The sequence below is a fragment of the Ostrinia nubilalis genome, chromosome 24 (genome assembly GCF_963855985.1).
Source record: "Ostrinia nubilalis chromosome 24, ilOstNubi1.1, whole genome shotgun sequence".
In the NCBI taxonomy this organism is placed as follows: domain Eukaryota; kingdom Metazoa; phylum Arthropoda; class Insecta; order Lepidoptera; family Crambidae; genus Ostrinia; species Ostrinia nubilalis.
Window position 1 is genome coordinate 9,726,206 of NC_087111.1, and position 114,696 is coordinate 9,840,901.

A 114,696-nucleotide genomic window follows, 5' to 3' on the forward strand; every position below is an offset into this window, starting at 1 on the left:
CGTAGTAATTAGATATTGAAATTTATTAAAATTCAAAGTTTATGGAAGAAAATGGAGTAATAATACGAAAATTATCCATACAAAGTTTCTTCAAACATCTCAATATTTTCTGCTATACTCCTTTTCATAACTATTTTTGTGTTTTTTGAATAATGAATTTATAAATTATAATAATCACATTATGAAGAAAAGAGTTTAAAAGAATTCAAAATCTACTTTGTATGGATAATTTTTGTATTATTACTCCACTTTCTTCCATAAACTTTGAATTTTTGACAAATTTCAATATCTAATTACAACGTGTGATATATCATTGGAAAGAAGAGAAGCTAGAGAAATTTTTAAGACTATTGACAATCCATTATCACCATTAATTTTTTTTTAAATCGAATTCGAAGTAGAATTTTTTATTGTGGTTTGTACTTTTGTTAGACTTTGGCGGCTCGTAACTAGCTATTCAATCATTATCTGGATCAGAAATTTATTTTATTTGAATAAAGACATATTCGATATTAATATCAAATAAAAAAAACTGTTGAAATCATGCGAGAAAAAAAATTGAAGCAGTTTTTAGGTCAAATTTCGGAAAAATCTGAAAAAAGTAAAAATTTACATATCTCCTAAACTATAAAACTTTAGCCATAGGAAGTAAGGTTCAATAATTAGCAAATGACCTTCTCTATACGCGTATTAGCTATGGCGGGTTCAGTTCCAGTCACCCTGTATATTTTGTACCATGGCAAAAACAAATAATCAAAATCCCACTGAAACTACAGCCTATATTTTAATAAAACATAAAATATTTGTTAATTTCAATTTGCATAATGATACATAAGCTTATTTAACAGCGAAAACCAGCTTTGCAAATAATTCAACTGTCTATAAATTCCTTATAAAAAATCAAACTGCATACTACATTTCATTCTCTCTCAGAATTTCAAGATGAGTGCCGCCAATTTATTATTAGTGGCACTAGTGTCCGTTTCAGGTAAGATTGTATTTAAAAACGAAACCCACTGTTGCTTGCCACCAGTGCAACTCCAGGATTTCTAGTAAGGATTTGTGAAAAACTGTAAATGAAACCTGTTTTGAGACAAATAAATACTTTCTATTCTATTCTATTAAAACCTAACACTTATTGTATTCCCGTGCGAAAAGTTTAACAGAACTTCGTATATTCGGTTTGTTTTGGACTATCCTTTCTTCCAAGTAGACCGATAGCACATCATCTTGCTACCAAAGAGGGACTGTGAGAACTACCATGTTTGCAGTTCCCTAGAAAACTGCAGCGCTATTTTCCAATTTCTTCTATCTTCCATCTTCCAAGCAGATCGATATCACATCATCCAGCTACCAGCTAGTTCCCTGAAAAATAGAGTTTCCTTTTGCACCGTTTTTCGGCCAAACCAACGCGTGCAGCATACGCGATGGCAAATTGTTCACACTGCCGCATTCGCATTCCAGAACGTATGCCATGACAAATTTGGTTTGGCCGAACCTTGACTATTCCTTTAGTGGAAAATTAGCTTCAAATATTTGTTACAGCGTGTCACGCCGCCATTCCGGATCTCACTGGTTGTGAAGTGGCCGCCAAGACCGAGCAGGGGTATGTGTGTGGGAGGATCCGAAACGCCACCAATGGGGCGAAATACGCCAGCTTCAGAGGAATGCAATATGGGACGCAGCCGCTAGGGGAACTCCGATTCAAGGTACCTATTTTTCGCTTACCTGATCCCTGGAGGTTATGTTTTATTAAAAGGTCGGTTATTAAAAGCTGTTAGATCGAGCATAATATCAAATGATTGAATGAATAAATAGTTAGGTTACTTATTTTTTATGCTCTGCGATCTAAACAGTTTGATGAAAACTAAGTAACAAGATCCACAAACAACTAAAGTTCGACTTTTTTCAGGAACTGCTACCACCTCCATCTTTTGATGGACTCTTCAACGCTACGGAGGCCGGTCCAATTTGCGCCCAAGTGGATGTTTTATACACCCCAAACAACCTCGTGGCTCCCCTGTCCAGCGGCGAAGACTGCATTCGCATCAACGTCCATGTGCCGTACGACTACCTTCCCGCAATCAACGCAACCAGCAACTCAAGCAACCTTCTTCCAGTGATGTTTTGGATCCACGGAGGAGCGTTCTCTTACGGCTCAGGGGACGCTGACGTGCACGGACCTGAATATCTGATGACCAAAAACGTTATCTTGGTTACTATTAATTACAGGTTACTAATGAATATTCTATGTACAGCTCAAAATAAAATGCATATTACACCAATACATACCTAATACCAATCAAGTGCGACTAAACGTACTCATAGATTGACGTCTGCCGATGCTGGAAAATTGATGAGAAGATTAGACAACATTTTTTAATTTTGTTCCCATTTCAGGCTTCACGTTTTCGGTTTCTTGAGCTTGGATAACGAGTACATACCTGGAAACAACGGGCTGAGGGATTGCATCACAGCTCTCAAATGGGTGCAGAGTAACATCAGGAACTTCGGAGGGGACCCTGCCCGAGTGACGATATCCGGGGAGAGTGCCGGAGCAGTCATGACTCATCTGCTTTCTATTTCAAATGCCACACAAGGGCTTTTCCAAAGGTAAAATAAACATACAATAGACACAATTAGGTAAACATTAAAAGTCCTGCGGCGAGTATCAATAAAAAGATACAAGGCAATTAAGGCATGGCAATAAAAGGACGACTTCAAGTCGTTGTATTCTTTGTAGACGATACAATATTGATTCTTCAGCTCTAGTATAAATTCAAATAATATATTTTCAGGGCAATAGCATTGAGCGGACAAGCCATTGCTAGCTTTTACAGTTATTCGCAATCCTACGTGAAACTCATCAATGCCATCTTCTTACCTGCTGCTGGAATAAACCCGCTTCAAACGCCAAGGAAGATCTACGAGGACCTCGTGGCAGCTCCTCTAGAGAATTTACTGCGGGGCAATAAAGTCCTGTTAGACTTTTTTGGTATTGTGTCCTTTGCTCCCGTTATTGAGAAACCACAACCAAATTTCACAACTGTCATACCAGCATCACCAGAAGACCTCTTGAACGCAGGAGCTGGTAAAAACTACCCCTTGTGGATCGGCTTCTGCAGTAATGAAGCTGAAACTTTCAAAACAAGGTTGCAAGAGGTTAACATAGAAACCAAATTGAGGCTGGTGCCTTCATTGACATTACCACAGAACTTATTGTTCTCAGCGAACCCACTGACGGTGCCGGCTCTGACGACGCTGCAGCTAGCGGAATACTTCAACGTGACTTTTATAACTCTTGAGAAATTCTTATTTGCAGCGACTGACTCGTATTGGAAGTACCCAGCACAGAGACTAACTCTTAAGAGGTTGAGATCGAATGCCTCGAACTCTTACCTGTCTCAGCTTTCATACCCAGGAGAGAACAACAGAAGCGTAATAAAGGACGCTTTGAACCGGAACTGGACAGGAGCAGCTCACGTAGAAGACCTTCCATACTTCTTCAGATTTAATCATTTCGTTGGACCGCAGCAGGAGAACGAGTTGGCGCCTACAAGCCAAGATAACAAAATGAGAGCCAAGATGACTGAACTCATCACCAACTTCGTTATCAACGGGTAATTTGCAACTGTATTCTATTTTGTTGGTAGTAAGATATTTCTTTTTATCTGCAGGAGAAAACACGAGTTTTCTTCATCAGCAAAAATAGGAGCAAAGTCAGAGATTAACGGGGATAAGGCCCGGTTTGCACCAAGACGGAGAGAAGCGGAGAAGTATTTTTGTATAACCAATCAGATTTTCTGGTTTCCTGAATAATGAAGTCTGATTGGTTATTCAAAACCATTCTCCGATCCGCTCCGCCTTAGTTGAAACCAGACCTGTATTTTTTTTAACACTCTTATCTCCTTCTTGTAAGATAATTTAGCAGAACTCTCAATTCCTTCAGGATAACATTTGAGTACTTCTCTTCTTCTTCTGTATTTTACACTGCTGTGGTGCATCTTCAAAATTATTATATTTTTATTTCAGATCACCAGCTAGCTCCACCGACTGGCCGGCTACTGGTACGGACCTGAAGTTCCAGAACCTAGACTCGCCTGACCAGTTCAACTTCACCGATCCGACTCCTTACATGGAAGACAAGATCACCTACTTCTCCAACTTGTATAATGTCGGTGGTCTCGGATCTGTTTAAAGGCCAAAAATAATAAAGGCTACAAAATAATAATTAAGGCTAAAAATAATAAAAGCTGAAAATAAGTATTGAGACCTACTCCTAGCTCCAACGTGTTTTTGTTGGTGGTCTCGAATCTGTTTAAATGTGCATTAAAATAAATCAGAGAAAGTTATTTATGTGGTTTTTCATTATGGGCTGTGGATTAACCGCAGGGAGGTTTATTTTACATCACGTACATTAGCGTATCTAGGCTGAAAAAGCTAGATACGCCGATTAGTACCGAAGACGGGCGATTAGTATCTAGCTCATGGTAAGAACTATCAACTATCATCTTCAAATGGCTAGCCCAACATCCTTTGGGCACCAGACTTCGAAAATCCTATTAGTCCAGTCATTTAAGCTTAAATTCGGTAAGAATCTCGGAATTCGAGATACCCAGCTGTAAGTCTGTAAATACTTGTATATTGACACCCTAAAAGTTGTCTCAAAACCTACATATGGTAGGGTGTAAGCAACTATTAAATTTTAAGGTCAAAGGTCACAAAAATCGGTTTTTTGCGCTTTTTTTGGAAATATCTCATTTCCTATGGGTTTTTTGCTATTTGTATTTATTATCAATATTGTAGAATACAAAATTCTCTACAAATTTTGTTCAAAAAAATTTTTTATACGGTGAACCGTTTTCGAGATAGAGGGCGGGGGCGGACTAGGTATGCAAAATCACTTGAAACCTTTGTTACAGTTAAGCTTTTACATACACAAATACATTTGTTTTTATTTCATTCAAAAATACCAAGTAGTTATGATTTTATAGGCATTCAAAGTTCGCTAAAATATCGAGTCCCGCCGACGGTCACGTGACCCCGCGTGACGTACATTCTGTACCCCCAGTGAAAAGGGAGCTAAGTCGAAAATGGTGATTTTTGGGAAATCGCATTTGAAGTTAAAAAAAATCCTGCTTCGTCGCTATTAGAGATAACTGGGTGAAATATTTTTTAGGTGAAAGGTAATATTAGATATGATTAGGCAGTGTGCCAGTTTGGGAAATATAGCATGTGGTTTTTTCGTAATTAAATAAAAACCTAGTTATATCACCATGCACGACAACTTTACATTCGTGTAAAGTGATATAATGGGACATAAATCATTTTACACCACACTGAATTGACCACTCGCTAACAAGTGTAAAGTGATACATTTTACGCCATTTCTGTTGATATTTTTTTGTTTCTTCAATTTTAGAAAAAGTTGTGAAACAAACATAAGTAATTACACTATGAGGAATCATTATTTCAGGTCATTTAGGGTAAATAGTCCAAAAAAAATTACTTATATCAATAAACACCAATTTTGTGGTGAGAAATAAAATGTGTAAACTGATCTAACTTACATAATAGCGATCTAAGTATCCTAATAATTTTGTGTAAAGTGATATAAGTGGCGACTGTAAAGGAATAAGGCTAGAATTTGAGACTGAATTCTAATTATTTACTCCTTAAATGTTTATTCTGATCTGAAACTACTATTTTATTAATTATTACACCATATACCATGAATGATATCGGCCTAAATCACATACATTATCTCCTATTTTAAAGAAAGTATAGCTGAAGCAATTGTGTAGTAAAGACCAGAAACAACAATGGTTTCACATCAACTAATTAGACAGGAGACAGAGAAAAGTTTGTTTTCTACAATTACCCTAATAAGAATCAAACCCTGGACCAGAGATGGTGATGTCAAGCAATATTGATTGCCTTTTGGCTACAGAAGGATAATATAAAAGTAAAGTCATAAAATGCATTTGGTTTCAATAAAGAGGCTTTTAAAAAGCCCTTTAACACGTCCTAGTATTACTTGAACCCTACAATTATTTTGGGACATAAATTTAGCCACCCTTGTCAGCCTATTCTTAAATCATAAATAACTTGAAAATATCGAACTGCCTACGGCGGGAATCTTCTTAAATCAATAGAGACATGAATTAACAAGACATGTTATACTTGCGAACTAAGCAGATAAAGTCCAGCAACACATGCCATTTACATAATTATTTACTTTATACATAGTATCCATTCATAAGGACTTTCGTAGTTAGTTTTTCAGGGCAATCGAATATTGCACTTAGCCTCTTGATTAGACCATTGTGCGCTATTTGTAGTTTATCTTCCTATTCCAACCGCTCCAGATCCCTCCAGGTAGCAGCAGCCTATCTAGGTCGCTACAGGCCTTCTGCAGCAACCCTGGTGATTGGAGAATTTGAGCCTGTTGATTGCTACGCTTGTGCACTCCTTGTGCACGTGCTGCGGTTTTTCTTCTGCCTCCATGCATATTCTGCACAGTAGGCTGTCTGTAACAGCTTTATTGTGTAGGTGTTTGTTTAACATACCTGTTATTACACTTAGGACCTTGCGGATGTTGTCCATGTTTAGTTTTATGAGGCTGCGGGAAAACTTTTTCGATATATCTGCATCTTTATTTGCCTGCATCTTTCACAATCTTTCCATTCTGTGTGGTGTTATTTTTCTATTTTGGAGCGCAGCCAGGTCTTGATCTGTGCTTATGGTATCGGCATTATAATTGTTCCGGACCAAATACCGTCCTGTACGATCCCCTTCTGGCCAGTTCATCTGCTGCGTCGTTGCTCAAGGAGTTACTGTGCCCTTTGATCCACTTCAGGAGTGCAGGGTAACGCCATTTGCGTCTGCAATAACTTAGGAGCGCGTCATGGCATTCCAATATAAGTATTATAATGTAGTATATTAAGTTGCTTTGTATTGCTTGCACTATCTGAGATTATTTTTATATTCAGACCTCGGATGTCTATGGTTGCAATCGCCTGTGCTGCTCTGATTGCATTCTGCTTGGAAAATTGTATTGTGTGTATCTAGTGTTGTAGATATTCTTAGTATATTTAGGTAATTCGAGAAGACACCAGCTCCCGTACCTTTTTGGGTTTTGGAGCCGTCAGTGTATATCCTAACTTCATTGATTCCAGAGCAATCTTGCGTTTCCGTTGTAAGCTGGATATTATATCTCCAGTCGAAGATGTGAACACAGGGAATTCTGTCGATGGGTGCCTCGGTGAGAGGTATTTCTTTTATTAGGGTTTTGTGCAGGATCGTGGAATGTCCTGTTTCCTTGTTTTGCTTTTATATGCCGTTCTTACCTTTAAGTCTTAGGGCGGCTGCTTGCGCTTCCTCCTGAATAAAGAGGTCTAAAGATCTAAGATTCAGAAGGTACTCAAGTGATGTCGATGGAGTGGTTCTCATACAACTAGTGCCCGCTATGCTTACTAGGCGTTGCAGGTTTTGGAGTTTTGATCTTGCTGTGGATAGTTGTGTTCTGTGCCACCACACAAGTGATCCATAATAATATGTGTAAGAGAGCCAAACAATGAGTCTCTTGCACTGATGGAATGCTATACAGGCCATTTTTATTTTGTTCTCGACATGACTCGCCCAGTTCAATTTGTTGTCAAAGGTGATGAGTTTTGTTTATAAAGATTTCTGGTAGTTGGAGCTCTTGTAAATTCGATAATGCACTGATTAAGTACTTTTATTGACAACGTTAGGCACTATGAATTCAATTATATGTTTTACTAGTAGATTTATTAAAACTATTAACTAAAGTTCTTTGATTTATAAACTACGACATTATTTTTTCCTTTAATCTGACGTTTGGGCTAAGTTGTATCATTTTACACCAAATAATTAATCAAATTATTAGTTGCGATTTTCAAATGTTTTTGATCTAAGTAACTTACAACATTTTACACGTCATCTTATATTGTTAATCACAAATTCAATCTGCACAACTTCAATCGTGTAAAAAGTAGTAACACGAGTCATACCTCTTGACACAACAAAAAAGTGAAAGAAGCCTCCGGTACACTTTGTTAAAAGTAGACATGTATCAATATACACGAAAGAAAAGTTCACAAAGCCTTACTTGTATCATTTGGCACAAAATTATTTTCTTTTCTATACGTCGTAGAAATATACCGATTAGATACAAAAGTAGTAGTGTCCGACCGAATGTTCGGTTTCGGTTTCGTTTTCGGTTGAGTTTCGGTAAAAACATGAGTTTCGGTTTAGTTTCGTTTTCGGCGGCAAACTTGCCGAAATTACGACCGAAACCGAATGTGCATTCGGGAGTTTCGCTCATGTTCGGCGCGTTGAAAGAGTGAATGAATCTGATCAGAGCCAATTTCGTGATTCGCTCGCTTTTTTGTTTGCTGTTATATTTGTAAGTTTTATCTCGTTATAACATAAGAGCGGGTAGTAAAGATAAAAAAAAATCAAGTTTAATCTAACCTATATTTTTTTTTGGTTCACAAATTCTATACGTAAACAAATATTAGTTAGGTAGGTAGTTAGTAATGAAATGACTATAGTGCATTTCATGGTGATAATATTATGGATTCAGAGTTTCAAAGTTCATTTTAGTATTTATCACCAAGGTATTCAAGTGGCAATTACAGTAGATACTAACTTACGTACTACCAATTTTGTTTTGAGAAATTATTAAGGTAAAAGACCCGACCATGGGGCAGGTTATGTAGATTTCCTGAATATTGCGAGTATGTAATTAAAAAAAAATCTAGACTATAAATCCTTCTTTTTCTTTTTTAATACATAATTTGATACCTTTTAGAGTGAAAAGGCGCTTTATACGTTCAATTTTAATGCAATTTAAAGAGAAAACAATAAAGACTGACTGATTATAATAACGTTTTCTTTATTTTTTCCTCAAAATATGAGCCTTGTAAGGAAGTTTCAGTTTCGGTTTCGGCCGAAATAGACACCGTCGCCGAAATTCGTTTTCGGTTTCGGTTTCGGTCGTAAAACTAGTTTCGGTCGGACACTAAAAAGTAGCTAATTTTTCAGAGATTCACATTATGTTATAAAGTCGATTTTGATCTAAGTCGAGTTAGATCCCTTTTCACTGGGGGTACAGCATTAGGGAATGCAAAACCGGTTAATCGGAAACCGAAAAATCGGAAAAACCGCCCTTTTTCGACGAATTCTAAAACCGGTTTTAAAAATCGAAACCCGGATTTAAATCGGTTTTTCTATCGGTATACACGTAACAAATTCCATAAATAAGCAATATCATTTTATTATAATATAACCTGGGTATTTTGATATTAGACGAATATTTGGTTATTTTACAATTTATAACTTGGCAACATTGTCACTTGGTTACTCCGTCGTTTACCTTTGAACGGGGAATCCCCGATAATTATTTAAGACTCGTACTGCCCGCGCCCGCCACCTGACATGACCCACCCCGCGATTCAGATAGTTGGTGATTATTGCAGTGAATAATTAACCTAATGTGTGAGTGAATTGAACAGTTTTTATTTCTGAATTGTTTTGAACATTGAATCTCATTTATTTGCGATATCTGCAGAAGCTTATTACTGTAATACCTACTTAGTGTATTGAAATTTTACAGAAATACCACCTAACGTTCACAAATAAAGCTTTTTACATTTTATTCTACTTTTTAATTTAAGATATTGCTTATATCAATCGTAATTGTAAACAAATACGTTTTTGATGTACATTACGTACATGGTGGTAATTAACAAAATACTAAACCGATAGAGTAATGAATTTTAAAAACGTATTCGTTGATAATTATTACGTACAATGGAGATAAACTACCATCCCTTGAGTTAAATTTAGCTTATTCATTATTCAGACGACTGGAATAAGGGGCTTTTAATTACTGTGCCAAAGAAAGGGGACCTAAGCCAGTGTAGCAATTGGAGAGGTATCACTTTGCTCTCGATACCGTCAAAGGTTTTCTGCAAGATTATCTTGGATAGGTTATCGGGGGCCGTTAAACCTCTTTTGCGTAGGGAACAGGCTGGCTTCCGCCCGAACCGCTCGTGCACCGACCAGATCAATACTTTGCGTATCATCTTGGAGCAGGCATCAGAATGGCAAAGGGAAGTCTATCTTACCTTTGTAGACTTCGAAAAAGCCTTTGATACGCTAAAGTGGGATAGAATAGAATAGAATAGAATAATCTTTATTGCCCAAAACTGTGTACAATTTGTGCTGGTCACAATGCAAAAAAAAGGTTACAACAGTGTTACCCATATCGGGCATGCAATAGTTAAAATACAGTAATAAAGTTAGAGTTTAATTATTTTTGGTACCAAAATATTCATTTAGACTATAAAAAACATTAATTGTTAACCATTTTTTAAGCTCAGATTTAAATTTAGGTTGCTTCAATGCTTTAATATGTGAAGGTAGATGGTTAAATATTTTCGTACCTGTATATAGCACACTTTTAGAGAAAATATAACTATTAACTGAAGGAATACAAATATCATTTATATATTTACTACGTAAGTTAGAACGAATGGAAGATTTACATTGAAACCACTCGGTATTCTGTTTTATGAAAACTGTAATTTCTAGAATATAGATATTCGTCAGCGTTAAGTATCCTTTATCCTTAAATACAGTTCTAAGTGTTTCATCAGAATACATGTTATAAATAATACGCAAGCATCTCTTTTGTAGGATAAATGTTGACTGAATATTAGTCGAGTTTCCCCAAAAAATAACACCATAAGTCAGCAGTGGGTACACATGACCAAAATAAGCTGCTCTAGTAACATTAGTGGAAGTAGTTTCAGCTAGGATCGATAAAGCGTAACAATAACTGGATATTTTTTTATTTATTTTATCGATATGTGCTTTCCAATTTAAGTTACAATCAATTTCTACACCTAGAAAATTTATGTTGTTTACTTCTTCTACTTTAGTGTTATTTGCTGTTATATTTAAATTAAGTGATTTTGTTTTATAGTTTTTGAATTGGGCAAGTATATGGTCGCGACTCGCTGACATTGGTGTCCCGCCGAAAATTATCGATCTACAGAAGGCCATCTACAAGAAATATTCTTGTAAAGTCACTCACGACGGCCTCATCTCCGAAGACATTGAGGTGCATGCGGCCGTCCAGCAAGGCTGCCTGCTTTCGCCGCTTCTCTTTTTGGTAGTCTTGGATGGAGTCATGTGTCGTGCATATCAAAACCAACGGCGTGGAATAGAGTGGGGTATAATCGGAGTCTTAGAAGACTTAGATTATGCCGATGACCTCTGTTTGCTGAGCCACACGCATCACGATATGCAATCCAAAATTGATGACCTACATCGAGAGGCGGGCATCACGGGGCTCAAAATTAACTGCCGGAAGACCCAAGAGATGCGATCTGGAGTGAGGAATTGCACACCATTACGGATTGGTGCAGAGGATGTGGAACGTGTCCACAATTTTACCTACCTCGGGAGCGTCGTGTCAGAGACTGGAGGTACCGAAGAGGACATCACTTCGCGTATTGCCAAGGCTAGAGCCACCTTCGCACAACTTCGCCCCGTATGGCAGTCACGGAAACTGACCCGAAGGGTCAAGATCAAAATTTTCGGGTCCAACGTTAAATCCGTGCTGCTCTATGGGTGTGAAACGTGGAAGGTCACCAAGGTCATCTCGCACCAGCTGCAGGTCTTCGTCAACCGCTGCCTTCGCCGAATTCTCGGCATATACTGGCCTGAGAAAATCTCCAACGTCGAGCTATTGGAACGCTGCCACGAAATTCCGATCGACCAGCAGATCAAGCGCCGCAAGTGGAACTGGATTGGCCACACTCTCCGAAGGGATCCCGATCACATCCCCAAGCAGGCTCTGGATTGGAACCCCCAAGGAAAACGCAAACGTGGTCGCCCCAAGCAAACTTGGCGGCGCACTGTGGCAGACGAGGCGAAGAAGATCGGCAAGACTTGGGGCGAGATCAAACACATAGCTCAAGACCGAACGCGATGGAGGACTGTTGTGGACGCCCTCTGCCCCATCTAGGGGACATAGGACCATAAGTAAGTCAAGTCATTATTCATTATGTGCCTATAATGCCTAATGAATAAGCTAAATTTATCAAAACTGTTATAACCCTCTCTTAAATAATGTAATCTAACACAAAACGGATAGGACGTAACAAATCGCTGTATGTAACTACTAGTTGATTGAAAAAAAAATAGTACGATAATAACCGATTAAAAACCGAAAACCGGTTTTTTTTCTTGGAAACCGAAAAAAAAATCGGTTTTTGATAAACTTTCGGTTTTGCATACCCTATACAGCATTCACAGTGTCCGCTCACTAGACAACGGATTTAAACATACTTAAATACATTTTTTTTTTTGTAAATACATACATATTATACATATTAACAGCCAGACTCATCACAGAAATTAAAATTGAACCAAACCCAAACTTGATGCGATTGTGTCGTTTTATTGCGAAGTACCTTCCAGCTCCATCATCAGACCCTGATTACTATATAGAATTGAAGTACTCGTCAATACAAAACGAACGAGCCCAAACTCGATGGAGTTAAGTCGTTTTATTATGGAGTTCCTATGGCCACCTTCCAGCTCCATCATCAGATTAGCTCCATGTCATCATAATATTGCATAGTCATCCAAATTACATGTGTATGCGAAATTTCAGCTTAATCGGTTGTCCGGAAGTGGGTCTTAATTCAGCTTGCAAGATTCCACCCATACAAATTTGAGGGGTGCGTGACAGTTTATATAAGTTTATATGATATAAATTCATTTCAATAACGTTCATATTGTATAATAAACGTATGTTATAATAACACTTGATATAATTTTTTAACATATAATGTTTACTTCATATAATGAATCATTTCTAATAATGTCATTTCAGATACCAATCAAAACGCATAAAGACATTTGATATAAACCTTACTTAATCTAAGAGTCATTTCATGTAATTTTGTTTAATATAAATAATATTTCATATAATCATTACATAAAATAAATATTATTTGTTATAACGACTATTTGGTATACTCTTTAATTGATATAATTTCTGATTGATATAACTTTTAGTATGTTCTTCTTTAGCTTGACTTATAAAAATGACTTTAGTGACAAAAACGAATCGCCGTAAAACCGACTCCACGTAGTCTTGTCTGCCCTACCCCTAGAGTGTAATTTAGAAGCGCGTAGGCACGGAGGGGCGAGGCGGCCCGCGGGCTGAGGAGCAGGTGGCTGGAAGCGAGGCGCCGCGGCTGAGGCAAGCCGAAGACGCAGTGTCGAGCGAAAGCCATCTGCGACGATTAGCACGCGAGGGACCGCCAGAGCCCCGCAGTGCCGGAGCCGTGACAGAAGTCTCAAGTTTTTAGTCAAATTTGCATGCCTGCTTGTTTGCCTGCTTGCATGCTGCATGCCTGCTTGCCTGCTTGCTTGCATGCTTGCCTGCTTGCTTGCTTGCTAGCCTGCTTGCTTGCTTGCTTGCTTGCTTGCTTGCTTGCCTGCTTGCTTGCTTGCCTGCTTGCTTGCCTGTTTGCTTGCCTGCTTGCTTGCCTGCTTGCTAGCTTGCTTGCTAGCTTGCTTGCTAGCTTGCTTGCCTGCTTCTTGCCTGCATGCTAGCTTGATTGCTAGCTTGCTTGCTTGCTTGCTCGTTTGCTAGCTTGCTTGCTGCATGCAATGCTTATTATAAGAATTGAACTTCATATAAAATTATTATTATTATATGATTTAGGTAAGTTTTATAGGAAAAGAATTTTATCTCATTTGATTGTTACACATTTTATTTTTATATGATTTGAATGTTATTTGTTTTAAATAGTATACATTGTAAGTTTTATAGAAAATATTCATTATATCAAACCATTTTATATCAGTTGTTAGTTAGTATTTGTCTTAAAATTATTCGTTTTAAAATTATATTATTCGTTTATTATAGTAAATAATTATTATATTAAATGATTTTATATAATTTGATGTTAGGTATATCCTCTAAGTATTATATGATATGTAGTTATATCATACATTACACACCCAAATTTGTGACGTTACGCGCATAAAATGGCGGGCCGGCCGCCGCACGGTGGTCCCGATTTAATAAAACATGGACATTGATGCTAGAAGCACGAAATTTTTTTTGATGGTTACTGCTATGATAACTAATAAGGCAAAAAAATATTACAATCCTACGACGTCTATTTCGTAGTAAAAAAAAATATATAGATATTTTTTGTATGGAAGAAATTACGTTTCTGTCAATTTTTCGAAATTCTTTAACGATGTCAAGATGCCGATCACACATGTTATAAAACAAGTGATTCTGAGTATTTCATGCGAAGATACTTGTCACTTATCTCTGCGTACTTTTGAGTTATCGAGGGTTGAAAAATCGATTTTTTGATATTAAATATTGCCAAAATTATAATATGGTGTATAAGGGACACCTTTGATGACACATAATAACGACTCGCACTCGCGCGCGCCATCAGCTTTTAATAAAATAAAATAAAAAATTAAGGGAAATACTTAATACAACGTTGTATGTATAGGTCCGCTGGCCGTCAAAAAGTAGCTTATACGAGAGGTTGCCCAATTTACAATATGTCCATCATTGATAATAACTCACACAAATATCATCTCTCTGTGAAGGATAACAAGTTTTTTTTGTTTCCAGAAGCTCTTGACAGGATTTAAGCCCATAAATACTCTCTGAAGTGAGAATGAATCTCAAATTGCGATATTGCCATTTTGACAAATTACATGATGTAACTAGCGCTAACGTTTATCTTCAGGTAGACACAGTTATAAGTTAAAAGATTGTCTACTATTTCACACTGTTTTTCGTTTTGGAACAGTTCTTTGATTATAGGTAGTCGCTAATTTCGTTTTGTTAGACTCTTTCGGTTTAGCACATTAAGCGTAAACTAATTCCTCTTCAGAATGATCTAAAAGTGTTAGAGAGCGCCTCTTCTTCTGCAGAAGAAGAATTTTGCATAAATCTTCAAAAGACTAAAATGACGAACGTATTGGCATTGAATTGTCTTCCGAAGATTTGAGTAATTATCAAATAATTAAGTCGTAATTTTACAAGAAATATATCAAAGAAGATATTGGTCTGCTTCCAGCAGAGCCCAAAAGACATTTTTGCACCAGAATTCGCATTGGCTAGACTCTGAAATTGTCTGGCCGAATTGTAAAAATATAGATTTAAACAATGTTTTTTACCGAGTTAACACAACGCATAGACAACGTTAATACTGAGGAAGACGCTCCAGTTGATGAGACTGCGGAAGTAGATGTGCAACCATCGACTTTTAGTATAAATAAAAAACCTTTTGAAGATTTATGCAAAATTCTTCTTCTGCAGAAGAAGAGGCGCTCTCTAACACTTTTAGATCATTCTGAGGAGGAATTAGTTTACGCTTTATGTGCTAAACTGAAAGAGTCTAACAAAACGAAATTAGCGACTACCTATAATCAAAGAACTGTTCCAAAATGAAGAACAGTGTGAAATAGTAGACAATCTTTTAACTTAAAACTGTGTCTACCTGAAGATAAACGTTAGCGCTAGTTACATCATGTAAATTGTCAAAATGGCAATATCGCAATTTGAGATTCATTCTCGCTTCAGAGAGTATTTATGGGCTTCCATCCTGTCAAGAGCTTAAGGAAACAAAAAAAACTTGTTATCCTTCAGAGAGAGATGATATTTGTGTGAGTTATCAATGATGGACATATTGTAAATTGGGCAACCTCTCGTATAAGCTACTTTTTGACGGCCAGCGGACCCATACATACAACGTTGTATTAAGTATTTCCTTTAATTTTTTTTTATTTTAATAAAAGTTAATGCATACGAGCGCGCGCGAGTGCGAGTCGTTGTTATGTGTCATCAAAAGTGTCCCTTATACACCATATTGTAATTCTGGCAATTTTTCGTGGAAATATTTAATATAAAAAAATCGATTTTTCAACCCTCGATAACTCAAAAGTACGCAGAGATAAGTGACAAGTATCTTCGCATGAAATACTCAGAATCACTTGTTTTATAACATGTGTGATCGGCATCTTGACATCGTTAAAGAATTTCGAAAAATTGACAGAAACGTAATTTCTTCCATACAAAAAATATCTATATATTTTTTTTTACTACGAAATAGACGTCGTAGGAATGTAATATTTTTTTGCCTTATTAGTTATCATAGCAGTAACCATCAAAAAAATTTTCGTGCCTCTAGCATCAATGTCCATGTTTTATTAAATCGGGACCACTGTGCGCCGCCCGCACCTTTAAAATTCAATATTTCAATATCTTGGAAACTAATGGACGAATCGAAATAATTCTTTCACGTGTATTTTTTATTTTTAACAGAGAATACAGAAAGCTAAAAAACTAAATTAGTAAACATTCTTCATTGTCAACTGTCAACCGATCGCTTCGAATGCTCCGATTAAAATAATATTTTCTGTGTTATTATTGTGCGTTCGAGCCCCTGGACTATATATTTCCCTTCAGTAAGTGGCAGGCCTGTCTTGTGCATAAGGACAGACTCCCCCGTGGCTGTTTTGAGCTGTGTTTTGATAATCTTCAGTCATCATCCAGTATTGACAGTATCCAAGGACGCCCTTTTTGACAACGTGGGTTGCCGTAAGCCAGCCAATAACCGGATGTAATCCAACGCATGCGCTACGGCAACCCGTCACCGTTTCCTCGGCGTGCGCTGTCCACGCATGCGCGGTTCTTCGCTGTTTAACTGCGCTGCTTAGCAACCAAGCCGACGACGTGACGTGTTGATAACAATGATGACATATGGGATGTTTAAATGTGCTGTGTTTTTATATTTTATTTTTTATGAGTTTTTGGAATCCTTTTTATTAGTTTAGCGTCATAATTACTCTATTTGTCTTGACGTGAATGTCGGCAAGTTCTTCAATCCCTGGCAGCGACGACGTACAACTGGTACAATGCCCTCATTGCCCACAGCCTCGGTTTTTGAAAGGTAACCGGGGCTTGAATATTAGAGATGAAACGGATAGTTGTTTGGCCGGATACCGGATACCGGATATCCGGCCAGCTGCTAGGCCGGATAGCCGGATATCCGGCGGCCGGATAGTTGGCCCATTGTCTCGTTTCATGTCGTGACGAGTTTAGCGCCGCACAGGTGCTTCGAACGCGATCAGTGGGTCTATTAGTACACTAAACTAGTCACACTTCGAAAATCGAATCAGTCCGAATAGAATGTCAGATTTTGCCACTTGTCTAGGGGGCAGATCAATTCGTGCGATTTCGGTTGCTATCGTGAGTGTGTGATTGAATAGCGAAAATTAAATTAGTTTACTTGCGTAATGCGCGTAATCTGACTGAACTGCATGCATCATGTCATCAAACCATCAGTGAAAAAAAGATCGTCTTTTTTATTTGGCAATATTTCGACATTAACAGATATTATTATTTACTACAGGGTGGCCCAGAAGAAAATTAACTTTTGAAAATTCAATGAAACGAAAACTGTACATTTTTGTAGAACTTTAACTATTGCAATTTAAAGGAAATTTAGTGCAATTTATTTTAAAATTTTCCTTTTTTTATAAATTTTATCGTACATGTGATTCCCTTGACATTTACAACATTCGGTCAACATACATCAAAATTTTGGAAAACTTTCCTTAGAGTTACCTCGAAATGGATTCAGGATGGATGAATGCTGCAGAGTTTTTGGTTTATTAGAGTATACTCTGCTCATAAGGTAACCCCGCAAAAAGAAGTCTGCTAGAATGAGATTAGCGCTTCTTAGAGGCAGTGAGATTTCATCCCTGCTTAATAGGTTTCGAGGTAATTCTAACGAACGCATTTCAAGATTTTGATGTATGTTGATCGAATGTTGTAAGCGTCAAGGAAATCTCCTGGGCGATGTAATTTAATAAAGGTAAATTTAAAAATAAATTGCATTAAATTTCCTTCAAAATGCAATAGTTAAAGTAGTATAATGTACAGTTTTCGTTTCCTTCAATTTTCAAAAGTGAATTTTCTTCTGGGCCACCCTGTATTTATGTATTCGTCATTAGAGTGAATAGCCCAGAAAAAGAAATTAGTTTTTTGAAAGGCTTTTTGAAGAATGGCTTTTTTGTAACTTTTTGGACTTTAAATAAAAGCCGTCATTATTATAAACCATTTTATTGATATTTACCTCAAAGATTAATGTATTTAATTTTATTAATAGGAAATTGTCGTAGTTTTTTAATATCCGGTATCCGGCCGGATAGTGAGTTACTATCCGGTATCCGGCCGGATAGTAAATTTAGGCCGGATATCCGGCCTACCGGATAGTTGCCGGATATCCGTTTCATCTCTATTGAATATACACATTGGCAGATGTCATAAATCCCCTCATGTTTCCTTACCAGCAGTTTCTCCAGCTCCACACCCGGCTAACCAACCTCTTTGGCAAACTCTCGGCAACCTAAAAAATTCACTTCCACTCTTGAAAAGAATCCCTAGTTCTGCACGGCCTTCAGTCGCTGTTGCTCTATCACATTGCATCGAGCATGTGATTAGAGTAAACACGACTGAGAGCTGGGCAGAACTCCTAACGTTTTCCTATAGAATCCTACATATAAATCAAAATAATAGCATGTCATTAACACAAAAAATAAAAGAAAACTGCCGTCTAAATCCCTCCGTTCATTCCATTGTTATTCCTCCCTCTCGGCCCCAAAATTCTAATAAATCCATGAAATTAATTGAATCAAAAGTTAGCGATGGTGATCTCCGTGGAGCCGCCAATCTTTTATTTAGCAACGATGTTGTCGCCGTCGACTGCCAGGAAACACTCAGTGCTCTTGAGGATAAGCACCCACCTCCAGCACCGAATCTCCTCCTGCCTCCGCCTCCTGATCCTACCGCTGCCCACATAATCTGCACATAATCCCTTTAATCTTCGGCGCAGTGCCGATCACTGACGTTTGTCAACAAAATGGTGCTTGACTCTTGAGACAGGCTAAATTACACCATATTGTTAATGACATTGAGCATACATTTTTTTAAATACCTTCGCGAAGTAAAACTTCTGTACGTAGTACTTATTATTATTCTGTGGTAAGACTCGCTTCCTCCATCGCTCTTCTCATTTGATCTTTTGTCCATGAGCCTTGGTTCGTTTTTCTTTTGTAATAAATGAACCATCTGTAAAAACAAATTAAATATTTCTGTGTGAGAATCATTCCACTTTGCCCCCTTGTAATTTTTTCCACTTTGCCTTTTTGATAATAATTACAGTTTTCAATTGATAACTAAGAAAGTATTAAAATTTGTTTAATCTACAAAATGTCAAAGGAATCTATGATAAACAGATATTAGATTTAAATAATAAAAATACCATCACTACTCACTTTTCACAATAATATCCAGCCTCCAAAATCCTTGAATTTCGCAAGAAACTCACTCGATCTACATCGCGCAGTCATGTAGCCTACTCGATGGCGCTAGCCGGACTGATTTTGGTCAATGACCTTGGTCGGCCCTGTGCTTGGCTTACGTGAAGCACGAGTGCCGTTGGGTGAGAGAGTGTTGGTAAAATCAAATTTTTCGCTTTGCCCACCCCTTCCACTATGCCCCCCTCTCCCTATTCATAAATTCAAAGTCCTAAAGGTTAAGAAAATCCTTATGAAAACATGAAACCATAAAGTAAACGATTATTTAAATAACAAGAGTGCGTGGACTTTACCTGCCTAGCTCGCACTTATTACGTGTCATGTAGGATATAAATTTAAGTTAATTTACACAATGTGATAATGAGCTCTCATCAAGAAACAGCTTTGTAAATATTATATGCACTGTATAAATTCCTTATAAATTGCCTGCTAAGGTTTATTATCTTACAGAATTTCAAGATGAGTGCCGCCAAACTATTATTAGTGGCACTAGTGTATTTTTCTGGTAAGTCTAAATTTTAATATATGTTACAGTCAAAACTCATAATCGGTCAAAACCACTTTTGACTGCAAAAATCAGTCAAAAGTGGTTTTGAACTTTTGATTGTTGCCCTTGGTCAATATAACTTTTGCTGATTTTTCCAGTCCATTCTTACTCCCTTAAAATGTATGAAACTTGTGTCTGTTTTCTTCTTCTACTAATAGATAATTTTATTGGCTATCGCATGATATAAAATATTTGCTTATTAGTGTTAAGTTAGAGTTACCCACGCTATCACTTGTTTTTGAAGGAAGAGGTGAAAACAAAAAATTAAAAACTTAAACCCTTGTAATTTCGTGAGAAATGGGTCAAGCCCCAAATATAAAGTATTTTCATCGATAAAATTGTCCTTAATATATTACGCCCTAAAGTTTGATCACTACATGCCCGGACACACTGACTATCAACGTACAGCCCAAACCACTGGAGGAACGGGTTAAAATTTGACATGCAAGTAGATGTTATGACGTAGGCTTAGCGGATGCTAAGAAAGGATTTTACGAAACTCCATCCCTATGGGGGTAAAACGGGATCCACGCGTATGAAGTAGTAAAGTTAACGAAACCCAACCTCTCGCCACCAGTGCAACTCCAGGATTTCTAGTAAAACCTTAAAACTTATTGAATTGCAGTACGAAAAGTTTAATTGTCAGAAATACGGTGCTCTTTTTCAATTTATGTTTTCTTCCATAGCAAACCGGTATCAAATCGTCCCTGAAAAATACAGTTTCCTTTTGCATCGTTTTTCGGCCAAACCAACGCGTGCAGCCTGCGTGCGCGATAACGATCACTGCGCGTGAAAAAGTTGTTCACACTGGCCGCCTTCGCATGCCAGAACGTATAATGCCGCCCTTTTAAAATTTGAACCTGGTTTGGCCGAACCTTAATTTTCAATTTAAGTGGAAAAGTGGCTTCAAATATTATTAATCTTTGTTACAGCGTGCCACGCCGCCATTCCGGATCTAACTGGTTGTGAAGTGGCCGCCAAGACCGAGCAGGGGTATGTGTGTGGGAGGATCAGAAACGCCACCAATGGGGCGAAATACGCCAGCTTCAGAGGAATGGAATATGGGACGCAGCCGCTAGGGGAACTCCGATTCAAGGTACTTATTTTTGGCTCATTTACCTGGGCCCCGATTGCGCTTATTTGTAATGTCTATAATTCATTTGCGTTTCATCGCCAGTCGCGCGCGACTCGCGCTCATTTTCATTCCAGCTGATGTGCAAACTAGGTAAAACTCGACTTTATTCCAGGAACTGCTACCACCTCCATCTTTTGACGGACTCTTCGACGCTACAGAGGCCGGTCCAATTTGTGCGCAAGTGGATGTTTTCTACACGCCAAATAACCTCGTGGCTCCTCTGTCCAGCGGCGAAGACTGCATCCGCATCAACGTCCATGTGCCGTACGACTACCTTCCCGCAATCAACGCAACCAGCAACTCAAGCAACCTCCTGCCAGTCCTGTTCTGGATCCACGGAGGATCGTTCTCATACGGCTCAGGGGACGCCGACGTGCACGGGCCTGAATATCTGATGACCAAAGACGTTATCTTGGTCACTATTAATTACAGGTTAGTAATGAATATTCAACAAGAATATCATCACTGCAAATAGCTCAAAATGAAATGTATTACAAAAATATATAGTAGCTACAATCAAGTGCGACTAAATACATATACTCATATATTGACGTCTGTCGATGCTAGAAAATTGATAAAAGATTCGACAACATTTCCAAACGCCGGTTCTTTAATTTTATTTCTATTTCAGACTTCACGTTTTCGGTTTCTTGAGCTTGGATAACGAGTACATACCTGGAAACAACGGGCTAAGGGACTGCATCACAGCTCTCAAATGGGTACAGAGTAACATCAGGAACTTCGGAGGAGACCCTGGCCAAGTGACGATAGCCGGGCAGAGTGCCGGAGGGGCCATGGCTAGTCTGCTGTCTATTTCACATGCCACGCAAGGACTCTTCCAACGGTAAGTTAAACCACAGAATAATAATGTAGTACTAGGTACAAAAAGTTTTCTTCGCGAAGGCATTTAAAAAATGTCTACGTGGTACACAATGTTGTCAACAATATGGTGTAATTTGATTCGAAACAGATAGAAAATAAAACTGTGCTGTAAGCTTGTAAGTAGGTATAAAATATTATTACAAAATAACAAAACTCATAATGTATACCTATCAATGAAAACATACAAGGCAATTAAATAATAGGCATGGCAATAAAAGGATATCGACTTCAAGTCGTTGTATTCTTTGTAATATTGATTCTTCAGCCCTATAAATTTAAATAATATATTTCCAGGGTGGTGGGATTGAGCGGAGAGGCCATTGCTAGCTTTTACAGTTATTCGCAAACCTACGCGAAACTCATCAATGCCATCTTCTTGCCTGCTGCTGGAATAAACCCGCTTCAAACGCCAAAGAAGATCTACGAGGACCTCGTGGCAGCTCCTCTAGAGAATTTACTGGCGGGCAATAAAGTCCTGCTGGACACGTTTGGTCTTGTGTCCTTTACTCCCGTTATTGAGAGTGCACAACCAAATTTCACGACTGTCATACCAGCATCACCAGAAGATCTCTTGAATGCTGGAGCTGGTAAAAACTACCCCATGTGGATCGGCTTCTGCAGTAATGAAGCCGCAGACTTCAAAACGAGATTGGAGGAGGTCAACATAGAAACCAAATTGAGGCTGCTGCCATCATTGACGTTACCACAGAACTTGTTGTTCTCAGCGAATGCACTGACGGTGCCGGTTCTGACGGTGAAGCAGCTAGCGGAATACTTCAATGTGACTTTTATTACTCTTGAGAAATTCTTAGTGGCAGCGACTGACTCGTATTACAAGTACCCAGGACAACGTCTAACTCTTAAGAGGTTGAGGGCGAACGCGTCGAACACTTATCTATCTGAGTTTTCGTACCCAGGAGAGAACAACATCAGCGTATTAAAAGACGCTTTGAACCAGACGTGGTCGGGAGCAGCTCACGTGGAAGACCTCACATATTTCTTCAGATTTAACCACTTCCTTGGACCGCAGCAGGAGGACGAGTTGGCGTCTACTAGCGAAGCTAACAAAATGAGAGCCAAGATGACTGGCATTATCACCAACTTCGTTATCAACGGGTAATTTGCAAATGTATTCTATTTTGTTGATAGTAAGATATTTATTTTTGTCTGCAAGAGAAAGCACGAATTTTCTTCATCAGCAAAAATAGGAGCAAAGTCAGAGATTAACGGGGATAAGGCCCTGTTTGCACCAAGACGGAGAGGAGCGTAGAAGTGTTTTGTATAACCAATCAGATTTTCTGGTTTCCTGAATAATGAAGTCTGATTGGTTATTCAAAACCCTTCTCCGATCCGCTCCGCTATGGTGGAAACCAGGCCTGTCTTTTTTTAACTCTCTTATCTCCTTCTTGCAAGATAATTTAGCAAAACTCTCAATTCCTTCAGTATAACATTTGAGTACTTCTCTTCTTCTTCTGTATTTTACACTGCTGTGGTGCATCTTCAAAATTATCATATTTTTTATTCCAGATCACCAGCTAGCTCCACCGACTGGCCGGCTACTGGTACGGACCTGAAGTTCCAGAACCTAGACTCGCCTGACCAGTTCAACTTCACCGATCCGACTCCTTACATGGAAGACAAGATCACCTACTTCTCCAACTTGTATAATGTCGGTGGTCTCGGATCTGTTTAAAGGCCAAAAATAATAAAGGCTACACATAATAAAGACTAAAAATAATAAAACCTTAAAATAAGTATTGAGACCTACTCCTAGCTCCAACGTGTTTTTGTTGGTGGTCTCGAATCTGTTTAAATGTGCATTAAAATAAATCAGAGAATGTTATTTAAGTGGTTTTTCATTATGGGCTTTGGATTAACCGCGGGGAGGTCTATTATTTTACTGGCTTCTGAAAAAGCTTCAGAAGCTTAGATACGCCGATTAGTACCAAATACGGGCGATTAGTATCTAGCTCATGGTTAGTACTATTAACTATCATCTTCAAATTGGTAGCCCAACATCCTGGGGGAAGGGGGGCACTAGACTTTGAGAATCTTATAATAATAAGCAAGAATATTATTATGCTGTAGTCAGTAACGGTAATCGAATTTAGTACTTGGAATGCCATTTGTGATTAGTTTTTAATCATGAAATTCAACAAACTACACTGGTCATCACAAAAATCGACCCTCCCGCGACAAGCACTTTCAAACGTATGCATCCCCACCTCCCACCAATATTACTATACTATATTACCATTTAAAAGCCTATAGTCCAGTCAATAAAGCATTATAGATGGAAAACTGTAGAACACAATTTCTGACCTCGGGACTTTATTTAGCCTAGTTAGGAGGTGAACATAGCAAAAGTCCCCGCCCTTAGCCCTTGAGCCGGCGGAGAGAGGGGGGTTTAAAGGTAACACTTTTTGGTTTTTCGCTTAATCCTCGGAAACTATGCGTCCTAGTGACATGGCTACTATCAACCAAATAAAGCTTATTTAATTTGCTACAGGCGAGACCGTCAAGTTTTTCTATATCTTGTATAGTTTTTTGCGGCATCTGCTCTAGAAGGTCTGTAAAATTGGAAATTTTATTTTTGTCTTATATATTTCTATCAGGAGAAAATCGACTAAATCAACATTGAGCAAACACTATAGACATGCGGGAGCATGTTAAGCCTAGTTCCAGGGAGGGGACTGCACCGTGCGTATATTTAGATGAACCAATTGTAGCCACTTTTGACTCCTCATCATTCAAAAACTACTGTGCATTAACTCTTCAAATTTGGCTCATATGTTGAGACTTGCAAGATATACATCAGCTTCAAATTTCATAAATATGCCTTAAACGGTTCTTTAGGTATTGACGTCCAAAAATCTACACGTCTGACCTATATACCAAATTCTAACCACTTCCAGATGACCTCGAAGGTTAAAATTTTGCATCCAGGAAGGTAGTTATGTAAATACAAAGGAACAAATAAAAAACCAGTAAATTTTAACATTTCACAGGTGATAGATAGATTTTAGTGTTCTAAATGTCGATTTTTGAACGTCAATACCTAAATAACCATTTGAGGTATACTTATGAAATTTAAAGCTGATGTATATCTTGCAAATCTCAATACATGAGCTAAATTTGAAGTGTTAATGCACAGTAGTTTTTGAATGATGAGGAGTCAAAAGTGGCTACAATTGGTTCGTCTAAATATACGCACGGTGCAGTCCCCTCCCTGGAACTAGGCTTAACATGCTCCCGCATGTCTATAGTGTTTGCTCAATGTTGATTTAGTCGATTTTCTCCTGATAGGAACATATAAGACAAAAATAAAATTTCCAATTTTACAGACCTTCTAGAGCAGATGCCGCAAAAACTATATAAGATATAGAAAAACTTGACGGTCTCGCCTGTAGCAAATTGAATAAGCTTTATTTGGTTCATAGTAGTCATTTCACTAGGACGCATAGTTTCCGAGGATTAAGCGAAAAACCGAAAAGTGGTACCTTTAAACCCCCCTCTCTCCGCCGGCTCAAGGGCTAAGGGCGGGGACTTTTGCTATGTTCACCTCCTAACTAGGCTAAATAAACTCCCGAGGTCAGAAATTGTGTTCCACGGATTTCTCTCTACACCGTCGTTAAGGCATTCATTGACTGGACTACTAGTTCTAAACTTCATTTCAATAAAGGAAAGGTTTTTACCCCAAAAATGTGTCTGTAGAAGAATCCAGAGTCACTTCTTCAAAAAATAGGTAGTTACGCTTGAGCAAACTTTTATGGATAAAAAACTGTTAAGTTGGGATTAATAGCTATCCATCTGTTAAAGAGGACACGTAAGATCATTATTTGGTTTTATAACCATAAAAATTGGTCTAATTGATCCCAGAGGTGAGCCCAAAGTGAGGTCTTTTTTCAAGTTTTTCAAGTCACATTTATTGTTTATGTTAATCGTTTATTAGGAAATTAAATGTGTTTTTCTTTAAGGATATTTATTGGGCTTTAAAATAACACCAATATTGTTGGGCCACCATGATTGTGTCAGTAGAAACGAGTTTTCCTGTAAAACGTAGGTGGGCCGATTTTTGTGATGACCAGTGTAGTTCAAACGTATTTAAAAAATTAAAAGAAGAAAAGGAAAATTTTCCTTCTTTCCCCACTGATCTACTAGACTGCTCAACTGCGAATAGTTGAGCAGTGGGGAATCTGTGTTCAGCACCTGGATGTCCTGTGAACTCCTGTGGCTACTGATCATGACGATGATGTGTGAGTTGTAAAATTTAAATTCTACCTATTCATGAATTCAAAGTACAGGTTATGAAAATCCTTAAAAATGATACTATAAAGTAAACGATTATTTAAATGACAAGAGTGCGTGGACTTTAACTGCCTAGTTCGCACTTATTGCGTGTCATGTAAGCTATAATACTGTATTGGATTGAAAAAGAGGCTGACAAAGGTGACTGAGTTTCTTTCGCCACTTCTTTCCAGCAGCAGCCCATTGTTGTCCAATTTCATTTTTATTTATTTGTATAGTAAGCACGCTCTCACCTCGTGTTTCTTTTTGAAACTATCCTTTAAGGCTATTTTATTATTTCCTACTTATTTTTTTTAAGAGCGAGCATTTTTATGGTTAGATGTTAATACCAATTTAACATATTAATTGTAATTAAATAAATTAACGTTTACTTTGTTACTTATTTTATGCAGGTAGAGAATAAACATTTATCTAAATTGCCTAAAATACGCGTGTAACAAATTAGGTTCCGCAGTTTTCCTTTGTCCCCGTCATGGGGACAAACATCATAGGGACAAAGGGAAAGGGGATAACGGGAAAACACGTTTTATTTTCTCCATACTAACCTATCCTACATTAATAACTAGCTGTTCCCGCGACTTCGTACGCATGAAAATAGTTTGAATAATAATAAATATAAAACAAAAAAGAAAAACAATTTTATGAATTTGTCTGCCTGTGACTTTAGGTTATTAAACCTTAACTTCGAACTCCTATGTTCTTCTGATTAATTTCGTTGAGGGTCCAATGACAGTTTAACTTTAACTTTCCACCGGGACAAACTTGACCTTCATTGGTTGGGTTTTTATGGCGGTCAAGCTGTACAGCTACATAAGTGCTGATCCTGGCTACACAGGAGTTGTAGCTGTGGAAACGAGAGGTGGGAATAGCCCCGTGCCTGCGACTTTCCCGTTTCAGCGTCATTTAAAAGACATTAAGTTTTAAGAACATAGGTTTAATTTAATAAGATGCTATTTATTAAAGATACAGTCTAAATCAACGTATGGAGAGGTAGTGTTTGTTTATTTGAGAAACTATTGGAACTACTGTAATGACTGAAAACTATATTTAGGTAATCAATAGAAAGCTACACCATTTAAGGTAAACGGCTACTAGTTCGTGATAGTACGTAAGTTCGTAAGTTTTTTTTCTAGCTCAAATAATAAGCAAATGGAATATAATTTATAAAAATTCTTCATTACTACAAAAACTCTATTATTTAAGCTATCTAAAAAACCAAGTACCAACATTGTGGCGCCAAAAATGAGAGCAATACGAAGCTTCAAACTCTCAGAGAGCCAAAAACATCCGTGCGGCTTGCAAAGGTCGCTCTCACCGTAAGGTTAGCGCTCCAACTTCTTAAGCTTATAAAAAGGCGAAGGAACGTCCATTTAAATAAAACTTGTAATAGTGGTTTCATGTGTTCCTTGACAATTGATTTGGCTTAGAAAAAAGTTATATGAAAACGTAGAATTCCTTTAAAATTGCGATTAATTGACTCACGAAATAGCGTACATATTATTTTTCGGGTGTCCCCTATTTCGTAACACTACCGATTCAAGGATATTATGGATAACATTTTGATGCTTGGTTTTTAAATAATGATTTATGATAATTTAAATGTAAATTATGAAACAAATAATGCATTTATTTAAGTTTCTCATGATCTAAATTCGGTATATGTTTCGTTCACTAGAATTTATATGACACGAGTTTGAAGTTCACATAAATGACCAATTTTAGGATAAATTAGCATAAGTAGTACCAGCATAATTTTGGTTTTATTTCGATTTGTTTTATTTATCTTTGTTTATTTGTATTGTATATGGGATAGATAATAGTTAATTGACACATTTTGACAATAATCCATGAATTTTACTTGGGGAATTTGGAATAATCAGTATCACGAAACAAGGAACCGTATTATTGTTACTTTTTTCCAAGTTCGTGATATATAAATGTATGGTGTTAGGTACTTTTATGACACATACCATCAAAGAAATCGACATATTTTTTAGTTTTTAATACCTACCTACCTAAGAAATTAATTAATTACTTACTTTTTATTATGAGTCATTGGCGTATCTGGGGCTATTTTCAAGGAGGGGGGGCTACCCTCACTTGAAACAGCTCCAGGGGTGGGATTATGGGAAGAAGGGGGGGGGGGTATTCCCCCCCCCTCCTCCTCATAATCCCACCCCTGGCATCTAATGGCTTGTGTTAATATTTTCACATACTTATCGTTACAAATAACAAATCAAATTTTTATAGGTACGAAGGGGGGGGGGTGGTAAGTTCCCCCCCCCCCACATTACTAATGGTCATATAAATATTTTCACATATCGCTAGAAATAACAAATCAAAATTTTATGGGTACGAAGGGAGGGGGGAAATGTAGGGGGGGGGGGTAAGTTTCCCTCCCCCCCCCTACATTTCTAATGGTTATATAAATATTTTCACATATTGTTAGAATTAACAAATCAGCTAGACTCACATTATTTCTTATGAATGTTTCAGGTAAGTAATATCGTCAATTTCACATAATTATTTTATTCTTAATTTATATTATCGTTTTTAAATTTATTAAACCCTTAATCATTATTAAAATATCCTAACTGGATGCATAAAACCTTATCCCGAAATAGGGGACATGAGTTCACGAACTTAGAAACAGAGCAAAATTTTGTCACGAAACAGGATCCAAACAAGAGGTCCGCAGAACAATTAATATAAAAAAAATTTCAAACTATATAACTATAAATTATGTATTAACTTACTGTCAAAAGACCAAAGTTTAGCATACAAAAGCTTTCATACGGATATCATGCTTGGTTATTTTTAAATAAAATGTTAAAGTCGTAAGAGCCTTAATATACCGAAGTAGGGGGCACTTACCTTAGTCCAGTCAATAAAGCATTATAGATGGAAATCCGTCGAACACAATTTCTGACTTCGGGACTTTATTTAGACTAGTTAGGAGGTGAACATAGCAAAAGTCCCCGCCCTTAGCCGTCGTTAAAGCATTCATTTACTGGACTAATTCCTATTATCTTCGTTCGTTTCAACTAAACGACGTTCACTGCTGGACAAAGGCCTCCCCCAAGGATTTTCATAACGGTCCTGCGCCGCTCGAAACGTTCAAAAACTAAAATTTTCATACATTTTTTAAACACACTCACAAGACCTGAGAGTGATAAACTCACACTCAGCCCACAGATCGTCGGTCCCTCTAGTGGGGGGCCTGCCCACACTAAGTTTTTCTCGGGTATTAAACTCTACAACCCGTAAATCCACGCGAGTGAAGCTTCGAACAAAATCGTTGAGATAAATGGGTGAAAGTCTATTATTTTTTATCTGCGAACTTAGTTATCTAATTAGTTACTTACGTAGCTTTTACTGACGTTATTAAGACAATACACGTGTCTACTTAAAAAAATTCACGCCGTAAAGTATGAATAACCATGACTCATAATATCACAGGCCGTCTGTTTTATATACAGTGTGTAAATCTATCTCTATAAAAGCGAAAGGTCACTGACTGACTCACTCACTTATCACGAAATCTCAGAAACTAAAGTCCGGTCGCCAAGCAGATAGAATTTCGTATTATTTATTGCTGTCGCGACTGTGCGACGGGCGGCCGCAGTGAGTGTGCGAGCGTGGCAGCAATATAATTACACGCAAGCGATAAGGATGGATAGCTTGGGTCATTGGACGAAATTCCATCTTGTACTTTACAAGTGCTAGGAGTCTCAAATTTTTCATGGGGGTTCGTTTTAGAACGTACCAACGAGGTGAGCAGCTAGCTCGATCGGCTTGTGTACATAATAAAACCTGCCAAGTCCGAGTTGGATTATAACTTATATGCTTGTGTTATGGGTGCTAGCTTAACGGATATACTACTTAAATACTTTTTAAATACATACATATTATACATAGTAACACCCAGACCTGTCACAGAAAGTAAAATTCATCATTTCATTTTCTGCCCGGCCGGGAATCGAACCCGGGTCCTCTCGGCATAGTAGTCCGTTCTGAACCACTACACCAAACGGCCGACTGAATAGGAATAAGGTCAAGTGATTAGGACAAGTAGTTCAGCCCCTACAACTGAACTGAACATATAACCCCCCCAATAATTCACAGAGCCGGTTTGCCCTGCGTCTAATTATTAACGTGTAATTATTTATAATATCTGTTTATTAAGCACTAACTTACATAATAAGTATGGATACCTAAAACACAGGCAAACATTTTTGCTTAGTTTAGGTATACTACCTTAATTAACATATTGTTACTAACCAAATAATTTCATAGTCCCATTTAAGTTTCTTGTATTTAGGCTAAGTTTTTATTCAATAAATTTATCTTATCTTATCTTATCTTATCTTATGTCTAATCCGCAGCGCGCGCCTACCTACAACATTTATAATGCCATCTTCCCACATTAAACGTCTCATGGCCTCCATTCCCGAACCTTGCTGCCTCGTCGGTCATCAGTTCTGCGTGCCATGTGCACTGCCCATTGCAACTTCAGCTTGCTAATCCGTCGGACTATGTCAGCGGATTTTGTTCGTTTACGGATCTCCTCATTTCCGATTCGTTCTTGTTAAGAAGCACTTACCTCCGTATTCACAAACATTACTATGAGCTCTCAAAGTGCGCGTGGACACACGGTGTGACACACGAACTAATCACAGAGCTCTATTCAACGCTGCGCGTTAGATTTGCTGCTTTACCAAAGCAAGCATCGTTTGTGAATACTAGCATAGCCATGGAGAGCCACGCTGTCCAGCGAGCTCTTTTAAGTACAGAGAAAATAACTGGCAAAAAAAATATTAAAATCCCACTGAACAGCCTATATTTATACATTTTGGTTAATTACTCCTTTTTTAAAGATCATTTGCATAATGTGATAATGAGCTCTCATTAGAAAACAGCTTTGCAAATATATTCACTGAATAAATTCTTTATAAATTGCCCGATAAGGTTTATTCTCTTACAGAATTTCAAGATGAGTGCAGCCAAACTATTATTAGTGGGACTGGTGTATTTTTCTGGTAAGATTATAATATAAATTTAACGAAACCCAACCTCATGGCCACCAGTGCAACTCCAGGATTTCCAGTAGAATTCCCGTGCGAAAGGTTTAATTATCAGAACTGCGGTGCTCTTTTCCAATCTATCCTTTCTTCCAAAGTTCCAAGTTTCAAGTAGACCGCTATCACATCATCCAGCTACGGACGACGGACTGTGAGAAGTACAAAGTTCACAATTCCCTGAAAAATAGAGTTGAAAGCCTGCGTACGCGATGGCGATCACTGCGCGTGAAAAAGTTGTTCACACTGGCCGCATTCGCATTCTACAACCAGAATAAAAAAAATCCGCCCTTTTAAAATCTTGATCTGGTTTGGCTGAACCTTAACTTTCATTGTAAGTGGAAAAGTGGCTTCAAATATTTAATCTTTGTTACAGCGTGCCAAGCCGCCATTCCGGATCTAACTGGTTGTGAAGTGGCCGCCAAGACCGAGCAGGGGTATGTGTGTGGGAGGATCCGAAACGCCACCAATGGGGCGAAATACGCCAGCTTCAGAGGAATGGAATATGGGACGCAGCCGCTAGGGGAACTCCGATTCAAGGTACCTATTTTGGCTTAACTGATCCCTGATGGTGATGGTTTACCCTGTAATAAAATGCTGTTAGATAGAGCATAATATCAAATTATTGTATGTATAAATATGTTACTTATTAGGGTTCCGTACCTCAAAAGGAAAAAACGGAACCCTTACAGGATCACTTTGTTGTCCGTCTGTCTGTCTGTCAAGACCCTTTATCTCAAGAACGCGTGGACGTGGACTTTAAGCTGTGAAAATATCAAACTTCTAAACCAAGCCAATCAAAAGATACAGCCGATTATGTCGATATTTTCAACAAATTTTCGACACTCGCAAAGGAATCAAAACCTACAGGATACTTTCCGTAAACTCAGAATCTTGAAATTTGGCATGAAGCATTGTCATATAATGCAAATATAGGAAAAATTGCGAAAATCACATTTTTTTAGTTATATAATATAATAAAATTATTTTAATAAAATGAAACTTACTACCTTATTTCTCACGAACGAATAAAGGTATCAAATTGAAATTTATACCAAATACCTAGGTCTATTGTTCCTTTAAGCAGTGAAAAAATCAAACTTCTAAGTTAACGCGATCAAAAGATACAGCAGTTTATACCGACACCTTAGACGAATTTCCGTCACACGCTAGGGAAACCTACAAGGTACTTCCCGTGAACTCAGAATCTTGAAATTCGGCACGAAGCAACGTTATACAGGGTGGAATTTTGTAATGCCACCTGGAGGGAAAGTACCTACTCTTAATACTGTAGATAGAAAATTTTACTCAAAGGAAACATTCCTTTATTTTTGAAAAGAAATAGAACTGCATTCAAAGATTTCCGAATTCCGATTTCCTTTCCCTGTATAGTACAGATAAAGGAAAAATTGCGAAAATGATAAATTTGAAGTTACATAAAATATTAAAATATTATTTTTGCTTACATGACATAAAATATTTTTTTAATAATTATAAACTTACTACCTACCCTTTTTCACAATATGAACGCGTAGAGATATTAAAGTTGAAATTCATATCAAACACTTCTTAAATCTAATTGCCTCTTGTGAAGCTGTGAAAAATTCTAAATCAACGCAAAAATTCAAAACGCTGAGGTAGGTACCTAAATAATCATACCGCATATTTTGAAATTCGCCACTACTCGCAACGGAATCAAAACTTAAAGACTAGGTACTTCCCGCTGAGATTGAATCTTGAATTTTGGTATGAAACAATAGCTTAAAGTAACCTAACAGAAAAACCCGAAACCTTTTAAAATTTTTAGGCACAGTAACTAGTTAAACCAAAAAAAAGACCAACACAATCGTCATTCAATCTAAATATTTTGGTGAATGTAATTCTGTATATAACCTAAATGCGTCCTAACTGCTGTGTTATACTTAGTACTTATAAATATATTCAAAGACATTAATTGTAATTTCCTATTGTTGTCGATGATTATCAGACAGCTTGCTTCCTACTGGCGAAGCGGGACGGAGTAATACAATTATAGATAACGTTTTTTCGAACTTTAATGTTCAATTTGATACAATTCACACCTTTTTCAGTCACCATTTACAGATTTGGTTCAAATTTAAGACATAATTAGTTATTTTCAATCAGATTTCTGAATGATGACTATATAATGTTGTAAATAAATAACTTTAATAAAAGAACTTTTACAAGGTAGGTACTGGCCTACTATTTTAGTTATTATAAAATAAAAAATATTAACTATGTTGACTCTCACGAAATTACCATAACTATGATTGTTCCAAACTGAACGGTTTGCGCGAGAGTCACTTCCAAAGTATTAAAATGTGTCCCCTCTCTGTAAGTTCCAAAATAAGATAATATTAAAACTAAAAAAAATATAATATGATGTGCATTACGCATTACCATAAGGTCGCGGGAGGTACCTGGATGCAAGCGGCGCAGGACCGGTCTTTGTGGAAATCCTTGGGGGAGGCCTTTGTCCAGCAGTGGACGTCTTTCGGCTGAAACGAACGAACGAACGCATTACCATGCAATTGGTTTGAACGATATCTAGTAAGTAATTTGATTGAATACGTCATAAATTGTAAACCGCTACGTTTGTACGGCGGAACCCTCGGTGTGCGAGTCCGACTCGCACTTGGCCGGTTTTTTTTTATGCTCTGCAGTCTAAACAGTTTCGTTCGTTCGTTCATTTCAGCCAAATGATGTCCACTGCTTGACAAAGGCCTCCCCCAAGTTTTCCACAATGAACGGTCCTGCGCAAAATAATTTCACGGAAAGTTAAAAATTCTACTTTTTTCAGGAACTGCTACCACCTCCATCTTTTGACGGACTCTTCAACGCCACAGAAGCCGGTCCGATTTGTGCCCAAGTGGATGTTATCTACACGCCAAATAACCTCGTGGCTCCTCTGTCCAGCGGCGAAGACTGCATCCGCATCAACATCCATGTGCCGTACGACTACCTTCCCGCAATCAACGCAACCAGCAACTCAAGCAACCTCCTGCCAGTCCTGTTCTGGATCCACGGAGGATCGTTCTCTTACGGCTCAGGGGACGCCGACCTGCACGGGCCTGAATATCTGATGACCAAAGACGTTATCTTGGTCACTATCAATTACCGGTTAGTTTAAATATACTCAACATCAAATAAACCGCACCTTCCGCGACGCGAACTTTAACGATTTTCTTCTGACACAATCATGGTGCCCCAACAATATTGGTGTTATTTGAAAGCCCAATAAATATCCTTAAAGAATAACACATTTAATTTCTTAATAAATGATTAACATATACCATAAATGTGACTTGAAAAAATACCTCACTTTGAGCCCACCTATGGGATCAATTAGACCAATTTTTATGGTTATAAAACCAAATAATGATTTCACGTGTCCTCTTTAACAGATGGATAGCGATTAATCCCAACTTAACAGTTTTATAGCCATAAAAGTTGGCTCTAGCGTAACTACCTATTTTTTGAAGAAGTGACTCTGGATCCTTCTAAAGACACATTTATGGGGTAAAAACCTTTCCTTTAATGAAATGACGGTTAGCACTAGGCTTTTAAATGATGCCAATATTAGTGGGACGTGGGGATGCATACGTTTGAAAATGCTTGTCGCGGGAGGTGCGATTTATTTGATGTCGAGTGTATATAAAACTTAATTAAAGGTGACTTGTCAGTCAGTCGACTGACTGACATAGTGATCTATCAACGCACAGCCCAAACCACTGGACGGATCAGGCTGAAATTTGGCATGCAGGTAGATGTTATGACGTAAGCATCCGCTAAGAAAGGATTTTATGAAACTCCACCCCTAAGGGGGTAAAACGGGATCCACGCGTACGTAGTTGCGGGCGGCCGCTAGTAATGAGTATTCCTGTTAATACTGCAAATAGCTAAACATAAAAATATATTACACCAAAACATAGTACCAATCAAGTGCAAACATAGCTACTCAATATAGATTGACGTCGGTCGATGCTGAAAAATTGATAAAAATATTCGACAACATTTCCAAACGCCGCGCCGGTTCTTTTAATTTTGTTTCTATTTCAGACTTCACGTTTTCGGTTTCTTGAGTTTGGATAATAAGTACATACCTGGAAACAACGGGCTAAGGGATTGCATCACAGCTCTCAAATGGGTGCAGAGTAACATCAGGAACTTCGGAGGGGACCCTGCCCAAGTGACGATAGCCGGGCAGAGTGCCGGAGGGGCCATGGCTAGTCTGCTGTCTATTTCAAATGCCACACAAGGACTCTTCCAACGGTAAGTTAAACCACAGAATGATAATGTAGGTACAGAAAGTTTTCTTCGCGGAGGCATTTAAAAAAATCTAGAAACTCGATGTTGTCAACAATATTATCATGGTGTAATTTGATACGAAACAGACAGAAAATAAAACTGTGCTGTAACCTAATAAAGAAATAAAATACAAAACGCATTTTTAAGTATACATGTACATTATCAATGAAAAGATACAAGGTAAATAAATAATAGGCATGGCAATAAAAGGATATCGACTCGCAAGTCGTTGTATTCTTTGTAGACGATACAATATTGATTCTTCAGCTCTATAAATTTAAATAATATATTTCCAGGGTGGTGGGATTGAGCGGAGAGGCCATTGCTAGCTTTTACAGTTATTCGCAAACCTACGCGAAACTCATCAATGCCATCTTCTTGCCTGCTGCTGGAATAAACCCGCTTCAAACGCCAAAGAAGATCTACGAGGACCTCGTGGCGGCTCCCCTAGAGAATTTACTGGCGGGCAATAAAGTCCTGCTGGACACGTTTGGTCTTGTGTCCTTTACTCCCGTTATTGAGAGTGCACAACCAAATTTCACGACTGTCATACCAGCATCACCAGAAGATCTCTTGAATGCTGGAGCTGGTAAAAACTACCCCATGTGGATCGGCTTCTGCAACAATGAAGCCGCAGACTTCAAAACGAGATTGGAGGAGGTTAACATAGAAACCAAATTGAGGCTGCTGCCCTCATTGACGTTACCACAGAACTTGTTGTTCTCAGCGAATGCACTGACGGTGCCGGTTCTGACGGTGAAGCAGCTAGCGGAATACTTCAATGTGACTTTTATTACTCTTGAGAAATTTTTAGTGGCAGCGACTGACTCGTATTACAAGTACCCAGGACAACGTCTAACTCTTAAGAGGTTGAGGGTGAATGCATCAAACACTTACCTGTCTGAGTTTTCCTACCCAGGAGAGAACAACATCAGCGTATTAAAGGACGCTTTCAATCAGACTTGGTCGGGAGCAGCTCACATAGAAGACCTTCCATATTTCTTCAGATTTAATCATTTCGTTGGACCGCAGCAGGAGAACGAGTTGGCGCCTACTAGCCAAGATAACAAAATGAGAGCCAAGATGACTGAACTCATCACCAACTTCGTTATCAACGGGTAATTTGCGATTGAATACTATTTATTTGTCTATTTTATTGATATGAGATATTGCTTTTTGTCAACAGTTTTATTCTTCAGTAGAAATAGAATCAAAGTAAGTTATTTTCGGGGGTCTTTTTATCAGTCACTCTTAAATCCCTCGCTGCGTTCAGAATTTAGCAGTCCTCTTTTTTTAGTAAATAAGATTTATTAGCTTATTCAAGATAATATTTTAAGCTCATCCTCTCTTCGTCTTCATGCCTTTACTCCGCTACATCTTACTGGTACATCATCAAATCGTTTCAGCCTTTTAATGACTTCCACTGCTGGACAAAGGCCTCCCCCAAGGGTTTCCACAACGACCTGTCCTGCGCCACCCGTATCCAGGCACCTCCATCGACCTTCACCAAATCGTCGGTCTACCTAGTGGGGCGAGGCCGAGGGCCGAGCCCGAGGTCACCACTCGAGAACTTTTCTGCCCCATAGACCATCAGCTTTACGAGCTATGTGTATCGTAAAATTCAAAGTGTTATTATTATCTTTTTTATTCCAGAGCACCAGCTAACTCCTCCGACTGGCCGGCTAGTGGTACGGACCTGAAGTTCCAGAACCTAGACTCGCCTGACCAGTTCAATTTCACAGACCCGACTCCCTACATGAACGACAAGCTCCTCTACTTCTCCAAATTGTATAATGTCGGTGGTCTCGGATCTGTATAAAGGCCAAAAATTATAAAGGCTAAAAATAATAAAGGCTTCAAATAAAAATTGAGACCTCTCCAACGTGTTTTCTATTGGTGGTCTCGAATCTGTTTGAATGTTAACGTGTATTAAAATAAATCAGAGAATGTTTTTTATGTGTTTTTTATTATCTGCCTTGGATTGACCATGTTTAAGTCTATTTTACATCAAAAGAAAGAAATATTTACTACGTCACGTACTTACTTGGCTCTGTGCACGATTACAGCGCCAACTAGCGTCCATAACTTTGTGGGCTCTGTCACATTGACATTTAGGTCGTATATTTGTGAAAAAATATCGAAATGAAAAAATAACAAATATTTTCAACTAATAAATTGTTGTGATACCACGATTTGGGTGGAAAAAAGGTTTTGAAATAATTTTGGTCATTCAAATCAAATGAGGTAAGTCCAAAAAGTGTGTTTAATTTTGATTGTGTCAGGGTTTGTTTACTTTATTTATAGTTGTAGTTTTACAGTAAAACAAAAAGAAAAAGCTACTTTAACGGTTTCATTATATAACAGTAAATATATTTAAATGTTCCTGTATCACTAGTAATAAATTAAATATCGTTTTCAGATCGAAATGAGTATTGTTTTGAAGACCGGGTTTGTGAGTTTTACAATATCAAATTCCAACCACAAACCGTATTTAAAGGAAAGTTGTTGGTATTGGCTGGACAAGTCCGAGATGTAGAAGAATTAAGAACAAAACAAGGGCAGAGTTCAATAATTCACGCTCTCATCATAAGGCAAACATCTGTGCACAACAACTACTGTGACTCATTTTTGTACTACCACGTTGTATAGTCTAGTTATTTCCAAATTGTAAACGGCTATTAAACCAGCCCTATCGAAAAACAGTCCACTCTTTTATTTAAGTTCCCAGTAGGACCCTATTCATGCGATTAATTAATGATATTAAAATGTATTATGTAGAATCGCTTTGCCATTGACAGATACATCTGATGACAGAGCTTACATTATTTCTACTTTTGACCACCATGAGCGCTGCGATCGATTATGTTACCCCCACCTAGTACTTCGCACCCAGCTAATAAGATATAATACGTAGTTCGTAGTTACAACTTAAAACTAGTGATATTAATAATAAGCAAGAAGATTAAATGATGTCAATAAGTCAAGAGATAGTGTTAAGTTGATGTCAGTAATAGTAATCGAATTTGTTGGTACCTATGCCAAATGTGTAATGCAAAATAAATAAAATTATAATAAAAAAAACTTTTTTAAAAACAAGCTTTATCCTGAAATGCAGTTGTAGGTACTAAAACGAAAAAAATAATTGTATGCTTGGTTCAAAGAATTTCAAAAGCTTGTATCGCGCATGGAATTTATTCCTCTTTTTTTGTGTTTGCGCTACAAGCTTTCGAAATTCTTTGAACCAAGCATACAATTATTTTTTTCGTTTTAGTACCTACAACTGCATTTCAGGATAAAGCTTGTTTTTAAAAAAGTTTTTTTTATTATAATTTTAGGTAGCGCATTTTCTTACATAACTTTTCAATTCCTATCATTGGAGGTCCGAAAATATTTCTCATACAATTTGATACCATAATGATCATTCTTCATAAAAATTTTAAAACCTACATATTTAAAAACATAATCATTGATATTCATAATATCACTAATCATACACTTAGTTTTTACTAATATTTGTTTTCATATATTTTTATATACTAATGATCGAAACTCATAATCATTCGAATAAATAACTATAATATTCATAAATGTGATGTATCCTAATATTTGTTTTCATAAATTACACATAAGTGTATTTATCCATATTATTGAAAATCATGATGTCTATATTCGTATTAAATCGTATTTTAACATTAAATTAATTTGAAATGGTCCAAAACAGGCAATATTTTGTGCCACAAAACTAACGTGACAGAAACGTATCGCTGCAAAACCGACTCCACGTAGTCTTGTCTGCCCTACCCCTAGAGTGTAATTTAAAAGCCGGAGGCGCGGAGGGAGGGCAGCCCTCGCCCGCTGTAACGAGGCTCAGGCGCCCGGGTGAGCTGGAGCGGCTGAGGCTGGTCGCCGAGGCGCCGAAGGCGCCGATGGCGATCCAAAAAGCCGAAGCTGCGGAAGCAAGCGTGGGTGCCTGAGCCTCGTTACGCAAGGGCGGAAGGGCTGCACATCCCGCAGCGCCGGAGACGAGGAGATACCAATGCATGCTGCATGCTTGCTTTCATGCTGCATGCTCTGCATGCTTATCTACTATATTAAATTATATATAATTTTTTAAAGATACGAGTATGTCTGTTATAAAGTAAATTATTCTGAACAACAATATTATGAGTTGAAGTATGTTCTTAGTAACAACATTATTAATTAAAACAATATGATCAATGAATGTTATGAAGAAAAAAGATCTGAAAATAAAAATTATGTATTTTAAATGGTTCTTGGTAGTAACAGTATTGATAAAAAAATTATGATTACTAACTGTTATGAGCTCCGATGGTAGTAATAAAAATGTATGAATAAAAAAAGTATGAAAAATAAAATTATGAAGAGAGATTATTATGAACACAAATCGGTAGTAAGACAAAGAATAGGATTTAGAATTTTATGTGAGCCAATATAGAACCATAATTTTATTTTACACTTTTTAGTTGTATCTCAATCTCTGGGTCATTATTTAGCACTAAAGTGCTCGAGAAGTCGAATCCAACGAACCCAAACTCGATAAGATTCCGCCGTTTCGTTTAGGAGTTCTATGTCCACCTCCTGACTCCATCATCAGGACCCTGGACATCATCTAGCACCCATTCTTTTTTCATTGTACGTCAATGACATCTCCAAATATCCGAATACGGATTTAGCCCTCTTTGCGGACGACACCGCACTCTACAAGTCCAGACGTAATCGGAATTACGTCATCTTGGCGCTCCAACGCGCAGTCACACAATTAGGCGAATGGTACAGGAAGTGGCGTATCGAGGTAAATCCCGAAAAAAGTGCAGCAGTGTACTTTTCTAGGGCTTTGTCTGCGAAACGTCCTCCGGTTCGCACTCGTCCTAATGTCCCCACCCATCTCACCTTATTTGACCAAACTATTCCTTGGAAGAGTGAGGCCAAGTACTTAGGTGTCACCCTCGACCAGAGATTATCGTTCGCTCCGCACCTCAGACGCGTATTGAGCCGTGCGAACCACTACACCCACCAACTCTACCACCTAGTTGGAAGGAAAAGTAAACTGTCACTTAGAAATAAGTTGACAATTTACAAAACCTGCATTCGTCCAGTGTTGACTTACGCCGTATGGTGTTTGCTCACACTTCCTGCACAGTCCTCAAGAAATTCCAGACCCTCCAAAACAAATTCTTACGCCGAGCCGCGGATGCACCGTGGTTCGTGCGTAACACGAATCTCCATAGAGATTTCGAGATGTCATCGATTGATCATTTTATGAAAGAAGCCTCTCGTCGCTACTTTGATAAAGCGATCAACCACAAGAACCCTCTTATCGTTAGCGCCGCTACGTACACACCCCAGAAAGATGTCGCTGCCCAATACCGACGACCTAGGCATGTCCTAGACGACCCGGACGATCCTATTACCGAATTTCTGAACACAGACATCACTGCCTTAAGCACGCCAACTACTCCACAACACAGTAGCTCGTTACACCGTACTCGCCGGCGAGTACGAGGCCCTGCATTTCATTTCGGACGGTACAGACTTGTACCGGGCCGGTTCTCCCCAATCCGTCCCCCGGACACGGCCTGAGCCGAGGTCCGAGCCTACCGTGGCGCCCTCAGGCCGCGTCTGTAGTCCCCCTCTATCGGGCCCACTAGAGTGAGCCCACCGTAGGCTGGACTTTGGTCCAACACCGCGGTGGGCAACCCTTTAGTTGGGTTCGCCACTGATCGGGCGCCTTATGCGCTCGATACGGCCCGATCGCGAACGTCGGTCTGCGACCGACGCGTACGAGCCTGGGCTTCGCTTGGCGAAGCCCACACTCGGCCTCGTCGGCACGCGCTCCGACGATCGCCAAACGGCTAGAGTACATTTTGTACTCGCCACTCTGCCCGGTTAAGCTGGAAAAGCTCTTCAAGCTACCAGCACAACGTAGATGTACGACTCCATCTAGACCGGAGATTAACCTGGGCAACCCATATAAAAACAAAGAGAAAAGAAGCAGATTTACAATTTAAGAAGTTCTACTGGCTGATTGGGAGACAATCATCCCTCAGTTTAAACAACAAAATGCTGGTCTATAAATGCATAATAAAGCCTATATGGACTTATGGGATTCAACTCTGGGGATCTGCCAGTAATTCCAACCTTGAAATCCTCCAAAGGTTTCAGAATAAAACACTGAGGGCAATCTCAAATTCACCATGGTTCGATAGAAATGTAGAGATACACGAGTACTTGGAGATGCCGACAGTCAGGGAGGAGGTGAGCAAATACTGTACCAAATATAAGGAAAGGCTAAAACATCACACAAACCAACTTGCTAGAGAAATTGTGGAACAAACCCACAAGACCACCACAAGACTGAAAAGATGGCAAATATTACAGTTGGACCAAAGATGCTAGTGGCTTGGACTGAATATTGGAAGGCTGGACTAGATTGCTACGTGAATTAGTAAAAACCGAGGGAGAGAATTTACTGGAATACCCCTCCTCATGAACACAAACAAAAAAGCAAGACAAAACATCTGATTATGACCTAAGTCGATTGCAGATATAAAAAGGGGTATAAAAAAAAAAAAAAAAAAAAAAAAGCTACCAGCGCGCGTCCCTTCAAAAAAAATCATCTAGCACTAAACTGCTTGAAAAGACAAATCCAACGAACCCAAACTCGATGAGTTTCTGCCTTTTTGTTTAGGATTTCCTATGGCCACCTCCCAAATCCATCATCAGGACCCTGGACATCATCTAGCACTAAACTGCTCGAAAAGACAAATCCAACGAACCCAAACTCGATGAGTTTCTGCCGTTTCGTTTAGGAGTTCCTATGGCCACCTCCCAAATCCATCATCAGGACCCTGGACATCATCTAGCACTAAACTGCTCGAAAAGACAAATCCAACGAACCCAAACTCGATGAGTTTCTGCCGTTTCGTTTAGGAGTTCCTATGGCCACCTCCCTAATCCATCATCAGGACCCTGGAAATAATCTATCTAGCACTAAACTGCTCGAAAAGAAAAATCCAACGAACCCAAACTCGATGAGGTTCTGCCGTTTCGTTTAGGAGTTCCTATGGCCACCTCCCTAATCCATCATTAGGACCCTGGACATCATCTAACACTAAACTGCTCGAAAAGACAAATCCAACGAACCCAAACTCGATGCGATTCCGCCGTTTCGTTTAGGAGTTCCTATGGCCACCTCCTGACTCCATCATCAGACCAGCTCAATGGTACCATAACATTGCATTGTCATCGTACTTACATAAGTATACCAAAGGGCGTAGCAGGATAGTCTTGGAAAAAGTGCCCCCAAAGCCTGAAGCTCGAAACTGTGGTCAAACGATACTTTGTATAAAGATAGTATATTGTGCAAAATTTCACCCCCCCAACACCCCCCAGGGAGCCATGCCACACATCTATACCTAAAACTGTTTTATTTTTTTTTCTCCAAAACTATGTAACTGACGAATTTAAATTTTTGCACAGGTGTAGTTGTATCTCATAGTAATAATATAAAAAAACAACAGCTCTATTACTACCTTCCATGATGGAAAAAAATAAAAAATAAAAATTGTAACACCCTGTATAATGATTTCCTTTGGTAGTACAATCACAGTTTTTTTTTCAAATGAGTGCCAACTTTCAACCTACGTAATCCCAAAGTTTTGTCTATCTAGCTAAGGTGCAACATAGTTTAATTAATTTTAAATAAAACTCTTAGGCCATAATATTTGAACAAGAATCTTGTTTATTTTTCTTAACTTAAAAGTTTTATTTAGTGGTGTTTTTATTAATATGCGTTATTTTGTGTAATTCGGGTGCAGTCCTGTTGTCCCCCCCCCTGGCTAGGGAAGACAACAGGACTGGATTTTAATTCAATGATTTGAGCAATTTGGTAAACATTTTATTTTTATAACATTTAAGAAGTACTGGAGTACCTGACTGAATGCCATATTATCAAACTGAATACCTAAACGTATGGCAAATAAATAATTAAGCGAAAAAATACAAGTTGTTGGTATCGGGTACTATTTATGACTGTTCCAAAATCTGCTTTACTTTCATTTTTATTTTTTATTTTTTTCCATCATGGAAGGTACTTATAGAGCTGTTGTTTTTTTATATTATTACTATGAGACATAACAATACCTGTGCAAAAAATTAAATTCGTCAGTTACATAGTTTTGGAGAAAAAAAATAAAACAGTTTTAGGTATAGTTGGGTGTCGTGGCTCCCTGGGGGGTATTGGGGGGGTGAAATTTTGCACATTATACTATCTTTATATAAAGTATCGTTTGGCCACTGTTTCGAACTTCAGGCTCTGGGGGCACTTTTTCCAAGACTATCCTGCTACGCCCTTCCAGCTCAATCGGTTGAGGAGAAGTGGTCTTAAATTCAGTTGCAAGATTTGTCCCACACATACTAACAAGTGAAGTCAATATAAAGTTTGTAAAATTGTAGAAAAGCATAGTGACTAACTTTTACTTTAGAGTTTCAAAGATAGGGCGTCTTTTGCCCGCGGCTTTGGCGGCCTGAAATTTTATCTGTCACACAAAAAGTATAATCGCGCGCGTCCTTTTTTCTAAAACTGGGATAAAAACTATCCTGTGTGGTTCCCAAGACTGTTCTAAGAACATCAATGACAATGATTGTTCTGAGAACATCAACGACCTTATAATTTATAGAATTGCTCTACAAAACCACCAATTATGAGTTTAGACTGTAACATAATAAATTATTGTGGTATGCCTCTCAGTGATTTATTAAAATTAATAAATCAAGTACCTAAGTACAGTCACGGAATGAAAAGGTTCGTCAGTTTTCAAATTGATTCCTTCAACGAATCGCGAGCACATATTACCTTTTGAAACTATGTTACAGAATAATCTCGAGTTAGAGAAAATAATCTTTAACTGTTCGTCAGTAAAGTTCAAAATTATTCAGATCAAAGTTGTTTGACGATTTATCTTGTCAAGATTATTATTATGATTGCTAAACTAAAACCTTCTTGTTGGTTCAACCTGCCATTATTATTTCTTATAAAATAAAAAAACTATTGTCAATTGGTCAATGTCATCATTGCATTGCACTGATGATGGGATAGAAAAATAAACAAGCAAAACCTTATTCGTTAGCAAACGTCATATTTATTTAAATGTTAGCAGCACTGTTTCTTGCACTGTTATGTTGGCAGCTGGTTTGACTCTTAAGGTAGCATTCGGATCAAGACGACCGCGACGCGAGACCGCGACTCGAGACCGCGAGCGGCGACCGCGACCCACTGCTTTATATGAATTAATAGGAAGTGCTGACGGATGCAAGCGACCGAGTCGCGCGACGTGTGGGCGTGGCCTGTCGGCTACTTGCGTCGCGCGACTCGGTCGCTCACAAGGCAGTGCCGTGGCGCGACAGATGCAAAATGGCCGTGTTTTCTTCGCACGAAGACGAAATTTTAATAGAATTAGTAAGTAAAAACGCACCTGTATTCGATACGAGACTTCAAGCTTATAAAGATAATACTGTGAGAGACAATATTTGGGAAAAATTGGAAAAGCATTAAATAAAACAAGTAAGTTCAAATGATACATATTTTTATTAGAAAAGGTACTTATTTTTATTGTTTACAGATAGGTACTATTTTACTTTAACTGCAAACATACTGAGTTTCGTATGGGTCGCACGACTCGTGTCGCGAAGATTCGTAAGTAGCTGTCGCCCTGCGACCTGCGACCGGTCGCCGGTCGCGGTCTCGAGTCGCGGTCTCGCGTCGCGGTCGTCTTGATCCGAATGCTACCTTTACAGTACCTAGTGCAAGCGAAAACCGACACTAAGGTGACGAACCTTTTCATTCCGCGACTGTACATGAATAAGTACGCTTAATGTTATGATAGTACAGGCATAAGATCTTGTATTGTGTTATACATATTTTAATGTTGCGATGGCCTCGAATATCTTAGGCTGGGTTGCACCATCTTACTTTAACTTTGACAAACGTCAAAAATCTGTCAAATCCCATGCAAAAAACACCGGTTTTTGTCATAGTTACGGTCAAAATTAGGTGGTGCAACTCATCCTAATCTGTTTAAATATCGGAGCTATGCTTTCATGTTCAATCTACTTTTTTGACACATTTTTGACATGGGATTTTCAATATCGTACAATTTCAGTAAATCCTTTTATTATCATCAACATAATTATGTAAGTCCTCTTGGTAACTAAAAATGATCATTTTAAACTCAAGACATTTATCTCATCAGAAAGAATTTACAATAATTCATCTGTTTGTGAAATAATATGAATATATTTTGTTACTAAAAATAGGTAGGGTACACAAGAATTCTAGAATAGGTGGAAAATCAGTCTTCTGCAATAATTTACTGCAGTGGTACAGAAATGCCTTGAAATGGCAAAGGTTCCAAAGCCTTAGTAAACCAAAAGTTATACTTAGGGTTAGAGATGGAATAATAAAAAAAATAATAGTTTAAAAAACTAAAAACAGGCTTTTAATTACTGCACTAAAACATCTAGCACTAAAGTGCTCGAAAAGACAAATCCAATGAACCCAAACTCGATGCGATTCCGCCGTTTCGTTTAGGAGTTCCTATGGCCACTTTCCAGTCCCATCAGACCAACTCGATGGTACCATTTGTACTGTCATCTGATCTACATATAATTGCCAAGTTTCATGATGATACAAGAATTAAAGTGCGTGTAATTCAGATTCTTAGATTCCATTACATAGTTAATTACTTATACGACGACCGAATAAAAGAGTGTTAGAAATAAAATAATTTATTGACATATTTAGGTGTCAAGCTTCACCCAACGACGCAATAGAGGGATGATGTCCCACCGGTATCCCCGTACCGGAGGTAATCACGCACGGCTTCCAGATGCACAGTTAACTTGATCGGGTTATAATGCTGAAGAGAAACCTGGTCAGCATGGCACTGGTAATGGTAACTTAACTTTTAAACAGGTCCAAGGCCACCAACAGAATACAAGTTGGAGAAGTAGGTGTCCTCATTTTGGTCGATAATCAATTCGTCTCTAATGTCGTAAGGCCCCTCTATGGATATGTACTGGTATATCTGGAGATTAAATGGAGCACTGAAACAAACAAATATAATATATACCCTAGTGATGATGCACCAGTCAGATGAACTAGTGTTATGAAGGAGGAGAGAATGGTGCTCAAATGTTATCCCTGAATGAACTAGGGGTCTCCTTCCTAAAACTGTTTCACGCTCGCCATTCAATTAATTTTGATGTCAAACAATTGTTTTTCTCATGTAACCGATGTAAATCATACTGAGAAATAAAGAAAATTAAAACCGTAAAATTCTCAATGCACCGAGGGATTTAAGAGCAATGAACATAAATACAGCTTTATAATCTTTACTATTATAATGAAGAAAACGAAGAAATGAGCTACTTTAGAAAAAATAGGTATGAAAATAAATAAAACACATTAACTTACTCCCTGACAATGAAGTTGGCGTAGATCAAATTAGTTATCCTGGCTCTCATGATATTATCATTGGAAGTAGGAACCAACTCGTTCTCTTGCTGAGGTCCAAGAAAATGGTTGAACCTGAAGAAATATGCGATGTCTTCCACGTGGGCTGCTCCCGACCAGCTCTGGCTGAAAGCGTCCTTTAATACGCTCTTCTCTCCTGGATACGAGAACTGAATCAAATAAGTGTTCGACGCATTCACTCTCAACCTCTTAAGGGCTAGTCGATGGCTTGGATACTTGTAATACGAGTCAGTTGCTGCCACCAAGAATTTCTCAAGGGTTATAGAAGTCACGTTTAAGTATTCCGCTAGCTGCAGCGTCGTCAGAACCGGCACCGTCAGTGGGTTCGCTGAGTACAACAAGTTCAGTGGTAACGTCAATGAAGGCTGCAGCCTCAATTTCGTTACTATGTTAACCTCCTCCAATCTCGTTTTGAAATCTGCGGCTTCATTACTGCAGAAGCCGATCCACAAGGGGTAGTCTTTACCAGCTCCAGCGTTCAAGAGGTCTTCTGGTGATTGAGATATGACAGTCGTGAAATTTGGTTGAGCGTTCTCAATGACGGGAGTAAAGGACACAAGACCAAACTTGTCTAACAGAACTTTTTGGCCGCGCAGTAAATTGTCTAGAGGAGCTGCCACGAGGTCCTCGTAGATCTTCTTTGGCGTTTGAAGCGGGTTTATTCCAGCAGCAGGCAAGAAGATGGCATTGATGAGTTTTGCGTAGGATGGCGAATAACTGTAGAAGCCAGCGATGGAATGTCCGCTCAATGCCATTACTCTGAAAATAGCATTATTAAAATTTAAAGAACTGAAAAATCGTTTTTAAGTCAATAACATTGTAACTTTTTATTGATTATTGCTTACTGTTGGAAAAGTCCTTTTGTGACATTAGAAATTGATAGCAGATGAGCTATGACCCCTCCGGCACTCTGGCCGGCTATTGTCACTTGGGCAGGGTCCCCTCCGAAGTTCCTGATGTTACTCTGCACCCATTTGAGAGCCGTGATGCAATCCCTTAGCCCGTTGTTTCCAGGTATGTACTCGTTATCCAAGCTCAAGAAACCGAAAACGTGAAGCCTGAAATGGGAACCAAATTACCTAAAAAATGTTGTCACTCGAATCTTATCGCCAATTTTCCAGAATCGACAGACGTCAATCTATGAGTACGTTTACTCGCACTTTATTGGTAACTATTATGTATTGGTGTAATATATTTTTATTTTAAGCTGTTCATAGCAATAACAAGAATATTCATTACTAACCGGTAATTGATAGTGACCAAAATAACGTCTTTGGTCATCAGATATTCAGGCCCGTGCACGTCGGCGTCCCCTGAGCCGTAAGAGAACGATCCTCCGTGGATCCAGAACAGGACTGGCAGGAGGTTGCTTGAGTTGCTGGTTGCGTTGATTGCGGGAAGGTAGTCGTACGGCACATGGACGTTGATGCGGATGCAGTCTTCGCCGCTGGACAGGGGAGCCACGAGGTTATTTGGCGTGTAGAAAACATCCACTTGGGCGCAAACTGGACCGGCCTCTGTGGCGTTGAAGAGTCCGTCAAATGATGGAGGTGGTAGCAGTTCCTGAAATAGGTCGAATTGCAGTTCTTTATTCACGAAGTACAATTGTTTGGATCTGGATCCTAAAGACAAAGTCAAAGTTTAAATTTCGGGTAAAACATTACCTCCTAAGATCAGGTAAACAAAAATAAATACCTTGAATCGGAGTTCCTTTAGCGGCTGCGTCCCATATTCCATTCCTCTGAAGCTGGCGTATTTCGCCCCATTGGTGGCGTTTCTGATCCTCCCACACACATACCCCTGCTCGGTCTTGGCGGCCACTTCACAACCAGTTAGATCCGGAATGGCGGCGTGACACGCTATAACACAGTATGTACTAATATTACAGGCCGCAGAATTGCTAAAATCGAGTGGCAGTGGGCGGGCCTCCCTTACCGGGGGCCACGGCATATGCTGAGTGGGGTCCCATTGCGATGGACATCGCTGTGCGACAGGGTGGCACTGCTCAGTTTACTTTCACTTTCATTGTATGTTTTATGTCACCTATGTCTTATTTACTTTTTTTTTCTATTATTTACCTACATCTTTTGTCTTCTGTGATGTCCATGGCAATAAATGTTTCTTTCTTTCTTACCTGAATGAGGGCAGGACCGGTCGTTGTGGAAATCCTTGGAAGCCTAGTTATTATCTACGAAAATGGTAAAAAATACTTACTAGAAAAATACACCATTGCCACTATTAATACTTTGGTAGTACTCATCTTGAAATACAGTGAACAGTAAACGATCTCCGACGATAAACTAGTACTTAATAAAGTTAATACATGAAAATTTACATAATATTATGCACTTTAAACGCATGTTTGCAATTGACTATATTGACATAAACGCAACTGTTTTCCATTGTTACTCGTAGTTGGCCATTCTTAAATTGATACCAAAAAGTAGACCGCATCCAGTGAAGAAAATCCTTAACAATTGCCCAAAATATTATTTTGAGTTAAGTACTTTTTCTTTTCCTTTCCTCTTTATAATATTAGTGTTAGCAGGGACTGTTTCTAGGGGAACATTATTAAGCGCATTCTCAAAGAAATACCCAACTAAGAACCGAAGTTAAAAATTGGTAGGTAAGTAGTCGTACAGAAGACATTATTAATGTCAATGGAAAAACGATTTAAATAATGTGATAATGAGTTCTCAATAATTATACAATTGGAAGCAGTTATGCAAATATTATTCACTATGCAGTACTATTATTTTCTGTAAGGTCCGTTCTTAGCGAATGTCTACACTCTATAAGGAACCTAGGTACTTGCCAAACAAGTTTGTAGGTGTTTTTGTTTCTGAGATTGATCAGTGAGTGGTATTTCGCGTTTATAAACAGGGTGACTTGGATGGAATTAGAACTTAATCTTGTAAGGAGTTATAGCACAGAAGACATAATTGGTTATAGTACAGGTAATTATTCTGTGGTACAGTAGCCTTATTCACATGACAAAACTTCAAAGACAACAAAACACTGAGTTGTGATCCTATCGAGTAATCGTTCTATCAAAAATGACTCTTGTGAATACGGATTTAGAACTGTTTTTCAATGAGACGACTTCTGAACTTCAGCGAGATCTTGACTGTAAGATTACTTAATTTATTATTCTGTGCTGTAAGGTCATTTGCAATATTTTTGTTTAAGGACACTCATATCTCAAAAGTGAACCAATATTGAAAAAAAAATTGAGGGTTTTTAGGAAGGAACAAGTTTTTAGCCCGCTGAATCGCTAAAATAAAGTGGCAGTGGGCGGGGCACATAGCTCGTAGAGCTGATGGCCACTGGGGCAGGAAAGTTATTGAGTGGCGACCACGAGCCGGAAGACGTAGCGTGGGCAGGCCTCCCACTAGGTGGAGCGACGATCTGGCGAAGGTCGCGGGAGGTGCCTGGATGCGAGCGGCGCAGGATCGGTCTTCGTGGAAATCCTTGCCTTTGTCCAGCAGTAGACATCTTTCGGCTGAAACGAACGAACGAACGAAGGAAGGAAGAAGGAAATAACTCAAAAGATACCTCACACCCGTATTCACAAACATTACTATGAGGCCTCACAGTGCGCGTGGACGCACAGGGTGACACACGAACCAATCACAGAGCTCTATTAACGCTGTGCGTTCGATTTGCTGCTTTCGTTTGTGAATATGGACGTGATTATTTTTCTTTATAGAGGAAATTGATCGAGACATGTAAACAACATTTCGCATGGAATTTATTCCTCTTTTTTTCTGTTTGCGCTACAAGCTTTCGAAATTATTAATTTAAACCTAGCATACAATTATTTTTTTCATTTTAGTACAACTGCATTTCAGAATAGGTAAAGCTTGTTTTTAAAAAAGATTTTTTTTATTATAATTTTATTTTACACTTTTTAGTTGTATCTCAATCTCAGAGCCCTGGAGATAATCTAGCACTAAAGTGCTCGAAAAGACAAATCCAACGAACCCAAACTCGATGAGGTTCCGCCGTTTCGTTTAGGAGTTACTATGGCCAAGTCCTGACTCCATCATCAGACCAGCTCAATGGTACTATAACATTGCATTGTCATCGTACTTACATAAGTATACCAAATTTCAGCTCAATCGGTTGAGGAGAAGTGGTATTAAATTCAGTTGCAAGATTTGTCCCACACATACTAACAAGTGAAGTCAATATAAAGCTTGTAATAATAAAAAGCTTGTAATAAAAAACCTCCACATGAAACTTTTTAGATTCTAGTGATTCTAGCTACTGTATGAGCTGGTATGAGCTACCTCTAGCGGCAAAGTGGAAAAACTCAAAAAATCAAGGCTGTCGCGGTTAATTTCAGCCTTCATCTCCGCAAGATTTTCCAAGTCTGCACAAACATTCTACCAACATCTATAGATGGCGCTATACACCTTTGAATCACGATTTTATTTGATTTTTTCTCAATCCTTATCCGATTATTATAAACGTTCAATTACTGAAGATGATTCCAGAGTGGCTCGTAATTTTTGAAGACGTGTCGCTTGCAAACATTGTAGCAAGGACGCGTTAATAAATAAAAATAATATATTTATGTATTTATTAAAATGTCAATGCATTTGAAAACCACAATTTGAAACAAAAAACATAATTAAGGCTTTCACAATAATTATTATTTTATTTTCACAACAATACCGACATTTAATAACATTATTTTTGATATAAGTAGTATATTTCATTATCTAAGTAGTCCACTCATAATATTGACCTTATGAGACCAATTGATATGGCCGCGTGCTGGATTCGCGTTTTTTTACCGACTTCGGGCTTCTTGCTAGTTTCGCAAAAATGTTAGTATTTAGTTGTTAGTAAACATTTTCGTTAAATTCTCCATACAAAATGCAAATTTTACAGATAAGGGCCATCAACAATAAATAATTTGTAATATTATCCTATCTACATACTAACTATACATATAATAATGTTTATTCCCAAAAGCCTAGCTTATACAATGCAGTAAAGTATTCCAATCTTTGTTCCATGTATGGAGTCGGAGGAATGTAATCGTATACGAAGGGCTTCTCTATGTTTTGGAACTTCAGGTCTTCCTGGCTGGGAGGCCAGTCATCTATGTTTTCTGTTGGTGATCTGGAACAATAGATACTTAAATATTAATCTAGAAGCGACAATAGGCAATCAGAATCACTGTAATCCGGGCCTATTCAAGTCGAGAGTGAATAGGTACTTACAGGGCAGATATGTACCATCCTAGACTGCATGCGATTGCGGTCAAATACCTACCTACCTTGTTATGCATAAAAAAATACTGTCAGAATCTGTACACGGGCGGTCTATGAATGGATTGAACCAAGAGATCGCCAAATACTCTTCGTATCCGATATGACAAAGTGTTCAAAATGATGTTAGGGCTCCCTCGCTTTTGCAGTACACCTGAGATGTTTGCGAGGGCAAGAATAGATAGCTTTCTGGTCCCCTTAAAGAAAAAAATGGCATCACTTATGAACTTAATATCACTTATGAACCTAAGACATGTAAAGTAAAGTGCCCCTTAAGGGCTACCCCTTTTTATTTTTGACGTTCATAAGAGCCAAAATACTGGTTTAAATTGAATAAAATATTTTTGATTTTGATTTTTGATTTGAAGTTTTGAACCCAGTCAACAGCATCCTGAGGATATTGGCAGATGATCCGCAATATGGTAATTTGTGCGGTCAGTCAGCACCTCCTCTGGGTAATATAATAATTTAGGTTCTATGCTCAGGGAGCACTTGAATACACAAGTATTGAACTATTGCTACCCGGGTAGGTTTCTTACAGAGATAATTTACGAAATTAGTAAAAACCAAAAATTGGATGAGAACTCCAATGTTATCATAATGTATGGTAATAGTTACTTAGTAGATAAAAAGAGTATAATTCAGAATATTGACCAACTCTTGGATTTGCAAAATAGATTAAAATTTAATATAATTTTGTGTGCTTTACCCTATGTAAATTCAGGGTATAATTTCAATAAGATCAACAAGAAAATATTTGATTTAAATATACTAATGTATAACCTGACTTATCGTCATAGCGACGCACTTTTACTTTTTGACATAAATAAATTTATTTCTAGCTTTAAGTTGACTGTAGATACAATGTATTTCTCTAAAAAATTAAAGAATAAATTAGCCTCTTTGATTGCATTCAATATTAAATGTAATCATATTCATAAAAATAATCATAATCAGGGTACTAATAATTTGATTTCTCACTATGTAAATAGTAATAATATTAAGACTGTACCTACTACTAGTTGTTTAAACTGAGGCACTCGACAAAGGCCAAGTCTGGAACATTCAAGATTGTTCATCAAAATATTCAAGGCTTGACCAGCAAAGTTTTAGAATTAGAGCTTTTCTTAAAAAGTTTTGACATTAATGTAATGTGTATTACTGAACACTGGCTTAAGAAATATGAAAGCTCTCTTTACATAGATAATTATCAGTTATGTAGCGCGTTTTACAGGAAGTCTGCCATTCACGGAGGCTCCTTAATATTTGTCAATAATAATATTAAATGTAAAGAACGCAAAGATGTAGTAGGGCTATCAGTTGAGCGTGTTTTCGAAATTTCCTGTGTCGAGCTTGAGAGTTACATCATTGTATGTGTGTATAGACCCCCTTCTGGGGACTTTGGTATTTTTGAAGCGGCTATTGAGGATGCTCTTAATAAAACTTGTAACAGCAACAAAAAGGTCTTAGTTTGTGGAGATTTTAACGTCAATTTACTAGATAGCTCATCATCATATTCTGTAAGACTACTTTCCCTTTTTAAGTCATTTAATTTGTTTAGTCAATTTAAGGAGCCAACTAGAATTACGGAAACCACAGCTACTTGTCTAGATAATATTTTCTCTAGCTGTGTCCCTGACAAAAAAGCTGTATACACAATCTTACGTCAGATCACTGTGGTATTAAAGTAGAATTTATTTTTAATAATTCTAATAATACAAGTAACAAAAATGCCGTATGTAGACCTGTAACCATTAGTCGTCTAGAACGTTTTAAGAATAATCTTGGAAATAAATTGCATTTAGTGCCGTACGTGCAGGGAGACCCAGATGCTCTTTACAATAACCTTTTCGAATGTATTAAAACCGAACATGACAAAGTTTTTACTGTAAAGCCATTAAAACCAAATACCAAATCTAAGTTTAGTGACTGGGCTACTAAGGGAATATACAAAAGTCGAAATACGTTATATGAGCTTTATGGCATGAAAAAGTATAATAATAGTATATCTTTTCTTGAGCATGTGAAAAAGTATTCAAAAATTTTTAAGAAAGTTTGCTTCATGGCTAAGTCTTTTTATATTCGGGACAAGATAGGAAACGCCAGTAATAAAATAAAAGAAACTTGGAATGTTATCAACCGAGAGACTGGTAAACTAAAACCAAGAGATAATGACTTTTCTCTCAAAGTTCACGATAATTTGATATCTGCAGATAAAGATGTAGCAGAAGCTTTTAACAAATTTTTTGTTAATATAGCTTCAGCAACAACTGCCAACTTAAAGTCATCTCCCTCCGAGGCTGAAGAAATATTGAAAACCCACGTGACACCCTGTGACTCGCACTTCTCTTTTAAACATATTACTCCATTAGATATCACTAAAACTTTTAATCTTTTAAATGTAAAGAGTACAACTGATATCTGGGGCATCTCTGTCAAGATAGTCAAACACATTATTGATATAATTTCCCCACAGTTAGCGATAATATTCAATAATTGCATAGAGAAGGGAATCTTCCCCGACCTCATGAAACACAGTAGACTAATGCCATTATTTAAGTCTGGTAGCAAAACCGACCCTGGCAATTATAGACCCATTTCTATCTTGCCCGCCTTGAGCAAGATTTTTGAAAAAATCATACAGGAGCAACTTATGATTCACTTTGGCTCTAATAAACTATTTCATAGTGAACAATATGGTTTTACCAAGGGTCGTTCCACCACCGATGCCGGGGTTGCACTACTTAAACATATCTTCGAGGCTTGGGAAAATTCTCAAAATGCACTAGGGGTCTTCTGTGATCTCTCAAAAGCTTTTGACTGCGTAGAACATCAAACGCTAATTCGCAAACTGCACTATTATGGGGTAAAGGACTCGGCTTTGGATTTAATACAATCCTATTTAAACTTTAGAGTTCAAAAAGTCGACATAAATGGTGTTTTGTCTTCTGGGTCACCTGTGAAAATGGGAGTTCCGCAGGGGTCCATTCTGGGTCCATTCTTGTTTCTTATATACATTAATGATCTACCATATTTTGTTAAAGACTCTTGCGAAATCGTGTTATTTGCTGATGACACATCTTTGATTTTTAATATTGATAGAAGTAAAAATAACTTTGACGATGTAAATAATGCACTAACAAGAGTTTTAAGTTGGTTCACTACAAATAATCTACAACTGAATGCAAAGAAAACAAAATGTATAAAATTCTCTTTGCCTAACGTAAAAACAGTTAGTACCCAAATAGAACTTAATAATAATGCAATCGATCTGGTAGAATCTACTGTATTTCTGGGAATTCCCCTGGATTCAAAACTCCAGTGGGGCTCCCATATAGAAACTCTGGCGGGAAAGCTCAGCTCAGCGGCTTTTGCAATAAAAAGGATACGGTCATTAACCGATGTTTCAACAGCTCGCTTAGTCTACTTTAGCTACTTTCATAGCCTAATGTCATATGGAATCATGCTATGGGGCAAAGCTGCAGATTTTGAAACAATATTTATTCTGCAAAAACGTGCCATAAGATACTTGTATAAAATGAAAGCAAGAGCGTCCCTTAGAGAATTGTTTAAAGAAATTGGCATTCTCACGGCCGCTTCACAATACATCTTAAACTGTATTCTATTTATTCAACAAAATATTAATGATTTCAAAAAGAAAAGTGATATTCACCAAATCAATACTAGAAATAAAAATAAATTGGCTATACCCGCTTTTAGACTTAACAAAGTGTTTGCCACCTTTATGGGACAAGGTATCCATTTTTATAACAAAGTCCCTGATAAATATAAAGAGCTACCGTACAATAAATTCAAAGGTATAGTTAAAGATCACATGCTTAAAAAAGCCTATTATACAACTCGAGATTTTCTTAATGATAAGTCATCCTGGGAGTAGGATTATGGTCCTCTCATGCTCGCACTAAAAAGAATTAAAATCGTGCTATGAGTAATGTATAAACTAATCTAATTTTCTAAAATGTTATAGTGTCATGCTTCTCAATCTGGACTGTTACTTAGCTTTATTATTAGTTTTTTTTTTCTCTAAGAGATAACTTGGTATTGTCATTCTCACTAAAATGTCTCTGGGGTGGTGGCGTAGTGAGGCGGGTCGTTACATTCCCTCTAATATGGTCGAGTGAAGCGATGGCTGGTTCACTCGTCATGTCTGTGAACAGGCGCTGCTTTCGGGGACTGGTCAATCCAAGTTATTCCAACTTATGTAGGTATGCGAGTCATTTCTACTAGTATTTGAGTATGTAATCTGTAAGTCTAGATATTAGCACGTCACTACCTTGTTTAATATGCCACGCAATTTTGTATACCCATTCTTATAAGATACACTATACAAGAATGCATGGTAAATTCAGTGAACTGCTCCTGAATCGAATGTACCTACTACTGCTATTTCTATTTATTTATATTAACCGGCAGACAGTGGTGACTGAGTTTGTTGCGGCGCTTCTTCTCAGCACTTGCCAAATGTTGGTCTCGAAGCGCTGGTAGGGTAAAAAGATTATGAGACATGTAGAGGCTCCTTAAGAGCAAAATGACGATTTGTAAGAACTATTTATTAGTCTAAACAAATAAAGAAATTTTGACTTTGACTTAATATGTAGTTACCAGAATCGCGGATTACTTACAATACTTATTTATCGAACTGGGTCATGAAGAAACTTGAAAGAAAATAGGTTGGATTTGATTACAATTTGATAGAGATGACGATGCATTAATTCTAGTACCTATAATAACAAATAATTAGTTACCCGGATTTTACGAAGTTAGATATGAAGTTAGTCATCCAGGCTTTCATCCCATTATCGTCAGTAGTCGGCGCCAACTCGTCATCCTCAGTCTGAGGACCAAGGAAGTGGTTGAATCTGAAGAAATACGCCATATCCTTCCCATGAGATGCTCCTGGGAACGTCGTATTCAACCCAATCTTAATTGGGCTGTTTTCACCTGGATACGCAAACTGGTATAAAAATGTATCAGCAGCCCCCGTTCTAAGTCTTTTCTGCGTCAGCCTTTGAGCTGGATACATATAATAAGACTCGGTCGCTGACACCACGAAATTATCCAAAGTAATCCATATCACGCTGAAGTATTCTGCCAAATGCTTGATCGTCAGCACCGGCACCAAGAAAGTATATTTTGGGAATATCAAATTCTGTGGCAATGCCAACGCAGGAGCCAGGCGTAACGTCGTTTCCATTCGCACCTCTTCTAACCTCTTCCTCAAACTCATTCCCTCATTGCTTGTGAACCCTATAACCATCGGGTATTCTTTACCAGCGCCTTCGTTCAGGAGTTCTTCAGGGTCTTTCGGTATGACAGTCGTGAAGCCTGGTTGCTTCGTCTCAATGACAGGGGCAAAGGACACCAGACCAGTAAGGTCTAATATCACTTTGTTTCCCTTCAGGAGTGTTTCCATAGGAGTCGCTACGAGTTCGTCGTGGATTTTCTTCGGGTCTCCAAAGGGGTTGATTCCAACAGCAATGAAGAATATTACATTGAGTATTTTCGCTAAGATCGGAGAGTATGTGTAGAAGGAAGTGAGAGAATTTCCACTTAGTCCTATTACCCTGGAAATTGAAGATTTTCCAATAAATACCTCATTGTCCCTTTCGAATTTTTTTGTTTGGAACTCTAGATAATTTTCAAAGTATTATTACATAACATTTATTTTTATGTCTAACTAAATTATGGAAACCATAAACATATTGAGTAAAAATATCACGGGACTATTCCCACATCTCGTTCACCCAGCTGCAACTCCTGTGTAGCAGATCTACAGCTTGACCGTCAATAAAAACCCAACCAGTTAAGGTAAAGTGTGTACCGGGAGAAAGTTAACTGTTATTGAACCCACAATTAAATTAATCATAGGAGGAGTTCGAAGTGAGTAGAAATACCAGTCCAAAGTAACTCACTGATGAAATAACCCTTTAGTAGCTGGCGAGATGGAGAGCAAATGAGCCATCACCCCGCCGGCGCTCTGCCCCGCCAACGTCACTCTTCCAGGATCACCTCCGAAGAACTTAATATTCCTCTGCACCCACTTCATGGCGGTAATACAATCCCTTAGTCCGTTATTGCCAGGGATGTACTCGTTATCCATGCTGAGGAATCCCAAAGCGTGAATTCTGGAATACGAGTAAAAATATCAGCCGTCAGCATCAGCCAAAGATGAGTAACAATGAGTTAGAATTTAGAATATATAGGGTCCTTCTAAATCAGCTACGTTCCGTTTAATGGGAGCATGTATACGTCACACTGAATACGTTCCCAAAGTTTGAGCCAAAAATTCAGGCTAGTTTCCGAGATAATTAAGGAAACAACTTCATTTCTTATCAACCCAATACAACACCCTGTTCAGCTGATTCACTACTACACTGACAAAAATCCGCACGCACACGAGCTTACGTAATGGCCGCCATTGCGCTTGTGCTGCCGTTGGGCCACTGGCCGCGAACACAAGAGTGCCGCCGGACGACGGACCGGGCGCCACACAAGCTATTCTAGGGCTACTACTAGTTATTTAAGGAATTAAATTAAGCAGAAAATTAAAGTTTATTTATTTTTGGTAACATAAAAAAATCTTATGTGGTAAGTACTTATTTAGTGGCTTTAATGGAATGATGTTTATTCAAAAGTTCGTTAAAATACTTTTGCGCTTGTAAAAATCTTTTATTTCAAACGTAGCAACGAAACGAAGCAAAAAAGTTAGTTGCCGAAATCAATGACTTATTTTTATGCCATACACAAATGGGATAGTTACCATGACTATGAAATTTAGAATTACGGTTATTATTACGATAAAGCAGGCACATTTTTCATGTTAATTTTAATCGCTTAATATCCCCTTAGCAAATTAAATAAAAATGTGATTCGTAATTGACTCGATCATAGCAGAAACTAAACGCTATCGAATTAACTACCTGTGATTATCGGCAGTCTTTAGTATTCCGAAGTAAAAAAGTAAATAATTGTTCCCAACTATCAATTTTAAACTGAAATAATAATCATTAAAATCATCGTAGAAACAAAAAAAAATTATAAAAGTAAATAATGATAGTTTTATTATTATTAAGATTAGAAAGAATTTTGGAGTTGACATCCTTATTTATGCGTGGCGGAGTCGGTGGTATCAAAGACAGCCGTCCCTCACAATAGCCACCAATAGCCGACCGCGCTAGTGTTGTAAGAACCTCGAGTCTTTAAAGTCTTTATTTTGAGACTTGAGTTTATTTTTAAGACTAGGACTCGTTAGTCACATGAATAAGGGAATAATTGAGTCTTCCGAGTCCTTTCGAGTATTTTAAGTTCTTTGAGCTAGACTGAATCATGACATGAACTTGAGTTGGTGTATACTAATAGGCAATAATGAGTGATTTCATAATCATCATCCGTATGTTATATCCTAATTGAAAATAAAATAAATCGCACAATACAAATGTAATATCAATAAAATTGCATTAAACGCAAATAATCGAATCAGAAGTATCCATCTAAAGACTGACGATTTTCGTAATCAAAAAGTTAAAACGGTCCAATAAAATAATAAACACACAGTCTTAATTCATAGCTATTTTATTTTCTTCAAACTTTTAATAAGTAAGATTCCAAGACTCGAGTGTCGTATCGTACAACACTAGCCGGCGCGCAGCAAACGAACTTTTAGACACGTGCCGCCGCCTTTAGACACGTGCCGCCGGCCGCCGGCTAGCGCAATGTACACTCACCAAAATAAAATTAAGAAATGCAACAAACTTTTTTTTACTATTCAAATTAAAATTGTGTTTATTGTTAAATCACAGGATAATAAGATAGGTCATAAATAAATACCAAGTTGGAACGGAAATGATTCGGAAATTTTATTTAACTAATTAATTAGGTACCTACCTACCTCATCTACTTTTCTATTGTAATAGAAATGATGACATTAACGATTAATTTAAGAATGGACTTTGATTTAGGATAAATGGAATATCAATACAAACAAATTGAAGAGTTTTATTTGCTTCAATAGTCTAATTTAATGTTTCTAAATAATTGACTAGGCCATTGAATTACCTTCACAAAACAATAAGTTCGATTAATTTTTAATTATTATCTGTTATAGGATATTTTACCATGAAATACACAACACCATAATTTAGATTCGAATCAATTGAAATCGAAAGCAAGCAGATAAAATAATAAACAAATAAGTTTCTTTTTTGTCGTCGACTGTACGCTTATGCCAACTTTTCGGCTCTTGCTTTGGCGGCGTCGGCGTCTTTGTGTCAACAAAAGGCGTGCGGCTTGTCGGCATTTGTCGGCGCGTGCGCTTTGATTTAATTCAGTTTTTGATTAGCTTTCTTGTGTGAAGGTGCGTTTTGTAGTGCTCGTGAAGTGAACTATGACGCACAGATGCACAAATGCAAATAAATTTACTAAGACGCGCCTTAAAAAATCATGGCCTTTGCTGGTTGATTTTTCGATGGTATCGTGAGTCCGTTTTACTGTGATTAACATAAGATAATAAGGATAGACAACGATATGAGAGTAGGCCTGCAACATTAAAGTGATAGCTCGCCCAATCAGTCGATCAGCTAATCGGCTATCAGCTGTGACGACTGCTGTGAGTTGTTATGACGTGAGTGTAAACAACAAAAAAGTGTGCAGTGGTAGTGAGCGTTGTGTGTGTTGTGTCTCGTGTTCCTGTGCAGAATGAATACACTACAGCTTTGTTGTGTGAGTAAAAAATACAGCATGTTCCATTATGTAACACGAAATGAATTTTTATTTTTGTTAGAAAAAGTAACTTTGTAAAATCATTATAAAACACATACTCAAATTTGGTGAACTTGTTCAGTGTACCGTATAGATGCCCCCATTAAAAGGAATGTAGCTAGTTTAGAAGGACCCTGTATTTCAATTATTTAAGGCACGGGTGACTTTTTTGTAGCCATAGCAGATTATCCGTGACAGTTGTATATCACTGACCTCATAAAGGTAGTAGGAAGGCGCTGGATGCAGGCCGCTACCAATCGGTCATTAAAGAAATCATTGCGGGAGGCCATATTTTTTTATCTGCAGGGGATTCAGCAGTGGACGTCTTATGTCTCAAATGATGATGATGATGAAACAGAAATGTTCCAAAATACCTGTAATTGAATGTGACCAGTATAACCTCCTTGGTCATGAGATATTCAGGTCCATAGAACTCTGCGTTTCCTGAACCATAAGAGAAAGATCCTCCGTGTATCCATAAAAGAACTGGGAGAAGACGCTTGGTGACTCCGAAACGGTCTGGAAGGAACTTATATGGCACATGCACGTTGATCCTGATGCAGTCTTCTCCAGCGAACTCGGATGGATCGGGAACAAGGCCTATAGGCGCGTAGAACATGTCCAACTGTGGGCAGATGGGCCCAGATTCTGTTGCGTTGAAGACGCCTACGAAATGCTCGGCCGGTTGCAGTTCCTGAAAGGTTAAATTTATTATTTAATTTAACCGCCTCTGTGGTCTAGTGGTAAGACCACCTGGTTTTGACGCAGAGGTCCCGGGTTTGATTCCCAGTGGGGGCAGATTTTTCTGTTCGGTTTGGTTGGTGGTAGGGCTTGTTCTAAGTCCGCCTGGCTAGTTACTACCATCTTACCTAAGTCTGTCGCAAAAACAACAATGTTAACAGCATTGTTGTTTCCGGCAGTTAGAGGTAAGATAGCCAGTTCCTCCGTGGTTGAGGATTCCGGGTGAAACTCCCTTACACCTTCGGCCTGATCATCACTTACCATCAGGTGAGATACAGGCCAAGAGCTTCCTCGTTGTGGAAAAAAAAAGTTTAATATAAAAGGCAAATGTTACTGACCGATCTTGCAACGCTCAGCTCAAACCACTGATAGGATTGCGTTATTTGTACGCAGATAGTTATTATGACCAAAGCATTCGCTAAGAAAGGATTTTCCAAAATTCACCCCCTTAAGGGGATGAACAGGGTCAACATTTTTAATGAGCGGTCATAGGATTTCAAGTAGTGTAACTACCAATATCCGAGGTTAATTTATTTAATCCTGAATAATTAGACTGGGAACCAAATGCATTTAGTGCAATTAAAACCTAGAGCATTTGAGAGTGTAAGCGAATTTTCTAATCACGTTGTGACTCTTGATCAACAACAAGAATAATATCTATCACTTTTTTCGACATAGTATCTACCCCTTATCTATCCCTTAAAAAGATATAAAATGGGACTATTCCCATCTCTCGTTCCCACCGCTGCAACTCCTGTGTAGCCAGGATCTACAGCTTGACCGCCATAAAAACCGAACCAATGAAGGTCAAGTTTGTCCCGGGGGGACGTTAAACTGTCATTGGACCCGCAACGAAATTAATTAGAAGAACATAGGAGGAGTTCGAAATTAGGTTCGACTTCCCTCCATTGCAAAGCGGATGACAGGTGACAAAGGAAGGATTAAAGCCTTTAAGAAAAGATTTTACGCATCACGGACAATAAATATCAAAAAAGATATAAAGTGGAAACTTGGCCATACCTTGAACCGTAGTTCCCCAAGAGGCTGCTTGGCGTAGGGGATTCCCCTGAAGCTGGCGTAGTCCTCCCCATTGGTGGCCCTCCTCCTCCTCCCACACACGTGCCCCTGTTCTATCTTTACGGCTACCTCACAACCAGATAGGTCCGGATCGGCGCAGACTGTGTTTGCTGTGGTGTAAATAAATTAAGTCATATTTATTTGTTTAATAGGACAACCAACAAGAACACTAAAACAAAATTTACAACAATATGTATGTATAGACGTCAAAAAATGATATTGACCACGTTTAAACCACAGTATATTATATGTATATGAGGTAATTAATTTTGATTTATCTACTGTGTATAAACGTTTCTAAATATGTATATTGGGTTGAAACGATTTTGATCTCGCTCGATTATTTGTAAACTACCTATACAAAATATCGAAAAACTGTTTACTGATCCTGAAAGTGCAATTGTAATTACCTACTCCCGATTGGAATTTGTTAAAAATTTTGATTATGGTGAATTAATTGATCACATTATTACTTAAAATTATATAGGTAATAATTACATTGAAATAACTTACCTGCAAAATATACCAATGCTAAAATTAATACTTTAGGTGTAGACATGTTAAAAGGAGTCTAAACTTTAGTCTGAAGAAATGACGTATTGTTCGCTGAATTTACTTTTCAATGAGTATTCATTCATACTATTTTTTTAATTTTTTATTTAGTGTTCAATGTAGCATTTTTTGCATTATTTTTACAGTTTTTGCAAACTTAAAAAACCAGAATGACGCGCTGAGATGTGACGTGAAAATTGTTTTTAATACACGAGTAGAATATTAAATAGTCCTTTTATACGTTCTAAGATAGGACTACCTGCTTGTACGTTTAAGCTTCAGCCAAACCAACGCATGCAGGATCAAAAAAATGAAAAAAAAAATAAGTACCTTGAATTTTCTTGGAAAAATCCATGGAATCAGGAAATTATGGTATTATTACGAGGACGAGTTATCACTCATTTTTTCCTCCTCACTCTCGGGGCGGCTTTACTTTCATGTGTAGGTGGTACTATCACTGAGTCACACTCGAGTCTGGCATTGCTGTTCAAAACTACACCCTGTAGAACCCTTTGTGCGCGAGTCTAACTCGCACTTGACAGCTTTTTTTGCAGTTTGCATAACTACATTGCACAAAAGTACAAAGTTTGTACTAAAAACTGAATAAAACAGTGACTGGCCGTCCTAACGCCCTAACGACACCTTGTCATTCAAAATTTAGGTAGGTACCTACTGTTTATTTTTTAGTTTGAGACGAGAGTGAATTTTTTGCTAAAGTCATGTGTCAAGTAGTTCCGTAAAACCATTGTACCTACCGTTGTACTAAATAGAGTGAAGAAAACGGAGTTTGCTAAAATGTCAGGGTACTAATGAAAAATACAACTGAATAAAGAACCTCTTCCTTTTTTGAAGTCGATGAAAAAGGAAAATGTAGCGACTCGGCCAACGTAGCATAGGACAATACTTAATGGACCGACGACCTCATAAAAAATCGCAATAGCAACACAGTGGCAAATCGAGGGTTCTTGAGGAGGTTTACGTTATGTAGTGGATTGCCATAACCTGAAAATGATGATGATGACTGTCTCTATGGTCAAGTGAACTCTAGTGGTTAGGTCCCCAGGGTTCAGGTTCGATTTCCAGTGGGAGCATCATTTTCTGCTTGGTTTTGAACTTGTTCTATGAACATTTTTCTAGCATCAAGTCTTTAAACAAAACAGAATAAAATACTAAGTAATAGGTTTCTTTGTTGACTACGGAACTCTAAAAGAATAAAGGCAAACAAAGAACAAAGAGTTTGCAAAATAACATGGAACCTCGCCTTTTTTTTTATTAAAAAACGTTACCCAGCTGAAATATTCATGATTTTCATTTACGAGTAAAGATTTATTATGAATGCGTTCAGAGTGATTGTGTTTGCAGTTCTTTATTGTGCGAGTAAGTTTTTACAAACTTTTTATAGAATTAGATTAATTTGCATAGCATTTTGTGTGAATTCTATTTCTTTATTTTTCATTAATTTTTATTATTTACTACCATTTTATAGTTTTTTTAGGGCTTTTTTTTTCAATATTTTTTACCAAGATAGGGTAAAATAACTCAATTCCGAACTGCCGCTGGTGGTCTATTGTGATGAGCCCATTTAGCTAAGATCGAGAGGTTAATGGGACTATTAGTAATAGCATAGACCAGGGGTCTCCAAATTTTGAAGCCTTGGGGCCATAACAATTTTAATTTTTCTGCCCACCTATGCAAACATAGGCTTAGTCTTAAGCTGTTGTGGGCCGGATTCTTGGCAGTGGCAGGCCCGATATGGCCCGCGGACCGTAGTTTAGAGACTGGCATAGACTAATACACTCAACATCAAATAAACCGCACCTTCCGCGACGCGAACTTTAAAGATTTTCTTCTGACACAATCATGGTACCCCATCAATATTGGTGTTATTTGAAAGCCCAATAAATATCCTTCAAGAAAAATACATTTCATTTCTAAATAAATGAGTAACATATACCATAAATGTGACTTGAAAATAGACCTCACTTTGGGCTCACCTCTGGGATCAATTAGACCAATTTTTATGGTTATAAAACCAAATAAAGATCTCACGTGTCCTCTTTAACAGATGGATAGCGATTAATCCCAACTTAACAGTTTTATAGTCATAAAAAATGGCTATAGCGTAACTACCTATTTTTTGAAGAAGTGACTCTGGATCCTTGTAAAGACACATTTTTGGGGTAAAAACCTTTCCTTTAATGAAATGAAGTTTAGAACTAGGCTTTCAAATGGTACCAATGTTGGTGGGAAGTGGGGATGCATACGTTTGATAAGTGCTTGTCGCGGGAGGTGCGATTTATTTGATGCCGAGTGTAGTATGTAATTGCTAAAGTACATACTTCGTATGGTTATGGTCTATTACTTAGTGGGTGTGTAGTGTTATTTTTTATTTATTTCAACTGGCAGACAGTGTTGACTGAGTTTGTTGCGGCGCTTTTTCTCAGCGCTTGCTAAATGTTGGTCTCAAACAGTCGAAATATTGGAGTCAGTTGAGCAAAAAGAGTAAAAAGACTATCAGACATGTAAAGGCATCTTTTAAGGGCTCTCTTTCTTCTTCTTTTCAAATATTATTGGCGTTCTGCATCTGGTACGACAAAAATATTATGAGACATGTAAAGGCAAAACTATTTTTAGTCTCATATTTTTTCTTTAGAGATTAGACGATTGGTAAGTACTATTGTAGTAGGTACCTTAAAGCCAGACCAGCAGCGGCTATCACCTACAACTACATCAGCGGTGTCCTAACGTGTCGACGTTGTTCGCGCACGTTTACCAACAAGATTGGCTACTGTAGCCATGTGAGGGCACATGATAGGGCAGCCCAGCGTAGCCCTCTTATTGCGGACTAAAGGAATTATGTCGCAGTTACCGTAGCCGAAAGCGGCTTGGGAATGTTAGTAGGTACCTAGTCTTACCAAGAAACTTTGATTTGATTACAATCAAAAAATATGCTGATGATGCTTGACTCACAAATCTTTGTAGCGTGCCTCTGCGATTTGGATGTATCCAGCTGTGAGGTGGCCACGAGGACCGAGCAGGGGCTTGTGTGTGGGAGGAGGAGGAAGGCCACCAATGGGGAGGACTACGCCAGCTTCAGAGGGATCCCTTACGCCAAGCAGCCTCTTGGGAGACTTAGATTTAAGGTATTCAACTAAAGCTGATAATTTTTTGGGGAATAAGCGGGGCGTATTCGGGCAGTGCGAGTATTGCGTCGAATTTGACCCTTGGAAATTCCTAGAATTTACGGATGCACGTTTCGTAAAGATTTGATGATCACATTAATCTAAATCAATATTGTGAGCAGGATTTGGTTTTGATAGTGAAGTAATAATTAAAAGACTGAAAGTTTAAATAAGTATGTGTAATAATTGTTCTCAATGGATTTACAAAAGAGTATGCTCGCAGTAGGAAAAAGTATGGCGGAGAGAGGGCTAGAGATGGGGTCACATCCGGAGGGTGACTTCACTAGTGTTGTGTTCAATTGCAACATCCTCCCTTGAACACACTCCATGGGGCCACAGAGATCTGAGTGTATGACCTCAAGTTGTGAAGTTGCTCTTGAACCTTCGTTTTTGAAAGAAAATCTAGTTTGCTTTCCTTCTATACAGGGTATGCATGCTTTACTATCAATTTTTGTAATTTTCACTCCTTCAGTACAATTTACTAGCTTTTTCACATCATTGTAATTCAGGTGGGCCATTCTACGGTGCCAAACATCTAATGTTTCAGAACTATCAGTGGTAGTAACATATGCATTCCCTTCAGCAATAATCAATTTATACATGTTGTTGGTTAGTCTCGCCGTTGCTACTAATTGTTTCTCTTTATTGTAAATATTACAGCCAGTTTTATGAAAGTTGACATGACATCCATTCTTCACTAGCTGACTAACCGACAGCAAGTTAGCACTGAGCTCAGGAATAAATAAAACGTCTCTCACCTGGACAGTGTTTCTTTTACCATTATTACAGCAGAGATTGAGATCCACATTTCCCATCTTCTGTACAGTGACTGAAGAGTTATTGGCCACCTTTATACTTTGTATCGGAGGTGTCTTTACCGCATACAACCAATCAGATCTTCTCGTCATATGCATGGATGCGCCAGAGTCCACATACCAATCATTGTCATTCTGTGTGTTGGCTGAAAAAACTGCAGTAAAATTCTTATTAGCATTTGAAGAATCTTTCTTATTAGAGAAACAATTTTTGCTCAAATGTCCATATCGGTTACAACTGTAGCAACGGGGTCCTCGGGATTTATTCTGATTATTAGTGGGGTTACTATATTTCTTTGGGGGGTTTCTTGGCTTTGTGTACAATACTGTAGTATCAGATTCCGTTTTGACCTCTTGCAACAATTTAGTTTTAATTGAATCTGCACTAATTTTGACACCGGAGCTTTCAAGACCCATAATCATTGGTTTATACTGGTCTGGTAAACCCGCTAACATTAAAGTTCCTAACCACTCATCGTCGACTTTAAAATCTACATTTCTCAGTTTGTGAGCTGTGGTAATTATTTTATTTACGTACTCTTCTACGTTTGAACATCCGTCTAAGGTCGTGTTTACTAAATCTCGGAGTAAACCTACTCTTCGGGTCAAACCAGAGTCCTCAAATGCGTTTTGTAAATTTAGCCATACCTGTCTTGAAGTCTTTGCATCTTGGATATGTATGTAGTTGATCGGATCCACGAGCAGAATTATTTTTGACTTAGCTTTCAGGTCTAGCTTCGGATTTACCACGCCGTCCTCATTTTCGATACATTCCCACAACTCCTCTAGCTCGAGGTATGACTTTACGGCGAATTTCCATGTGTTGTAGTTTTCTCTCCCGGTCAGTTTGTCAATGTGAACTGTATTTGTCGACATTGCCTCGGAAACTGAATTGTACTTTTAGCTGAAATAAGCTGAAAGAAAACTATCTGCGGCAACCTAACCTCAACTATTTTTACGCGGTACTTTTCGGAATTAAACTTTTTACAAAAAATTTTACTTTCAGGGGCTGGGCCCATAACCTGAAGTAATAATTAAAAGACTGAAAGTTTAAATAAGTATGTGTAATAATTGTTCTCAATGGATTTACAAAAGAGTATGCTCGCAGTAGGAAAAAGTATGGCGGAGAGAGGGCTAGAGATGGGGTCACATCCGGAGGGTGACTTCACTAGTGTTGTGTTCAATTGCAACAGATAGACATTGACTCGCTAAATTTTTTCTCGCAAATTGTTGTAAGGGAGATAATTGGGAGTTCGGGACACTGACTCTCTACAAGACGCTACTAACCCTTATTTCTGATTTATTACTTTCGTTCGTTCGTTTCAGCCGAAAGACGTCCAGGGCTGGACAAAGGCCTCCCCCAAGGATTTCCACAAAGATTTATTACTTTTCTAAAATTAATTTTGTTTCCAATGGCAGCTAGTTGACCCACCAAAGTTCGTTACTTCGTCAGTCCATAAGTCTTTGTATTTCTTCTTTGTACAAAATTGTAATTTTCTTCAGGAACTGCGACCAGCCGATCCTTTTCATGGAGTTTTCAACGCGACAGAAACAGGCCCCATCTGCCCACAAGTGGACATCTTCTTCGGCCCGCTCATGGCACCCAGGTCCATGGGCGAAGACTGCATTCGGATCAACATTCACGTGCCATACAAGTTCTTTCCTGACGTTAGATGTAAGTTATAATATTTACATTGACATGGGGCATGTGCGGGGCGTAGACATTTTGTATTTTTTTTATCCACAACGAGGAAGCTCTTGGCCTGTATCTCACCTGATGGTAAGTATTAAACCGAATTTAAAGTCTGCACAAGTATTACAGTACCAGCTCCTATAACCATTTATGTACGTACGTACTTACTCGTATTACGTATTGTCTTGTGTGGTGTAGTAAACAAAGAGCAAATATTTTGTTTTTTACCACCAAAGCTATATTGTACCATCAGGCGTTGGCTAATATCTTGTACAGACATATACCTACTTATCTAAATGGTTTTACGGAAGAAGCGCAGTGAGGGCGGGTGACATGTGACGTAATAATATAGCTGTATGTTACGATGTATATTTTATTCTGAAGCACATCTCGGAACACAACGCGGAAGTTTTCACGAAACAAAAACACTACCGCAGGGACCTACTCATTCATCTATGCCTATTTAAAAACATACTATACAGTGGAAGATAACCTGGTCAAGTTAACTGCGCACCTGGTTGCCGTGACGTCACATCAATGCTCTGGTACGGACGGGGTGAACGCGGGAAGGTATCCTGATGAGTGCGAGGGAGTCGCATTCCAGCCAGGTGCGCAGTTAAATTGACCGGATTGCACATAAATATTGTTGTATTACTTATTTCAGCTGACAGTACCAAGCAACTCCTGCCAGTCTTCTTTTGGATCCATGGGGGATCATTAAACTATGGCTCTGGGGACCCGGATTTCTATGGCCCAGAGTATCTGATGACTAAAGAGATAATCCTAGTCACAATCAATTATAGGTGCGTATCCAAGTCTCCTTTTGGTGTTCGTTTCGTTACAAAAAGTGCCCTAAAGAGAGTTAAGGGCCCTAAAATACGCTACTATAAATATTTATAAATGTTACAGGCTCAACGTATTCGGCTTCCTCAGCCTGGGAAACAAATACATCCCAGGAAACAACGGGATAAGGGATTGCATCACGGCCCTCAAATGGGTCCAGAAAAACATCAGGAATTTTGGAGGAGACCCTGATAGAGTGACGTTGGCTGGACAGAGCGCTGGTGGTGTCCTGGCCCATATGATCTCAGTCTCACCTGCCTCGAAAGGACTATTTAAACAGTATGTAAGGCTGTTATAAAACTAACTGCTGAGTTTTTTGAAGAAGCTTTTGTGGTGGAATAGTGGATACAGAATCCGAATGGTTTAATGAGGGCTATCGTTTTTGTACTAAGCAGTTGACACCACTGGCAAGTAACAGGACCTTTTTTTCGCATAAGGACAGATTCTCAAAACGACAGATTCGCATAAGGACAGATTCGCAAAAAGACAAAGTACATTTACAAGACTTTACTCTACAGTGGTGCCAACTGGCTAGCATTTACACGAGAGCTCTCTTTGAGCCTTGTCAAACACTTGTAGAAAACTTATAATATCTTCTGTAACCAGTCTTGTAACCTCAGTTATTAAACCCCAAGAATTCTTATATTCTTGGGAAAACAAAGAAGAATTTGACTTGAAGTATAGCAGTACTTATTAATATTCTGTGGTATAGCCTCGATTCGTTGTTCCTTATTCCTTATGAAGGTACATAATCAAACTAGTATTATTATTTACTTTCAGAGTAGCAGCACTGAGTGGGCAATCTGCTTACGGAATGTTCAGTTACTCCCGAAAATATGCTAGTATTGTCAATGCCATCTTCTTCATTGCTATTGGGATAAATCCTCTGCAGCCTCCAAAGAAGGTTCACGACGATCTCGTGGCTGCCCCTTTAGAGAGACTCATGTATGGACAAAAAGCTATTCTGGACGTATTGGGCGTAGTAGCATTTGTCCCTATTATAGAAACACCACAACCAGACTTCACGACCGTCCTACCGAAAGAGCCAGAAGAACTAGTCAATGAGGGCGCTGGAAAAGAGTATCCTACAATCATAGGCTTGTGTAGCAACGAAGGAATTATTCTGTATCCACGGCTAAAGGAAGTACACATGGCGGAAAAATTGAAGATGATGCCAGCGCTGACTTTGCCTCTAAGCTTGCTGATGGCGGCTAACTTGGAGACGATACCAGTTCTGACGACTATACAGCTGGCGAAATACTTTAACTACACGAACATAACTCTGATCAAATTCCTTAATTCAGTAACGGACTTGTCTTATACGTATCCAGCGCAAAGACTAGCTCGAAAGAGGCTAGCGACTGGTTCAGCAAAAACCTACTTCTATCAGTTCGATTATAAATCAAAGAAACATCCTCTTAAGCTGAGATTTAATATGACATATCCAGGAGCTGCTCATCTAGAAGATATCACGTATTTCTTCAGATTGAACGCCTTCCTTGGGCCCCAGACTGAGTTGAATGAGTTAGCGCATTCTGATGATGACAGTCGAATGAAGGACTGGATGACTACAATGATATCTAACTTCGTTATCAATGGGTAAGGTTATATTCTCTATACATTATTATACTCCAAGATTATTAACTAACTTATCATTAATTTTGGTGGCACTATTTTTAAGTGCTATACCTACTTTTACTGAATAACGGAAAGCTGGTGTTACGTGTTTTAATAGTCCATATTCTGAAATATCGTTCAAAGTTAATTTCTTGTGGCGAGTATTGCAACTCTCTCCCATGGTAAACGATATTGGGGGAGACCTATGTCCAGCTGTGGACGTCCTGTGGCTGAAATGATGATGATGAATAAAATATTCCTTTCAGGTCGCCAGCAGTAAATGAGAGCGACTGGCCTCCCTGTCAAGAGGACCTGAGGTACCAGCATATAGAGAAGCCCTTCAAATACAACTTCACAACCCTAACACCATACATGAAGGATAATATCAAATACTGTAACAAACTCTTTAAAATCGCCCTTGGAGTATGAAAATGTAGCTGAATACAGAATATTAAGTTTTCCAAGATTTTAATTTTTTGACGTGTCCATCAAGCAAATTTCCGTATTACAAAACAACGCCCAAAACTCGTTTAATCTCAGAAAAACTACATTTATCATGGACACAGTAAGTGCTCATAAAACAGCAACAATACTACAAGAACAATAACAATTACTGAGCCACTGCGTCAATAGGCTACCGCTCAGGATTTATCGTGACATGATCGTAAAGGCACGTCAAGAAGCTGGTCTTCCGCGGACGCCCTTGTATTTTGGCATTGCGCATCCTTTCGATAAGACACCGACTGTAGTTCAATAATCAGACACAAATTATCTCCTACAATGTTAGAAGTGATTTTTGAAATGCCATTTGGGCACCATAATCACGCTCTTCCAGATTCCAGAGGTTTGTCTTTTTTACAGGCTGTATTTATTTATTTATTTAAGGACAGCTAACAAGACATACACAATTAACTGGAAAAAAATACATTGAAAACAATACGTGTTTATAGTGTAGCCTTAATTAAAAGCTGCCACGACATGTGCATAGATTGCGCGGAAGCGTAGTATCGACTAGTCTAAAAAACAAAAAAAAAAATGAATTGAATGTAATGTATCGTATGTACCTACACTATACTTCATGCACAACCTCTACTTACCTCAGAAATCTACTTTCCAACCACAGTGCCAAATCGGCAGTACAGTCAGCGTCAAATAGTTCGTGACACCCAAAGTGGTCCAAAAGTTGACAACACAACCTTATTCCAATTGTAACAAAGACGTGTTGCGAACTTTTTGGCTACTTTGAGTGTCACGAAATATTTGACGAGGACATTAGTACTAAAGTTGTACCAGTTGTATCGTGCGTAACAATAGACAAATACTACTAAAACAATTGAAATCTTTAGTCGTGTCCTTCAATTGTTTACACTTTTTGCCTGTTGCTATGAGGTACATATTTACCGAGTGCAAAATAAATGCCGGAATGTACGAACTCAGTCGCCACTGTCTGCCAATTAAAATACGGTAACCAAAAAAGAACTGCCAAATTATTCAATATTCATTAGGTAGAGCCATTATTTCAAAATATCACTCCAATTGTTTAAAAACAGCAAATTAAGAAAGCGACTACACCTACTTATCTGTCGCAGAAACTTGTTAAAATCGTTTCTTACTTTTTTTAAGCTATTTTTATTTTTCATTTGTCATTTCCTACATTTCTCATTGTATTTTTTTTTAATTTTGTCTATGTCATTCCCCTCTTATGTAAGTGACTGCCTACATTTTTCCATATTTTTCCAAATTCAAATTCAAATTCAAAACGTTTATTTGCTAAAAACACAGTAATACAGGGTGACAATATTAAAATAGGATCATGTGTTTAGTCTGATCACAGACGTGCAAAAATTCATTCCATTCCATTCCATTTTTTTTTTAATAAAATGTGGGATGGACTGCTTGGACCTTATGCTTGTCTTGTCACAGAAATTGAATTTTCCGACATAACGTTTTTTAGGAATTCATATCAAACGTAAATAACATGACTAGCTTTTTCCAGTGGATTTTTTTCTTTCACAAAAAGACGGGAAATCTTTCTTTCCTTTCAAGAAGTCGGCTCTTGAAATCTCTATAAAAACTATTTCATGTTTTTCTTTAGGTTTGAAGCCCGTCTCTATGATTAAACTGTAATGAGTACCTACCTAATAGCAGTCTGGATCCGATTTGTCCTGAATTCGACTGTCAAAATGAATTAAATCTGAATTCAGAACAATTTAGAAACGAAAATTGGCTGAATTTTATACTTATGTAGTAGAAAATGATCATGGTCAAATTGAGAATCTCAAGGAACCGTGACAAATCCAAAGATTTACAGAGTCAATCAAACAAAGTTCCTTTGCAAATAAAATTAGTATGTCTAGGTATGTTTGTACAGCCAGCGTCAAATAGTTTGTGACACCCAAAGTAACCAATAAGTTCGCAACACGTCTTTGTTACAATGAGGGCTATCGTTTTTATACTTAACAGTTGGCACCCCCGGCGATTGACAGGACCTTACTCTACAGTGGCGCCATCTTGATGAGTGCAAATGCGATAGTCCTCCTACCACTTTAGCGCTCACCAGTTGGTGCCACTGTCTTCGCTACTAGAAAGTGACAGGACCTTACTCTACAGTGGCACTAACTGGTGAGCGCTAAAACGATAGCGCTCATTGAAATAGGTTGTGTTGTCAACTTTTTGGCCACTTATTTGTCACGAATTATTATACTACGTAGTTGCCTCACTGAGTTGAGGTACTGAATGTACGTCGAACCTACATGATGGACAGGTAGTATGCACCAGTACCTATATCATAACCGACCACGCCCACCAGCCGAGGAATTCCATACATCTTATGACTCTAAAGGAGCAATAGCCAGCAGTTCATTCGTTCGTTCGTTTCAGCCGAATGACGTCCACTGCTGTCAAAGGCCTCCCCCAAGGTTTTCCACAACGACCTGTGCTGCCCACACCGGTGCTTCCCGCGATCTTCACCAGATCGTCGGTCCACTTAGCAGACCTGCCCAGCAGTAGCGTTATCTATTCACAATTAATCCTTGAACTGTCTTTCAATTAGGTATTGTAATCAAGTGTTATCAATTGTAAATTACTTACCATTTTAATTGATTTTAATCAACACTTCGGAACATAACGTAAATAGATTTATGCTAAGTAAATGAAATCGTCGGATAACGATGCTTATGTAAGAACTATTTGTTTAAAATCTTTGGGAAAATGTGAAGTTTAATTAGTAATTCTATGAATTTTATAAAATGCTGTCTTTTTTCCTAACAATAAAATAAACTAAGTCAGATTACGGGAAATGACACACAAGATAATGTATGCAAATCTATACTAATATTATAAAGATGTAGTGTTTTTTTATTTTTTACTTTTGTGTTGGATAGTCCAGTTATCGAGGAAGGCTTTAGGCATCATCCTACAACCAATAGGGGCGGAGCAGTAAAGAAAAATGTTGCAAAAGCCCGTTAACCCCTCGTGGCAGACTAAATATTATTAAGTTCTAACTCCTAACAACCTGCAAAGTCTCACTATAGAGGTATTTCACTTACCCAGTGTCTCAGATATCCAGGTATAAATAAATATCTGTCCCATTTACAGAGGTTTCCATAAATAGAGGTCAGAATACAGGTTATTTCAGTTATAGAGGTGCAAAAATAAAATAACCTACTATAAGTCGGGACCTCAGATGAGTTCCAGTTATGGAGGTCTCTCGTTTCACTGTGTTTTGTATTACTACGAGTATAATAATGAACCACCACCCACTTTGCGTTGCCTGACGTTTGGACAGTTTTTCGTATTTCTGGTATTGTTACATGTTTTAATGTAATGATACTGCTAATCTTACTCAGGTCTACGACATCTGACCATGACGTGAAATGATTGGTAGAAAACAATTATGTATAATTGGCAGACATTAGCCTAAAACCAGCTGTGCAAAAGTAAACTACTATATAATTAAAAAGAATTTATTTTAATGCCATTTGAGCGTGTGTTACAGTAATGTTAGCATTTAAAGTGTTGGGTGTTTTACTTTTATCTTGTGCGGGTAAGTATTTTATTATAATTACTAAATGATACATACTTAGGTAACTAATTTTTTTCAACACATGGTTTGGTTAAAAAAGCATTGTCTGCGCTTCTACACTATGATAAAGGTAGATAAATAGATTTGATTTATTATTTGTTTGAATTGAATAGGCTCAGAAACTACTGGACCGATTTGAGAAATTCTTTCACCATTAGAATCGTACAATAGCGTTGATAGACATCAGGGATGTTATGGATATCCGTAACCGCAACCGAAACTTTAGGATATCCGAAATAAAAATATATCCGAAACCGTAACCGAAACTTTCGGATATCCGAAATTAAAAAAAATCCGTAACCGTAACCGAAACCAGTATAATATTATTCCTATATCCACAACCGTATCCATAACCGTATAACTACATATCCATAACATCCCTAAAGACAAGACTTAATTTTTTTTACTCTATTATTTTTTGCAATTTACACTTCATATCGCACACAATTTCCTCAATTTACATCTCATTTCACACATTAATTGACTGGGAGGTACGAAATTCGCTGAGCCATCTAGTGTTAAATAATATACAGGGTGGAAACGATAAGTGATCTCATTCGATTATTTCTAAACTATACAAGATATCGAAAAACTCGTTACTGATACTGAAAGTGCCTCACGAGCTCTATCCAACGGTACCAATAATAGGTTACAGAATTAACTCGATCTATCCGAAAATTAAATGTTTTCAGCCTCCATACTAAATGTATGCCAGCCAAACAAAATAAGAAGTATTAATTTTTTTTTATTAAACAATAAACACTTAAAAAGAACTCGTAAATTGAATTCTTTTTTAAAATTATTCATGGAAAACATTGGTTTTAGGCTTTACTTGCTATAATATTATCAAGACATGAGTGCCATGACAGTGGCTGTACTAAATGTATGGAAACTTTAAACATTGAATTTTAGGATGGATCCAGTTAATTTTGTAAACTATTATTGGTATCGTTGGATAGAGCTCGTGAAGCACTTTCAGGATCATTAACCAGTTTTTGAATATCTTGTATAGTTTTTAATATTATATGGTTTTACTAAATGTATGGAAGCTGGAAACATTGATTTTTTGGATAGATCCAGTTGATTATGAAACCTATTATTGGTACCGTTTGAAAGAGCTTGTGAAGCACTTTGAGAATCAGTAATCAGTTTTTTGATATCTTGTATAGTTTAGAAATAATCGAGTGAGATCATTTAACATTTCCACCCTGTATAAGGCATTTTTGGATTATAAACTGAATTTCAGTAATATTAAAATTATAATTATTTAAAAACGAGGTTCTTTCAAGTGGCATTAGGTTGGTAGTGTGTAATAGACAATATAATGGACGTTAATCTATAGATAATTGTTAAATAACGAGGTTATAAGTGCGAATAGCGGATTAATTAACGAATAAGTGATGTCTACTTTTAAAATTGTTAACAAATAGATTTTTAACAATTACTCTTTTCCAATTTTTTTCCGTAACAGCCCTAGCATACACATCCAGTCATCCAATGATCAGTTATTTATTATTTGCACTATATTGTATCACGATACAATAAGCTAGAAACTTGTATTCTATTCTATTCATAACCATTTGTAATCATATTATTATTCTAGGTAATAAAGGATTTTTTATTTACATATTTATCACCTACGTAAAAACTCTTTAACGTGTTAAAGAGTTTTTTTTACACATGTGCGAAAGAAATGCAAACACTATTTCAAAAGTAGACGCGAAATACGTCAATGCATCAAGGAAAGAATACCTAATTAAGATGGTTTAATTAGTGCAACAACCTAATTTGCATTTATTTAGAGCTGGACTGTTTGAGACAATAAAGGTGTTTCGGAAAATGTTCATAAAACCGTAAAACGGGATTTTAATATTTCCTTTCTTTAATTTTTTTTTATAATAATTATGTTGGCATTTAAGTATTTTTAAACTTTTTTTCTTAAATGTTTCATTTCATTACTTCGAAAGGCGTTATTATTGTAAAAAGCCTGTAAAACTTGTAATGCCGAATACCGGTATCTTTACTCTATGGACTCCTACCCTACTGTTATTAAGGTAGTAGTAATTCCGTACGTAATCAAAAGGCGAATAGCTTGGCGCCTGGGCTGGGACGCACCACTTTTGATTATGGGATTTCGTATCTATGCCTCTTTTTTTTAACGTCGGGAAATGCTTTGCGCATACCCTCTGGTGATGGGGACGGCCAGTGGGTTATTATATGGGACTCTCGGACGCCTTTAGTGAGAAAGAAGAAGAAAGAAACGGAGCCGTGAGTTATTGTCCTAGCTCGGACATTCGTCACGAGCGAGCTTCTCCGGCTTCGAGGGAACCCCCAATCCCCTTCTCCAGTTGTTTTAAAGAGGTTTTCTCCTCGTGTTTATAGCATGTCTTTGCGCCGACCCGGATCTAACCGGTTGCGAGGTGGCCGCCAAGACCGAGCAGGGGTATGTGTGTGGGAGGATCAGGAAGGCCAACAATGGGGTGGACTACGCCAGCTTCAGAGGGATCCGGTACGCCAAGCCGCCTCTAGGAGAACTGCGGTTCAAGGTATGTTGGATGATTCCTAAATATCCCTACTTTCCATAGAATTTCGTCGTCGTTTCAATCAAAGGAACTCCACTGCTGGACAAAGGTCTCCTCCAAGGATTTCGACAATGACCGGTCCTGCAGTGCGTCCAAGTGTTTCCAGCGACCTTCACCAAATCATATGCTGAATTTCATAAACGATAGATATAACGAACTGACTAGATACGTCCGTCATCATCAAGTCAGGTTCAGATCATTTAGGCCATCTTACTTTAACCATAACTATAACTGGTGATTTTTGTATGGAGTTTGACAGATTTCTGACGTTTGTTAAAGTAAAGTAAAATGGTGCAACTTAGCCTTAGTCTCCACTGCATTAGAAAGACCCTCTCTAATTTATCAGCCTACATCCCCGACCCTGGCCTTGGCATGGGAGGTCCTTTGTCGGCCGTTTGGTGTAGTGGTTCAGAACGGACTACTATGCCGAGAGGTCCCGGGTTCGATTCCCGGCCGAGCAGAAATTGAAATGATGAATTTTAATTTCTGTGACGGGTCTGGGTGTGCCTATGTATAATATTTATGTATTTAAAAAAAAGTATATAAGTAGTATATCCGTTAAGCTAGCACCCATAACACAAGCATTAAGTTGCTTACTTTGGGGCTAGCTGGCGCTGTGTGAAATTGTCCAAAAGATTTATATGTGGACTACATATCGCCCTATAGCCTTCTAATACTTATCTCTTCTACACCACCACAGATCTCGACTATACTTTCCAGGAGCTGCAACCACCCGAGACCTTTGATGGAGTCTTCAACGCAACAGAAACTGGCCCCATTTGTCCTCAAACGGACGTCTTCTACAAATCCCTGATGCAGCCTAGGAGTATGAGCGAGGACTGCATCCGAATCAACATCCACGTGCCATACAAGAACCTTCCCAACATCTCAGACAGCTCGAATAACACTGAACTCCTGCCCATCATGTTTTGGATACATGGAGGTGGTTTTGCGATGGGCTCAGGGGATCCCGACTTGCATGGACCAGAGTACCTGGTCACCAAAGACGTCATTTTGGTCACCATCAACTATAGGTAAGCATTTGATTGACTACGTTGCGGGTCCAATGACAGTTTTCCTTTCCCCCGGGACAAACTTGACCTTCACTGGTTGGGTTTTTATTGGAGGCCAAGCTGTAGATCCTGGTTACACAGGAGTTGCAGCGGTGGGAACGAGAGGTGGGAATAGTCCCGTGTAGTTAAACATTTGATATTTCATGTGTATTTTTTAAGGTTATTTGAATCCCGTTTCTTTAAATACCATCTCACAACATGCAATAAGGTCGTTATTTGACTCTACATTTCTGAAAAATTCTTGGTGTTAGTTTTAAAGAGCATGAAACTGATAAAAAAATTGGTCGAATGAGTTAATGTCAGTTTTACTGAAATTGCACGAGATAAACTTAAGGAAGAACCTTGAAAATCCATTGCTATACGTCATGTCAATAAAATTAGTAGATACTTACATATTTAACAAGTTAACTGATAAAGTTAAGTGTTTTGTTATAGGTTCTGGTTTTACTTTGTTGAAACTTGAACTTAAAAAAATTCATCGATGCAATAGATACTTGCTTTTGCCCGTAGCATCGCTCGCGTTACACTATTGACCCTCGTTTCATTCAATCCCTTAAAATTCACCCCAATTTTGGAATGTTTTCTCTTAGAGGTTGCAAAATAATTATTAAATCAATCTACGTGCCTTTCAGCGCAATCTGATCAGATTAGTCAGTAAACTAGTTGACTCAAGGTTAACTGAGTAGCTTACCTTAGTTTCTCAGTTAACCTATTTATATTTTCACCATAAATCCCTAATTTTTAAGTGACCCCTATGGTAACACATAATAGGAATTTTGTTTTCATAGGGGTCACTTGAAAATTAGGGATTGATGGTGAAAACGGGCATGAGTTTCTACCGCCACTTCTCAGCACCAGCCTATACAGGGTGACTCAGAATGGGTGAATCAAACTGATAGGGGAGGTAGCTCTACTAATGTACTATCCCTAAAAATATTTTAAAATTTTTCTTTTTTAAATAATGTGCTCCAAACTCGAAATCTAGTCATTATTTTCAAAAGTTTGTTTACAGATCATGTACAATTAATATTAGTAAGAAACAAGGACAAATAAACTCCAAACGCAGCAATTATAGCCAGATACTTAGGCAAAGCTGATTCATTTTCATTAAAAAAAAAATTATGTCCTTATGCGCTTTTTTTTTTATATATTTTTTAGGGATAGTACATTAATAGAGCTACCTGGGGAGGTAGGGGTATCAGTTTGATTCACCCATTCTGGGACACCCTGTATGTTATCCCGAAGTGGTGGTAGGGCAAGCTATATTTGGAGCGTGTACAAGCACCTTGGAAAGGGGTGCCCTCTTAGACGCATAACATTTTTCATCATAATTTAGTTTGGTATAACAGTATTTGCATAAAGTTTTTTCGCATAAACTTTGATATGCATAGTTTTCTAAATGCATAATGGTTTCTTAGGCATAATAATAACTTTCTCTAATTTTCAATACCATAATTTAAATAATCATAAATGTAAAGAACATAATTTTATATACATAAAGTTTGTTTTTAATAAAATACTATAAACATAATTTAATTATTTATAACATTTAAAGTCATAAATATTGTCTATAAGAGCAACCAACATTGAAGAGTAAATAATTATGTATTTGTGATGTTGCGAACGATCCTCCTTCCACCTTTATATTCTTTCGGCCTATAGATTTGCAAAAACTAAATTCTCTGTATCATTGTCATTATAACGCACATATTATTATACAGTCCACATTTCTTTTACAACATTAAGCTTGCCTGGTCTGAAATTATGTTGATCCCGACTGGCCGTGGTCTCTTCCACGTGGTACTAGTCTGCCCTATACTAGAGTGTAATTTAAAAGCCGGAGGCGCGGAGGGAGTGCGGTCCTCGCTCGCTGTAACATATATCCGGCAGCCGTGCGAGCTGGAGCGGCTGAGGCTGGTCGCCGAAGGCGACCAGCAAGCCGAAGCTGCGGAAGCGAGCATGGCATGCCGGGTATATGTTACGCCAGAGCGGAAGGACCGCACTTCCCGCAGCGCCGGAGATAAGGCAATCCTAATGCTTGCTTGCATGGTTGTTTGCTTGCATGCTTGCTTGCTTGCATGCATGCTTCCTTGCTGCTTGCTTGCATGCTTGCTTGCTGCTTGCTTGCATGCTTGCGTGCTTGCTGCTTGATTGCATGCTTGCTTGCATGCTTGCTTGCTGCTTGCTTGCTGCTTGCTTGCTGCTTGCTTGCTGCTTGCTTGCTGCTTGCTTGCAGGTTTGCTTGTTTGCATCCTTGCTTGCATGCATGCTTACATGCTTCCTTGCAGCTTGCTTGCATGCTTGCTGTTTGATTGCATGCTTGCTGCTTGCTTGCATGCTTGTTTGCATGCTTGCTTGTCTATTTATATTTGTTAACTTATAACATTTTTATATTTGTTAAAATTATGGTATTTTGTATATTATGAATGATAATATTTATGGCATTGGTTTAGATGCCAATAAATGTTATGCCTAGAAATCGTTATTAAAAAAACAAGAATACAGAAAAAATATATACTAAAATATTATTATAATAAAAGTGGTTATGGCAAAAAAAATATGCCTTATGAATTATTCTGTATGAACGTTATGCGAAATGATGAGTATGCCAAAAAACTTTATGCACTCTTAAATTATGACAAAAAATTTTATGCAACCGAATATGGACCCCTTGGAAAGAGCCTAAGTACTAAATAAGTTCAAATCGTCGGTCCACCTAGTAGGAGGCCTGCCCACGCTACGTCTTCCAGCCCGTGGTCGCCACTCGAGAACTTTTCTGCCCCAACGGCCATCGTCTCTACGAGCTATGAGCCCCAGCCACTGCCACTTGATTTTAGCAATTCTGCGGATGGATGCGGGCAGCGCAGGACCGTTCATTATGAAGAACCTTAGGGGAGGCCTTTGTCTATCAGCGGACGTTATTTGGCTAAAACGAAAGAACGAACTAAATAAGTAATTTATTTGTTAATTTTCTTGACATATCTATTCTAGACTGCACGTTTTCGGCTTCCTGAGTCTGGATAACGAGTACTTTCCCGGCAACAACGGTCTGAGAGACGCCATCGCCGCTCTGAAGTGGGTTCAGAAGAACATAAGGAACTTCGGAGGGAACCCTGACATGGTATCAGTAGGGGGGCAGAGCGCTGGTGCCGTAATGGCACATTTGCTGACCTTAGCGCCTGCTTCGAGCGGACTCTTCAAACAGTGAGCATCTTGCCTAGTTTTATAAAAATTTTTTTTGAAAAAATAGGTGGCATAAACTCAAAATGTGATTGGAACCTCTTTTTACTCCGGTACCTACATAATCTTTTCAGTTGCAATAATACCAACATACAGTGCTGTAAATCCCTGCCATGGCGATAAATTAGGCACTAGCATATTATAACTTGATAAATCATATAAACTAAGTACTATTTATTGATTAATTGACTTTTGATTGTTCATTAACTGGTCCTAACTAATTAATGAATATAATTAATGGACGCTAACTGTTACGTAAATTAATTATTATGACATTTTCAGGTGCATGGCTTTCAGTGGACAAGGAATCGCTAGCTTCTTCAGCTACTCCGCAGGCTACAGAGATGTGGTCAACGCACTTTTCTTCACGGAGATGAGAATACCTTACCTGCTCCTATCACCAAAGCAGATCCATGACCAGCTTGTCAAAGCGCCGATAGATAAAATATTGGCAGCAAACAAAGTCATCCTAGACATTTTTGGTGTCACTTCATTCACTCCAACTATAGAAAAGCCACAAGAAAACTTCACAACTATGATTCCTGAAGATCCAGAAATACTATACGAAGAAGGCATCGGAAAAGAATACCCTGTGCTATTAGGCTTCGCTAACAACGAAAGTCATTCTTTCACGAATAGATTTTTAGAATTAAACATGCCTACGACGCTAACTCTAGCACCGGTGTTGATAGTGCCGTTGAATTTGGTGTTTTCAGTAAATCCTTTGATACTGCCGATTCTTTTGGCGAAGCAGAGGTCAGAGTACGTGAAATTTATCCGTGTGACCTTGGATGATTTTATGCGAGCGCTAATTGATATGGACTACCTGTATCTAGCACAGAGATTGTCTCTACAGAGGTTGGCGGTTGGTGCCGAGAAGACGTACATGTACCAGTTCACATATACAGGGCAACATAGTCCCATTAAAGAATCGTTTGGGCTGAATTTCACTGGTGCAGGACATGTAGAAGACATAACTTATTTCTTCAGGGTGAACTCGTTCTTGGGCCCCATAACTGATGAGGATGAAATGTCGGGAACTACTGACAGTGAAATGAAAGAACTTATGACGACGAGCATTGCCAACTTTGTTTCGACTGGGTAAGAAGTAAAAATATTTATGTTTGCGCTTGCTTAAATCCTACGCCTGCAGTTTTTTGACAACAGTTCTCGACGTTATACAATTTTGCATATTTTTTCATCGTAGGCAATGTAGTTAGGTTCTTAAGATTTTTTTAAATTGTTTTGAGATAGATAAATGGTTAAATGTGTCAACGAACATTAATACTGTCTCTATACTCACCTACAATTAATATATTAAAGTATCACGTTGTCAATTCTTCCTGTACAACTGATTTATTAATAAAAGAATATTACTTAATCAGTATGTTCCCCTGAACATCATGCTCTACCCTTGGGCATGCCATTTTAGTTCAAAAATTGATTCTGAATGCACACTATCTGTAGGTACATTATAATTAATTAGGTATTTTGGAACTAAAAATTATAAATTTCTTTCTTTCATCCATACAGATCACCAGTGAAGAACGACAGTGACTGGCCAGCGACCGACACGGATCTCAGTTTTCAATTAATTGGAAAACCAGCGCTGAATTATTCTAAAATAACACCTTACATGGCTGAAAAGAAGGCCCATTATGATGACCTGTACTCAACAGCTGGACGGAGTATACCTTGATTATAGCAACGTTGTTATATAAACTAGTTAAATATACATACAGTCTTATTCATAAAAATCCTCTAAAATAGGTTTAAAACGCTCATTAGTTAAAATGCTCATTAGTGCTAATAAACCTTTTATAAAATTCTCTATTCATAAACGTTCAATATACCCATTTTAACTATCTTCTCGCTAAAAGACATTTTAGCGTTGTTATGTTGTCGTTCTGATGAATCCATAGATAAAAATGCCAAAACCAATGGCCCACGGCCCAAAAAAAAAGTTTAACGTCACTTACGACATAATGACAATGACATTTGTTTGTTGTTTGTTATTATTGCTTGTGTGTGTTGTGTTTCGTGCAGCAGAGGTGCTTCGTGGTATTTTTGCAAAGAAAATTGTATTGCTTAATAGAAATAAACATGGAAAACGAAAAAAATAAAAAGAACCTGTCGCCACCTTGCAACAATGTCTATTTTATTTTTAGTTCGGCATCACAAGTTACTTGTACGTTCATAGAGTAATATCCTTTTCTGTTAATATAATATTGACCTGCGTCACCCACCACTATATTTCTTTATTTTCATATGGGTGCAAATGCAATCAATACACCCCAAGACAGAAGGAAATCGCCGTATATTGTAAAATCCCCTCATTACTTTATTACTAACTTTATAAACCTTGCAAATAGCCACACGAAAAAGAGGACGACAACTGTAACAAACCTCAAGTCAAAACGGTTCGGACTCATCTGTGGTTCGGACCGGACGCAAATAAATCAGCTGTTGCACATTTGTCGGCCATATTTCTCTTTATTAGAGGTTTAAAGTAGGGTCGACCCTGTTATAAGTTATGAAGCGGGTATTGAATACTTACAAAGCTTTTTAGCGGTATATGACGTTTATGAATAATACTTTTCGGGATTTTTACTATAACAAGCTAATAAACCTATTTTAAATTTTTATGAATAAGACCGATAGTATACTAATAAATGACGTATGTAAACATGACAGAGCCTACCCCAAATAATGGAAAAGGCTAGGGCAAAGAAGAAGTAAAAGTGCTTTTAAAAGCCTACTTGCAAAAATATAATGAGTTTTTTTTATAGAAGAAGACGAATACATGTCCTTTTTACCCGACAGTGTCAGAAGGAGGGTTATGTTTTTCAGAGACGTAAAAATAGCTACAGTACAAACTGTGATTTAAGCTGGGTTGCGCCATCTTACTATAACTTTGACATGCGTCAAAAATCTGTCAAACTCCATACAAAAAGCACCGGTTATCGTTATAGTTACGGTCTAAGTTAGGTCGTGCAACTCAGCCTTAGTATCTTTCATCGAATAAATTATTAGTTACCAACACTACTTATCTTTTAACCGATGACGGCTATAGTCTGGTCTGTGAGCACGTAGAATTTTGTCTAATGACCCCAAGCTACCCATCCTTATCGGTCGCGCGTAATTATGTTGCTGTCGCGCTCGCACACTCACTGCGGGCGCCCGTCGTACAGTCGCGACAGCAATATAATTACGCGCGGGCGATAAGGATGGGTAGCTTGGGGTCATTGGACAAAATTCTACGTGCTCACAGACCAGGCTTTACATTAAAATACTTTTTGCTCTACGCCCGGTCGAACCTTTAAGGTTAACTGCGCACCTCGTTGGAATGCGACTCTCCCTCGCACTCACCCGCACACCTCCCCGCGTTCGCTCCGTTCGCTCGCGTCAATGTGAAGTCACGGCCGCCAGGTGCGCAGTTAACTTGACTGGATTGTTTATTACATTACACAAGGTCTCAAAAGCAGTTAAAAACATAAGTATAAAACAACAAATAAAAATAATTTGACACAAGCCTTGTATAGTGAAAATGTATATTATCCTTTTTTCACAACGAGAACTGTACAAAAATATATTAATAAAATATAAAATATGTCTCTATCTGGTTTTATTTCTGGAAAATATTTTTATACTGACCTATAGCTTATCTTCTCAAAAATCTATGTATTTTTACCCGACTACGGCAAAGCAAAAGGAGGGTTATGATTTTGACAGGCTATGTATGTATGTATGTATGTATGTATGTTCATGTGTTCCCTCGTAACTTCTAAACTACTTATCAGAATTCGACAAATGACATATCATTAGAAGCGTCTAAATTGTCCGCTGGTTATAGGCTATATGGGGTTTCACAAAATCTAATGTGGCGCCCTCTAGCGGACAAAACATACAGAGTAAAAAAATAAAGTTAAGATAAATATGCCGTGTTTGGTATCATTTGAAAGCGCTTTACTTGTACATTTTGAATATATATATATATTACTAGCATTTGCTTGTGACTTTACCTGTATTCATGGGCTGATTGCATATAATTCACATCTTTTCGTTCATCTGGGGGCACGGCAGTGCCCCCACCAAGTCGAGCAAAAAAGCGGCACGGCCGTACCATCCTTTTCTCGAAGCAATTCAGGCCATTTTCGACCGCCTGTAACTTCGTTGTGGATAAAACTAGAAGGCTGAATTTTCATTAGCTATGCAGGCATTGTAAAGACACGGTATATTTAAAATTTCATTCAATTTGAACCAGTAGTTTAAGAATTATAACGGGTCAAAGTTACTTAATTTTGTCACTCACTGACTGACTCACTGACTCACTGACTCACTGACTCACCGATCATCAAAACTCTAAGGCACTTCTAGCAGACCTAGAAGCTTCAAATTTGGAATATAAGTAGTGTTTGGTGTATGAATCAAGGAAAAACTAAAATATTTGGGGGCACGGTAGTGCAACCGCCAAGTCGAGTAAAATTTTTCAATTTCGGTCCAGTTTTCTAGATACATAACTGCTGTCTACAAAATACAAAAAGAAATGATATTTGGGGGCACGGTAGTGCAACCGCCAAGTCGAGTAAAATTTTTCAATTTCGGTCCAGTTTTCTAGATACATAACTGCTGTCTACAAAATACAAAAAGAAATGAGATCCCATCAAAAACAATACTTGTCAAAAAAACCAAGTCTCGCAACTCAGTTGTTCTACGGTAAAAAGTTGTGAGATCCATGTAATACCAAGTCCAGGCCAGGAAATCTTTAACGTTTTACATAAATATATTGACTTGGCCATCGCATGAAAACACGTGTAAATTAAATTATTTAGTGCGATGGCCAAGTCAATAATTTATGTAAAACGTTAAAGATTTCCTGGCCTGGACTTGGTATTACATGGATCTCACAACTTTTTACCGTAGAACAACTGAGTTGCGAGACTTGGTTTTTTTGACAAGTATTGTTTTTGATGGGATAGCTTCTTTACTACTTATTAGTTCATCAATTTAACTTTTTTTAATATTATGCGCCACAAATACACTTTAACACCAAAACAGTACAAATAAATTATTAGTTACCAACACTTTATTTATCTTAAACACCGTGTTACTTTGCATTCTTGCCATATTCACAAAGATAAAAGGAGGGAACAATACCTATTATTTAAGATAAACAAGAGACTCCCATAAAGAAAGTATACTAAGTTTTTAGTAAATTTAGTAACAGATGAGACGTTCTACGAGTTTTGTTCTACGCCCGGTTCGGCGTTTACCCGTGGTCCCCCCAACATGTCCCCCTGGTGGGTCCACGGGTAATTTTTTTTACCCGTTGTCCCACCGTTCTGAACAGTGTTTGCCAGTGGGTCTACGGGTAATTTATTTTAACCATGGTCCCACCGCACTAAGTGGCAAACATTGCTTGTCACCTAGCCTAGGTATCTATAATATTATAAAAAAATCTATAATTAATATAGAAAATAATTATAGGTAGGTACGGCACTATAATATCTTTATACTATCTTCACATCACACATGTGGGTTAAAGTCACTCATATCCTTCTCGGCGTTTGATATTTCATCCCAGACATAGGTGACATGCAATGTTTGCCACTTAGTGCGGTGGGATCATGGTCAAAATAAATTACCCGTAGACCCACTGGCAAACACTGTTCAGAACGGTGGGACAACGGGTAAAAAAAATTACCCGTGGACCCACCAGGGGGACATGTTGGGGGGACCACGGGTAAACGCCGGCCCGGTTGTGCCCCGGTCGAGTTAACTGCGTACCTCGCTGGAATGAGACTCTCCCTACGGTACCAGAGCGTCGATGTGACGTCACGGCTGCCAGATGCGCAGCAATAAACACATATATGTACTATGTTTGGCTAGATGAGCTGTTATAATATACATAATCGCGCTCCAATTGCGAGAGGAAGGAATGCAATTAATGTGTATGTATGCGGATACAGTTAATTGTTAAATACTGAAATAATATTTTTGATTGTGGCTAAACCTTGAATAAGATTTTCCAATTATTTGGAATATTACGCCATTGTTGAAAATAATAAAGATTTATGATTATTTAGATGTTTTGTTTTGATTTTTTTGTTTTGATTTTTTTTGGTCATTTTCATGGTTTTTTATTGCTTGGAAATCAATACATTGTCAGTCCATTGAATTTGTGACCTAATGACGTCATAGTCCGTCATTAAAGAATGGTTCCTTAATATGGGAGAGTTAAGCGGTTAAACAGTTTTTTAAAATAATATTTTGGCATAATAAATTATGCCAAAAAAAAGGTTACTCAAGGGTGTAATTTCTTAACATGTTCATTGTCCATGAGGTAAGACCTCATTACTGATTTCCTCTGACACGTTCATGAGGTAAAGGTGACATGGGTCAGTGCGAGAAAATACACTCGGCGTCAAAAAATCGCACTTCCCGCGACAAACACTTTCAAGCGTATGCATCCCCACTTCCCACCAATATTGGTATCATTTGAAAATCCAGTTCTAAACTTCATTTCATTAAAGGAAATGTTCGTACCCCAAAAAATGTGTCTTTAGAAGGATCCAGTGTCTATTCTTAAACACTTGAGCTAACTTTTATGGTTATAAAACTGTTAAATTGGGATTAATCGCTAGCCATCTGTTAAAAAGGGCACGTGAGCGATTTACATAAAATAGAATTGCTTTTCCATAAGAAAGAGTTCGGAAGTATTGATGAGTGTTTTAATTTTTACTCTTTCTGTCCTTTTTGTCATTTTCGCTCGACGCTTTGTTGGTGGAAACAGCCTATAGTTACATTTTTGTTTTACGAGGTAACTCGCTCCGCTTGTGATGGAAAACCCGCCTTAAGTTTATTGCATATTCATATACGATGAATAGTTATAATATGTTTATGGAAACAAAGAAAAAAATACAAATATGTAAATAAATGTTTTCGTGAACGAAACAAAACAAAATGCTTTTCAAAACCAAATATATTATCTTACCTAATATTTTGAGCGTCGACTCTGAAAATATTAATAACTAACAGAATACGGGTTTGTGTTAATTATTATTTTCTTTTATATTATCAGTATTTTGTTTCTCGCTTAATGGTATGTAATCAAACAATAATCTACATTTTGTGTGAAAATCGAAAATAACAAAAACAACAATCCAAATACACTTTTGCATTATTATAAAACACATTAGATCCCAATAATATAAATTATACCTACACACATTATTATTGTAAATACGAAAGTAACTCGACGTGTCAGTCTATCAATTACCTTTTTACGCTTAAGAGTACTGAACCGATTTTGATAAAATTTGGTAAAGAGATAGTTGGGAAACCCAGGAAAGACATATGACAGTTTTTTAAAGGGGGACATACATAAGGGGACTTTCTATGACATACTGAAAGTAACGCGGGCAAACCCGCGGTCAAAAACTATGCCTAGTATTGTTTTCTACATTACCAATGATTTTTAATGACATTACACTTAAACAGCCAGCTCAGCTTTAGTTATGATGGCCACAGCACTAGCAGAGGTCGCTACGATCGTAATATTATTCGGTAAAAATATTTTTATATTTTTTAACTGGTGTTGAGAAGTTAAACAAGTTTCACAAGGCCGTGTTAAAGGTGCTATGTGTTATGGACTGTTTTGACTGTGAAAAAATTAAATGTTTATTTTTTATTTTAACGGGTGGTGATGGTGTGGTGACCTTGTTTTTTGTCGGGGAAATAATGCATTGAATTGCATACCTACCCTGCGGGGACAGGGTACGTTATGTAGGGCTCACCAAGTCAGAAGGACGAAGGCATACCCACTAAAAAGACCCCGGTGCTCCGTCATTCGCCTTAAGTGGGAAGGAACTGTGGGATTCCGGAAAAATCCTTCACTACCACAGTCCCTCCCGGCGATTGCCTGCCTACACGGCGGGCCCTACAGGCCCCCCAGGACGGGGGCGACGGGAGCTAGGAGCACACAGCTGTTCCCGTCCGACATGGTGTGGTGACATAGTGTAACCTTTTCAGGTTGTGCCTTTTTTGAAGTAATTAAAAATATTAAACTGAACTGAAAGACCCGCCAAAATCGTAAGTCGTACCACACACCGAACACGTTTCTATCATTTAAAAAAAAATCTTTTGTTTTTTATGAATTAAAAAATCTTAACTCAAACTACTTATTACGAGTATAAACCTCGGTGCTAAATTAGTATTGTAAAATACTAAAAAAAATTATTAAAACAAAAAAAAATTATTGTTATATTACGCCTTCCTTCCTTTCTTACACCTTCTTTATTTGTATTGTCTCCTTTCAATAAAAATGTATAAACTGATTTGCAATCAACTATCTATGTAGAGACCGGAGTATATGCAATATAAAAGCTTATATGCATGGAAATATGCATAAAAAATGCTTAAAATATGCACGAAAATTGGCAACATATGCATCAACATTACATGACATTAAAACTATTGGCCTTTGTCCAGCAGTGGACGTCATTTGGCTGAAACAAACGAACGAACGAAAACTAAGAATTTACTATTTTTGTAAAATCAAGTATTGTTCAATGTTCAGAGGTAAAATTGTGTCTTCAATCATTTATATTTTTTGTAAAATATTATCACTTTTGTTGCATTTCGGGACGCACTCACATTCGGAAAAATATTGTAAAATCTAGTGAAGATGTGTATTATTAATCTAGTAAAATATGCTATTACTGCTGAGGATGACTTTAATATTTAAATGCATAATGCAAATGCATAAAATCCGGTCTATGAGTATTTAAACATAATAGATTTTATAATAGGACCTCATTACTTAGAAGCTAGAGTTACGAATAATATTATGTTAAGAATGTATGATAAATCTGTAACCTTTGTGAAGGGTAATAAACAACTTAATTCTTATTAGATATTATATATTATCGTTAGCGCCCATAGAATGTAGGTATTTAACTATTTCTCAATAATAAGATACGAATATAGTTAGCTTTTTCCCGCGTTTCGGTCTGTCACTAAATATAGGACTTCAATCCTGGGTTGCACCATCTTACTTTTCATCATCATCATCATCTCAGCCATAGGACGTCCACTGCTGAACATATGCCTCCCCCAATGCTTTCCATGTTGCCCGGTCGGTAGCGGCCTGCGTCCAGCGCTTTCCTGCCACCTTTATGATGTCGTCGGTCCACCTTGTGGGTGGACGTCCCACACTGCGTTTTCCGGTACGCGGCCTCCACTCCAGAACCTTGCTGCTCCATCGGCCGTCAGTTGTGCGTGTCAGTGACTTTAGTTCGTTTACGGATCTTACTTTTACAGAAGTCAAAACTCTGTCAAACTCTACAAAAACACCGATTATTGTTACAGTTTAAGGTTAAAATAAATTGGTGCAACTCAGCCTTAGATCATAAATCAGATTTTGACACTGCAATTAAAAATTAAATTTTCGCACAACACAACACAAGGACATGACCACCAAATTAATGTCAATGTTAGCCTTCCTTGTTTGTTTACAAGATTGAGACGTTTAAATGAGGCAAGAAGGTGGAGATTCCTTTAATCAATAGTCCAAATATCAATCGAGGTTAATATAATTTGAGTTGCTTTATTTATCTACATAGGAAATTGTAGCTTCTTAACTTACTGTGAATCAATGATAATACCTTGTATATGATATTAACAAACTAAAATTCTTAATTCGTTCGTTTGTTCGTCTCAGCCAAATGACGTCCACTGCTGGACAAAGGTCTCCCACAAGGTTTTCTACAATGAACGGTCCTGCGCTGCCGGCATCCAGGCTCTTCCCGCGACCTTTACCAGATCATCGGTCCACCTAGTAGGAGGCCTGCCCACGCTACGCCTTCCAGCCCGTGGTCGCCACTTCAGAACTCTCCTGCCCCAATGGCCATCGTTTCTACGAGCTATGTGCCCCGCCCACTGCACTGCCACTTGATTTTAGCAATTCTGCGAGCTATGTCGGTTACTTTGGTCCTCCTGCGGATCTCCTCATTTCTGATTTGATCACACAGGGAAACGAGCATAGCCCGCTCCTTCGCCCTTTGGGTGACCTTGAGTCTTCTTATGAGAAAACTCTTCTAATTAAAAGAAAATAATTGACTTACTTGAATTAATGTCCTATGTCCCCTAGATGGGGCAGAGGACGTCCACAATAGTCCTCCACCGCGTTCAGTCTTGAGCTTCGCGTTTGATCTCGCTCCAAGTCTTGCCGATTTTCGTCACCTCGTCTGTTAGGTACGAAAATAATTATTAAATGCAAGTGGATGCCCTTTCGGTGACACATAAGTGGTTTTAATTTAATTACTGGTTTGGCGTTGTTGTTTTTAATTACTTTTAAATGATTCAAATATAATTCAAAACCTAGGTCCTGATTTAATAGGCTAAGTATCTATAACTGATTTCGCTATTTAAAATAATGAGCCAAGTGTCAAATCCAAGGAAACCGATCAAATTCATCGACAGCTGACCGCAAAATTTAATAATAGATGCACCAGTTAATAGCTACTATAGAATAATAAATTGTAGTATCATTTTCGCGCCTTCATAGGCGTTAATATCCTTGAATATACGGGTCATCCCGTATATTCAAGGATATTAAGCCAGTTAGATCAACCAGGGGTCATAGACAAAGTAACAAGTTGTAGTAAAGGATTCCGGGTGAAGCGTTTCCACCTTCGGCCTGATCATCACTTTCCACCAGGTGAGATGCAGGCCAAGAACTTCCTCGTAGTTAATTTAAAAAAAGTTCTATATCCGAAATCGATTCACTACGCGGCGTTTTGTTTATAGTTTTCTAGAGTTATTTTAAGGATAACTACGTCACGTTACAAAACTGTCACATTTGTGACGTGACGTAGCTGCGTAGGTATCGTTAAAATTACTTTATATTTCGGCTTAGTAGTTCACTGACTGATGATAATGAAGATGATGATAATGATGTTTTAAATAGTTTGTCAATAATATGTAAGTAGATCCTCCTCTCTTCTAATTGCAGTGCCCGACAGGGTCCATAATGATCTGTTACCTTTACAGTACTTATTATTATTCTGTGCCTTTAGAGTAGGCGCACACCGTTGATTTTTAGTTGGCCGATAGTTGTGCCCGATTTTAAATTGTATGAAGAATCGGCCAAACCGAATCGGCGTAGTGTGCGCACTCCCATACATGCCCATACTGATCAACTGCCCGACTAAACTATCGGCCGACGAAAAATAAACGGTGTGCGCCTACTCTTACGCCTTATGTACACAATGTAACATTATTAGTGATGCAATAAATATCTGTATCTGTGCCCTGATATCTGTTAGTCTTAAGAGTCAACTCCTTAAGATTGCCCTACGCATTGGGAACCTAATTTATTTTCTTCATTCCTAACATTCAAGGATGGGTGACCGGTACCATCCAGCCATCAGAGTGCGATGTCACGGCCAAGACCGAGTCGGGCTACGTCTGCGGAAGGAGGAGACTAGCAGCTAATGGGGACTACTACGCCAGTTTCAGAGGCATCCCTTATGCTAAGCAACCTTTGGGGAAGCTGCGATTTCAGGTAATTTTTTTTTTGTCTTTATGTGACAGGAGGCAAACGAGCAGACGGATCACCTGATGGTAAGGGATTACCGTCGCTCATAGACACCCGCAGTCCCAGAGGCGTTACAGGTGCGTTGCCGACCTTTAAGGTGAATATACGCTCTCTTCTTGAAAGCTTGCAGGTCGTATCGGTCCGGAAACACCGCAGACGACAGTCCATTCCACAGTTTGGTTGTACGGGGCAGGAAGTTTCTAGAGAAACGTACTGTTGTGGACTGCCAACTATCTAAGTGATGGGAATGGGGATGGTAATTCTTAATATCATCATCATTTCAGCCACAGGACGTCCACTGCTAAATATGGGTCTCCCCAATGATTTCCACATCGCCCGGTTGGTAGTGGCCCGCATACAGCCTATTCTTGCTACCTTTATGAGGACATCGGTCCACCTTAATGTGCTAAACTTTTAATGTCTAAATCGTTCATTCGTTTCAGCCAAATGACGTCCACTGCTGGACAAAGGTTAAGGCCAAAGATTTTCACAACGATTCCCTTTGTGGAATTTGTCATATGTTCAATTTAGTTGTGGGTCCAATGACAGTTTAATTTCCCCCCAGAACAAGCTTGTTGATTTTTTTAGATCTTGGCTACAAGAGGACTTGCATCAGTGTGACCTAGACACGACAATAGACCCGAATGTGCCGAATTTTTGCCAAAAAAACCATTATTTGATTGTTTTAAACTTTCATGGCCACTATCATAATTATGCCGCTTGCAACAGTGCCGAAATATGGGAAACTCAAAATTAAGGTACATGGTAGCAATCCCGTCAGTAATAATAATTATTTGATTTCTTTGTACTATAAATCCTTTCATATTCCTGGAAAAAAGATCTTTACCATGGTTCAAAGACCACTACTAGAAAATCTGACGATCTGCGTCATAGAAAACATTAACTAAACTTTATTCCATGCTACAAGTACCTACCTACCTATTTCCAACAAACGTGTTCTGACTCACAATGTAATGTTAATCGTATTCAACAACAACAAAAAGCAAATAATTTTTCAAGGTTTTTTAATAATTTTCACAATCGTCAATACCCTTTTTGAAGGTACATTGCTACATGTACCTACTAAGTGTTGCAAGGTCGATTTGATGATAATAATGATGTTATAATCATGAAGCAAACTCCTGATGTTTTAACAGAGGCTCTTTAGTGGTTAAAAATATTGCTACGTGTAAAACATAACGCAAAACGGATGTCAGCGTAAAGGCGACTAATAATATAACTGGTAAAAATATCGTCGCTTGCCTCTCTAACTTACGTACTTAACTGATATTTTGCAAAATTTTCAGGCGATTAGACAGATCGATTCGTCTTGCGAAATTGATTAAGATGGTGTAGATAACTCAGTTTCGAAAAAAATGTCAGATACGTCAGTTAGAGAGGCAAGCGACGATATGAGCATCCCATCTGGTCAAGTAACACAAGGAGCGTAGGTCACATCCTCTATTTACCTCAAAATGAGAGAGTCGTGCTCCTGCAATGGAGACTAAATGACTTGATATTATTAATCAAAGGATGTCTTAAATACACCAAAGTTTATCCATCAAAAACATGATGAATCAGACTCAACCCGGTATTTTACTTTCCATCAAGAAATAATTTCATTTTAATGCTAGAAAATTTATTCAATTTGGCACTTTTGGCAGGCCGCTACCAATCGATCAACATGGAAAGCATTGGGGGAGGCCATGTTCAGCAGTGGACGTCCTATGGCTGAAATGATGGATGATGATGGATTGGCACTTTTTCGTACTAAGAGTAAAAAATTCATTTTATTTTTCTTCCAGGAACTTCAGCCACCCGAGCCATTCCATGGAATTTTCGACGCCCGGGAGGCGGGCCCAATATGTCCTCAAGTGGACGTCATCTACGGCCCCCTCCTCCAACCAAGGTCCATGGGGGAAGACTGCATCAGGATCAATATCCATGTCCCGATCCAGGCCTTGCCCGATGGTAGCCAGAAGCCCCTCCTCCCCATTCTGGCGTGGGTCCATGGGGGATCGTTCTCCTATGGGTCGGGAGACGCAGATCTTCAAGGCCCGGAGTATTTGATGACTAAAGGCATTATATTAGTGACTTTTAATTACAGGTGAGATTAATCTATACTAATATTATAAATGCGAAAGTAATTCTGTCTGTCTGTCTGTCTTGCTTTCACATAAACCACTGAACCGAATTTGATGAAATTAGGCACAGAGATATTTAGATTGAGTCCCGAGAAAGGACATAGGATAGTTTTTATCCCGGTTTTTGAAATAAGAACGCGCGCGATAACGTTTTTTGTGACAGACAAAATTCCACGAGGGTGAAGCCGCGGGCGGAAAGCTACTTTATTATATTTAGTAATATTAACCAGTATTAATAGGATTTAGTAGGATAAAATATAGGTTTTAAATTATTTGAGCCTCAAACTAGGCATATATTCTTTCATCCTTTGCACTCTCCAAAATTGAATAAAATGTTAAAGTTATTTTAAACAACAGTCATGATTACTGCGACCCTTTTGTGTATTGTATCTTCAAAGACACCCGTGAATTCGTCAGCTTTAAGTTTAAAACATATGTCTGTGTTTTAAAAGTTCATACATAAGTAAAAAATCCATCCATCTCACAAAACTGATAACTTAATACCGCAAGTATCATTTTAACAGTTCTACTTCAACTCTGCTTCCAGACTAAACGCCCTCGGCTACCTCTCCCTAAACTCCAAGAGTATTCCGGGCAACAACGGGCTGAGGGATGCCAGAACAGCCTTGGTATGGCTTCAGAGGAACGCCAGGTTCTTTGGAGGCGACCCTGAAAACGTTACTATTGGGGGGCAGAGCGCTGGGGGGGTGATGGCCCATATTCTGTCCATATCACCGGCTTGTAAAGGACTTTATAACAAGTAAGTCTGTTTTTGAACTGTCGGTGGTAGGGCAGTTAAAACTTTGGTTTAATTTTACCCTGTTCTCATCTTATATTGATAAATTGAATACCATTTAACAGATTTAAATTAAATTTATTTATAAAATACTGACTTAACGTAGATTTTTATTTAAAATTTAAAAAAAAACCTACTTATTAAACCATTATGCTCTTCCGGTGAAGTTATTTGCTTAGTTCGAGTAACATATCCATTACCCACCCATCTCCAAAAAGATTTCGGCAGAAATCGTCATTTTCGTAATCTATTAACTTCCGACGTACGGCAAGACGTCGATGACGACGGCGCACAGTGTTTTATTTTGGCTTAGAAGCGGACATCCCTGTTTTATTAATTCAATCGTTAGATATTACTATTATGTATAAAATTGATGAAGGAACTAGTAGTTGTATTTGTTTAGTTTCGAAGAAATATTCGATTTTGTGATTTTATAAAAAAAAAAAAACAGTTTTAGAAGCATATTTTCTAAAAAAATTACATTATGTCAGAATTTTGTAAATAAATTTACCTATCACTATAACGTCTACCTTTATGCAGAAATAAATGGTTATTGCTGCAGTAATTTAGGAATTATTTAATAATTTATGATTTTCAGAAAACTTTTTTTTCTCCGTTACACTAGAAAATTGGCAGCTATATTTACTTTATATTGATGCATGATATAATTATCTATAATACCTGAAAATATTACTTGCCTATCCCGTGGAAGTTCGAAGATATTTTAATTTCTATGAGTTTAGAAAATTTATATGTAAATAGGGTTGTCATCTGAATATTTTTTAGTTTTTTAAATGCCGTCCGTAACAATACGGTTATAATGCCTTTGTTAGATAACTATGGAAATTCATTGCTTTTACCATTATTAATTTGTCTGGTCGAGTTTGATAATAATTATAGAGTTGGCCCTCTGGCGGCTTATTGGATATCCTATCGTTTTCGAAACATCGATATATATGTTGCAGTCAAAACTCATAATCGATCAAAACCACTTTTGACTGCAAATTTCAGTTAATAGTGGTTTTGACCGATGGCCTTAGTCAATATTACTTTTGACAAATTTTTCTAGTCGTATCATCGAACTTCCACGGGATAGGCAAGTAATATTTTCAGGTATTATAGATAATTATATCATGCATCAATATAAAGTAAATATAGCTGCCAATTTTCTAGTGTAACGGAGAAAAAAATGTTTTCTGAAAATCATAAATTATTAAATAATTCCTAAATTACTGCAGCAATAACCATTTATTTCTGCATAAAGGTAGACGTTATAGTGATAGGTAAATTTATTTACAAAATTCTGCCTTAATGTAATTTTTTTAGAAAATATGCTTCTAAAACTGTTTTTTTTTATAAAATCACAATATCGAATATTTCTTCGAAACTAAGCAAATACAACTACTAGTTCCTTCATCAATTTTATACATAATAGTAATATCTAACGATTGAATTAATAAAACAGGCATGTCCGCTTCTAAGGGAAAATAAAAGACTGTGCGGCGGCAAGTAACTAGGTACACTTTTAGTCTTTGTTACATGACTCAAAACCGAGGTCTAATGTACAATCGACGCTAACTTTTGGTATCTTGTAGAACTACACGTTTTGTATATCTCTTTAATATTTTTTCTAATAAGTATACTTATAGGTATCTCTTTTAATCGTTTACAGAGTGATGGCGCTAAGTGGCACCGCCATAGCCAACTTCGTAGCAGTATCCCCTCTCTACTCAGCACTCATGGCCAAAATCTTCCTGCTCTATATGGGCCTTAACATCTTGGAGGATCCAGAAATCATACACCAGCAACTCATATCGGCACCAATGAGCAGAATATTAGATGCCAACCAATTTTTGTTGGACCAATTTGGATTAGTTTCGTTCTGTCCAGTCATAGAAACTCCTACAGAAAACTTCACGGCAATTCTGCTTAAAGACCCCGAGTATCTGCTAGATGAAGGCAGGGGCAAAAACAGTCCTCTTTTATTAGGGTATACAAACAACGAGTCACAAACTTACAAGGCAAGGCTAAGAAGCGTTAACTTGGAGGCAAAGACTAAGCTGCTGCCTCCACTGATCGTGCCAACCAATCTGCTGTTCTCGTCAAATCCTCTAACCGTTCCAATACTAACATTGAATATCCTAAACGAATACTTCAACAACTCTATAATAACTTTAGATACGTTTGCGGATGTTGTCACTGATTCATTTTACAAATACCCAGTGTACAGAATAGTAGAGAAGAGAATTAAAACTCGGGCGGCCCCGACATACTATTACGACTTCTCGTACCATGGAATAAGGAGTATTGTTAAAGAGGTTATGAGGGAGGACTTCCCCGGAGCAGGGCATTTGGAGGATATCACGTACTTCTTCAGGGTAAATTCATTCCAAGGGCCGATGGTGGTCAATGAACTAAGGCAGGACGACCTTGACTCGATGATGAGGGAATTTATGACAAGATTGATCAGCGATTTCGTGATCACTGGGTAAGAGACTTGTTTAATTAAAAAAACAGTTCTTTTATACATTATGGGGCACAGAGCTCGATTTTTATGTCGTTTTTTTATGCAAGACAAGGCAGGTATTTGACCGCAATCGCACCTGGTGTTAAGTGTCATGCAGCCTAGGATGGTATCTGCCCTGTATGTAAGTGCCTATTTAAGCCCACAACTTCAATGTAAATAGGAATCCAAAACACAGTTTTAATTTTATGTAGGATATTTCGTACATTTGACAGCAAAATAGCGCCTTTTACAAGTAAATAAGATACCAATGACTAACTTGATGTGCTGTTGTCGATACAAGAAACAGTAAATGCCCAAAACACGCACATTATGCATGCACAAACATGCCCAAACTCAAAATATTCAAATAATCATTTGCAAATGCCCTCCCACATCTAGCACATGGCACATGTCTGTGACCGTTAATTAAGTTTAGTACATAAAAGTAAGTATGCCAAAGGTCTTATAGGGCTTACCTACTCTTCATTTCGTTTGCAGAGACCCAACACCGCTGGAAGAAGACTACGGGCTGCCAAAATGGCCGGAGGCTGGCAAACGGCTGCGGCACGAGAGCATCGAACTGCCGATGCTGTACAACGCCAAGACACCATCGCCTTACCTGAAAGCGAAGAAGCGGTTTTACGATATACAATATAGACTTGGTCGAGGGTTATGAGAGTGCAACATCTATAGCACTACATGTATAAAGTCGCTTTCTGCTGTCTGTCCCTATTTTGGGCATAGTGACCCTTATTAGATACATTTATTACTTAGATTATAAGTATCATCTAAATATAATATGTATAACTCAAAGGTGACTAACTGACTAACTGACATAGTGATCTATTAACGCACAGCCCAAACCACATCCGTCCAGGACCGGGCTGAAATTTGGCATGCAGGTAGATGTTATGACGTAGGCATCCGCTAAGAAAGGATTTTATGAAAATCCACCCCTAAGGGGGTAAACGGGATCCACGCCTACGAAGTCGCGGGCGGCCGCTAGTCGTAACATAAATAGTAACAATCAGATTTGATAAATATAAATCATAAATTATAAACCTAACTTGAAAGAAATCATAAAATGGAATAAAGCTAATTTATTTATTTAATCTCATTTTCATCCACCCATCTTCATCCTTCCTATCCCTACAACATATACTACATTATAATCCAATTCAAATAAGTTTTATTATTACATTTGAGAGAATAATTAAAGTAATTCTATCAAAATTGACGACATTTTTTTAGTAATTGTATAAAAAGTGCATAATTATATTGTTTTAGAATGCCACTATACAAAAGACATCAACGAGTCAGCGCATCGATGCAAAAATATTAATGCATTTTAATTTACTCATTCTTAAATTTAATTAACAACTACTAGTTGGGTTATTGTAACCTCTGTGAACTCTTTATATAAAAACTAGCGGCCATCCGCGACTTTGTACGCTTGGATCCCGTTTTACCCCCTTAGGGGTGGAGTTTCGTAAAATCCTTTCTTAGAGGATGCCCATAACATCTACCTGCATGCCAAATTTCAGCCCGATCCGTTCAATGGTGTGAGCTGTGCGTTGATAGATCACTATGTCCGTCAGTCAGTCAGTCACCTTTGAGTTATTGTATATTTAGATTGTCATCATACAACAATAGAAATCGCTAATTTATATTCAATTCTGCTTTGATTGGAATGTAATTTATTTCAATTACATACATATTATATTTTAAAACATTATATTTTATTTTCATATATTAATATTGTGTTTGCTTCCACCTTCCCCGGCAAGCCTTGAATTCTAAAACTGCCCGTCCTTAGCATTGTGTATAACTATATTCACCAGAGTGTAGTCCTAACTGTAAATTCTAGAAAGTCTACTACAAGCCTCTACTCGTCAAAATATAAGTGCCATTCTTGCAATGATCGACCAGCGAGGAAGACCCTCTTCAGTCATCTTTTGCTTGGCATTAACCGTCAACAATGATGGTGGTAATGGTTTAACTGAGGTCTGACAATGGTGGATTGTAATATGCATACTTAGGGATGGCCTAAAAGAATAGTTTCAATATACTGCGCCGTGCTAGCGATGTCAGCAGTAACTCCAATTTTGGCAAAACTACAATGAGCTCTATTTCAGATGCTGACAGGAGGTTTTTTAACAGAAAAATATTTTTTTTTAATCTCCGGCTGAAATTGCCCGAGTTCGGATTCAAACTAAAACAATTTGTTGTATATTAAATCAATAATGTATTTTTTTAGAGCATGTGGTTGTAGTTTCTCGCTAATGTCTACGAGCAAACTTGTAGTCTCCATACTTTATAGACGTTTATTTTTATTTATGTACAAGGTTTTAAATTTACAAATGAACTTAACATTTTACAGTAGTTTTTTTTTAATCACTGCTGGCTGATATCGCTAGCACGGCAGTATAGTTTGCATGTTTTCGGGACACCGCAATATATGCAAGGAGGCTGAGAAATCTTTGTCACATTTTAAGGGAGAAAAATTTAAGAATCCATAGTTTTACTAGTACATTTGCTGTGGCTTGTTTTTGAATTGAACCGCTTCACCAGACTCTCCTCTCATGTAGCGAATCTTCGCAAAAATACGACTACTTATCTTTTGCCCGTAACTCGTGTAGGCTGTAACATTTTAAACTTTCATCAATATCGTTCAACAGTTTTCACATGAAAGACTAACATAAATCTATAGCTACAACCTCACAAAATTTTTCATTTATAGTGTTATTAGCTTTACGCCCGCGGCTTCGCCCGCGTGGAATTTTGTCTGTCACAGAAAAACTTTATCGCGAGGGTCCCTGTTTTAAAAACCGGGATAAAAACTATCCTATGTCCTTTCCCGGGACTTAAACTATCTCCCTGCCAAATTTCATCAAATTCGGTTCAGTGGTTTAGGCGTGAAAGCGAGACAGACAGACAGAGTTACTTTCGCATTTATAATATTAGTATTAGATAGTATAGAAGTATAGATAAAGTTAAAGATAATTGAATTGCCAAGAGGCAGCCCTACAAACTAACGGCACCTGCCACGGCACAAAAGCCTATTCACTGCAGCGACCGCACTTTCTACCGCAACGATTTGCGCGCGCGCAGCGATGATCGTCTTCATCAAACAGCCTGCATTAGGCTGGCTTCCTACTAAAACGATTAACAGGACTGGGAGATATTATCCTAGAGTTAATCTTGTTTTTGGCCAACTGTTAATTACCTAACTTTTGAAGAAAATAATCATGTTTTTTTTACTAATGTACAGACACAGTCGACAGTACATAAGAAAATTTTTTGTCTACAAAATAGCACTTTTACGACTGCGTAAGATGCCACAGTGGTTAATTTGATGAGCCGTCTTCTATAAGTCCATCTAAGAGAATCAAACCCCAGAATCTCCAAGACGAAAGAGATTTATTTATCACCACAAATGATCAGACAAGCTGGGGAGCCCAAATGTTCAGATATTTGCCCCTTAATTGCATTTTACGACAAACAAACAGTATACGAAGAATTGTTATTCTCTCTACTCCTCACATATTGATGGAATACGACCCTAAGGTAGTTTTCCGTACCCTCAATGGCTTTGATAATTCAATCCGAGAAGGTGCAAGGAATATTCCTTTCAAAACATGGGGTCTATGTGCTTTGACAGTAATTCACCAGACTAACAGCGCTACATGTGTGACGTGTAAAAGCGTTTTTTGAAAGCCTACTTACAAAAAATAAGTTTTTTAAGCCAGCTGTTTTTAGATTTGAATTCTGGTCTATTTCACAAGTGCGCACACTAAGAGCGTTAGTTACTATGTGAAAATTACTTGTGTTTAACATAGGTACGAAGCCGACACACAACATTTAGAGCCAGATTTACAAAGTTACGTGTAAATTTTTACTCTGCAAAATGTGAATAATCACCTTTATAGTAAGTAGTAGACACTGGTTCCCATATTTGAACATGAAAACACAACTCTCCCATGAATTTTGTCCCATAAATATGACGTCATCAGTTTATTGATTTCAGACGATTTGTGTGAATTTGTGAATCAGTCAAATCGAATTAGCTGTAAAATTCAAGAGTGTCGGCTTTCAGGGTAGCATGAAATGTTTTTGAAGAACTTGTGTCGTAGTGCTTGACAATTCTATGGTTTATATCCCACGTGTTATTTTAGACTGCAAGTGCATCTTGTAACCTGAGGATTTCCTTTGACTTGTTGGAACTTTCCACTGACAGATGCGGCTAACTTTACTTAACGGTTAAACGCATACTTGAAACTTCGAAAGTGCCGGGTAAGCAGATTTTACAGGAGAAGGAAATTATTGATATGTATGTACCATAGCGCGGTTAGATTGAAATGTCAAATTTCATTTTTTAAGGTATGTTAAACCTAACTAATTCTCATAAAAAATCAGTTCTTTTGAATGAGATAGACAATGACAAGCCCTAATGGTGCTCTACCTCTGGGCTTCGGCGTGACACTGCTTTTTGGGACACCCTGTATAAACAAAAATAATGGTACAAGTGTTACGATTGTAACAAATCCTTATTTCATAGGAAACCAAATTCGACTGTAGGTGCTCCTAAATTAATAATGTTCCGGAAATCTACGTTATGCTCCAAATTACTAACTTTCTATTATAAATATTCATAGAGCATGTAAGTCACGCTCTAAAATGTTACTAATTAATAAACTAATAACCGAGTACATATTCTGCGAAATTATTTCGTAATAGATGTACTCCTTACGTCTTACTCGCACACATGGGATGATAAATAAGTAAGATAGAGAAAAAAGCTATTGAAAAATTTTGTAAGGTTGTATTTTTGGTTATTATAACGCTCAGCCGACCGTTAGCGTTTTGGCGGTAATAAACCAAAGTTGATAAGCATTTGTGTTGCATTGTTGTAAATAATATCAAATATTTTAAATTCCGACCGAAACAAATACATTATTATCCTAATCTATAGGTACTTATAATAATTCTGCAGAGAGTTCAATTCTGTACATGAAATATATTTTCAAAATAACTATCAGGGGGTGATTAGTGATCGATACTGATGCCAAAATTGCAATCAGTAAAATTTTTGTCTGTCTGTCTGTCTGTCCGTCTGTATGTTCCTTATAGAAACAAAAACTATTCGACGGATTTTAACGAAACTTGTTACAATTATTCTTCATACTCCTGGGCAGGCTATAGTATACTTAGAAATTCCCACGGGAACAGGAATTAGCAGGAAAATCCTTTTGTATGAAAAATCTAAACCGCTTAAGATAGACGCTTGAAAGGCATGCAGATTGCAGGTACCTTAGTAAACTTAAAGCTTAGTTACAACAGGATATTGCAAAATTCCCACGAGAACGGGAGCTAGCGGGAAAAAACATTTGTATGAAAAAATCTAAAACGCGTAAGATAGATGAAGGGGGTAAAACGGGATCCACGCGTACGAAGTCGCGGGCGGCCGCTAGTAATATAAATAAATACAGAATGTTAGGAAAAGGGTTAGCCAAACATATTGTTTAGATTAGGACACAATTGTAAACACTTAATATGCAATAAAAAATTGAATTTGAATTAGGTAGTCTTTGAGTTTACAAATTCGGGAGTTGATCCAATACTTTTTTTAATAACATTTCTTAAAAATATACATTTAACTTTGGAGAAGGCAACATACAAATATTTAGATTTAGGTATTTGTTTATTTTTGCTGTAACAATAAATCAAGTAACAAGAAGTATTTATTTTCAATTAAATCTGCGTACGTGCTCATTTGTTCATGTAGGTAAGTGCAGAGAGAGAAACAATAATTATTATAAATACAAGCAATTTTTCATCATAACATCTCATCTTTAAGTAATTTGTTCAATTAGTACACTCAACAAGTCAGTATTCTGGAAATACACACGATTTTCATCTTAACTGCAATAATTTTAACTCTATCTTAAAAATATTACTGTACCCTGTACCTTTCACTGTGACAACGGTACCTGCACTTAAAGCAAAAAACATTTGCGTATGAAAGTGAGGGTAATGATGTAACTACAAAAAACGAATAATTTTATACATAGTAGCTTTCCAATTCCGGTACTAGGGCCGGAGTAGGTAGTCAGATTTCGGGAGCGGGGTGGAAGCTTTTTAAAAAGGATTATATTTAATTAAACTAAGTGATCACGTCCTCGCCGAGTTGGAGGCGATTTAATAATGATTTAATATTGTGGCCGATCGCAGTCGTCCAGTACGGTGTTTACAATTTAGTTCTGCTGACACATCTCTTATGTGAATAACAATTCTACGAATGCTTACACTGTAGAGCGGAAAGTGATGACTTATCTTGTTTAGTCTAGAGCAGAGGGAGCTGACGGATGCATAACTCCTCCCTCCCTAAGTGAGAAATTATCGGAAGTTTCATTTTTATGAGTATTCCGATAATTTCGTTTACATAAAATTTCTACATGTTTGCGGAAGGCAATTAACACAATTAACATAAAAAGAATCAAAACTAATACAAATGTAAAGTATGTAAAATAAGAAGTGTCTGTTTCATTTTCACTAGCACTGATTGCTGCACTGTGTTTCAGGGCGTACGACATGTATTTGATTTCATCCAAATTGATTCCATGCATATTGAGTGCGCGTGCACCGGATAGCGTTGCGTTTACAGGTAGCTCGGGTAGGTGAATCACCGGTATGTGTTCTACGATGTCTGATGAAATGTAGAGTCGATGGTGGATCTGCAGGCCATGGATTTCCAGGTCACAAGGCTCATCGATGGTGATGATGTACGTGCCGAAGACTGACTGCTTACTGACTTCGCTGTCGCAGTGTTTGGTCAGCGTGCCTTTCAGTCTGCTGTACAGAATCCAGTTGTTCGCGTTGAGCTGCTGGAGTTTTACTTCTTCCAGCTGGATCTGGTGCTGCTTGCAGGAGGTAAGGTCCTTACTGAACCTCATCAGCTGTTCCACGCAGGTAGGCTCGTTATGTAGAGCCTGGTTGTCCGTAGAGCACAGGAAGCGATCGCCGGCGGCAAGCGGGCGACACGGTGTTACGATCGGTAAGTATTTCAAACCCTTCGCCAAAAGGTAAGGAAATTTGGGGAAAATGGAAAGTGTAACGTTTTGGGATTCTTGGAATATAGGAAGTGAGTATATCTTATAATAATTGTAAGTATAATTATCTATCAATGGTATTTCTAAAATAATTGTTATCTGATCCTGTTTCATATAAGATTTTACACAAATAGTTTCTTCTAAATTTAACAAATTACTTTCCGTAGGCTGGTAAACTAAATTGGCAGAGTTTGAAATTAACTTTAAATGATACAATAATTCTGTAGAGTTTACAATTGCTTGGTGTAAAATGGATACTCTACTTAATGCTAATGCTGTTTCTATTTCACTTAGTAAATATGTTATACACTCCTAGTATGTATGTAGAAAAAGGCCAATCGTTTTGTGTGGACGTTATGTTTTGCAATAGGCTTTCAACTCGTTTCAAGCGTTCATTAATAATAATAGAGCTGTTATTTATTTGCTCTGAAATATTTATGAAACTGTCGAACATTTTTGAGACCAGGGTAATTTTCTTAGATATTATCTTTAGTTGAAGGGCCAGCGCCTGCGTCCCTATCATTAGCAGAAGGCACCACCTGCGGAGGGCGTTTTATGTTTTTAATAGGCACTTTGGTAGTCCTATCACCTACTTTAATTGGTAAGATGTTTCGCTTGGCTTTGCCTACAACCTTTGCTTTTACATAACGTGGTTTGTCTTTGCTTTTACGCTTATTTACGTCTTTTGCAAATATTATGTTTCCTTCGGAAAACTCTATATCTGTTTCACCACCTTTCTTTTCCCTAATGGTTTCCTTTTTGGCTGTCGTTTTATTTATTTATTTATTTATTTATTAATAGGTACAGTTACAGTACATAGAATACTACTTATTTAGTAAAAAAATACAGCTACAAATCACTTACAAATCTATGGACCAATTACAACTGCACACAACTATGCCTAATAACTTAGTGCTTAGATAAAACAACAAAAACTAATGTTAGCTACAACAACAACTAATCCACCAATCTAATCAGCATTTCTTAATTTATTTTTAAAAACCCGAAATGTATGCTGGAATATGTCCTTGTCAACGTCAAGACTATTGTAGGCCCTGCACATTCTGTAAATAGGGTGATTTACTGAGACATTATTTGTAGCGAGTGGTACATGAAACAGCTGAGGTCGACGCACTGAACGTTTCGGAACCCTAAACAGTATCTTTTGAAGCAGTGAAGAGTCGAGTGCACCATTCACTACTTTATGCAAGGTGCAAAGATCTACCACATCCCGACGGTCTTCCAAACTGCTCATTCCAAACTCCCGAAGTCTATCCTCATAACTAGGTAACTTGCGTCTAAGTCCCAGTCTACAGCACAGACCCCTCAAGAATCGACGCTGAACAGATTCCACCCTATCTTTATGTTCTTTATATATAGGAAACCAGATTGATGAGCAGTATTCTAAGATACTCCGAACTAATGAGCCATACAGTATCATCCATGATTGCCTATTCTTGAAAGGTTTGGCCGTACGAGATATAAATCCCAGCATTCTATTGGCCTTATTCACCATGATGTCATAATGTGCTCTGAATGACAGGGTTGAGTCGAACATAACTCCAAGATCGCGGACAACATCAACTCTGCCAAGGGCCTCTCCGTCTATTTGGTACCTGTACAGGTACCGATGCTTGTTCTTGGTAAACGTTATAACCTGACATTTCGCTGCGTTTAACTTCATATGATTATCAGAACACCAATCATGCACGGAGAAAAGATCATTCTGAAGAGCATCACAGTCCTCCAAGTTATATATTTTGTGATATATTTTGACATCGTCGGCGTATGCCAAAAATGGGCTGTGGATTCGATAAAAAAGGTCATTCACAAAGAGCAGAAACAGTAGAGGACCCAGATTTGATCCCTGTGGCACTCCAGATGTGGTATTAAACGGACTAGACTCATAACCATACAAAGCCACCAGCTGTGATCGGTTTTCGAGATATGAGGTCAACCACCGATGAAGATTTCCTTGTATACCGAGATGTTTTGCTTTTTTCAATAAGACTGAGTGATTGACAAGATCGAACGCTTTCGAAAAATCAAGATAAATAGAATCAACTTGTGTTTTTTCATTGAATGCTTCACATAAGTAGCTTGCATAAACGATGAGGTTAGAGTTGGTCGAGCGCCCAGAGACAAATCCGTGCTGATTTTGGCTTATTATCTGTGAAAGATGATTAAAGAGATGCTCATAAATTATACTTTCAAAAATCTTAGCAAACGAGCTAAGAATGCTAATGGGGCGATACTTGGTAACATCGGATTTATCTCCACCCTTATGTATTGGCGTAACTCTTGATAGTTTCCACAGGTCTGGAAAACAACCCTCGGAGAGTGATTTGTTAAAAATCATCCAGAGTGGTTCAGCCAAAGCAGTTGCACATAAACGGATAAAGACAGGCGGTATTCCATCCGGACCAGCTCCTTTCTTAATATCTATGTTTTTCAAGCGGGACAGAACAGTTTCTATTGAAATAGGGATGCTACTTATCGTAAAACTGGATGCAGGGAAGTCTGGACAGTAGTTCGGAGACGATTTATTTGGATAGACTGATGAAAAATACTTCGCGAACAGATTGACAACTTTGTCACCTGTTTCTGCTTTTTGGTTCTCATAATAAACATTGCTGGGTATATCATTTGTAACTCTCTTAAGTTTAGTATAACGCCAAAAAGCTTTTATGTTAAATGCTAGATCCGACTCAATACGAGCTATATACGAATGAAAGCATTTGTTAGTTAATTTTTTACATCTAGACCTAAGTAAAGCATATGTGTCATAGTCCCGAGGATTACGTTTTTTTTTAAATCTTGCATGAAATTTATTTTTTTGTTTTAGTAAATTAATCAAATCTTTTGTAAACCATTTAGGATAATTGCTTTTTTTTGTTGTTATTGGGGCCTTAGGTGTATATTTTTCTATTATTTCATGTATTATGTTATACATTAATTGTAAGAAGTCATTACAGTTCAACCCTATAGCTTTTTCGTCCCAATCAATTTCCTTAAGTTCTGCCATACACCCCTCGTAATCAGTTCTATGGAAACATAGCCTTTCGGGAAGGTTTTCTTTTAAAAAAGTAGTTGTTGTTTTTTTATAGGTTAGTTCAAAAGGAGGATGATGTGCATCAAGGTTACTAATGGGTATTGCCTGAATAAGGCTGAAATCCTTACTGTTAGTTAAAAACAGATCTAATAATCTATTGTTGTGATTGGGTATATTATTAAGTTGCATTAGATCAGCGGTATGGCAAAGGTCATATAGAGCTCTGGACTTTTCGCATTCGTATGTAATTGGATATCCTGTATCTATGGACCATGACATATTTCCCAGGTTAAAATCACCAACAATGCAAGCGTGATCTGATAGTCCCATTATGTGTTCACAGTTGTGCATAAAGTCCAAAAACAAAGCCGAGGGAATATATTCGGGAATATATACTAGACCAACCGTTAAGAAATAACTTTTGTCAATTTTAATTTGCACCCATAAATCCTCAAACAAGTTAGTATGTAAGTCATCTCTAACGGCGATATCTAGTCTCTTGGAGATGGCCATCAGAACACCTCCACCATGTTTCTTGTTAAACCGATCAAGAAAATCCACGCCTCTATCCCTACGTACCACTCGATATCTATCATCAAACAATTCCGAAGACAGAATTGAATCATTGAGCCACGTTTCACAAAGACATATAACATCATAGTCATTGCACATAATTGAATTATAGATATCAATTATTTTACTTTTAACGCCGCGTACATTTTGATAGAAAATTGTAATATCCATTTAGAAATTTAAGAAAATCACAAAGATCTATTTTAATAATAACAAAAAATTTAATTAATAAGATCTAAACTATCATGATTTCGCACTAATATGTGTCGCGAATCCGAGGTTTTTCGGACGTAAATACGGCCGTTGCGTATCCATACAAATTGGTATGCCTTTTCCTTTGCCTTCATTCGAGCAGCAGCGTGGAGAGCTTTATTTTCAGGGGAAAGATGTTCCGATACAAATATGGGCTTCTTCTCACCAACATAACCGAGTAAGGTGGTATTAAGTTTATTATTGGTGTTGGATCTATTATATTTCGTAACCGCAGAATAGAATTCATCTCGGGATTTCACACTCTTGAATTTTGCCACTATGGTGCGCGGTGATTTGCTCTCTTTGTTCATCTTTGCAACCCTGGTGCAAGACACGATATCGGTGTGTTCCATCTTAAGCCCAATCACCTTGGCACACTGTTGCAGTACACTCGGTATATTTTCAGTGCGGTTCTCAGGAATCCCATGAAACTCCAAATTGTTTTCTCGTAAGTGCTGCTCTAAGTTATTTAAACGACAGGAAAGTGAAGACACCGTAGCTTGAAGGGTGGTGTTATCGGTTTTAAGCGATTCATTATCCCTCGACAGCTGCTCTATGTTAGTCTTCATTTCATCATGCATGTCGCTCAGGAATGTTACTGATTTTCGGAGTTCCTGGAGGTCGCTTTTAATTGTAGAGAGTTCAGTTTTAATAATCTTTGAAAGCATTGTCGGCAGCTCCGATTTTATTGCCTCGAGTACTTGTTCCCTAATAGCAGCAATAATGGGATCATCACTAGGCGGGGACATTCCCTGGGAGGATGTATTTGGTCGGCGTAATGTGACATTTTCCCTATCCTCACCACAGCTCGAGTCCCCTCCCCTACCAGAACGGACAGGCGTGTTCGTGTTGTCCCCCTTTGGCTGTTTATTCCTACATTCTTGACACTTCCAGGACGCCTTAAAATCCTTAGTTAAGGAGCCAAAACTTTTCTCTGCAATATTAGCACATAGAAGGTCGTACACTTTCCTGCATAAACTGCATCGGAGATACTGCTTGTTAACTGCACTGTGGCAACCAGCACATTTATTCGTGTTTGATGACATTTTGTGTTTCTGTAGCAACAAACAGTTCAATCAACGAAAAAACAGAAAACAAAATTTGTATGAACTTTGGTGGGATTTGATCTTCGCGCCTCTCACGTGCGCACCAAACTCAGTTGCCACTACGCCAAAGCGCTGTTACGTCACACGCCGAAAGTATCGTAAACTAGTTGGGACTCGGCGGGCGGTCGTAGATCTCGATCGATTTCTGTTCGAAGGACACGAATGCTCACGAGTGTTAACGAACTCGCACGAACGTCAGCATCTTCTGTCCGTGACACACAAGTAAACACACACAAATCACAGTATTCGCAATGTTTTTCGCCGATACTAATTAATGTTTAGATGCACAGATTATTACGTATACGATTAGTGTCATTTTCACTCCAATTGGCAAAGTTTTTCCACTGTTTATGATGAAAATCGACGGAGCTTATAAAAATACGTCTACCGGCACTTTTTTTTTTTTTTTTTTTTTTTTTTTTTTTTTTTCTGAGCTATGTATTTATATAAGTGCTTTGTACGTTTCGCATGATCTTGAACTAATTGCTGATAATATTGCTTTTCGAAATTGATTCTAAATGGACTGTCTGAATCTGTATGACCAAAAACTACCTCAAATGGTGTTAACTCAGTTACAGAGTGGATAGTGTGGTTATATGCCATTACTGAATATGTCATAACTGATGCGGCATCTGTACATCGTCTTTCGTATTTAGCCAATCTATAGATCTCTATAATTGTCGAGTGAAAGCGTTCGATAAGTCCCATAGAATTAGGGTTATTTGGGGTTCCGATGTGAAGTTCAACTTTATGTAAATTTAGAAATTCTTTCATGAGTTCGTTATTAAATTCGGTTCCTGGATCTGAGCTTATACGTTTTGGAATTCCGTAGAATGAGAAATATTTCATAAGTGCTCTAGTAACGTCTGATGTTGATTTGCTAGGTATCTCTATTGCTTGTCCTAATTTGCTGAAGGCGTCAATTAGGGTTAAATATGTGATTCCTTCAATACTGAAGAGATCAATGAAAATTTCCTGAAATGGGGAATCTTGAGTTTTAGTTAATTGTAAAAATGGTTTTATGGGTTTCCTATCGTATTTCATTTTACGGCAGGCTTCGCAAGCGTTAATGATTGCGGAAACTGTTTGTTGCATGTTAGGCCAAAAATGATTTCTACGAATTCTAATCAATGTTTCCTTAATACCACGGTGGCATGTTTTTCCTTCATGGTATTGGATAACTATTGCTTTTTGTTCACCCTCGTCTTCTATGTAATTTACCCGTTCTGTACACTCGTAAAACTGAACTACATCTTTCTTAAAAAGTTTAATAATTACGTCTGTGAAAATTCGTCTAAGTTGATCTGATTCAAAATAAATGAAATACTTTGTTTTAGGTTTGATATTCTTTTAAAAACTGTTTTACTAATTCTGCATTATTATCAGGTAAATGTACTTCAAGAACCTTTTGCTTATCGCGTGAAAGGTTTTTGACTGAAAGTTCATTATCGAATCGTTCAAAGACTAATATTTGATTAGGTTTGTTATCGATTGCTTCGTTTAAGATTGGGATGCCTTGTGATTCGGTATCCTTTGCGGAATGAATAGTTTGTGAGTTATTTGATTGTTCATCGACACAGTCTGAATTATTTGACGACGGAATCGGATATTCTGAACCTAATTGTCTACTTCCTTCTGAGGATGTAGAGTCGGAAATTACTATTGTACTTCCTGATGATAATTTTTCTATTTTCTTTACTACTTTATCAACATGTTTTTGAATACGTTTTTCCTTTTTGCTAACATTTACTTTCATGGACTGATTATCTGAATCAAGAGCATTTACTTTTATGCGGGATAACGCGTCTACGTTTGCGTTTTGTTTATTGATTGATTCATTACGGTAATTAGCGGTTGCACTAGGCATTCTAACGTTGTCTGTGAATTTTTGGTAATTTAAAATGATTGGAATGCATGCAGTTTTAGTTCTGAGGACTCTATTTTTAATGTCGATTAATGCTTCCAATTGTTCCAATAAATCTTGTCCAATTACACCATCGTACCATTTGTGTACGTCATATAAATAAAATTTGTGGTATTTTCTGCATTTAAAAGTTGGAAAAAGGGGAATTTCTATGGTTTTGTTGTGCGTACTTGACGCGTGTGTACTCACAACTTGGAATGGTTCGTTTTTTATGAATTTACTGAAATATTGATAGCCAATACGCGGACTGAAGAACGAACGCATGCTGCCAGTGTCGATCATCATGCGAGCATCCAGTTCCGGTAGGTAAATATATGGTAATGTTAATTCCGGATCGCAATTAATGTTTATCTGTTCTGTTCTTTGATGGAGGCTGTTTCGTGAAAATCCTGTTGGAATTCAGTTTCCTGGGTTTCCTCGGGAGTTTCCTCGAAATCAGGGTAATACTGTTCGCTGTACATGTTATTATATTCGTCTATAGGGTATTCACAATAATATTGATCGTAATAGGACTGTTCTGCTTCGTCGTAGTTCAGATCATTTAAGTTTGTTTCATTTACATTGTTTGGTTTTGTAGCCGTACGCATAGACACGTCGGTCAGCTGCATACGTGGCGGCTGGACTTGTTGGGCTTGCTGAGCACCGAACTGTGGCTTATAGCCGAATTGAGGCGGTTTGTAACCGAATTGCTGAGGAGGATGTCTATAGCCAAACTGCTGGGGCGGTCTATATCCGAACTGCTGTGGAGGCCTGTAGCCGAACTGCTGCGGCGG

The 114,696-nt window shown here is 37.9% G+C and overlaps 7 protein-coding genes and 1 long non-coding RNA gene across 8 annotated transcripts; 6 read left to right on the plus strand and 2 right to left on the minus strand.

Moving 5' to 3' along the window:
- Positions 1–891: 891 nt before the first annotated feature.
- Positions 892–4,352, plus strand: LOC135083607 (juvenile hormone esterase-like). Its single transcript, XM_063978305.1, has 6 exons — positions 892–988; positions 1,546–1,709; positions 1,913–2,232; positions 2,401–2,613; positions 2,799–3,620; positions 4,033–4,352. The coding sequence occupies exons 1-6, from the start codon at positions 943–945 to the stop codon at positions 4,196–4,198; spliced, it is 1,731 nt and encodes a 576-aa protein (XP_063834375.1). The 5' UTR covers positions 892–942; the 3' UTR covers positions 4,199–4,352.
- Positions 4,353–19,896: 15,544 nt separating this feature from the next.
- Positions 19,897–23,882, plus strand: LOC135083771 (juvenile hormone esterase-like). The gene is made up of 6 exons (XM_063978513.1): positions 19,897–19,975; positions 20,950–21,113; positions 21,265–21,584; positions 21,784–21,996; positions 22,329–23,150; positions 23,562–23,882. The coding sequence occupies exons 1-6, from the start codon at positions 19,930–19,932 to the stop codon at positions 23,725–23,727; spliced, it is 1,731 nt and encodes a 576-aa protein (XP_063834583.1). The 5' UTR covers positions 19,897–19,929; the 3' UTR covers positions 23,728–23,882.
- A 7,415-nt stretch (positions 23,883–31,297) lies between these two features.
- Positions 31,298–37,703, plus strand: LOC135083770 (juvenile hormone esterase-like). Its single transcript, XM_063978512.1, has 6 exons — positions 31,298–31,381; positions 31,797–31,960; positions 34,242–34,561; positions 35,501–35,713; positions 36,046–36,867; positions 37,403–37,703. Exons 1-6 carry the CDS (start codon positions 31,336–31,338, stop codon positions 37,566–37,568), a joined length of 1,731 nt encoding a protein of 576 aa, XP_063834582.1. The 5' UTR covers positions 31,298–31,335; the 3' UTR covers positions 37,569–37,703.
- Positions 37,704–37,816: 113 nt separating this feature from the next.
- LOC135083796 (uncharacterized) lies at positions 37,817–38,451 on the plus strand. Its single transcript, XR_010259701.1, has 2 exons — positions 37,817–37,993; positions 38,169–38,451. It is a non-coding gene; the product is annotated as an uncharacterized LOC135083796 (long non-coding RNA).
- Positions 38,452–46,111: 7,660 nt separating this feature from the next.
- LOC135083799 (juvenile hormone esterase-like) lies at positions 46,112–48,860 on the minus strand. The gene is made up of 4 exons (XM_063978548.1): positions 48,547–48,860; positions 48,149–48,361; positions 47,244–48,062; positions 46,112–46,873 (listed from the first exon to the last, which is right to left on the minus strand). Exons 1-4 carry the CDS (start codon positions 48,582–48,584, stop codon positions 46,735–46,737), a joined length of 1,209 nt encoding a protein of 402 aa, XP_063834618.1. The 5' UTR covers positions 48,585–48,860; the 3' UTR covers positions 46,112–46,734.
- A 3,014-nt stretch (positions 48,861–51,874) lies between these two features.
- On the minus strand, positions 51,875–63,787 carry LOC135083959 (juvenile hormone esterase-like). Its single transcript, XM_063978721.1, has 6 exons — positions 63,695–63,787; positions 63,125–63,291; positions 61,738–62,057; positions 58,519–58,731; positions 57,352–58,170; positions 51,875–52,436 (listed from the first exon to the last, which is right to left on the minus strand). Exons 1-6 carry the CDS (start codon positions 63,738–63,740, stop codon positions 52,274–52,276), a joined length of 1,728 nt encoding a protein of 575 aa, XP_063834791.1. The 5' UTR covers positions 63,741–63,787; the 3' UTR covers positions 51,875–52,273.
- A 2,903-nt stretch (positions 63,788–66,690) lies between these two features.
- On the plus strand, positions 66,691–86,476 carry LOC135083665 (uncharacterized). The gene is made up of 13 exons (XM_063978373.1): positions 66,691–66,876; positions 69,234–69,405; positions 70,088–70,226; positions 70,333–70,545; positions 71,047–71,865; positions 72,150–72,277; positions 75,869–75,928; positions 78,350–78,513; positions 79,270–79,583; positions 82,614–82,826; positions 83,145–83,963; positions 84,396–84,598; positions 85,520–86,476. The coding sequence occupies exons 1-12, from the start codon at positions 66,691–66,693 to the stop codon at positions 84,559–84,561; spliced, it is 3,393 nt and encodes a 1,130-aa protein (XP_063834443.1). The 3' UTR covers positions 84,562–84,598; positions 85,520–86,476.
- A 3,896-nt stretch (positions 86,477–90,372) lies between these two features.
- Positions 90,373–100,602, plus strand: LOC135083680 (juvenile hormone esterase-like). The gene is made up of 6 exons (XM_063978392.1): positions 90,373–90,428; positions 94,265–94,428; positions 96,267–96,568; positions 97,153–97,365; positions 99,074–99,889; positions 100,406–100,602. Exons 1-6 carry the CDS (start codon positions 90,380–90,382, stop codon positions 100,581–100,583), a joined length of 1,722 nt encoding a protein of 573 aa, XP_063834462.1. The 5' UTR covers positions 90,373–90,379; the 3' UTR covers positions 100,584–100,602.
- The last annotated feature ends 14,094 nt before the right edge of the window (positions 100,603–114,696 follow it).

Bases quoted from the DNA above. Each gene is read 5' to 3' on its own strand.
- LOC135083607 (XM_063978305.1), top strand. From the start codon at position 943: ATGAGTGCCGCCAATTTATTATTAGTGGCACTAGTGTCCGTTTCAG. The intron at 1,710-1,912 runs GTACCTATTTTT...GACTTTTTTCAG, and splicing joins TAGGGGAACTCCGATTCAAG to GAACTGCTACCACCTCCATC. The intron at 2,233-2,400 runs GTTACTAATGAA...TTCCCATTTCAG, and splicing joins TTGGTTACTATTAATTACAG to GCTTCACGTTTTCGGTTTCT.
- LOC135083959 (XM_063978721.1), bottom strand. From the start codon at position 63,740: ATGTCTACACCTAAAGTATTAATTTTAGCATTGGTATATTTTGCAG. The intron at 63,292-63,694 runs GTAAGTTATTTC...TTTACACCACAG, and splicing joins AGCATTGGTATATTTTGCAG to CAAACACAGTCTGCGCCGAT. The intron at 58,732-61,737 runs GTATTTTGGAAC...CTCGTATTCCAG, and splicing joins CTGGTCACATTCAATTACAG to AATTCACGCTTTGGGATTCC.
- LOC135083680 (XM_063978392.1), top strand. From the start codon at position 90,380: ATGATGGCCACAGCACTAGCAGAGGTCGCTACGATCGTAATATTATTC. The intron at 96,569-97,152 runs GTGAGATTAATC...CTCTGCTTCCAG, and splicing joins TTAGTGACTTTTAATTACAG to ACTAAACGCCCTCGGCTACC. The intron at 97,366-99,073 runs GTAAGTCTGTTT...AATCGTTTACAG, and splicing joins TGTAAAGGACTTTATAACAA to AGTGATGGCGCTAAGTGGCA.
- LOC135083665 (XM_063978373.1), top strand. From the start codon at position 66,691: ATGCTTGACTCACAAATCTTTGTAGCGTGCCTCTGCGATTTGGATGTA. The intron at 72,278-75,868 runs GTAACAAACTCT...ATGCCATTTGAG, and splicing joins GAAGGATAATATCAAATACT to CGTGTGTTACAGTAATGTTA. The intron at 75,929-78,349 runs GTAAGTATTTTA...TCGTGTTTATAG, and splicing joins TTTACTTTTATCTTGTGCGG to CATGTCTTTGCGCCGACCCG.
- LOC135083770 (XM_063978512.1), top strand. From the start codon at position 31,336: ATGAGTGCAGCCAAACTATTATTAGTGGGACTGGTGTATTTTTCTG. The intron at 35,714-36,045 runs GTAAGTTAAACC...ATATATTTCCAG, and splicing joins ACACAAGGACTCTTCCAACG to GGTGGTGGGATTGAGCGGAG. The intron at 36,868-37,402 runs GTAATTTGCGAT...TTTTTATTCCAG, and splicing joins ACCAACTTCGTTATCAACGG to AGCACCAGCTAACTCCTCCG.
- LOC135083799 (XM_063978548.1), bottom strand. From the start codon at position 48,584: ATGACCAAAGACGTTATTTTGGTCACTATCAATTACCG. The intron at 48,063-48,148 runs GTAAGCAATAAT...TGCTATTTTCAG, and splicing joins ACAAAAGGACTTTTCCAACA to AGTAATGGCATTGAGCGGAC. The intron at 46,874-47,243 runs GTAAGTTAATGT...TGTTTGTTTCAG, and splicing joins GCCAACTTCATTGTCAGGGA to TGCTCCATTTAATCTCCAGA.
- LOC135083771 (XM_063978513.1), top strand. From the start codon at position 19,930: ATGAGTGCCGCCAAACTATTATTAGTGGCACTAGTGTATTTTTCTG. The intron at 19,976-20,949 runs GTAAGTCTAAAT...TCTTTGTTACAG, and splicing joins GGCACTAGTGTATTTTTCTG to CGTGCCACGCCGCCATTCCG. The intron at 21,585-21,783 runs GTTAGTAATGAA...TTTCTATTTCAG, and splicing joins TTGGTCACTATTAATTACAG to ACTTCACGTTTTCGGTTTCT.